At 41.0% G+C, this 123,619-nt stretch overlaps 2 protein-coding genes and 1 long non-coding RNA gene across 7 annotated transcripts; 2 read left to right on the forward strand and 1 right to left on the reverse strand.

The window, feature by feature from the left end:
- Positions 1–1,876: 1,876 nt before the first annotated feature.
- GARS1 (glycyl-tRNA synthetase 1) lies at positions 1,877–45,895 on the reverse strand. The gene is made up of 18 exons (XM_067042395.1): positions 45,568–45,895; positions 38,520–38,621; positions 37,532–37,634; positions 36,350–36,491; positions 35,044–35,132; positions 34,258–34,334; positions 30,750–30,895; positions 28,506–28,655; positions 24,715–24,877; positions 23,201–23,365; positions 16,876–16,983; positions 15,931–16,076; positions 11,521–11,606; positions 9,582–9,691; positions 7,000–7,093; positions 5,739–5,929; positions 3,737–4,360; positions 1,877–3,596 (listed from the first exon to the last, which is right to left on the reverse strand). The coding sequence occupies exons 1-17, from the start codon at positions 45,787–45,789 to the stop codon at positions 4,235–4,237; spliced, it is 2,220 nt and encodes a 739-aa protein (XP_066898496.1). The 5' UTR covers positions 45,790–45,895; the 3' UTR covers positions 1,877–3,596; positions 3,737–4,234.
- Positions 45,896–45,951: 56 nt separating this feature from the next.
- Positions 45,952–107,561, forward strand: LOC131762297 (uncharacterized). Of its 4 annotated transcripts, XR_010842181.1 has the most exons (6): positions 45,952–47,027; positions 48,645–48,745; positions 50,190–50,430; positions 53,629–53,841; positions 106,203–106,304; positions 107,278–107,561. It is a non-coding gene; the product is annotated as an uncharacterized lncRNA (long non-coding RNA). The 4 variants fall into 4 exon arrangements; XR_010842183.1 differs by lacking the exons at positions 106,203–106,304; positions 107,278–107,561 and adding an exon at positions 101,989–102,045; XR_010842182.1 differs by lacking the exons at positions 106,203–106,304; positions 107,278–107,561 and adding an exon at positions 57,493–59,495.
- A 770-nt stretch (positions 107,562–108,331) lies between these two features.
- GGCT (gamma-glutamylcyclotransferase) lies at positions 108,332–116,989 on the forward strand. 2 transcript variants are annotated; one of them, XM_067042397.1, is made up of 5 exons: positions 108,332–108,547; positions 108,677–108,848; positions 113,258–113,403; positions 114,350–114,485; positions 115,827–116,989. In XM_067042397.1, exons 2-5 carry the CDS (start codon positions 108,708–108,710, stop codon positions 115,968–115,970), a joined length of 567 nt encoding a protein of 188 aa, XP_066898498.1. In that variant the 5' UTR covers positions 108,332–108,547; positions 108,677–108,707; the 3' UTR covers positions 115,971–116,989. The 2 variants fall into 2 exon arrangements, with proteins under 2 accessions (XP_066898498.1, XP_066898497.1); XM_067042396.1 differs by lacking the exons at positions 108,332–108,547; positions 108,677–108,848 and adding exons at positions 108,987–109,223; positions 109,619–110,211.
- The last annotated feature ends 6,630 nt before the right edge of the window (positions 116,990–123,619 follow it).

Raw genomic sequence — 123,619 nt, forward strand, 5'->3', positions numbered from 1 at the left:
CTAGACTTCCTAACGTGGCTGGAAATCTGCTTCTACAAACTCCAAAGTGTGGGACAAGAAGGAAAGGTCTTGAGTTGCAGGGCGAGATTGTATACAAGTAAGAATTTCCCGATGGCAACAAACTGTCTAAGCTTTGTAAAAAGTGACTAAGTAAGGCTTAGGTGCAGTTAGGATAGTGACAAGGGCGGGAAGTAAGTTGTAGGCTCCTCCAGGAGCCCCATCCCTTACAGACCTACAAACCTGTCCAGTTAGCCACAAAGCCAACTCCACGACTCTGCGGTACCAAGTGATTAAGCGCAAGGTCAGCGTGCAAGGTCAGCCATTTGGATTGCAAAAGCTCAAGCTTTCCCAACATTTGAGAAGGTAAGTTTCCACGGCTGTCAGAGAACACACGGATTTCCTCATTCACTGAGGCTGAATACGCTGGAGCACTTCTCTTCTTAAAGGAAAGGTTTCTTCGGACCCTTCAAGGCACCCTTCCTCTAGTCATCTTCATCCCCAGCCACAAAAGGTAGAAACTAGCAGAGCACAGATGACAGCATAGTGTGATATGATCGTGTACTTCGAACTTGGTTCAAAACTGGTTCTGCCCCCTACTAGCTGAGTGAACCTGTAAAGCTTCTGCTTCCTTTTTCTTTCATGTAAAAGGACGATAATGATACTTAAATTATTTAAGGGTGGAAAGAGAGAGCACAAGGGACCTCTCTTAGAACACAGCCTGGCGGCACGTGGTAGGCTCCGAGCAAACATGCCCTTCTCCCTGGAAACACCGTGCTCCAACCACTGAAGTCCTGGGGAATGGGGCAGGCCAGCCTATGGGGCCGAGGAGGGGAATTTACCCCCAACACTGGGCAAGGTTAGCAGGATGTGAGCTGTAGAGGGTTCGTGAGTGCACATTCACAGTCACCTCAGCGGAGCAACATGAAAACAGTGCCCGCTAAATCCATCTTTTCTGGGAACTTAGGTGTTGACAACTTTTGACCCCTGCTGTCATTAGAAACTTTGTTCAGAAGACCCTTCCCCACCCCGGAGTGAGGGGGCGGAGTTCAGGCTCTTTATGGCTTGAGCTGAAGCCTCCATTATAGCAGAGGTTTTCCTAAGGTGCTTTCAAAATACTGATGCCCGGGCAACAGAACTCAATAAATTGGTTTGAGGGAAGCACAGATGTGAGCATTTTTTAAAGCTCCAGTCCAGTGTGCAGCCACTGCTGCAACAGGTTTATAAAGATGTGTCCTGAAACATGCAAGGAAGGTAGACCATCCCAGCTGGGAGAACAGAAGTACCAGCACCACAGGAGCTCCTGGCAGGAGGACAGGGCCACAGCCTACTGGTCTCAGGCATTTCCTGGTGAAGCTCCCAAATTATATCCCAATTTCCGGAAGAGATATTAATCCCTTCCACACGGTCTTAACACAGTTATTGGTTAGATGCAGCCCAATAACCAAGGATTATTGAAGAGACAACAAGAGGCGAATTTTGAGGCACAGCAAAATTACTCATCCATTCATTTGCTGAATCTTCAGTTAAATTTCTTTGTGCTGTAGGCCAAATGCCAAACAAACAAAACCTGCCTAGCTACTATGCCTTACACATAGTCAGACTATCAGCAAAGATGCTGGTGCAAGGCTCTTTCACATGAGTGATGCTATCAAAATCTCTCCATCCTAGCTGCCCCCCCACCAAGAGACACAGATGAATAGTTTTCCCTGGTGACAGGAGGTTAATTTAGGTGCAGCTGTATCCAGAGATAATTTGGATTTATTTCCAGGTGATCTGGTTCTCTTGGGAAGAGACTCCGCTGGCTAAGACAGTCACTACCGTCACCCTAAGTTTATACTGGTTAAGGGACCAATCATAAATAAAGGTCTAGAGTGAATGTATTTCAAGTGATTTATTGAACAAAATAATTTTGCAAATTGTTGTCACAAAGACCTTTGGACATCAGACATCTCTAGTACCATCTCACCCAATTAGTAAGATCATTTCTATATTTACACGACTTGGCAATGATTTCCTTTTCTGGAACACTCATCTATATTCAGTATTTTACTACTATGAGCTATTAAGCAGTATTAAGGTTCTGGACTCCTGCAGAACTCAGGCACAGAACACCTCTCTAGACTCAACTCCTGAATTCCCACCGAAGTTTTAAAGAAACTCCTATGCTCCTATGTACATTCCATGGAAACCAGAAACGACTTAGAATCTGACCCTTCCCCGTCCCTGTTTTTCAGGAGAGTGAAGAACAGGTGTGGCTTCCCTGAGAGGCAGTGCTACTTACCAGCTCTTGAGCTATAGCCCAGTTTGCTACATACAAATACATAAATAATAAGGGCCTTACAGTATATCAAGCCAGAAAGACGCTGGCTTTGAATACACATTGGGCTTGAACAGAGGAGAGGTGTGTGTGCACACAACTCGTGTGTAAAGAGCCTCTTTGTTTAGAAAACAACTCTTTCACTGCTTGTGCTCAGAATCAAGCACATGTGACACAGAACCAGAGGCCTCTGCCACTGGCCCATCTTCCCCACTCAGGTAATCAGTCGCTTCAGAGACACTGGGTGTTCTCTCAGGAGAAATCATGCATCGCGCATAGAGGAAAGAACAGAGAAAGCAGGGCTGGTAGAATTAATATCCAGCATCAAACTCATGGCAAATGTATTTTCCAATGAAAAGCGAAGAGCGCTTGGGTTCCAATCCGTTTATGATCTGAAGTAGGTAAAGCCCACTATGTGTTTAATATATCTTTTCCCATCAAGCTCATAACAATGTCTGAGGTGGTGGTCACTGTCTGACTATGGAGGTGCCCACTGTAAAAGGAAGTTAAATCAATGGGAAGAAGTAAAGACAACTGCCCCCCACCCCTACTCCAGCCTCAATATGACAATGCTGGAATATACCCCAAGTGAAGAGCTATATTATTAGGAATCTGAGGTGAAAAGAATCCCTAGAAAATAAAAATTCAGTTTATTTAAAAGCTAGTTCCTTCTAATTTAATAATGAATACTTTGAAAAGCACTGGGTAGAAGAGAAACAAGTTTCAGTGAAAGGCTTTCTTCCCCAGAGATTTGTTCAAAACTTCAAGACTCATCCGAAGTGTATTTATTGACTACCTACTATGTGCAATACTGTGGTAGGCGTCATCAGAGATGAGATAAAGATGAGAGAATCCCCGGGGCATTCTTCAACTGCTCTTCACATCCAAGACAAAGGAAAACATTCTGGGAAGGGCCCCTCCCCTCCCCTCCCCTCCCCTCCCCTCTACTGTCTGAGAGGAAGATGGGAAGCCAGACAGTCTTAGGTCTGTAAATAAAGAGCTGCTCAAATTGGCACATCCTTGAATTTTTTCCTAACAAATAAACATCTGTGTTCTGAGTGCCCTGTACAAAAACATCATAGAAGTAAAGTCCCTCAAAAGCTGAGCCAAAAACTACTAGGCTAGCATCAAGATGCTGTGATGGTTGAGAAGTGCCAAGTCAGACAAGGCAGATGGGGTTCCTCTAGCATCAGGAGTTCAGTGATTTCCAGGGCTACCTGGGAAGCCAAGTACAAGCACGTCTTAAAATTCAAATAGTGGGTTTCTGTCAAGACACCCCCTTCCGGAGACTCTGTCAGCAGGACACGGGGGTCAGCAGCCCTGACCCCACCCCAGCAAGCCTCCTCCGCACCTCAGCTCCTCCCAGAAGCCGCCCACCTACTCAGAGACTGCTGCCTCTTTGGCACAGTGCATCACCACCTTCTCGGAGAAAGAGAAAGGATAGAAAAGGCAAATCCACAGACAGAAGACAGATGAGTGGTTGCTTGCAGCTGGGGCTGGGATACGCATGAGAGCTCCTTTTGGAGCGACGGAGATGTTCTAAAATTGGAAGGCAGTTACACAGCTCTGTAAATATACTCAACGCCATCAAATTGTAAGCTTCAAACAGGCGAACTTTACGGCTCTATGAATAAAGTTAATTTTAAAATGTATTAACTGTGTTGAACATTAAGCCATGAGTGTCTACCCAAAGGTAGGAGAAATAGCTTTGCTGAAAACGCGGAAAGATGAGCAAGTGGATTACAGGTTTGTTCAGAATTCCTTCAGCTTTAATTGTGGGAGTGAGATCAGGCAGCCACTGAGGATAAAATGCAGTCCCCGGGAGGAGATGCAATGCTGTGTTTTTTTTTGTAAAGTGGATATGATGAGAGATATTCTTTTATTAGCGCAGATGGTCAAAAGTTGCCAAAACTGTCCTCATTCTTCGATTGTCTCTTTTTTCCCAGTTTCTTGACCTTCAAAGAGAGGATATCTGGCCTCCACGTCAGCCCACGTGATGCTGCCATTGGCCAGATCACGAACTACACTGGGCAGTTCAGAGACCTGGGATAAAAGAAAAGAGAAAGTCCCAGAGTCAACCAACTCAATTAGATTGTCAAAAAGAGGATTTACCCTGAACTCAGGAAACTATGTAGAGAGCCAAGTCAGTGTCTACACGAGGACAGGATCCCTCTACAAACTGGTCCCGGCAGCATGTTTCTTGTGACTCCCACTGAATCCTCTTTACCTAGTTACACTCGCCTCCTTCCCAGGCCTGGGTTCATGCTCTTCTTCCCTCCCAGAATGCCTGCCCGCTCCCTGGATAACTCAATTCTCCCGCAGAGCCTTCCCTAATTATTCCAAATCTCTGTGCCACTGGAAGTTACTTCATGTGTGTAAAATTTAACTCTTAGAACTGGGGTCAATCAAGTAACATGAGTGAAGGGAGCTGGGAAACTGGAGAGCCCCCATTAAGGGGGGCCAGCTGTTCCTCGGCCAGAACCAAACACTGGCTGCCACACAGCAGGGGTCCTCAAACTTGAGTAACCATGAGAATCATCTGGAGGGCTTGTTAAACCAGTTCTGCCCTACCTCTCTCTCTCTCTCTATCTCTCTCTCTCCAAACTGAAACCCCATCCCAGTTTCTGATTTCGTAGGTCTGGGGTGGAGGTTTCTCTTTCCTAATAAGTTCCCAGGCGATGCAGATGCTGCTGGTCCAGGGACCACACTTTGAGAACCCCTGCCCGATGGGAACATCAGTTCAGAGTAGCCAGATCTGGTTCTGTAAAAAGATGAGCCAGAAATCTGTGACCTCTGTAGTAGACTAAAAATTCCCTTGGAAAAAAGCAGTCTTTCACTTCTGTTTTCCCTATTACTAACTCTCTGTAACAAGCAGAGCACAAGACAGGCACTCTAAATCAAAACCTGCTCAAAATAGTCAGGCGGCTGTCAGTTAAAGTGGCCACTCTTTCCTTTCCCTCCTGTACTTTTCCCATCTCCACTGTTCCCTTCCCATCAAGTAAAATTACTGAAACATTATTCACTGTTTTGAATTGATTAACATGAAAAAGTTTATACACACTCATGTGTACATTTATAGAGAAATATAAAGATAAAACTGTCTAAGCCCCCCAAAGCCTAGCAATAAAACTATGGCAACAACCACCAGGGATCATATTTCCCTTGTCCAAATAAATAACTATAAAAGGGAACAGTCAGAGAATGAGCCCAGAGTGATCGAAATGCCTATAAAATATTAGAGAAGTGTTAATGAATATTTTCATAATTAAGCCGAGATTTGGAATCTGTGCTCTGATAGTAACTTATAATTAAAATTAAAAAGAAAAAAAAGGGGGAGCATAAACACAACAAAATCCATCTCAAATCAGAAGGAACCGGTACACATTTCTAAGATTAAAAATGCCAAAGAGAAGGCAGCCACCTCCGCTCTTATCTGCTGCATGGAGTCTCGGTCCCGCAGGGTTGCCGTGTGAGGGGTCTTGTTCACTGTATCAAAGTCAATGGTGATGCCGAAAGCCACGCCGATCTCATCAGTCCTGGCATAGCGTCTTCCGATGGACCCCGAGGAATCGTCTACTTTGTGAGAGATGCCGTGCCTGGTCAAGGCTTCCGCTATCCAAAATAAATTAAGTAAATTAAAAATTTAAAAATGAGAAGGTCCCAATGTCATCTAAATGTCGTACAAGCTCAGGACGCTTATAAAAGGGACTAACACAAAAGAGCAGTAAGTTGCAGTTGCCAGAGAAAGAGAAATTCCAAAAGTATAATTCCTTGCTGGGCCCAACCCCTCACTCATACCTACATCTCATTCAGCTGCAGGGGAACGAGCATCAGACTAAGAGCCAAGGCCAGGAGGCTTGCATGACCCTGAGCAGCTCGGTGAACGCTTCCTGTTTCCCAACTCTGAAATATGTGGGTCGCACCAGGTGGCCACTAGGATCCCTTTCAGTGCTGTGGGTCCACTGGCTGTAGATCCACTGGGGATGTTACCCTTCACTAGGGTTCCCCTGATGAAGCAAGCAGCAGGGTCAATAGGAGAAGCAAGGATGTTTGAAATCTGACTCTTGGGTCCTATGCTGACTCATTCAAATGCAAGAGAAAACATCCCGAGCAAGCATACTCTCTCTCTTAGAAATAAGAGCAGATGCTAAAATCCCTTAGATTTATTCTTTATTCAATATGTATTTTTATTGAAGAAAAGAGACATTTCTGGGGCTTCCCTGGTGGTGCAGTGGTTAAGAATCCGCCTGCCAATGCAGGGGACACGGGTTTGAGCCCCAGTCCAGGAAGATCCCACATGCCGCAGAGCAACTAAGCCTGTGTGCCACAACTACTGAGCCTGCGCTCTAGAGCCCACGAGCCACAACTACTGAGCCCGCATGCCTAGAGCCTGTGCTCCACAACAAAAGAAACCACCGAAGTGAGAAGCCCATGCACCGCAATGAAGAGTAGCCCCCACTCGCCGCAACTAGAGAAAGCCCGCGTGCAGCAATGAAGACCCAATACAGCCATAAATAAATAAATAGATAAACAGATAGATAAATAAATTTATATATATATATATATATATATATATATATATATATATATATATATATATATATAAAACAAGAGAGACATTTCCTAAAATTCAGTCTACTTGACAGTATTCCCATGGAGATTACCCAACTGGATTTGCTTACATAATTCCTTGACAAACGGCATGAACTCCTGGTTTTGGCTCAGTGGAAGGACGGAACATTTGAATGGAGCTACTACAGCAGGGAAACTGAAGAACTAGATGGTTTGAAAAGAAAGAAATCCAAATATGTTAGTGTATAAAGATCTAAACATTAATGTCCAAGCTTCACTATCAAAATACTAGAAAACATGATATGAAAAAGCAGTGTGACAAAACAGAGAAAGCAGCATAACCAGAACTAGAATCAGAAAGATCTCATTCTCAGTTCTGAATTTGGACCAACTCAGTGAACTCTCCCTCTCTGGACCTTAGTCTCTCCATCTAAAAAGTAGGTCTCTACTATCTGCTCTGCTTACTTGGCAAGTCTATTGTAAGAAAGTTAAATGATGTAAAGGCATTCTGAAAGCTACCATCTAAGATGGTAATTATTTGGTACCACTTAAAAGCCTTACTTCTTTCTGTGGAGATTCCTAAAGAACTTCCCCCCAAATCATCAGAGAAGTAGTGTCAAAAGACAAAATTCCATTCTGTCCTTTAAGAGATTCAGCATAGCTGAAGGCTCTCTGAGCCTTGGTGACTAAGTAAAACAGAAAAGCTTAATTAGCTCACAAATGTGTGTCCCAAAGAAATAGTAGAAAACAAACAAGAAAGATGCTCTGTATAACCGTAGAAAAGTACAGCCCTCCTAAACTGCTCCTTAAACAGGTTTCAGAGTTATTCAGAAATAAAACAAAGATATTCTGTTGAAGGCAAACTAGTCTACCATTTGGGGTTCGAAATGAGAGCTGAAGATAGTTCTTAAATTATATCTGTAAAAAAGGTTCACTTGAAGGCACAGATATGAGACTCAGAATGAGTAGGTCCCATTAAAATAATGAATGACACAGGGTCCAGTTTAGCCCCCCCAAAGCCTAATTAATCTTAAATGCCAAGCAATGGTGAATATTCCACTGTAAGTAAACCCTACACTCTACCAATATAGCACCTAAATAATGGAACACTCAGAATTCCACTCCTCTCCTCCATCTTGTGATAATTTCATTTAATGTGAGAAAGAAGTGGGGACCTGCTTTTATAGAAAATTAATTTTTTTTATCTCACCAGCAATGCTTTTATACCAAATTTACAAGAAGATGGCTCGAGGGACTATGTGCTAACAATTTAGAAACATATTTGGCTTCTCACAGCCTAATCAAATTTCTCTCCATGATGAGAATCTCTATGCAATTCATAAAACACTGTAATTTATTCTTGCCTAGCCTTTATGAAATGTTTATTAAAACTCTAGTTATATCAATATCATTAGATTCAAAGGAATAGCTAAAAGATTTTTAAAAAAACTTTTCATTAGAAAAATAGCAGGAAAAGCGTGAAGCAAACTTGACCTCTAAAAAGAGCACATTCCGTTAAGTATGACATCATTCCTCAGGAAGAACCATGCCTTATGTTTCCATGTCTGGTGTCCAGCTCAGGTTCTTACTATCTGTTAATGAATGAAAAGCTGCTCCTTAAATGTCAGGAAATGAAGATATAACTTTATGGCAAAGAATAAAAGAGTAGTTTTATTAGCTACACATTACCCATGGTACGTCAGACTTTTAAAAATACTGGTGCCAAGAACTCATCAGTCCGTTTTCAAGATGAAACACCCTAGAAAGAACTACAGAGCTCATGTCCAACATTGGGTACACACTCAGCTTTAGCTGGTCATGCAGGTAAGAATGCTTCTTTCAGTTAATTTGACCTATACAACCTCTCCTCCCTAGCATTCTTCTTCTGAGTGCCTTTCCTGGAAACCTGAAGCTATAAATTAAAGGAGTATAATTTCCACAGGCAGAGGCGAGGTGAGAAAGGTGAAATTAGCCAGAATGAAGAGATACTTGGAAGGCATGCAGCAGTGATTCAAAAGCATCTGAGCCAAAAGAAAACTTGAGGGAATGGATGAAAACTTCTTAAAAACATTTATCTTTAGCTAGGCTTGAATGTTAGGAAAGGCTACACCTCACATACTACTGCCCAATTTATTATCTGTCAATCTCCCACACTGGAATCACCTGGGGTTCTTATTTTTAAAAAACCCCAGAAAACCAGATCCCTGAGTCTCAGACCTAGTGAGAATCAGTATCTCTGGAATAGAACCTAGGAATTTACATCTTTACCCCAACATACCCCAGGACTATTTTATGCAGTTTGAGAAGGTTCCTTTCAATGCTTTACCAATGTATAAATACAGTTTTTTGGTCTGACCAAATTCTACGAATTATCTCCTCCTTTCCCAATTTTCTGAAAACACGAGTATATCCAGAAAGTACCATTCCTTCCATGGATGCAATACAGACAGTTCTCCCAAAGTTATATGTTCTGTCTCAGAACCCAAATGCAACTAAAACAATGGCATCTAGAATAACCTACACATCCAAGCTCAAATGAGATAAAAAAGTGCTTTGCTTTGTGAACAGTTAAGCAAAGATGTTAACATTACAGTAAATAACAACTGATTGCTTCAGAGTTGTCTTAACATCACTCAGTAAATGTTGTTCTCTGACACTGTAAGAGAACAGTACACTGTACATGACAACTCACCGTTCTCTGTTCATCTCCCTCACGTATTTGGAATGTATGTTCAAATACTGTATACATGATCCTACCCAGGCCAAATGAGGGTTCAATTACACTCGGAACAACTTCTTCCACTGCAAGAGAGAGAGAAATTCAGTAACACTCTCTCAAACCTCACATAATGCATTTCAGGTCCTCTCTAAACAATTCTTACTGGCCCTAAAAATATCTCTATTCTAGATAGATTGTGATCGATCTTGTACATCAGGACAAAGAAATCAGAACAATCCTATTTCCTGGTAGAAAACACAATGCCTTTAAAGAGAAAACTGGAGTGAAAAAATTTTTTACCAAATTTAATTTTGTTTATACAGCATAAAAATGAAACAAGGGCTTCCCTGGTGGCGCAGTGGTTGAGAATCCGCCTGCCAATGCAGGGGACATGGGTTCGTGCCCCGGTCCAGGAAGATCCCACATGCCACGGAGCGGCTGGGCCTGTGAGCCATGGCTGCTGAGCCTGTGTGTCTGGAGCCTGTGCTCCGCAATGGGAGAGGCCACAACAGTGAGAGGCCCGTGTACCACAAAACAAAAAAACAAAACAAAAAAAGAAACAAGATACCAGGGTATTCCTTCCCCAGTTGGTAAGCTATGAACAATAGCAGCCACACTCTGTCATCTGCCTCGCTATGCAGAAAGCATTAAAACTCTAGAGCATCTGTAAGACTTTGCTAGAATTAAAAAATCTACCACCACAGCTGGCAAAATTAACAAAAACAACTCCTACATACAACAAGTATCATGTGATTTGTGTTTTACTCTTTATCTTGCTATCTGGATGAGAACTCCTTAAGAGAGCCAAGTTACTGCCACCATATTTCCAAGGGTCTGGGGTCAGGAGCCCCTCAGAGAAGAGTTGGCTCAGGGACCAGCACTCAATCCAATACATTTACCTGGGCGCCACAGCTCCTCCCATGGGTGAGGTATGCCTGTGGTATACACAGGAACTGTCTTGATTATTACTTATTATTCAGAAAGGAAGCATGGCTAAGCATTATCCAGGTCTAAGGTAACTGACCCTAACCTTGGAGAATTTGTGTTTCAAGAGAAATGAGACAATTGGAACCAAAAACTTACACATGAGAATAACACTTCAGAAATATGATCAAGGCATTTCCTGCCCATCCTTTCCTGGCATCCAAGCAATGGTGAAGTACAGCTCTGAGCCAGCTGCCAGGATAGTGGCTAAAAAGCCCCAGAGCATGAAGAAGGATCCCCTGCTTCCTCCTATCACTTTTCAGACTCCTTTTACAGCTCATTGCAGCCTGGTGACAACGATGCAGGCCAAATACAAATGGAAAAGGAGGCCTGCTTGCTCCATGGGCAGTAGCATCTCAAATACCCACTACTCTTAGTTTCCAGAAGCTTCAATTCAGCCAGTTAACCACAAGCATCCTTCGTATATTCTCCAAAATAGTCATTTCCCAATTCATGGAATTTGTTCTACCAAAAATAATCATCTCCTTGGCTGTTAAAAAAGCATGAAAGATCACTAATCTAAACTGCTTTTAACAAGTTAATTTGCCAAAATAGACAGAAGGGATGAGTTATCTCTCTTGCTTAAGAAACAAAAGGACTTTTCCTTAAAGTGAGAAAAAAAAATAGATGTTTTTAATCAGAGAGATATTCTTCATATGTACCTCAGGCCACAGGAAACATAAAGGTGGCATTATAAATTATTCTTCAATATGAGTACAATTATGTTTAAAAACAAAAAAAAACCCCAAGATAATACCTTGAACATATTCATCAAATTTAGGCTTACAGCATTAAGGATTTATTTTTCTTCTTCAAATTTTCCATAAAATGGTTATGCTATGAAACTTAAAAAAAACAAAAAAACAAAATGCCTTTAAGGAGTAATGATTTTTGTTTGTTTGTTCCTTAATTATTTTTACAAATTTACCATGTAGTGTTTTCTGGAACCTCTTCACATTGACCATGTCTTTTGTCAACTGAAATGTTTTCCCTTCAGTTTCAATAGTAAATTCCCTACAAAGAAACAAGGCACATTTTATATTGGTGAAAACACATATCCCATACCTTAATTTAAAGAAGTTTTACAGACTGCTAAACTGTTTTTCATTTTAAGTGTAATACAACTTGGGCAACAATCCATATATAACAGCTGAAGTCAAATTTAAATTATTTCATAAGAAATACCAAATTAATTATTCTAACAACGGCACCAAACAGTATTTTGGGAGGCACCCAAAAATGTGGTTACTCTTACAAAATTCCACAAGTGACTTATGATCAATTCTTTTGGTTTTGAGATCAAGGTAAAAACCAAAGAAAAATTTAAAATTCAGTTTTAGAATAATTACAATAAATTTGTCAAAAACAGGCCTGCTGGCAAAAAGACCACTGTCCCAACAAATGTAAAAATGACCAACTTGTCATCTTACAGAAAGAAATTTTAAAACTCCCATACTATTTCCAAAATAAACTTCGACACTTATGTTGATGAAGATCAGCTTAAAAGAAGTTTCATGATTCTGCGTGACATGTCAATATAAAATACCGTCCCCACAAAAATCACTGCCTGCGTGCCATATGTTCACATCCTGAGATACGCCCATTCCATTTCAGGTTATAAGAATTCACCTTTATAAAGCACTTCGTGTAATACCTGTATTCCAGCTTATGAAGTGTTCCCTCACATTACGAAGATCAATTTGGATGTGTCTTAGCTCACAAGCAGCTCAGGGCAGGGAAAAGAGTGCCCCCGTGTGGTTGCCCTTGAAGCTGTATGGCTGATACATGGTGCACTGCATTTTGCTAGTTTCTAGCAGTGATCATCTCATGCATCATATGAATGGTTTTCATTGATTGCCTCCATTTTTACTATTCTGTCTGAAGTCTGTGCACACATGCATTGAAGACTCCATATAAACAGTATCATATATATTGTCTCTGTGAGCACAATCTAAGTGTAGAGTAGGTAATAATTATTAAAAAGCTGAAATTAGCAAGGAGATAGCCATTATTTGAGAATAATTTTTTAAAACCTGTCTGGTTTGTAGATAATGATATATGCTAGTAACCTATGTTTATTTTATTGGCATTTTATATTATTTTAGCATAAACAGACATTAATTCTGGGAGACCAGAAATGTTTTTAAATTTCTTGTAAATTTTATCTTCAACTTACAGGAGTTCATCTTATGATAGTTCTTTTGACAAATACACATACACATGCAACCACCATCGCCCCAAAGGTTCCCCTAAGTCCCTTCTCCTTCAATCCCCTCCACTGTTTCTATCGCTATAAACTAGATTTGTCTTTCCTAGAATTTGGCGTATAATCCTTTGTGTAAAAGGGGTTTGGCAAAATTTTTGTGTATGAAATATTCAGGGTTTGCAGGCCATATGCAGACTCTCATACTCTGTTTTTTTAAACAATGCTTTGAAAATGCAAGTCATTCTTAGCTAGATAGTGGTACAAAAAACAATATGAAAGATGTTTCAAGTGCACTTAAAATGTATACTCTTTGGTTATCAGGTATTTTATAAATGGCGAGTAAGTTGATTAACAGTGTTTATATCTTCAAATTCCTGTTGATTCTTTTTTGTCTACTTGCTCTACTGATCACTGAGACGGGTGTAGAAATCTCCAACTATGATGGTAGATTTGTCTAACTTTCCTTTCAGTTCTGCTAAGTTTGCTTTATATATTTTGAGGTTGTTTTTAGTGGCATACAAGGTTAGAGGTGATGTGCCTTCTTGATGAATTGATCCCTTTACCATTATGAAATGCAACCTGGTAATTTTCCTTGTTCTGAAGTTTACTTTGCCTGATGTTAATAAGCCACTCCACCTTCTTGATTAATGTTTGTATGGGAAATATTTTAAAATTCTTTTCCTTTTAAGCCTTTTTGTGTACAGGCATACCTTGTTTTATTGTGCTCCACTGATACCGCATTTTTTGCAAATTGAAGATTTATGGCCAACCAGCATCGATAAATCTCTCAGTGCTATTTCTCCAATAGCATTTGCTCACTTGATGTCTCTGAGTCATATTTTGGTAATTCTTACAAAATTTCAAACTTTTTCATCATTATTATATTTGTTATGGTGATCTATGATCAGTGGTCTTTGATGTCACTAAAGATTTCAACTTGATGAAGGCTCAGATAGTCGTTAGCATTTTTCAGCAATGAAGTATTTTTTAATTAAGGTATGTACATTGGTTTTTTTTTTAAATTTTTTTGTCCACGCCGCACGGCATGTGGGATCTTAGTTCCCTGACCAGGGATCAAGCCCATGCTCCCTGCAGTGGAAGCACAGAGCCCTAACCACAGGACCACCAGGGAATTCCCTATTTTTAAAATATAACGGCTATTGCACACTTGATAGAGTAGGTTACAGTATAAACATAAATTTTACATGCACTGGGAAACCAAAAAAAATTTGTGTGACTCACTTTATTGCAACATTCACTTTATTGCAGTGGTCTGAAACCGAACCCACAATATGTCCAAGGTATGCCTGTATATTACAGTTACAGTCAGTTTCCTGGAAACAGCATTTAACTGGGTCTTGAATTTTTTAACCAGTTTGACAGTTAAAAGCTATTAATTTGAGTGTTTACATCATTATATTTAATATAACTATCAATATTGTTGAGTTGAAATCTACCATTTCCTGAGTTATTTTCTATTGGTCTCATCTGTTCGTGGTTCATTTTTCCTCTTCTCCTGTCTTTTTCTGGAGCATTTTTTATTATTCTATTTTAGCCCTCTCATTGGGTTATTAGTTATACCCCTTTGGTTTCTGTATGTTTTATCCAGGCAATTGCTCTGGAGTTTACGGTATGTCCTTTTCTAAACTTACCATGGTGTACCTCCACATGTAATGTACACACCTCAAAACAGTATACATATTCTTATGTATTCCCAAGTCTTCGCTCCCATCCTTTGGGCTACTGATGTCATACATTTTCCTTCTACACATTATAAATTTCACAGTACATTGTTATTGTTTTTGCTTTAAACAACCCATTATCTTTTAAAGAAATTAAGAGATGTCATTTTAAAGAAATGAAAGAAAATGTTACTCATATTCACCCACATATTTATCATTTCTAGAGCTCTTAATTTCTTTGGATAGATCTAAATTTTTACACTTCTGCCTGAAGGACTTCCTTTAGCATTTCTTGCAGTGTAGGTCTGGCTGGCAATGTATCCTCTTGAGTTTTTTGTCTGAAAATATTTTCTCTTCATTTTTGAAAGATATTTTTGCTGGGTATACTTGAAAGATATTTTTGCTGGGTATACGGCTTTTGTCTGTAAGCGCTTAAAAAGATTTCATTCTATTGTATTGTGGGTAGGTACACACAATTTCATTTGAGATACTGCCTCTAGATGTTCTATTTTACATATACATTCCCATTTCTCTCTTCATATGTTCATGTTTCATGTTTTCTCTTAACATCCTTGAGCACAGGAAGCATATTTACAGTAACTGGTTTCTTTTTTTTTTGGCTGTGTTGGGTCTTCGTTGCTATGGGTGGGCTTTCTTTAGTTGCGGCAAGCGGGGGCTACTCTTTGCTGCGGTGCGCGTTCTCATTGTAGTGGCTTCTCTTGTTGTGGAGCACAGGTTCTAGGCACACAGGCTTCACTAGTTGTGGCACGAGGGCTCAATAGTTGTGGTTCACAGGCTTAGTTGCTCCGCAGCATGTGGGATCTTCCCAGACCAGGGGTCGAACCCGTCTCCTCTGCATTAGCAGGTGGATTCTCAACCACTGTGCCACCAGGGAAGCCCCTATAATTGTTTTAACATCCTTCTGTATTACTTTCATCATGTTTGTCATTTCTGGGTGTTTCTTTTGACTGATTTTTCTCCTCTTTATGAGTCATATTTTCATGCTTTCTCATATGTCTAGAAATTTTTTATTGTTTGCCAGACACAGTAAATTTTACATTGTTTAGTGCTGGATTTTGTTGAATTCCTATAAAGATTCTTCTCTATCATTTTTACATTTATACTTAACAACAATTACACAGACGACTCCAAAGTTCAAAAAAAGAGCACTGACTTAAGAGATAGATGTAGTTACTAATTACCTTCGATAAGTCTCCTCCTCTAAGACAGTTATTGGGAAAAAAAAAAAAACCTTTATAGTCCATATCAAGTCTATTTCCAGGCCATAATGCCCAAACCTCGACAAACACAGTCCTTTAAATGTAGCCAAGAGAGAGTACTTACCTGCAAAACATTTCTAAAGAAACTCATCTCACCCTAACTTTCAAAACCTGGCAGAGAAGTCATGGCTGACTGGAGCCCATGTAAAAGTACACATCTTAAATCTTACCCTTTTTCATTCAGTAGTTTCTCCATTTCTGTAATGTAACACTCATCACAAATGGCAAGGTACTCCATCACCAGCTTTGCATCCTTCTTATATGCCTTGCCAATTGCTCCCTTATTAGGTTCAAACTGAACAACACTGACTGTTTTGTATGAAGTAGTCAAGGAATACAAAACTACAGAACTGCCTTAGTATTTCGGGAAATGATCTTGAGGAGAAGCCATCATCGACTTAAAACAACTATCAGTTCCCTATTGGTGTCCGAGATCCTCTATATGCTGATTTCCAGAGCAAGATGAAACAAACACCCACAAAATCATTCAGATAAACCTCAGTCAAAATAAGTAAACATAATCAAGAAAGACTTCTTCAAAGTTACAGTGAGATAAAGGGATATTATCTAATCAGCAGTATAACCCAATACATAGCATAATAACCTCTGAAAACAATTCATTCATTTCTCAAATGTCTCAACACCACAGGATCTATTTCCTGTTACTGGCCTAGCCCTTAGATCAGCTCACAATCTCACTGGCTGGTAAAAGAAGAAAACTTCTCCTTTGATGATCTACAGATCAAGTGAACTAAATTATTTCATCTACCATAAAAGGCACTCATCTTTTAATAGAGAAAGTATTCACCAGGCACCCTTTAATTAAAGAGCATGTATGTAGATGAAGGTGTGGGAAATGGCTGAGAAAAATTGGTCAACATCCTGAAAGACATACAGAGCATTTTTCTTTCAAGGACCAGACACTGAGTGGGCTCATGTCAGATTACAAGTAAAGAGAATAGGAAAGGAGCAATGAGATGGGTATAATAATAAATTCTAAATAAAGTGCCCAAACATCTCAGTTTATGCATAGAACAAGGCATAGACTTGGACTTATCCATTTCCAAGATGTTTACACTGTAGTCCTGAGCTGTTGAAGTAACCAGAAAGGATATGGGCTCTTTCAGAGGCTTCTCAGCTACGAGTGGGACTTTAGTGGCTCTCGCATGACAAGAAAGGTCATAACAGGAACGGTCAGCACATCCAACAATCTCAATCCAGCCCTAAGAAGACATAATAGAGAAAAACATTTGTAAGTCACACAAGGTTCGTTCACAAATGCATGCGGATCATAGGTAACTCTTTCACATACTCAAGAATAATTCAATTATAGAATCTCCACTCAACTTTTATAAATGTTTGAAATGGGAATAGTTTTATACATTGGGTAGTAACACCCTTACAAAATATAATTCACACATGTACACAAAATAGTCTTTTTATTTTCTGGACAGAATTATTTTGCCATATTGTGAATGTGGGGTAAACTAATATTTTCTAGGATTTAGTTATGGAAATAAAATGTGAACCAAGGGCTTCCCTGGTGGCGCAGTGGTTGGGAGTCTGCCTGCCGATGCATGGGACGCGGGTTCATGCCCCGGTCCGGGAGGATCCCGCGTGCCGTGGAGTGGCTGGGCCCGTGGGCCATGGCCTCTGAGCCTGCGCGTCCAGAGCCTGTGCTCTGCAACGGGAGAGGCTGCAACAGTGAGAGGCCCACATACCGCAAAAAAAAAAAGTTAACCAAGACAAAACTGGAAGATCTGTTTCAAATTTGTGACCAGGATTCAAAATGAATCTGGCAGAAACCGCTAGTGCAACACTGTGTTACATAAGGGGCTTTAGCATCCATGGATTTTGGCAACCTTGTGGGGGGGGGGTTCCTGGATAACAATCCCCGACAGATACCGAGGGACCACTGTAATGGTTCTTCCCCTCTCACACTCATACATTTATATTGTTAAAACTCTGGCTCAAATCAAAGAAGTAAAACCTGCAAAGTCATTATTCTCTGTGCACCTTTAAGAACTGCCAAAGAGAAGGTCATGGCTATTTCGGAAGAGCCCTACACTAGGCAAGTAAATCACATCCCTGGCCAGAATTCGACCTCCTCAATGCCACAGAGTGCACACAACAGCACATTCCCAGAGACCTGCTAGCACCACACACACAAAGCGTCGAGGGGTCAACCAAGATCCCTTTCGTGAGTCCACACAGAACATATGCACCCACAAATCTAAACCTGGTGCTCACCTCAAAAAAAAGTTTGTGGAGAAGGAAAACAGGAAGAAAAACTTTCATGATCTTTTAAAACCATGGAAGATAGTTAAGAGGAGGAAGTACTTCACCAGTCTTTACCACAGATAACAACAGTTCATGGGTTAGTGACCCCATTAGCCACCTGAAAATCCCTTTAGGGTTCAGAGACCAACATAGGTGATAAAAAATAAGGTCAACAGCAGCAGGTGGGAAGGCAAGGATTCACCAAGGGGATTAGCAACGTGAGAAGAGGAGATATTACAACAGAAATCATGACATTACAATAAAAGAGCAGCAGAAATAAGAACATGCTATTATGATGCTGTGGTGATGGTAAGTCTGAACATAGGTGACAAAGTTACGAAGGATAACACGTGTGTGGGGAAATCCGTTGGGAGTTAGTTATATCACAGCATGCCCCGCACCTACATCAGTCAGGTTCATAACTCTTCGCCGGAAAACTCTTAAGAGAAATTACAAAGAAAATAATATAGTGTGTATGCATTTTTCTGAACCATTAAAAAGGAAAGAGGGGCTTCCCTGGTGGCGCAGTGGTTGAGAATCTGCCTGCCAATGCAGGGGACATGGGTTTGAGCCCTGGTCTGGGAAGATCCCACATGCCGCAGAGCAACTGGGCCCGTGAGCCACAACTATCGAGCTGGCGCATCTGGAGCCTGTGCTCCGCAACAAGAGAGGCTAAGATAGTGAGAGGCCCGTGCGCCACGATGAAAAGTGGCCCCCGCTCGCCGCAACTAGAGAAAGCCCTCACACAGAAACGAAGACCCAACACAGCCAAAAATAAACAAATAAATAAATTTTTTTTTTTTTAAAAAAGGAAAGAAAGGTGGTTCTCTGGTGGCCTAGTGGTTAGGATTCTGGGCTTTCACTGCCGGGGCCCGGGTTCAATCCCTGGTTGGGGAACTGAGATCCCTCAAGCTGCACTGTGTGGCCAAAAAAAAATTTTTTTATTTAAAAAAAAAAAAAAAAAAAGGAAAGGAAAAGAAAATAGATTACGATGCATCACAAGAAAGAGGAAATGAATAGAGTGCTAATGCATTCCATCAGCCTTGAAGGGTAAACAGAATGGACAGAGAACAGATGCTCAAAGAGGAAAAAGGAACTTTCTCTATGTTGCTATTCCATTGTTTTATTGACTTTCTCCCTCTGAAAAGTTTTGAAAAAGCTGTTAAGTAGATTCTGAAGGGTGTATTTAAGTGTTAACACCCAATAATACAGCCAGCCCTCTGTATCTGTGGGTTCTGCATCTGCGAATTCAACCAACTGTGAGTGAAACATATTCAGAAAAAAAATTCCGTAAAGTTCCAAAAAGCAACACTTAAATTTGCTGCAAATCTGGCAACTACTGGTGTAGCATTTACATTGTGTTCGGTATTATAAGTAACCTAAAGATGATTTAAAGTTTATGGGAGGATGTGCATAGGGTCTATGCAGATACTTAGCCATTTTATATAAGAGACTTGAGCATCCAGGATTTTGGTGTCCGTGGGGATTGTGGAACCAAGCCTCAGCAGACACCAAGGGATGACGGTATTCCCTCTGTATGAAGTGTCTACTGCTCTCAAAACTTGGCATCAGATAGCTGTACTAAACACACAGCTCAGCCGGCCACAAATGTAGGCATTTGTGCTCAATTCAGTTTCCTACCCAACAAAAGAAAACTCAGTAAAGAACAGGTACTGTTTCGGTCACAGAATAAAACTTAATAACAGCGTTACTACCACAGGGGTGGCAGGTTCCATTTCTTGTTAATGCCTAAGTTACTTTTCAAAAGCAAAGTGTTTTCAAAAATTCTTAAGAACCTGTTATTTGAATAAGAACAAAAGAGGTAAAAAAAGCTTAGTTAAGTAGATATCTTGTTAGTCCTTCTCATGAATAGTTACTTTTGCCTTTAATCCAAAGAGTTTGGGAAAATTCAACCATCACAACTACTAAGCTTTCCGAGCACATGCTACCACATGGGGTACTTCAAATAAAGAGGCAAATATAAAACTCATATAAGCTCAGAAACCCCAACACTTAACAACAACAAAAAAGGAATTAAAGAAAAAAGCTTAAAAACATGTAACTTGATCATTTGACAGTCACTAAAGATGTCAACTAGTATATCTATGCTCTTAAACATATAAACTTGCTCATTATCATTTACTAAAGATGTCAATGAACATATTTATGTACTGAAAGGTGACACTACAAAAACACGCCTAAGAATGGTAGACAACTTTGGGATCGTGGTTACCTCTGAGCAGAGAGAGGAAAAGGGTGGAACATTAGCTGTATCAGTAACTTTTTTATTAAAAAAATAAAATATGAAGCACACAAAAAGAAAATATTAAAGACTTTAAAGGAGTTCTCCCTTCTCCTTAAAAGTCTGTCACTTCGGAGCTTCTGGTTTTGTTTAGTCCAGTCTTCCAATGACCTTACACAAAACACTGTAGCCTAATCTCAAAGCTAGGCCCACATTTCTGTTTTTAAATGTTTTTCTTAATTCTTTTAGTTTTAGGTATAATTAACATATAAGATTATATTAGTTTCAGGTGTACAACATAATGATTCAATATTTGTATATACTGCAAAATGATCACCATAATAAGTCCAGGTAAAATCCGTCACCACACAGTTACAATTTTTTTTTTCTTGTGATGAGAACTTTCAAGACCTACTCTCTAAGCAAATTTCAAATATATAATACAGTACTATTAACTATAGTTACCATGCTGTATATTATATCCTCAGGACTTATTAGGCTCACATTTTCTGATCTCTCACCCTTGAAGGTTTGGCCACAGCTCACATTGACACTCAGGAAAGGATGAGCAGGAGTGCAGTAGGGTTTATGAAAGCAGTGTAGCACAATGGTTAAGAGCAGGGGCCTGGAGTCAGATAGCCCTGGTTCACACCCCAGCTCCACCACTCACTAGCTGTGAGACTCGGGCAAATTACCTAACCTCTCAGCACTTCAGTTTCCTCAGATATAGGACCAGTGCACAGAATTCCTGTGAGGATTACATAAGATAATAATACACTTAGAACAGTATACAGCCCTTAACAGTTCCAAATATTAAATGAACAAACAAATGAAATGTAATCCAGGCCAGATTCAGAATCTAAATTGAAATAGCAAGAATTTGTGTCCAGGACTTCCCTGGTGGCGCAGTGGTTAAAAATCTGCCTGCCAACACAGGGAACACGGGTTTGAGCCCTGGTCCGGGAAGATCCCACACGCCGCGGAGCAACTAAGCCCGTGTGCCACAACTACTAAGCCTGCACTCTAGAGCCCACGTGCCAAAACTACTGAAGCCTGTGCGTGTACAGCCTGTGCTCCGCAACAAGAGAAGCCACCGCAATTAGAAGCCTGCGCACTGCAATGAAGAGTAGCCCCCACTCGCCGCAACTAGAGAAAAGCCCGCACACAGTAAAGAAGACCCAACGCAGCCAATAAATAAATAAATAAACAAATAAATAAAATAAAAAATAAATCTATTTTTTTAAAAAAAAGAATTTGTGTCCAGTTTAACTTGAAATCTTCTCATACAAAACAGAAAATAGTTTATTGGCCTAATTTGAAAATGAAAAGAAATTCCAGAAAATGTAATATATTTTGAAGTTAATGATCACCTACAATCCAAAAATAATTACCACTATCATTTTAGCACATGTCAAGTAAGCTTGTGAAGAAAGTAAAGTAACAAGAAAAACCTAACAGATTCTTTCCTAATTCCACAAAGGAAAGAGAATATATTAAAAACAATATCAGTAACAGCCACTACAGGTATATGCATATCATTATGCATGTACACATGTGTATATGTTTGTAAAGCATACAAAATTATCTTGAATAGGGGTTGACAAACCAAGGCTCATAGGCTAAGAATGGTTCTTAGATTTTTAAAGGGTTGTTAAGTGAAAACAAAAATCAAAACCCCCCAACCAAGAAGAGAGGCAACAGAGATCCACAAAGCCTAAAATATTTACTATATTTACTAAAGAAAACATTTGTTCATGCCTGATATAGAAAAGAGACATGAAATACTTCTGAGGAGCATACAATAGGAAGTTTCACTTTCTACATAACACATTTAAGAATTATTTTTTGTTTTCTGTTTTATAAAACAGGGTTATCATTTTAATGACTTTTATTATTATTATTATTATTTTTTGCGGTACGTGGGCCTCTCACTGCTGTGGCCTCTCCCGTTGCGGACACAGGCTCCAGACGCGCAGGCTCAGCGGCCATGGCTCACGGGCCCAGCTGCTCCGCGGCATGTGGGATCTTCCCGGACCAGGGCATGAACCCGTGTCCCCTGCATCGGCAGGCGGACTCTCAACCACTGCGCCACCAGGGAAGCCCATGACTTTTATTTTTAATTAAAAAAAAATGTATCCATTAAAAGAAAGTCACTTTAAAAAGTAAAAAGTGAAACCAAGGACATGTGGGAACCACGGACTCCTGGGCTAAAGTCTCCATATGGGTGAGAAGCCTCCCTAGCACCAAATGAGAGAGCCGCCAGAAGGCTCTTGGCCCCCTTGTTTTGGAGGCCACCCTGTTCCCACTGCCACCAATGCAGGAAGCATCTCCTATACCCAAATGCCTTTCAGTCCTAAGCTTCAGCACTAATGTTCATGTTTGAGGGTTGGGGGTGGGAAGGAACCTGGAGGTCTTCTCTGAATTATTATTAAATATACAGAATTTGAGAAAAGGTAGTTCCTAAACAAGAGATCAGAATCTACTAGTCTATCCCCCAACTCTACCAAGTAACTCTAAACTAAGAGCCTTACCACCACTTCCAACATTTGCTGGGGTCCTTGTCAGGAAGAAGGCCACCCCATCTTAGCTGCACTCAGGGATATTACCAATCACACTGCCCACACCAGGAAAGGACACACCAGCATTGCCCCATCAGTGGCCTTCTCTCACTCTCTCTCACTCTTACTATCTCTGTAAAAGCCATCCAAGTCTACAAAGGGCTTCTGGGACACAAGAGTAGCCCCCCACTTATGAGAGCGCAGGGGGGAAACTACTTTTTCCATTTAGCTCAGGAAGAGATCTTTTTTTTTCTTTTTGTTCCACTCTGACATGAAGCACACAAAAGGCAACTTTGATATCCATGCTTCTAGGTTAACAATGTGAAAATCACGTGGTAAAAACCACTGCATTCTACTTACATAGGATGTTTTGGATTCAGCATCCCAACAGTCACAGGCATAATGGGCCATCTCATTCTCCATGTGCTGTCGGAAGCGGAGCTTATCTGGAGATACACCAACCTTCACGAGGTAGAGGTAGATGCGGCCAATGAAATAGCCTAATACTGAGTTGTTAATCACACCCTAAAAATAAATGAATAAACAAATAAGTAGATAAATAGGCAAGCAGCATGCAAGCAAGCATAGAGGAATGAACAAAAACACAAACATTAATGCTTTTGAAGGCCAAGGTACCATTTTCCATTGAGTTATTCATCATCTACTGAAAACTTTTTGAAATGCAAGGTAAGCTAATTTATCCAGCTTTCAGAACAATCTTAAATACCCAAAATGTGATCTTGGCTATTTTCAAAAGGTTTAACTGTCAAGATAACAAGCAGATAATAATGGCGTCATTCAAAATCTTTCTACCATACTCACCGGGTCAGCAAAAATTCATCCTAATACCTCATACCTTCTAAATCTACAGTGCTAAAAATGACATTCATAATAATGATCCTAAGGAATTGTAAATATATTCCTTCTGAATTAGCAAAAGTCATAAGACATGTTGAGGGGATTTTAATGTACTCTTATCCACTGAAATTTGTGAATCCCATATAGTATATGTAATCTTATATTTTTTGTACAGAAGGATCTTAGAAATCATCTAGCCCCATCTCCTAGTCCCTGCAGGGCTCTTTTCTGCAAAACAACTGACAAGTTATCACTCAGCCTCTACTTGAATATTTTCAGACAGGAAGCTCATTGTTCCCAGGGCAATTCATTCCACTATTAGGCAGCAGCTACTGTTGGAATGTTTTCACTCGCTTATTTCTCCAAGCAAATAATTAGAGAAATTCTATTACATGCAAGGCCTTACCCCAATTGCTATGGGTAATGCGGAAGAGTTTAAAATCCAGAGGGCTTGCTTTCTGTGAGTCAAAATGTCTCCCCAAAAGTAGTATAAAAGTCAGATTGATGGGGCACAGTTCAAACCAAGAACTTTTTTCCAAGTGCTCTGCTAAACATATTTTTCATGTTAGCCCCAATGGTCCACACAGTGGCGTGTTCAGGTAATTTCCTCCCACTATAATAATAGTGTGTAACAAATACTGTATAAAAACACACACTGGGGCTTCCCTGGTGGCGCAGTGGTTGAGAGTCCACCTGCCGATGCAGGGGATACGGGTTTGTGCCCTGGTCCAGGAAGATCCCACATGCCGCGGAGCGGCTGGGCCCGTGAGCCATGGCCGCTAAGCCTGCGCGTCCGGAGCTTGTGCTCCGCAACGGTAAAGGCCACAAAAGTGAGAGGCCCGCCTACCGTGACAAACAAACAAACAAACTAAAAACAAAACAACAAAAACCACATACTGTATCAAAATAAAATGCCTGCCAAAATAAAATATTTTGTCATCAAGTACACAGAATTTGCTAAGTGCTGAAAACCTGGAATAGGTATAATGTAAATTAAGTTACCTATGGAATCTTACCTGTTCAACAGCATCTCCTAGGCGCATTTTCCGAGCAGACTGTCCACTGACCTGGGCTTTCGCTGAATACAAATACAGGTGGAGGTCTGCCACATTCTGGAACTTGGGATGGTCTTTCTCACTGGGATCTACAAAATGCTCAATTTCTGCCATTGTGAATTCTCTGAAAGCCAAAATATAAGGGATAAAAGTTGCACACTTCATTATAAAAAACAATAAACAAAAGCCATTATTTTCAACTTCATTCTACAATGATACAGAATGATATGGAAAATAGTTCTTAGAGAACAGATTGATACAGTCTTTTAAGGTTAGGAAAACCTGAGCAAACATCAGACACACACAAAAAGTGAGATATTGAATAATGGCTTCCAAATAAAATGATTTTCCTTAAAGCATTAGCAAGTCTTTATAGATGTACACTAAATGAAGCTCCTGATATTTACTTTTCATAGAATGGGAAATTAAAAGTGAATTGAAATTATTCTTTAGCTTTTATAACAGTGTGATTTCTTCCTTTTTCTTGCTCTGAACAAGTAAATGACTGATAATGGCACCATACAGCTGGTGTCTTTAGAGTAGCAGCTTCTCAAATAAAATGTTATTCAAGGCAGAGGACATAAGGCATGAATTGAAAAAGCTAACATCAAGCTAACTGCATAATGATGAAATAAGTAGGCACATAGTAATGGTTTCCCAAAGAGATTTCTCTGAATGGCAATTTAGTAGCTATTGGGTGGAAAAGAGTTTCAAGTTAATTTTAGGAGTCAAAATCAAATCTCTCTTCTTTAAAACACACACACAATTTACTAGTGCATTTCCATGATTATCTCAGATGTTTTAGAAGTAATGAAAAATTGCTTAAATGGTTCCTAAAAATACATGAAATGCATTGTGAAAGAGCTTTGATATTTTTTTTCAATTTTATTTTTTAATGGTATCCCTTATTTGGCCCAGCAGCACCTATGTCTTGTCTTTCAACAGCAATCAAACATCTTCTGTGTGCACAGAAGTAAGAGAGAGAGAAGTATGATGTCTGTCCTCACACAGCTTCCAAGTGGGATGACAGCAACAGAACATCTAAAATGAAGGGCAGATCAAAATAAGGACCTTGGGGCTTCCCTGGTGGCACAGTGGTTAAGAGTCTGCCTGCCAATGCAGTGGACACGGGTTCGGGCCCTGGTCTGGAAAGATTCCACATGCCACGGAGCCCATGTGCAACAACTACTGAGCCTGCGCTCTAGGGCCCACATGCCACGACTACTGCAGCCCGCGTGCCTGGAGCCCAAGCTCTGCAACAAGAGAAGCCACCGCAGTGGGAGGCCCACGCACGGCAAGGAAGAGTAGCCTCCACTCGCCGCAACTAGAGAAAGCCTGCGCAGCAACGAAGACCCAATGCAACCAAAAATAAATAAATTCATTTATTAAATAAAAAAAAATAAGGACCTTGTCCAGAATCCCCAAATAATCTGCTGCCAAAGTCTTTCCATCTGTTCTGTCAAATAATCCCAGCTCAAAGACAGGAGATAGAAATCAACACTAATACTGATTGTATCAGCTGTCTGTTGTCTTTGCCTTCAGAGACTCTACCTGGAACTCTGGAGACATAAAATAGACACAGGACTAGAAGACAGAGCCAGCCAATCAAAATAAAATTTAATTTAAAAAAATTTCATATGAACAATCCAATGCTCCCAACCTAAACCAAAGGAATCATAGCTACACAAAGACTTACCACCTGATAACTCTATGTCAAGAAGAAACACTAAACAAACAAGTCCTAGCCCTACCATGAAACAAAAGCCATGGGGATACTGACTCGTGGAAGGATGAGTGGATTTCTAGCCAGGATCTTGCAGAGGCACATGACAAAACCAAGGAACACTTTTTTTTTTTTTTGCGGTACGCGGGCCTCTCACTGTTGTGGCCTCTCCCGTTGCGGAGCACAGGCTCCGGACGCGCAGGCTCAGCGGCCACGGCTCATGGGCCCAGCCGCACCGCGGCACGTGGGATCTTCGCAGACCGGGGCACGAACCCGCGTCCCCTGCATCGGCAGGCGGATTCTCAACCACTGCGCCACCAGGGAAGCCCCAGATGGAACACTTTGAATTGAAAGTGACCAAGGAATAAAATGTCAGGAAGCCCCAAGAGACTTTCCCCAGTTAACTCCTGGGTTTGCTCCTCTGTTCTGAGCTGGGTTTCCTATTTACCACTTCTTATTCCACAGGCCCCAGGTTTTGCCTTACTTCACAGTCCTTTGTAATCATCCAACAGCTACTCTACTTGATGTAAATCGTCTCCAAAACAGTTGTTTTCGACAAGCTCAGCCTCACACAGCTTCTGCTCAGTATTCTGAAAGCATGCGTGCAGACACTACTGGGACAGAGGGGAAGCCCAGAAGCATGACGAGAAAAGATACAAAGAAACCCAGACATTGAGAAATAAAACAGATTTAAGTCTGACAAGTTTTTCGTTGTTACAACACCTAGTTAAAGTTTAGCACTATCTCTTCTCTCTGCAGCAAGGTCCAGGTGGGTCCTCCCCACTCCATTTCTCTAGGTTGTGCAAGCTCTTTCCTCATGGAGTCTCCCTTTTCTAGACCATTCAGCTGAAGGGACTATAGGCCTAAAGATACAGTCTGGTGAGAACATAGGAGCATTTCCTCAGAGGGCGTCTTGGGGACTAACAAGATTAGGCAGGTGCTTTGATGTAGAGTCACAGGCTGGGATATGCTATGACTGACGCCTGTAATTACAGCAAGTAAGAAAAGAAGAGAGGAAATGCGTGGGCCACTGGGGCTGTGGAAAATACTTTTGGAGTCTAAGAAAGTCAAGATTACATATATATCCCTTTTTTTTTTTTTTTTTTTTTTGCGGTATGCGGGCCTCTCACTGTTGTGGCCTCTCCCGTTGCGGAGCACAGGCTCCGGACGCACAGGCTCAGCGGCCATGGCTCACGGGCTTAGTTGCTCCGCGGCATGTGGGATCTTCCCGGACCAGGGCACGAACCCGTGTCTCCTGCATCGGCAGGCGGATTCTCAACCACTGCGCCACCAGGGAAGCCCTATATATCCCATTTTTATATCGAATTTATTACCTTAAGAGATGATATCAGTAAGAAAATATATAGAAATCTGAAAAAATTTAAGTCATAAATAGCTAAGTCATAATAAGTTTCTAAAGAAAAACGTTAACTCAGAAGTGCCAAGATGCCCTCCCGCACATTCTGGATACACCTGACAAAGGGAGGTTATTAGAATAGAGACAAGAGAGCATCTGAACTAGCAGAGATAGCGGTAAGCTTGCTAGCTGGACACTGTCATAAAGGTGCTCCAAATATCTGGAGGAACACCATCTGGCTGCTGAAACACCCTCACCCCAATACCAGCAATGCCATCTGCCCTGAACACCTAGAATGGCCCTCCTGCCCTAACCATCACTTCCTCCCCACCTCACCCTACACTCGTCTATACCACCACTGCCAGAAAATGCCTCGGTATAGACAATCAAGATCTTACAATCCTCAAAACATAAGATGAACAAGGAGAAAAGATCATTTTGGATCAGATGTGAAACCTCAGCTATTCTTCACCCTCCTTCCTTTCCCTTCAAGTCTACTTCAGTCACTCAAAACTGTCCATCATCCCAGAGATTACATTTGGAGGTAACAAACAAACAACAAGTATATAATCATGTAAGAAGGAAGAAGGTTGTTAAAACAGCAAGCTTTTGTTTCTACTTCAATGCCAAAATCATTTACTAATTTCACCAGAAGAATAACATGGACAGTACCTGACTCGGATCAGGCCAGATCGAGGGGAGATCTCATTTCTGAAAGAATTTCCAATCTGGGCAGCAGCAAAAGGCAACTTTCCTTGGTTGAATTCCAAAAGTCGTTTGAAATTCAGGAAAATCCCCTGTGCAGTTTCTGGTCTCAAGTATCTGGAAATTTAAACAAATCAGTCTGTTATAAAGGAGGAAATTATGTTTTCCAATAAATCTGAAATTCTAGATACAAATCCTAAAAGTCGTAAATATACTATCTTCACACAAAGCTGTATGGGCCCTAAAAAAAAAAAAAAAGTTTTAGAAATAGAAATTTTCCTCAGTAGCAAACATTCTCAAACAGGTAATAGAGAAGCTATCAGGTGATTGGCATGGCAATACCACTGTTAGACATGTCATTTAATTTCATCACTCCAATGAATCACACATGACCTCTCTTACAATATCTCTAAAACCTCTGATATTCTCCTGACTAATCATTTACTTTGGAGGCAGATGACAATTTTAGATCCTTTCGAAAATAAAGTAAGTATATCTCTGTTGTTAACCTACATATTAAAGCATAACCATGGAGCTAAAAAGAAGCCGGTACTGGCTGACATTTAACATTAGAGCTCACTCATCACAATCATCACACCATGGCAGGCGATTTTCAGGGTTTTTCATATCATTTTCTTCTTTGTACCCAGAGACACAAAGAAATAGAGAAGTCCAGAATGATCAACTCTTTGTGGTACTTTATATCTTCAGCCAGAGGCCTCTTCTGTATTTCTACACATTTTAAAAAGTTACAGTCACTCAAATACACCCTGATAGCCATTGTTTTCTTCTCAATTTCACAGACAGTATTCTGGGCAAAACATCACACAAGAAAGCGCTCCCAACAGCCTACTTCAAAAGAAACGTTTTATGAAAACAACTTTACAGTAAAGAAAAATTAAAATTTTACTCTCGTCTCACTCTTCTCTTCAACAACTCTTTTCATTTTGTGGTTTTTATCCAAATATAAGTATAGTTACAGTTAATATGTATATTTATTAAGTAGAATGTACTAAATTATACTTTATACTTTTCTATTTTCTAAAAATATCGTAAAATTTTCTCATATTTAACAGTTGCAGAGTGTTCTACTAAAATAACCTACTTTACTATAATTTATTTAACCATCCTGAAATTATGGGATAAATAGGTTATTTCTACTTTTCATTTATACACTCTTGATAAGTATAGCTTCCTTTCCTTTTGAGTTATTTCCCTAGATAAATTCACAGGAGTGGGAAGGCAGGTCAGAGGGCATGGCCCATTTTATGACTCTCTGTATGTACTGCCAAAATGAAAGGTTCACCCTTGGCCTCTTTCCACAAAATATCCTAAATCAACCCACTGTCTTATTAAAATAATTCCAATAATACATTCTATCACAATTAATTTTTATTATTCTTTAGTTTCTACTCCAGGAAATATGATCTATCTAGCTTCATCTAGCAAAACCCATCCTCTTACCCTAAAATGAGACCATGAGAAAAACATCTGAAGCTATGAAATGGAATACTTTGACTAAGTTTGTTAACAATGGACAAGGAATCTGGACATACAGATTCTTCTTCTGAATCATATTGTAAACTGTTCAGGTTTTCTTTACTCTATCTGTGAAAGCCACACTTTAGCTTGAATCAACAAGCTAAACGTATCCTGTCCAAGATGGTAGGTCACTAGTCACATGTCTATTTAAATTTAAATTCTTAAAATTAAATAAATTTAGAAATTCAGTTCCTCAGAAGCACTAGCCCCATTTCAAGTACACAACAGCCCCATGTGGCTAGTGGCCACCATATTGGACAGCACAGATTATAGAATATTTCCACCACTGCAGAAAGCTCCATTGGGCAGTGCTGATCTACAGCAAATGGTTTCTAAAGTCTCCTTCATCAGTAAGTTCAATGTCTTTCAAAATCATTCTTCAACCCTCTCTCCTGCCCTATGCAGCTATAACTACAAGATGTGATGATCACAGACTTCTGTGACCAAAAAATAACCATCATATATACTAAAAAACCCCCACTATATTCAGAAAGAATTAGAAGAAATAAAATTTAAGAATACATCTGTCATTATTTCTCCTTAATATATTTGTCTACACTTTCTACAAATCACTTTTCAAACATTTTCCTTCATGGCTGATATTGACATTTACCTTTTATTACAAGTAATTTTAATAACTTCATTACATAAACAATAAGTGATACATACCCAGGCATGTTTCCTCCAGGCCCAATGAAGGTCTTGAACATTAAGTTAAAAGGCACTGGAGGGGAAAGATCATTTCCAGTAGTGGGGGATTTTACATTATAGTTCACAAAAAGATCCCCCAGTTCTTGCTGTCCATAGTTATCGAGCTAAAGAATACATCAAGAAAATGGTTAGTGTAAAAGACAGAAAAAACAAGGCATACAATAAAGTATTATATATAAAACCCCATGCATCATTAAAATTCACCCAAAATAAAAACATCAGAATTAACCTAACTTTCAAGATATTTACATCAAACCCATAAACAGTTTATACTCCTTCCATTTACCAACAGAGAAATGGAGTATCTTTCTGGGACCGACCTAAAATTCACACACGTACCATTGAAGGATACAATGGTATAATGAAAGATAAGGTAAAATACCTCTTGTTCAATTAAAATAGTTACTGGTTGGCAAGAATCTGAACACATAAGTAAGTTTTCACAGTTGAATTTTACTACTCTGTACACTTAAGAGCCCGGTGCACTTCCCTATTAATTAAATGTGCATGTAACTTTCCTTTCCAACCAGATATTAAGTTCCTTGAAGGTAGAAGCTGTGTCTTATTCACTTCTGCATTTTCCAGGGCACTGCACATCCTATACATTGATGGCCAATGCCAAACCCTCTAAAATGATATATGAGCTCCAATTCAAAACCTTCAAATGACTATGACAAACCATCTAATAGTAAAGAATATTTAAAACTTAAAAAAAAAAACTTCTAATAGAAATAAAATAATTAGATAAATCAACTAATGAGTGATGGCATGTGGGGTCAGAAAAACCAGGGTAAATCACCCAACTCCACCACTTATGGGTTGTGTGATTCAGGATCAAGTTCCAACCTACTCTCTCTGAGCCTCAGTTTGCTTATCTGTAAAATGGGGAGAACAGATTCTACCTCACTTCCTAACCACAGAGGGTAAATCAATGTCTTTTATTTTATTTTTTAAAATTTTTATTTATCTATTTATTTTTGGTTGCGTTGGGCCTTCATTGCTGCGCACAGGCTTTCTCTAGTTGCGGCGAGCGGGGAGTTACTCTTTGTTGCAGTGCGTGGGCTTCTCATTGCCATGGCTTCTCGTTGCAGAGCATAGGCTCTAGGAGCGCGGGCTTCAGTAGTTGTGGCACACGGGCTTCAGTAGTTGTGGCTCGCGGGCTCTAGAGAGCAGGCTCAGTAGTTGTGGCACACAGGGCTTAGTTGCTCCGCAGCATGTGGGATCTTACCGGATCAGGGCTCGAACCCATGTCCCCTGCATTGGCAGGTGGATTCTCAACCACTGCGCCACCAGGGAGGTCCATCAATGCTTTTTGTTTTTTTTTAATTTTTAAAAAGTTTATTATTTATTTTTTACTGCATTGGGTCTTTGTTGCTGCGCACAGCTTTCTCTAGTTGCGGCAAGCAGGGGCTACTCTTCGTTGCAGTGGGCAGGTTTCTCATTGAGGTAGCTTCTCTTGCTGCGGAGCACAGGCTCTAGGCACATGGGCTTCAGTAGTTGTGGCTCGCGAGCTCTAGAGTGCAGCTGCAGTAGTTGCTCCGCGGCATATGGGATCGTCCCAGAACAGGGCTCAAACCTGTGTCCCCTGCATTGCCAGGTGGATTCTTAACCACTGTGCCATCAGGGAAGCCCCCTCAATGCCTTTTAGATAAACTATCATGCTTCATAAAGCTAACAAGGAGTCACAGGCACTAACAGGTCCAGAAAATGCCATTATGTGCTGAAGCAACAGATGCGCCTCTGGCCAGGGAATCCATTGAGGCCATTTCCGAGTATCAGGCCGTTTCCATGGGTTCCTAACTTTTTACTAAAGATTAAATTGACAGCTATATACAACTGACCCTTGAACAACACATAAAACTTATAGCTGGCCCTCTGTAACCGCAGTTCCCCTGTATCTGCAGATTCCACTAACCACAAACCGTGTAGTACTGTAGTATTTGCTACTAAAAAATAGCAGAGTGTAAGTGGACCTGCACAATTCAAACCCATGGTTGTTCAAGGGTCAACAAATGATACAATATGGCAAATCAAAACCCAAACTGTTCTCCTGGAACATGCATCTGAGATGAAACAGAAAGTGCTCAAACTATAAATTATGACTTAACAAAACAACTAATTACTTCCTGTTTCTGACAATTTATTTGGAAATGAACGAAACTGTTAGGATCAAAGACACTCAGAGACACATGCACACAAAACCTTAATAAGTCTAAAATTCTGAATGGGAAACAGAATAATTTAAGGGTAAGTTGAGGTGCTTTTCATTTTTTCTTTCTTATAAAGGTCATGCCTTTGGAAAAGAAAGGAAATGAGAAATGAGGGTGTGGCCATAACAGTACTAACAGTATCAAAGAACAAGAATTGATTTTCTAAACCATGAGTAACAACACTAAAACAATGAGCTTCAAGCAAGGGATAAAATATACTTCACAAGGTTCAAAATAAATTGGCAGATGAGTCAATAGCCAGATTAAGAGGTTTTTCAATTTAAATGAGGAAGGAGAAAATTTCTTAGCTCATGTTGGAAAGCTAGATACCACAGAGGAAAATCATCATGTTTAAAAAAATTAGGGCAACAGTGGAGAAGTATCCAGTACTTTTCATGAGAGAAAAGCAGAGTTAGAGTCCTACATTCAGCCTCATTTATATACCAATGTAAAGAAAAAATATATAAACACAGCACTGGTTGTTGTTTTCTTTTATCTAAGTAAGTAAAAGAAGTTTAAGAGGTGAGCCTTGGTGGACCTCATGATCAAACATGGTGCTGGAGAAATGTACTTTGCTTAAAAGGATGGATGAGGTGAGAAATCAGCAACATTCACAAACAGGCATGTTCAACTTCCTGGGGCAAAGGTGTGCAGTTTTCATTATGTTTTTAACATAGTATGTGACCTAAAAAAAGGATAAGAACTACTTCTGATATAGAAGGTATTTCTGCACTTGGTAAAAGTCAGAATAGATGATCTCAATGCCTTTCCTAAAACTTGTCAACTTCAATACAAATTATAAAACTAAAGGTCTACAGGAAAAGCAGGGGCCAGCTCCATCAGGTTCTAAAAAGAATAGCATGTAGTCAGGGACAGTGCAACCAGAAGCAGATCAAGTGGCTGATGAGACAGTACTCATATAGATATCTGCCCTAAATCTACACACTGAACGCTACCCATCATTAGACACTGTCCTGGTTTTTGCTATTAAATCCAGAAAACTGGTTTCCGAGGAGAGAGAACTAATTTCATGCCTATTTACATTGACTTGCTAGTTTGCCAGAAATAAAGGTTAGCCACAAAAGGTCGACAGAGAAGAAAATAAAAATGCAAAAAGAGATGATATGAGGGACAGAAGGTAAACTCTCCTTTTTTACTATTGTGGCCAGGTCAGCACAATATGGAATTCAACAGTTATCAAATGCTGAAAGACAGACAGCACCTACCAGGGTTATTGTGATCTCTCAAGTACTCACCTGGGCCAAGACACTTTCCATCTCTGATTTCTTCTCAGCAGAACACTTCTTATCAGACATCAATTTCTGTAAATGAGCTATAAGAACAACAGTGTTAGTACATGTCAATTTCAATCAACAGGAAAAAGGACAAGGTAGTTTTTTAAAAAGATAATAATAATTTTTATTTATTTATTTGTGGCTGTGTTGGGTCTTCGTTTCTGTGCGTGGGCTTTCTCCAGTTGCGGCAAGTGGGGGCCACTCTTCATCGCGGTGTGCGGGCCTCTCACTGTTGTGGCCTCTCTTGCTGTGGAACACAAGCTCCAGATGCGCAGGCTCAGTAGTCGTGGCTCACCGGCCTACCTGCTCCACGGTATGTGGGATCTTCCCAGACCAGGGCTCGAACCTGTGTCCCCTGCATTGGCAGGCAGATTCTCAACCACTGTGCCACCAGGGAAGCCCCAGGACAATGTACTTTTGAGTTTCAGTGTTGGGCAGGTAAAAAAACGAACCCAAGGATAATGTTCTTAATTTATATGAATCCCACGGTTGATTTTACAGGGACAGTCATTATACTGTCTTGATTCTTTCCATGACTTAGAACTTCTAATTATCTGTATAGAACTTTTTTTTTCAATAAGGGACTTGTTCTGTATACTTAAGATCTGTGCACTTTACTCTTTATATGTTATGTCCCAAGAAAAAATTTTAAAACTTGAGAGAAAAGTTTAATCTTTAAAAAATTTAATCCCTCTGTTTTGATCAATCCTACTTCAAAGGTTATTTATCTGAGATGAAGAACCATACCTTTCAATAGATGGTCAGCACGAAAACACTCTCCATTTTTTACATCTTTCACCATGAAGTCAGCAAATTTGTCTACATGGCCAGAAGTCCTAAGTTAATAAATGCCAAGCCAATTAGTCATTTTCATACAAATTAACACATAAACTTTATCTTATAAGACAATCTCCCTTCTATATATTTATCCAAAGTTTACATCTGTATATCTGAAAGATGGAAGTTCCCATATCTATTATGATATATCCCATGGTAGATAAAAATGTACACCAAAGAAAATTCTTCCTCAAATCTATTCCCACCCTCTCCCCAACTTCTTCCTCCCCTTAGGAAAAAAAATACTAACTAGATTACACTTTTCCACAAATTGTCATCAAGTCTGTGCTACTTTGCAGAATCAATAAATCCATGCCTATCCCATTATTATTACTGATCTAAGCAAAGGCCAAAACCATGGGGAATTTGACTAGCCAAGACTTTGTGATAACTCAGTATAGACAGTGAACCTTAAGGAAAGAGTTTTCTGCCACTGAAACCTGGTTCGACACTGGCATTATCTCTGTACAGCTATTAGTGGGACAAGTAGCTAAAGAATAGGCTGTCCTGATCCATCATCAAGAATTCAACTTGTTTTAATTGGCTGATATTATTAGGAGAGAGCCTAAACTATACAAATAGCGAAAATTAGCTCTTTAACAGCAACTTTAAATGAATGAAGTGATGAGATACAAAATGTAAGAATTCCTCTTTCAGTTTCATATTTAAGAAACCCTGACCTGCTTTCAGCAATGTTGGTAGGAATAATCTAAATTTCTGCATTGAAACATCAATACAAATAGTAGCATTTGATTTAAAATACATACATACCTTTGCCCAGAGCTTCTATGAATTTATACTAAGGAAATAATCAGGATATACAAAAAAATTCATCTATTGGGATGTTCAATGTAATCAAACATCAGAAACAACTTAAATGCCTACACTCATGCACTAGTTAAGTAAATTATGGCACATCCATAAAAGAGAATACTATTCTGTCATTAAAAATACTTTAGAACAATACTTAATGATATAATGTTCACCTATATTATGTGAAAAAAAGCACTGTGCTACTAAACACATATGAACTTAGAAAGACAGAAGGGATAAATACAACATTTTTAACATGGCTACCTGTGGGCAATGAGTATATATTTTCTTTGTTTTTCTTTATTTTCCAGATTTTCACAATGAACATGGGTAGTTTTTTGAATCAAAAAGTTACTTAAGTATGCATATTAAAGAATGTCAACCCTCAAAGTAGAGACCTTACTTCAAAACTGGCTCAGGGGTGAGCATGGTGCAATCAATCTCCAGAATCTGTTCCTCTTGGATAAAGTGCTGCCTCCAGGTCTGAATAATATTGTTTTTCAAAGCACATCCAACTGGCCCAAAATCATAGAGACCACTAACACCTGCAAAATATGACAGGAAAATGGGTACTCTACCTCGTCACTCTGAACGAATCAAAGCAAGCAGATGTGAGAAACTGATAATTGTAAGACTTCACATACTCCCTAAAAGTGTATTCAAGTCAACACTTCAAATCCCTTAATACTGAAGAGCCTTATTTCCAGCTAGCTGACAGAGTAAAACTAAAATGGTCTTACTCCATTAACTGCAGTATTTCCATATTTGAAATGTCAAGTAGGATTAGCAAAAAACTAAAAACAAAAGGAGTTCCTCCATAGGTAAGAAACAAAATGAAAAAGCAGATTATAGTTTTCTGCCGTAGAAATTAGAAAATAATTTGCTGCATCAGCTGAATAACAATGATCTCAAATTTTAGCACCCAATTCTCTAATTTATTCTTGGGTATTTGAGCCACAACCTAAACCTCAAGAAGTTAAACATTTAGAGATCTGCTCAGACTAAAACTCAAATCAAGTTTCAGTGGCAAAGTACTGAAAAGTCTAATATTGTTGCAGTAATCTCTGTTAACTATGAAAAATATCAGTGAATTATACTTGACTACATAAATTCATATAGTGTTCAGAAAGATGTAGAGATTTATCTGCATAGCCATGAAGAACGTTTTCTCCTGGCAGTTGCCATAATGAATAATCTAGAAACTATGGTTTACCGCTGCCCTTGTGGGGAGCGGCACAGTATAGTCAGCCAGTGCTAGAATGGCCCTCTACTGCTCTCAGGTCTTCACTGGCATTTTAAGAAGGGTCTGATATGTACATGGACCCATCAAACACTTAATATCTGGGCCTCTTCAAATTCCCTAAGTCTTAATGGAAAAATGCTATCTCCCAAAATAAATAGGGTTGAGGGAAATAAGAACTGATATCATGCCAAATGAATGACTCTAAACAAATGAAAGCAAGATATCTATCCTCTGCTTTGTGTGACCTGAAACTATTAGATACAAGCAAGCTGTGGTTTTGATTTAAGAACAATATTAAAGACACTAACAACACAATTTTTCATTCTCTCATTAAACCCCTACCTCCATAAATAGCAAAAGCCTGATCGTAGAAAAACCTCCTCTTCAGGGTATCTTCCATTTTTGCTCTGTCTACAACATCATCTTTGGGCTGTAATGCTAGCTCCTGTAAGGGATTTTTAAAGAGAAAATATGTGATTGAACGAGTGAGTCGGAATTTCAATTTATACATGTGAATTTACTTTATTCCTCAGCAGAATTCACTATAAAATTTATCAGACAAGATTTTGATACCCTTAAAACAAAAGACACCTTAGGGTTTTTTCCCCTTTGAGTTACAGAAAAGATACTTTTACTTAATTATTTAGGAAAGTATACGATCATTTCCAAGATTACAAGACTAAGCTTACTTAGATGCAGATACTGATAAGCAATATCTGAATTTTTAGTGGATCACTGTAGCAAAATAGCGACTTAAAACTCCAAACAGGAAATTCCCTGATGGTCCAGTGGTTAGGACTCTGTGCTTTCACTGCCGGGGCTGGGTTCAATCCCTGGTTAGGGAACTAAGATCCCACAAGCCATGCAGTGCAGCCAAAAAAAGAAAAAACTCCAAACGATTTGTTTGTTGATAGGACATTTATAATTTGAAAAGTTTGGGAGCAGGTATCAGGTGACTAGAACTTTTCCTTAAAAGAAAATAATTTAAAACAGCATAACCATTATTTGCAGGGATAGGAGAATTCACAAAGAACACAATGCCTTCCAGGGAAATTCATGGAACATAACCAGTCTAGGATTTGAGTCTGGGGGGAGAAGGGGTAGGTCAGGGTTGAGGAAGGCTTTGTAGAGAAATTCTGAATTACACATTGAAAGCATGAGGAGTCTGCCAAGTAGAGGAGGAGGAGGAGAAGGCATACTGGATAAATAGAGATAAAGCAAATGTTACTTGTTCAGAAACTTTTCTAGGTCTCTCCTGCCCAAAGAGACTAAATAAAGATAAACAATCCTATACCTACTTACATTCCTTTTTGAGGATCCTGAGACTCACCTTTGCTTCCAGAACCCTCTTCCGGGCTTTGAGCTCAGCTACTGCTTTGTCTACATCAACCTGGGGTGCTTTATCTTCTTTCAGTTTTCGCACAAGATCTCCCTAGCCAACAAAGAGAATCTGTATTCACAACTGGTTTCAGAAGTCAAGAAAAGTTAGGAATGGGTTTTTAAGCATGCCTTTTAAAAAGTATCCATGTAAGAATGAGAAAGTTCAAATGTTTATTATGTGAAAGGTCATTATGAATAACTGTAGGTCGTTGCCCTCAGCATTTATAATCTAGCAGAATATCCAAATACAAGTACATAAATAACTATGCTTGCAGGGTGATTATTACTGGTTTGTTTGTTTTCTTTGTGGGGAGGAGACAGATGGTGGAGAAAAAAGCATTGATAAAAAGTAAAGAGCAATATAACTACTGAGAACACAGAAGAACCAATAAATCGACTACCCTCTCCTTGAATCCCTCTCCTTTCTTGCATACAAAAAAATGACTATCTTAGTTTTCTGCTGACTTCTCTGACCATTTCTTCTCAGTCACTAATGGCTAATCTTCCTCTGCCCTTTATTGTTGGAATTTTTTCCTTGCTACTTTCTTTAGACTACTTTATTCACTTCCAACAATGCTGTACACTGATTTTATTACAGTAATGTGGTGGAACAGGCAATCTGAGAAAACAAACAAAACACTACCACATGGTCTGGGAAACTTCAAGAGGAGAAATTAAAGTTATCAAATTAATAGAGCCCTTGGGTGCCCAACAGAAGCAACTGCTCTCTAAAGGAGTAGACCTTCCATAGGCCTTTCAGAATTTTCACAGATTAGGGTTACCAAAATGATAAGCACTAAACTCAAAATTTAAAAATCCATGAGGAAAGAAGCCACCATGAGTGAGACTCAGCAGAAATGACAAATAACAAAATTAGATCCTTTAAAAGTATTAGAATGACCAAATATACTTTTTAAATGCTCAAGATGTTTAAAATAAAAGGAGGAATCAACATGAGCAAAGAACAAGAGACTATCAGAAACAATCAGGAGACTTGAAAAAGAACCACACAGATCATCTGGAAATAAATCACTGAAATTCAAAACTCACTGGACAGTTTAAATAGCAGATCAGACACAGCTGAAGAGAGAATTAGTGACCTATAAGAACGACCTAAAGAAATTATCTGTGGATAATTTCCATCCCATGGAATGCAGCAGAGAGACAAAGTTGAAAATACAAATGAGGTAATGAGACACAAAGAGAATGGAAATAGGATAGATGTCCTCCTTATTCCCCTCTGTACTTCAAACTAATTCCTCTTTTCTCCTTCTAAAACTCCAGCTCCTTTGAGAAGCCTGTCAGCATCCTTTCCCCCTGTTGTTGATATTTTCTAAGCTCCTGCCTATTTTCCCTCATTCAATGACAGTCCCCCTCTCCTGCAATTCATTCTACTTTAGAATGTCCCAGTTAGGAGGTGAAAAAGCTGTTCAAAATGATCTCAACCGGGCTTCCCTGGTGGCGCGGTGGTTGCAAGTCCGCCTGCTGATGCCGGGGACACGGGTTCGTGCCCTGGTCCGGGAAGATCCCACATGCCGCGGAGCAGCTGGGCCCGTGAGCCACTGTCGCTGAGCCTGCGTGTCCGGAGCCTGTGCTCCGCAACACGAGAGGCCACAACGGTGAGAGGCCCGTATACCGCAAAAAAAAAAAAAAAAAATGATCTCAATCTAGAGCCTAACTCTGCTTATATACAATGAGAAGAATTTTCCCAGTTTTAACATACACTGAATTCTCCAGGAATGCACTCAGGAAAATGTAATTTAAAGGAAGACTAAAATCAACTATACTTCAGTTTTTTTTTAAAAAGGAAAACTGTACCTTGTTTGGTTCAGAATTTTACAAAGTTGTTATTATTTGAAATAAAAAACAAACCAACCATGTGACCACAGGTTATGCTGCCGGCCTATCTGAGTAAACAATACAGTATACCTTTATCAATGCGCATTTACAGCAACTGCATTCACAGTAAATCTACGTAGAGGTATAAGCATCTGCTTAATTCAATATAACTTCCAGTGGGGTCATACCCCCAAATCTAGATATTAAAATAATATTATTTTATTATAAATTACTTTTTATTTATTTGTATTACATTTAGAGCATTATGCGTACACATATCTTTCTTTAATTTATGTAGATATTTCATATGAGTTTCATTACAGGGTAGTAATGGAGAATTCCAAAATATATGGTGTAAAAGGGTACACTGGGTCTGATATAGTTGAGAACCACTGAATTGGTTCTTCCTCTCAATCTCTTACTGCGTACAAATAAATCTGGTCTGTTATTATACTAGCAGTTTTTATTCTATTACCTTGACCTCTCTAGATAAAGCAACATCCTCAGTCACCTTCTAACTTTATTTTAACTTCTTTATTACACGTACAATACCTGAAATCACCCTATCAATGGACTGGCTTATTTATTTACATGCATTTTATCTGTCCCTGTCATTATAAAGCAGGCTCTTTTAAGACAGGAACTCCAGCATGTCAATTCTGGCACTCAAATATTTGTTGCCGGCTATCACAACCTAAACCTAGCACAACGCTAAGCACTTAGTACTTGGTAAATATCTACTGGCTTATTCTTTATTCATTCAGTGGTTCTTTTTCCTTCCTCTACCCGTCAGAACACTTATCTCATAAATGTTCATTAATAGTGCTTTTGGATGGGGATAAAAACCTTGTGAGGGTCTGTGTTCTGAAAAGAGAGTGGCAAGCAGTTCTTTTTGAATGTCTTAAAGAAGTAAGCAAGCAGTTCTTTTGAATACCTACCCTTATGTGTCAAGTATTGGCACTCCCATATTTTCTTTTGGAGCTTTTCAAAGGACACTGGGCAAGCAAGGCCACAAGCAGGTAAAGGTAGGAAGAATTTAACATTTTTTAAATTAAAATTAGTTTTCCTGAATTATTTTTCTGTCTCTTAAAGTTCAGGCATAGAATCAGACACACATACATTCAAGGATAGGCTAGCTATCAACAGAAGCAGTGGGAGAGTGAGGATTCCTACACTGAGTTAATCATCTCTAAATATCTCAGTGAATTAAGGAAATAATCGTGTGTATTCTGAATAATGGAATAATTAAAACCATGATTTATAATGATTTAATTGCGTAAACAAAAGAATTGGAGGTGATCGAAACATGGAAAGTAAGTACTTAAGGATTCCTAATTTCTAATTATTTTCTTCCCTCTTTCTTCACCACCAACTATAGTGTGTGTGTGTTGAATGAAACCGATGTGAAACATCATCAATATTTCTAAATTACCTTTAAGAAACATCAACTAGAAGCTTAATTCCTGCATAAATTCTTACCATAAAGACATATATTAGAACTAAGAGTCTGTGATTATAAAGCAGAATAGTTATTAGGTGAGAAATCATTTCAAGGGAACTTTTTCATGCATCCTTCATATATCATGATGCATATTCAGTTGGCCAAGAAAAAACAAGAAAACATTTCCTCACCTTTTTAAGATGTTTGGCTTTACACATATGGGCCTAGAGGGTTCTTGTTAACATTAAAAAATTAATTTCAGATTTCCAAGTTTTATAACAATTGACATAAACTTCATAAACTTATCATCTGTCCTTTGTGGATTAAGCAACAGTTTTAATGGGCACTCAGTTCAGAAAATCAAAGCACAGAAAAATCCAGGGCTCTAAAGTTTCCTAAAATTGAATTTTATTATTGGCCACAAATACTATGGTTTTTTTTTTTTTTTTTTGCAGTACGCGGGCCTCTCACTGTTGTGGTCTCTCCCGTTGCGGAGCACAGGCTCCGGACGCACAGGCTCCAGACGCACAGGCTCAGCGGCGATGGCCCACGGGCCCAGCCGCTCCGCGGCATGTGGGATCTTCCCGGACCGGGCCACGAACCCGTGTCCCCTGCATCGGCAGGCAGACTCTCAACCACTGCGCCACCAGGGAAGCCCTATCAGTTGCTTTTTGAAGTGACAGTCTCATTTCACTCATTTTCCGGAAAATGAATGAATACCCAATACCCAAGACTGAATAACAATTTTTTGTCAGACATTTTAGAGTGTTTCATTCTTGCAACTTGAATAATCATAAGTGCTCTTCCTCAGACAATCATCATATGTGGTTATGCTTTATGCATACTTCCCATTTAGTCACACAGAATATTAAAAAGATGTGTGCACAAAGGTCCGAATTTAATAAAATTAATAATTCTTATTGGGACTTCCCTGGTGGTGCAGTGGTTAAGAACCCGCCTGCCAATGCAGGGGACACAGGTTTGATCCCTGGTCCAGGAAGATCCCACATGCCGCGGAGCAGCTAAGCCCTTGCGCCACAACTACTGAAGCCCACTCACCTAGAGCCTGTGCTCTGCAACAAGAGAAGCCACCACAATGAGAATCCCGTGCACCGCAACGAAGAGGAGCCCCAGCTCACCACAACTAGAGAAAGCCCGCGCACAGCAACGAAGACCCAACGCAGCCAAAAATAAATAAATATTTAAATATTTAAAATAATAATAATAATAATTCTTACTACTTTTTCAAGGATACTCTAAAGCAAAACTGAGGTTCTGTTTTGTTTTTTTAAAAACGTGTGAGAGTGTGGCAGAGAATATAATGACTTGGCTTAGTATCCCTGACTTGATTAGTGCTCAGGGCCAGAAGTTCTACTCACCATGCTTTGCACCATCAGTGCAAATGTCAACACAGTGAAAAATGCAAATAACATTCTTAGTTTTATTATGAAAATGATTTTGGCCTTGGAGACCTCCAAGAATTTGCAGACCACACTTTAAGAACCACTACCCTAGAGCAATAGTTCCCAAACAAGATACTCCAGGACAAAGTTTTCACCAATATGCAGTAAAAGGGGGAAAAAAAGAAAAAAAAAAAAGGCAATGTATTAGACCTTTTTTCAAAGCTAAACCTGCTAAATATAAAAGACTGTTCTTTATTCTGAGTTATGGTCTTGTCCTTTCTTTGGTATTAAAATACACTTTCTTTTATGAAATGAAAGGGGAAATAAGATGGTAGTTTGTTGATACATTTCAGTCAATCAACAAACCAAATCATTAAAAAACAGCATCCGCGTAGCATAGCAGATTGGGAAATTTATATGAAATCCAGATTTATCTGGAACACATGCCACGAACAAGACCAGTTATTAAGCACCTTAAAAAAATCCCACTCCAAGGATGCCTTCAACTGCACAAACTTCACAGTGGAAATATGTAGAATGAGTAGAAGTGACCATGTGTCTCATTTCCTCATATAAGCAAAAAAAACCAAGAAAAAAAAAAACGGTTTAACTAGATGATCTTTAAATTCCCTTCCAACTGACCCTGGAATCAGTGCGATTCAAAGTTCCAGGTAGTTAACTAATATACGTGTGGTCCTGCAAAATTAGGGAAAAAAACAAAAACTAACTTGCATGTTCAAAAAATACCTTGAAGTACCAAAAAACTAACAATCAAGCCAACATAAACAATACACAAGACAGTAATAACATCGGAAGGCTATTCCATCATCAAAGCTTACTTCAGTTAACTAGTTCCACAGTCTTACTACAGATGGATAATTTGCACTGCAGTTCCAGGCTAACGTGGCAGAGGGAGGGGTTTGGGTGTATGTTTTTCCAAATTAGATGTATTCTCCCTTCAAAAGTTAAGTGAAAATAAAACAAAAGTTGAGAGTTAAAGAAAAGACAAAGGAACCACACCTAATTTCATTTGGGGAGGGTGGGTGTAGGGACATGGAGAATAAGCATTCGCAGCGCTGTGGTATCAAGAATAAAGAAAAAAATTAAACCCATAGTGAAATTTCAAAAAAAAAACACTACTGAATCAGTCAGGCTCAAACTAGAAAGAAGTAGATAAAGTGGTAGAATTTGCCGAATTTTCGGCAGCTCTGCCCCAATGAATTATTTCCGAGGGAGGGATCCACCCTGCATAGCTAAGGCAAGTTATTGCATCAGGCGCCCGTGCAGGAGATACCCATTCGGTGTTCACTACTAGGTCATCAGTCCTCGAGGTCCTATTCCGAGCTTTTGGCTCTACCTGACTGGATGTGAGAATCCCTTTAAAATAATCTTTTCCTTGTCCTCTCTAAATTCTGATATTCATGCAGTGCCCTAGGAAAAGGAGGCCTGTATTAAATCACAAAGCTCTCCAGCCCATGAAACCTCCCTCCCTTCCGCAAAATCAAATTTCAAAATGTTCCATACGAAGGATAGCTGACTTCACCGAGTCACTCAGGGACATTTACAGCTTCCCACGTTTACGATCTGAAAGCTCACTCATTCTGGGGAACCCAGAAAAGGTGACAGAAGCGAAGGACGATGAACTCACATTATTAGAAATGAAAAAAAAAGTTCAACACCTCCCCACATCCACGTTTCAACTATTTTTATTTCCTCAACGGACCATTCGGCTAACTAAGCACCGAATGAAGGAAGATGTCACGGAGTAAACACTATTCAAAGCATTCTGAAGATTAAAAAACAAGAGTCAGGCAGTAAGAAGAGAGAACCCGCAGCTTCGGCTTGTAATTGATCAGGGAAGAATTAGGAATCTCGTCACCCAGGAAGCACAAAGAACACAGCAGGGACTGGAAATCTTCAGTTGAGGCTATTGAGCTAGGACGGGAGGAGAAGCAAAGGGTCACAGATCCCAGCCCCACCGAAGAAGCAAGTGGTACGGGCAGTAACAAGGATTGGGAAGGGAGAACAGATCGCATGAGGAGGGAGGCAGAACATCGAGGGATCCGAGGAAGTCACCCCAGGAGAGGGGAGGACAGGGGTCCACCGGAGGGAAGGTGGCCGGCGCACGAGGGGACTTGGGTCCACCGTGGGGAAGGCGAGGAAGATGCTTAGAAACCAAGGGCTTCCAGAGAATGAAGGAGAGGGATAATCGGTGGGGTGGACCGGTGCCCGGGGAAGAGGGAGAGAGAGGAGGAGAAGGAGGGGACCAGGGAGAGGAGAGTCGGGGCTGAGGGGAAGGCAAAGAATGCCGGTACCTGCTGGCGCACCGCTAGCCTGAGAGGTGCCAGCACCTCCTCAGCCCCCGCGCCATCCATGCTGCTCCGGGAGGCGGCAGCGGGGAACGAGATCGGGGCGCGGGCTGGCTTGCTGATGGGCCGGCAGGGCAGAAGAGGAGGCCGGGCCGGGAGCCGGGGCGGCGGCGACAGCAGCAGAGCGGCGCGGGCGGCTCTAAGCAGCGCCGGGCGCAGAGAGGGCATGAGACCGCTGCCCTGCGAGGTCCGGAGGGGGCGGCGACGGAAGCGGCGCGCGCGGCCGAGCCGGGTGCATGATGAAATCGCCGCGTAAACGCCGCAGTGCGCGCGCAGCCGCACATTCCCCACCCGCGACGCGGCGTCAGGTCGCCACCAGCCGATTCGACACAAAATACCGGAAGGACCCGGAGTCCCTCAGAGCCCCGAGAGGGCTTGCTCCACCGTGGGCGCACTGGAGGGCTGCGAGGTCCCAGGTAGACCCCCCCAGCGAACAGATTTGCACGATTATGCGTCAGTGGGCCTTCAAGAACGCAGCTCCATCCAACACATGCTGACCGAAACTCACGAGGACCTTCAGAGCACAGGCTTGTACAGGGGCACTGACGCCCTGGCTGACCGACGGGAGTACACACTTCTCTGTTTGTGTTCTTTCGCCCCCTGGTTCTTAAAGGCTCATTAGACATCACATCAGATGAGGACTTAGACTCAATGTTGCGCAGCTCAGATGATCCTCCGATAAGGAAACAGATCAAGAGAGGTTAATGATTTGCCCACCTTCACCCATCCATGCCCTCCAATGTCAAGACAAAAGTTGGGGAAAGGAAGGGGAAGAATGACGGGCTTTTTGGAGAAGACCAGTGCTGACTAGGCTTTGAAGGGCAAACAAGATTTGAATCAGCAGAGATGAGGAAAGGCTGGGAAAAGATAATGTGCCGGAGAGTGGAGATGAGCGTCCAGGTGCCTGGGATTCCCTCTGCCTGGCCTTGCTTCAGCTGACCTCCCTTTTGTAGTTAGGCCCCCGCTGATGGACCCTCCGAAAATGGCTTCTTCCCTCCCTCCTGCCCCAAGGGCGGGTTGGCTGCAAAAGCTGGATTCCCTTTCTACAGAGGGAATAGAAACATAAAGAATGTATTAGTTATAGAAATAGCATTGCACACACCCACCCTAATGCCTAAAATGGAAATGATGGAAAGTGCAAAGTGATGCTCTGGGACTCTCCCACGCAGCTGAGAGGAATGTGGATTTGTACAGCCACTTTGGAGAACTCTTTGACAGTGGCTACTGAAGCCAACCATATACACCTTATGGGTGACCAGCAGTCCCACCCCAGGAGTATACAAGAGTAGAAAAGCTCAACAGAGTGAAGTCACCTTTCCCAGAACTGTGAAATTTCATATTACTTCTCTTCCTGTTCCGGTTTGTGGTTCTGGAGAAGTACACACAATTTACCATAAGCAGAGCAGGTACAGAGGACCTTCTGCAATATTAAACAATTTGTATTTTTAAAACTTTTATTTCAAGATTTAATATTTAATAATCAGAATTTTAATTTGGCTTTATTTTAATAGGTAATTTAAAAAATTTTAATTGAAGTATAGTTGTTATACAATATTATATAAGTTACAGGTGTACAAGACAGTGATTCACAATTTTTAAAGGTTATACTCCATTTATAGTTATTATAAAATATTGGCTATATTCTCCGTGTTGTACAATATATCCTTGCAGCTTATTTTATACCTAATAGTTTGCACCTGTTAATCCCTTGCCACTATATTGCCCCTCCCCCTTCTCTCTCCCCACTGGTAACCAATAGTTTGTTCTGTATATCTGTGAATCTATTTCTTTTCTGTTATAGTCACTAGTTTGTTTAATTTTTTAGATTCCACATATAAGTGATACTTCAGTTTTTTGAGAAACCTCCGTACTATTTTCCACAGTGGCTGCACCAATTTACATTCCCACCAACAGTATAGGAGGGTTCCCTTTTCTTCACGTCCTTGCCAACATTTGTTATCTGTATTCTTTTTGATGATAACCATTCTGGCAGGTGAGAGGCGATATCTCATTGTGGTTTTGGTTTGCATTTCCCTGATGATTGGCTATGTTGAGCATCTTTTCAAGTGCTTGTTGGCCATCTGCTTTTCCTCTTCGGAGAAATGTCTATTCAGTTCTTCTGCCCATTTTTTTAATAGGGTTGTTTGGGTTTTTGCTTTTTTTTTTTTTTATCTTGAGTTGTATGAGCTGTTTATATATGTTGGATATTAACCCTTTAACAGTCATATCGTTGCAAATATTTCTCCTATGCGGTAGGTTTCTTTTTGTTTTGTCGATGGTTTCCTTTGTTGTGCAAAAGCTTTTAAGTTTAATTAGGTCCCATTTGTTTATTTTTGCTTTTATTTCCTTTGCTTTAGGAGACAGATCCAAAAAATATATTGCTACAATTTATGTCAAAGAGTGTTCTGCCTCTGTTTTCCTCTAGGAGTTTTGTGGTTTCTGGTCTTACATTTAGGTCTTGAATACATTTTGATTTTATTTTTGTATATGGTGTGAGGGAATGTTCTAATTTCATTCTTTTATATATAGCTGTCTGATTTTTCCAGAACCATTTATTGAAGAGACTATCTTTTCTCCAGTGTATATTCTTGCCTCCTTTGTCATAGATTAGTTGACCGTAAGTGTGTGGGTTTATTTCTGGGCTCTCTATCCTGTTCCACTGATGTGTCTGTTTTTGTGCCAGTACTATGATGTTTTGATTACTGTAGCTTTATATAGTAAAGTCTGAAGTCAGGGAGCATGATTCCTCCAGCTCTGTTTTTCTTTCTCAAGATCGTTTTGGTTATTCAGGGTGTTTTGTATTTCCATACAGATTTTACAATTATTTGCATTTTTTAAACTTTTATTTCAAAATTTGATATTTATTAGCTGTAATTTTTATTTGGCGGTATTTTAAAGGTAATTTTGAATTTATATTAATAGTTTTCAATTAAAATTTTTACACATACTCTTAGTTACATTTTTATGTATGTTCAAATTCTGTACACTTTGAATACAGTTATGTATTTTTAAAAATTCTTTAGGTCAGTAATGTCTCATCTATGTTCGTGTGAGGATAGTCTCATCACTAGTCTCCAAATCCATCCTTTCCCTGCTCCAGTTCATCCTCCCCACTGCTGCCTCAGTGAGTATTTCTAAAAGGCAAAGCTGTGCTTGTTGCACCTCTGCTCAGGACACTCCATTAGGTCCACATGGCCCTTAGTAGAATTTCCTAAGTGGTTTTCCTTAGGAAACTACTTCTGCAAGACAGTCATAATGGCTTATATTCTTTGAACGCTTACTTGGTACCAGTTAGTGTTCTGAGTTATCTTGTGTAGTTTACTCACCAGTCCAGTGAGACAGGCTACATAATAATTTCCATTTTACAAATTCAGGATTCAAGACACTAAGATATTAAACAGCTATGGTCACACAACTACTGAGAGTGGAGACCAGAATATGAGGCTGGGGCAGGGAGTGGAGGGGAGTGGCAGTTTTTGCCATGCAACTCATGAAGCTGGTGAAGCTTTCCGTGAGTATGGGAACCTGCTCATTTGGATGCACTCTCTCAAGGCTCTGGAAGAGGCCCTAGCACTGTCTACACATGGTCATATTTTTTTCTTTCTTTATTAAAGTTCTTTATTTGAAGGAGTGAAATTTGCGTACATTGTAATGCACAAATCTTCAGCATAGTTCAATGGATTTTAACAAAGGAATTCCCACTTATAACCCACATCCCAAACAAGATAATGAGCCTTTCCCTCACCTCACAAAGTTCCCTCCTGGGCTCTGTTAATACCCTCTATTGTTTTGTCCATTTTCTATTACATTGATTTCTACTTTTATCTTTATAATTTTTCCTTGTACTTAATTTGGGTTTAAATTGCCCTTCTTTTTCTGGCTTCTCAAGGTAGAAACCTAGATAATTTATTGTAAGCCTTTCTTCTTTCCTAAATCAAACATTTAAAACTATAGATTTGCCTCTAAGTACTGTTCTAATTGAATCCCCAAAATTTGATTGTTGTTTTTATTTTCATTTAGTCCAAAATTCTAATTTTCCTTATGATTTCTTCTTTGACCTATTAGTTCTTGACAGGAGCTTTATTTAATTGCCAAATAGTTGGGGCTTTTAAACATATCTTATTATTTTTAGAATTACTTTCTAATTTAATTCCTCTGTGGTCTGGGAAAAACTTTTGAAATTTGCTGACTCCGATCAGTTTTATGACCCAACACATGGCATACCTTGGCGACCGTTCCACACCTTTAAAAGAACGTGCATTATGCAGTTGTTTTGTGTAGTGTTTTATAAATGTCAGCTAGACAAGGTGGTTCATGATGCTGTTCAGATCTTCTTCATTATTAATGTTTTTGTCTACTGGTTCTATCAGTAACTGAGAGGATGTTAAAATCTCTATGATTGTGAATTTGTCTATTTCTCCCTTTAGTTCTGTCACGTTTGCTTCACATATTTTGAATTTATTCAGCAGATACACATTTGTAATTGTTACATCTTCTTGCCAAATGACATTTTTGTTATTATGAAATGTTCATCTCTAAATCTACCTCTTATCTTTAAACCTATTTAGTCTCACGTGAGTATAGGCACTCCAGCTTTTTTATGATTAGTGCCAATGATCAATGCAGAGCTGAATCCTCCTACCATAAGCCAAGTGAGTGAGCCACCTAGGAAACAAGTCCCTAGCCCCAGTCTGGCCTTCAGATGACTGCAGCACCAGCCAACATCTTGACTCCAACCTTCTGGAAGGTCCTAATCCAGAACCACCCAGCTAAACTGCTCCCAAATTTTTGACCTACAAAGACTGTGAGGTAATAAATATTTGTTGGTTTTCTTTTTTGTTGGTTTTTTGGGGGTTTGGGGGTTTTTTTTTGGCCCCGCCCCATGGCCTGTGGGATCTCAGTTCCCCGACCAGGGATGGAACCCAGGCCTCGGCAGTGCAAGTGTGGAGAGCTAACCCCTGGACTGCCAGGGAAGTCCCAATATTTGTTGTTTTTTAAGCTGATAGATTTTGGGGTCATTTGTTACACAAAAAATAGATAACTAATACAGATTCTCCCCTGACTTGACCATACAGTCCCTTTTCTTGAGAAGTGAGTGGCCAAACTGTTGGCCTTCAAGAGACCTTGTGGGGCTTTGACAGTGACAGTGTCACAGCAGTAAGAATAGTGTCCTCCTTGAATCTCATTACTATGTACAGAAGAGCCGGGAACCTGTCATACAGTCATTCGATAAACATTTACCTTTTACTTGAGACGCAGAGCTCTCCAAGGCTTGATTTTCTGGGTCTTCTTCCCTTAGGTTCAGGCAGCTCTAATGGGGGCTAAAGCAGGGAGATGGCCTGAAAAAGATTTTAAATGCAGGGTGAGTGAACACACCCTGTGATCCAGCTGATCTAGCTTCCTTGATTCTCTCTCACTGACTTTCTTTTCTGGCTCCTGGGTCATTAACAAAGTTTTACCTCAACCTCCAGCCTGCCTTAGCAAAGATTTATTTCAGCTTCTGTCCTCTAGAAGTAAGGAGGCAAGGTCCCCTGAAACCTGAGTGAAATTGTCTATGGCTGAGGCAGAGTAGTTTATCATCAGATTAATTTCTATTTTGATTTTACTGGTGTAGAAGCATCAGGAGGAAAGAAAACTGCTTCCCTTTCCTTCCCTCCTTGATTCCCAGGACATAGTTAAAGGAAGACTTTTATCTTCTAACACTGTTAAATTAGGGGGCATGGGGAAAGATGCCCAACCAGGGGCTTGGAAAATGAGGAGCAGATAGTGACTAGAGTGGCAGGATTTTCTCTGAGACAGGGAACCAAGGTCTGCGGATCTCAAGAAACGGAGATCAGCAAGTATTCCAAAACACCGTTCTGGCCACAGTGCCAGGGTCTCGGTGAGAAATGCTTATGCATCACCCCAAGGGAGGCTGGATCCAAGTGCCAGGACTCCTAGCCTTTGAAAGGATTCCTGTGGTCCAGCTTGGCATGCAAGTGACCAAACGATTGGCCTTCAAGGGACTTCTTAGGACTTGTTCAGTGAATGTCCCAGCAGTGAGACAGTGGCTTCCCTGAATCTTTCATGCTGCTTAAAAACCCTGGCACCTGTCACATAGTCATTCAGTGACATTTACGGAGTGCCTACTAGGTGCCAGACATTGTTCTAGACACTGGAGGGACAGCAATGAACAAGGCAGACAGACTTCCTGTTCACAAGGAGCTTATGTTCTTTGGGACCAGACTGGCAAGATAAAAATGAGCTGATTAGTAAATAGTTTCAGACAGTGATAAATACTCTAAAAATAACAAAGTGGAGAAATTGTGTAGAGCATGATCTGGGGTAAAGGTGGTCCGTAGATAGATGGTCAGGCCTCTTTCAGGAGGTGACATTTGAAGGCTATAAAGATGACAAGGAATCAGCCATGAGAAGATCTGAGGTAATAGCATTACCTACTTGGCCTGTGTAAAGAACAGTAAGAAAACCCACGTACCTGGAATGTTGTGAGTGAAGAGGAGAGAAGCATGAAATAATATCAGAGAAGTAAACAGAGACCAGATCATATAGACCTTGTTGGCCATGGTTTTTAAAAAAATTATTTATTTTCAGTGCAAAGGGAAGTCATTGAAACATTTAAAGCAGGGGAGTGAATGGTCTGATGTGTCTTTTAAGATGATCATTCTGGCTGTGTGTGTAGATTGGGCTGAAATAAGACAAGAGTGGAGGTGGTGAGACCAGTTAAGGGGTAGTTACCCATAGCTTCCCATTAGATTGCCTAGATCAGAGTAGTAATAGTGGTGATATTGAAAGGGGTTGGATTTAGGAAATATTCTGAAGGTAAAGCAAGTCAGACATGCTGTAGATTAGTTGTGTTGGAGGATGAAGGAGAGTCAGGAAAAGCAAATAATAAAGATGGGCTTGTAGGTATTTTAGCATGAGCCAGTGGGGTAGATTGTGGTGTCATTTCCTGATGTGGAGAAAATTGGGAGACGTGCAGGGTTCCTGCACCAGAGGAAAGGGATCCAAAAAACAGAACATAGATTAGACTTGAGGAAGAACATGGTGAGGAGGACAGGAAAAGCCTTCAGATGGAGAAAGTGAGAGGCAGACACGGCGTGAGGTTAAGGGACCCCCCTTCTGTCGGTGTCTGTTTTTCTGTGAAGTGGTAGGTAAAGTCATTTGTTGACTATGAAAGGGAAAGTTGCGGGGCTGAAATGTTGAAGAGGGTGGAGAAGGTTTGGAAAAGCCCTTGTGAAGAACAGTAGAGTAACCCTGTTGGGGAAATGTGGACAGGAGTCAGGCCAGTACTGGAGGCCCAACCAAAGGTAGAGACTGTTATGAGTTGAATTGCACCTCCCCCCCAAAAAGTATGTTGAAATCCTAACGCCTGGTACCTCTATATGAAATTAGCAGGTTCTGGGATTACCCAGAGCATCTTTTGTTCAAACAAGTCTGGTCCTTCTTCACCACCTGGGTTAAAAGACCCCAACGAGAGTTGGGGTAGTCAAAATACCAGGGAGTAGTCTCCTGTGCTAGACTGAGTCCTCCAAGATGCAGACACCAAGATGGGATTGAGTGTGCAAGGATTTTATTAAGAGAAACACCTATGTGAAAGGAAAGCAGGAGGATGCCAGGGAGACTGGGAGAACCACCAGACCACGATGCAAGTCTGACCCCGAGGGAAGGAAAGAGGGAATGACAGGTGGGTGAAGCATCCTAACCTGCCACATAGTCTAAGGAAGGTTCAGCAAAGCCACTGGGAGTTCTGGAACGAAAGTTGACAATACAGGAGTCCGCTGTACTTCAAGGAACCAGCTGCCTTAGTGCATCAGCTACACTCAGTCACTGGCAGGGAGCAGCCTGTAGGAGGCGTGCTTTGGCACAAGCTCTGTCATGGATTCCAAAGAGCAGCAGCTGTGATAGGAGGTCTGTGAGGTGTATTCTTGTGTATTCTTGCCACACCTCCCATCAGATCACCACGTAACCCAGGTTTTTCTTGTCCTTTTTGGATCCTTTGCATTCTAGCTTATGAAACATGACTAAAATTTACTGTACACCACTTCCCAGCCTGGCTGAGGAGAACTCCTGTGTGGCATCCTCTACGCTCTTCTGCTGATTGTCTCTCGATGTCCATATGTTAAAGACGGCAGAGCCTGGTCCCTGAGTGACCATGTGGGACAGAGCCCCTCACCCCAACCCTTTCTGATAAACTCCGTGAACTGTTGACACAAGCAGAAAGTAAGTTTCCATTGCGTTTGAGCTATGATACCTTCTGGCCTATTTGTTAGAGCAGTAAACTTGCCCCAACTACTGTGCTACCACTGGGCCACGTATGAGAAAGATAGTCAGGGTATCTGGGACACAGGAGAAGGAGGAAGAGGGTAAAAAGAGCATCTGATTTACAAAAGTTCTGTATGAACCTGACTTCTTAGGAGTATGGAGTTAGGCTATGCTGGGATCACTCACACAGGCTGATGGGGAATCATCCAGAGTGAGTGGACTGACTGGTGGTCCTGGTTCTCTTCGCCGGGTCAGTATCTGTCCAGCTTTCTGATGCCTGTACTTGAAGTAAAGTGCCCACCTTCTTTGCCTCCTCCTTCTCTGGCCATTTTTCCTCCAAGCTCAGCTGTATGCAGACTTCCCAGGAGTCCCACCCTGGCTTTCTTCCAGCCCACACCTCCAGGATCCTAAGAGATGCTTCCCAGACCTTGGTGTGGGAAGGAGGCGGCACATGTCTGGTCTCTGTGTGGCCTTAGACAAGGCCTTTCCCCTCTCCGGCCTCAATCTCCCCCACTGGAAAATGGGGGAACTGGCCCTGCTGACCTCTGGCCCCTGACTGTGATTACTATGGGTTTGTGAACTTGTGACTTAGGGAGACAAACCCCTAAGAAACGGAAGGACAGCAGATTTCCCTTTGCCCAGCAGAGGGGAGCATCTCCCCACAAACCAGCAGCTAAGCAGAGTGAGCGCTGTGACAGCCCTATGCAGGCTCGGCCTTCTGGGGCCTTCGTGCAGGAAGTAGCCTCTGAGCCAGAGTTCTGAGCACCAGAGACCCAGGCCGCAGAGAGTGAACACAGGGAAGCCCTGGAGCCCCTTCTCAGCCTTTCCTTAAGGCATCCCGACCCTCTACACCTGTCCGGCAGAGAGAGGGTGGGTCAGCCCCTAAATATCACTGGGGCTCTGGCTTTGCCAGTTAGGCGGGGAGGAGAAAGCTTACGCAAGCTGGGAAGACAAGACAGCAAAACCAGACAATTTCACCAAAGCTAGCGGCTACCTCTAGATTGACACGTCTCCAGCTGGACGGGACCTCAGACTCCCAGTTATGGTTTGAATTGTGTCCCTCAAAAAGACAAGGTCACCTCAGAATATGACCTCATTTGGAAATAGGGTCAGGGCAGATGTAACTAATTAAGTTAAGATGAGTTCCTACTGGAGTAGGGTGGACCTCTACTCCAATGTGACTGGTGTCTGTAAGAAGAGGGAAACACAGGGGGAAGGTGGCCACGTGGAGACGGAGGCAGAGATTGGAGTCATGCTGCCAGAAGCCAAGAAACACCTGGGGCTGCTAGAAGCTAGAAGGATCCTTCCTCAGAAGCTTCAGAGGAAGCACGACCCCACCATCACTTTGATTTTGGACTTCTAGCCTCCGGAACTGAGAGATGATAAATTTCTCTGAAGCCACCCAGTTTGGGGTACTTGGTTATGTCAGCCCCAGGAAATAATACACACCACTCGACATTCCTGAGCAGAGGCTGTGCATCCACTCAGTCCCACCTCTGCAGCAGACTTTGTTCCATATGCACAGTGCTTGCTGTTGCTGCCATTGGTTTTAATTTTGAATTTTTGTACCTTTAGCTGGACCGCTCCTCCGAGTGCCTCACCGGGCCCCTGTGGGCATTTGAGCCGTGGTCCCTGTTCCACATGTCCCTGGCATCTGGGAAGGGGAACCCCTCGGCTGCCCTCCAGACCCCTCTCAGCATGGGCTGTTCATTCCGTCCCGAGGCTTCCCGTCCACACGGGGCAACTCTGACCCAGAGAAGGTTTTTACATTGCAAAAATCTGCATCTCTACAGCTTCGGCCCAGCAGTCCTTGCTGTGTCCTAGGGCCACTCAGAACCCTCTGCTCCCTCCGCCATTAGACATTTACGCACAGGACGCTCATCCCCTTAAAAGTTGTCTTGTCCCCGGTCCCTCAGAACGTCCTCATTGCTGTGGTTTCCTGACGGTCGCCTTACCTGGACAAGCTCCAGTTGTTAAACTTCTCTTTACGGTTAGGGACCAAGACTAGACACAATACACCCGGTATATGTTCTAACCAGAGTCAAGAGGGCAGGAGCAGCACCCGCCTTGTTCTGAACTCAATACCTTTGATGATGCAGCCTGAGACCATCTGAAAGGCTGTGACCATTGTGACTCCAGGGGAGAGATGAGAGATGGTGTGTTCTTTGGTCCGAGAACACTTCCACAGGTACAGGGGTGTGGTGTGAGGATGGTAAACTGCCTGTTGGAGGGAAAAAATGGTATCCATCTGGGAGCTTAAGACAGAATTCTTTTTTTTTATTGGAGTATAGCTGATTTACAGTATTATGTTAGTTTCAGGTGTACAGCAAAGTGATTCAATTGTGTGTATATATATATATTTTTTTCCAGATTCTTTTCCATTATAAGTTTATAAGATACTGAGTATAGTTCCCTGTGCTATACAGTAAATCCTTGTTATTTGTCTATTTTATATATAGTAGTGTATATATGTTAATCCCAAACTCCTAATTTATCCCTCCCCTCACCTTTCCCCTTTGGTAACCATAAGTTTGTTTTCTGTGAGTCTGTGTCTGTTTTGTCAATAAATTCATTCATATTATTTTTTAGATTCCATGTATAAGTGATATCATATAATCTTGTCCTTCTCTGTCTTACTTAACTTAGTATGATATTCTGTAAGTCCACTTATGTTATTGCAAATGGCAATATTTCATTCTTTTTTATGGCTGAGTAATACTGCATTGTGTATATATACCACATCTTCTTTATCCATTCATCAAAACAGAATTCTTGATTCTGAACTTGACATCTTTTTCTCCTTTACCCTCCAAATATAGTTCTTGACTCCTTTATCTCCAAACCTCTCTAAAATTTGTTTCTTCTTTCCCCACTGCCTCCATCATTCCTTACCTGCATCGCTGCAACAGGTTGCTGTCTTCAGACTGGCCCCTTGTAATCCTTTCTCCTTGCTACAATTACAGTGAGCTTCCCAGTTTGGAAATATGGTCGTGTGACCTATACATACACACATAAAACCTGCCCACGACTCCCCTTACCCTTGGGGTTAAAAGCCATTCTCACCATAGCCTACCTCTCAGCCTCACTCTAACCAGTCTTCCCTTGCACTCTATGATCCAGCCTTACTATCCTGCAGGAGGCATGGTCTTTCACCTTTGGCCTCTGCACATACTCATATCTCTACCTGGAACATTTTCTTTCATCTCCACTGCCCCCTCACCCCCATCATGCCCCCAGTCCCCTTAGTCCTTCCCACCTGGCTTATGCTTTATACCGGGGAGAGTTCTTGGATACAAACAAGATCCCATTCAGCCTAGCCCAAATGACAGGACACCTACTGGAGGGACACCCGGGAGCCTCAGTGGGAGCCTGGGGGCCAGGCTCAAGAATGCTCAGACCTGAGAGAGGTCTGAATGGCCAAGAAGCAGAGAGTATTAGTCAGGAATTGCTTCTGGCCGCAAGTAACAGAGACATGAAAAACAGGCATAATAACACAGTGCTCTATTTTTCTCTCATCTAAGAAGAAGCCCAAAGGAAACAAGTCCAGGGCAGATGCGAGGCTTGAGGATATTGGGGCTGAGTTCTTTGAGCTTCTCTTGACTTTTCCAGGGCGAGTTCAAGATGGCTAGTGAAGTGCCAATCACCAGGCTCACCTCTTGGGCAGGAAGGATGAGGAAGAGATAACAGGACGTGGGCAAGCATAGCTGCCTCCCTCTTTAGGAGCCCTCCCTGCTCAACAACTTCCGCTGACATCCCATTGACCAGCACTGGGTCATACAGTGTGATGTTTAATTTTATGTCACCTTGGCTAGGCCACAGTGTCCAGATATTTGGTCAAACACATCTGGATGTGGCTATGAAGGAATTTTTTAGATGAGATTAACATTTAAATCAGTCGACTTAGAGTAAAGTAAATCTCCACCATGTGGGTGGGCCTCATCCAACCAGGTGAAGACAGCCTTTAGGAAAAGACTGAGGTCCTCTGAGGATTTGGCCCACAGGCTATAGTTTGGAAGCCCCTGTCTTAGGGTAGCAGTGGGCAAGGAGGTAGAAAGAACAGTGCAAGGGGAGAGAAAAAACTGCCATGAGAGCTAAGGGAATATTGGCAAAAGAGGAGCCCTTTAAATCTGCCAAGGACAGAAAGAAGGCAATTCTTTGTTGGTACTTGACAGCTTACCTGCCTGGGAGAAGAGGGCAGAAAGGTCTGCATAGCTGGAAAAGTGTCTCAGCCATCTCAGGGTTAGCACGGCATCCATCCTGCTGGATTCTGCAGATCCTGCTGGCCAGATGCCCAAATGCAGTCAGCTCACTGTGACTTGTTCCTTTTGAAAACAGCAGGTGGAGAAATCTCTCTCTCAGCACCATGGCAACCAGATCGCATTCCCCTCTCACAGAAGAATCACAAGTGCGCCCTTGCAGACATTGATCCATTTGTGCGCACTGAGCTCCTTTCAAGGCCAGGCCCTATGCTGAGTGCTTGGAACACAGAGATGTATAAACCAAAGTCCCTGATTTAAAGGAGTCCACAGCCTGAAGCAGGAGCCAAACCTGCGAAGGCAACAGCGTGATAAGTGATTGACCGAGGAAAGGACACACCGAGTGCCATGGGAATTGCTCCTCCTCTTTGGGATCAAGAAGCTGGCCTGCTGGGCCTCTCTGAAGAGCTGAGCTCGAGCTGAATTGGGGAGAATCAGTCAGACTTGGTCAAAAGGATGAGCTGGGGAAGCTTGAGAGCACCTTTAAGGAGCAGCAAGCATGGCCTGAGACCAGGGCCCTCGAGGGTCCCAGAGACAGACAGGTAGAGGCCCACGGTGCTAAACCAGAGTGCTCTGTCCACACTGCTCTCACTGGGGTCCACCATCAGCTAGCGCCCAGCCCAGGGGCCATTCTCCAGCCCTTTTTTTTGTGTGTGTGTGTGGTACACGGGCCTCTCACTGTTGTGGCCTCTCCCGTTGCGGAGCACAGGCTCCAGACGCGCAGGCTCAGCAGCCATGGCTCACGGGCCCAGCCGCTCCGCGGCATGTGGGATCCTCCCGGACCGGGGCACGAACCCGTGTCCCCTGCATCGGCAGGCGGACTTTCAACCACTGTGTCACCAGGGAAGCCCTCCAGCCCATTTTTAAACCCCCTTCCTTCTCTCTTTTTTTTTTTGGCTGTGCCGCGTGGTTTGTGGGATTTCAGTTCCCCAACCAGGGATTGAACCCCAGGCCCATGACAGTGAAAGCCCGACTCCTAGCCACTGGACCACCAGGGAACTCCCACCCCCTCCTTTCTCTTAAAAGATCCTGTCTTGGAATAAAGACACAGACGTAGAGAATGGACTTGAGGACACGGGGAGGGGGAAGGGTAAGCTGGGACAAAGTAAGAGAGTGTCATGGACATATATACAGTACCAAATGTAAACTAGATAGCTAGTGGGAAGCAGCTGCATAGCACAGGGAGATCAGCTGGGTGCTTTGTGACCACCTAGAGGGGTGGGATAGGGAGGGTGGGAGGGAGACGCAAGAGGGAGGAGATATGGGGATATATGTAAACATATAGCTGATTCACTTTGTTATACAGCAGAAACTAACACAACACTGTAAAGCAATTATACTCCAATAAAGATGTTTAAAAAAAAAAAGAAAAAGGAAAGATCCTGTCTTGATCACAATAGCAGGATACCACCAACTCCTGATGTTTCCTCTGCTGTCTGGCTGCCCTTTCTCACTATTCTTATTGACTCCCCCACTTCCTTAAATTCTGACCTTCTTCTCCAGCTATACTGCCTCTAGGTATATCAGAAACCTCTTCATTTCTCATTTCCATCTCTAGTTCTCTTTGGATAACGGTCTCAGTTTATCCTACCACAGGATAAGCCTCCTGTACGTGTCTGGGAATGAGGCTGCAAGAACTCCAGAGAGGCAATCCCATGGGGATTCCCATATTCACCCATCCATCCTGGGGAAGGATTCTGATTGGCATTGGTTGGGTCGTGTTCCTGCCCTGAAGCTCATCACCATTACTAGATTGATGGGGCAGTAAGACTCATGATGAGGGAAACAAGGTTCCATGTTCGGCCCCATCAAAGTCACACTGAGTGAGAAGAGAAAGGCAGTTCCCAAAGGCAGGTGTGTTGGTCAGGGTCCCAGTCGGGAGACAGGAACTACACTATGTGAACAAGGAATGTTTAATATGAATAATTATTAACTGATAACAGAGGGTTAACCACTAAGGGGTAAAGAGAACTCCGAAGAGCACAGAAAGAGATAAACGGATAAACAAAATGTGGTATATACATACAACAGAATATTATTCTGCCAAAGAAAGGGAGGAAATTCTGACACATGCACCGACATGGATGAACCCTGAAAACGTTTTGCTAAGTGAAATAAGCCAGGCACAAAGGGACAAATATCATATGGTTCCACTTATATGAGGTGAATTCATGGAAACAGAAGAGTAGAGGTTACCAGGGGCTGATGGAGGGGGAATGGGGAGTTATTGCTTAATGGGTACAGAGTTTCAGTTTGGGGTGATGAAAAAGTCTGGAAATAGGTAATGGTGATGGTTAATCCAATGTTGTGAATGTCATCATAATGACACAATTTACCATTTTAACCATTTTTAAAAAAAATTTTTTTATTTACTTATTTTATTTATTTATTTTTGGCTACGTTGGGTCTTTGTTGCTGTGCGTGGGCTTTCTCTAGTTGTGGTGAGTGGGGGCTACTCTTCGTTGTAGTGCCTGGGCTTCTCATTGCGGTGGCTTCTCGTTACAGAGCATGGGCTCTAGGCACGCAGGCATCAGTAGTTGTGGCTCATGGGCTCTAGAGAGCAGGCTCAGTAGTTGTGGTGCACGGGCTTAGTTGCTCCACGGCATGTGGGATCTTCCCGGACCAGGGCTCATGCACCTGTGTCCCCTGCATTGGCAGGCGGATTCTTAACCACTGCGCCACCAGGGAAGCCCCATTTTAACCATTTTAAGCGTACAATTTATGTTCACTTTACCACAACAGAAAAAAAATTGTACAGGAGGAGTGGGTCTAGGACTGAAGGAGTACCCAAGGAAGAAATCACCTTGGAGAAGGCCTTTTCCAGGGCTGAGATTCAGACCCCATTGGAGAGACATTCTGTGGCCCATTCTCCCTCACATACAAAGAACCAATCCAAGGGGGCATAGGTCACTCCAGTTTGGGAGTAGTTGTTCAGTTTGATTTGGGTCACCACTGTGGTGGTTTGGATAGGAACATAAACAGGTCACCAAGTCGCTGCAGCCTTGATTGCCACCTATGGCATAGCGAGTTGGGCATCAGAAGAAGCATGAGAATTTTGTGTCCATCAGATAGAGACGAGGTTGTACCAGTCCGGGTGTTTGAGCAGTATGAGGGGGCTCTGGGAGGCGTGACTGGGGCTGCTTCTGGCAGCATCAGGCACAAAAGGGTACTTCAGAAGCGGCCGTACCCACATGAATTTTCCTATTTTCATTGTATTCAGACCGGGGTGACAAACCCCACAGAAGGGCAGGTTGTAGTAATAGCTGGTCTAGGCAGACAGTGTGACTGCCAGGTCTTGTGGACAAGGAGCCATTAATTGCACCCCTGACCCTGCAACTCAACAGCTCCAGGGTCCAAGGCATGCCCTCCATGGATGCCAGGGTTATTGTTCTTCCTCTACCACTGCAAAATTGGCACACCCTGTTCCAGTGCCTATACCTTCATCTTTCCTTCAGTCATCCCCGCAACCTGCCCAGACCTTCCGTCCAGAAGGGTCACATACGAGAGGGACAAGGGCAAGGGCATTTTTACCAAATTCACAGAGACCCATAGGAGTGCTTACATGGGCTGCTGCAGGAGGAGCCCCAAGCAGGGCTCTCGACCAAGTAGCTATTATCTTTATGCTCTAGGACCATCTCAAGCCAAGAAGAAAATCTGCGTGACTGAACCAGAATTCAGTTTGGATCCCCTCAGTCCCTTTTTGGTTGATCTGCCACCAGAAGGGTACACACCAGCCTGGCCTGGTGTTGCATCTAGGGAAAAAAAGGAAGCATCGTGCCTCGGAATGGTCAGGGTAGAATCTCAAATTTTAAAAATAAGCTTGTATGGCTCACCACCACTTTTGTTCTGATCATTACCCAGGAAGCAAAAAGAGGAGATGGAAAAAAAAAAAAAAAAAAGAGGAGATGGTCCCTCTCTGGGCATCTGTATTAGATAGATTATAATCTATCTAATTCAGTGACTGTATTACATAGATTGCTTGAGCTGTAGTAATAAAATACCACAGGCTGGGTGGCGTAAACCACAGACATTTACTTTCTCACAGTTCTGCAGGCTAGGGGTCCACGATCAAAGTGCCACAAATTCGGTTTCAGGTAAGAGCCTCTTCCCGGCCTGTAAGCTGGCTTCCTTCTCAATATGTCCTCACCTGGCCTCTTCTGTGTATGCACCCATTCCTGTGTCTCTTCCTCTTCTTATAAGGACACCAGTCGTATTGGATCAGGGCCCCACTCTTATGACCTCATTTAACCTTAATTAGCTCCCTAAAGGCCATATCTCCAAAGACAGTCACAATGGGGAGATTAGGGCTTCATCCTATAAACTGCAGTTGAGGGGGGGGACACAATTCAGCCCATAACAGTGACCAAGGTATGGAGGAGATGACAAGGTAAAGTTAGAAATCTTGGGAAAGTTCATTTTTGAGGAGGCTATTCAGATGCTGGGTCATACCAGATGCCTGTCGATGGGAGGGAGCAGGCGAGGTCCATGGACTACCTTGACTATGGATCCTCTGGTGGGTGGTTGTATGGCTGTTAGCATAACTGACCCCATCTTGAGACCTTACAGTTTCCTTTCCTTCTGCCAACCCTACCCAGGACCGTACTGTCCAGTAAATCACTTCTGTGTCATCAAGGGCTTTGTAGTTAATAGATACTGTTTAATAATCATTAAGACCAGGTGGCCTCTATGCTCAGTCCCCAAACAATGATGAAAACCTTTGCTGACCCATTCCCAGCACCCATGAGACTAATTACCCATTCATAAATCTTGCCTTAGGAATGCAGATCCTGTTTCCAAGCACCTATCCCCATGTCTTAGGTTAACTGCAAAATTGTCCCCATGGCCCCTCGGTGGTGTGGGTGCAGCTGTAAATGCTCTGGATTATTGTCCACCTGATCCAGATCCCACCCTGTGAGTAAGTTACCCTATAATCAACTGATTCATTGATTATATGGAGCTGCCTGCCTTATTTTTTTGTCTCAAGATACCTCCTCAGTTCGGTGAGCACTTTCCATCCCCTTGATCCTTTGACAGTGGTCTTTGCATTTTGGACTGTAGATGGTGTAGAAAGCTGAAAACAAGACCCAGTTTTGTTTCAAGGGCCATAAGGGCCTGGCCAGAGTCAGTTATGGAGCTGCTGTATTCCCAGAGTCGGGGAGGGAGAAATGTTCCTCTACCCTTTTAGGTTCTTCTGGCTGCTGTAGGAGTTTAATTGACATGAGGCTGATTAACAGGAGAAAATCAAACAAAAGTTTAATAACATGTATATACATGGGTGAGCCCCAGGAAAATGGAGTAACTCTCCAAAATGAGTGAAACCCTCACCTTAAGTACTATCTTCAGCTAAAGACAAAAGACGATGTTGGGGGAAGTGGTTTGGGACTACAAAGGGGAGGAAGGCAGTTCGTATGGAGATGGAAAAGCAACTGTTTGGTAACCAGATGTTTACTGGGCCACAGACACCATGGGACACAGAGTGGACTCTGATCTCTAGGCCCTGCTGAGTTCCCCCCATCATACCTGGCCCATATTCTTTGCAGATATCCCTGGTGATAGCTCTATTCCAGGAACAGGGTCTCTATCTAAATTCTTTCAGACCGTTAAGGAGAAGATCAAAGTCTCTTCCTGAGTCGTTTGGGCCTTGATTGTTTTCAGCTCAAAATAATCTGCATGGCAAAGAGATCCTTTGGGCGGGGGGCAAATTTTGCTCTGCTACACTAGTGCCTAGAATAATTCCTGGTACATCAAAGGTGCTTAATCAGTTAATAAACATCAGGTGTCTTTGCCTATCTAATTCTTTTAAACTCTTTTATTTCCATTTCATTTTGCTTACTTTTTTTTTATTCTTGCCCTCTCTGTCCTTACAACATTTTCCAGTGTTTTTCCTTCCTTGGGCTAATTTCTATTTTCTTTTCTTTTTCCACTTTTTTTTTTCCTGAGCTTATGTTTCTCCTCCAGATGTCTCACCATCTTTTCCCTGTACTCTGTCTTCTTAGAGGCAACCATTTCATTAAGTTTTTAAAAATGCCTGACAGTTGTTTGGTTACAGCTCTTGTCTGCTCTAAGGCAGTGTTTCTGGTCAGGATTCTGCATTTGCCACTGGCTTTTCCTATCCCTTTCCTCTGCTTGGAGAGATCCTTTGCAGCTTCCTTTTTGCTGACTCATCTTTGAACGAGTAGAGTTTTTCCCAGATCAGCTCTTTGCTGAAGCATCATAGGGGAGGGGTCAGGGCAAGGTTCCCTGTTAGCTGGAATTTTCCTTATGATCCAGGGTTTTAGATGTGAGTTTGATCGGCCTTTACTTCTCAGCTCAGGCATGTCAGGGCAAGTTTGGCAACCCAGAGATACTTGGCATCTGTCAAGAGGACTTGCATGATTTGACTTTCACTTATTTATTCCTTTGTTGCCTAAATGCTGAGAGAGGACGTTTATGTCCTAATGCCTGGGGGCAGAGACAGAGGGTGGAAAGACAGTGTCTGCACTTCAGCCTCACAAGGACCAGGTTTGAGCTGTCTGCAGAGAGGAGCCACCAGGCAGCAGACGATAGAGCTGTTTTGTCAGGGGTCCATGTGCCCAGGTGAGATGCAAGAGCATGGCAGAGGGGGCAAGAGCTTCTTCACACTCCTGCCAAGATCATGGGCTCAGGTGCAGGGGCCAAAGGGAACACAGCCCTGCTTTGGCATCATGTCAACTGAAATCTTAGGTTACGGGGACGGAAACCAGCCTGACCAATGTGTACAAGCACCCAACTTTCCTTTCTCCCTCCACCTTCCACATGGTCTTGATGCAGCCATCAGTGACAGGGCCACCATCGCCTCATCTTGTCACATCTCAACACCCCTCACCACCTCCACCTGGGCCCTGGACCCAAGCCTGGCTTAGAATATTTTAAGACTCAGTTAGGAGTCTAAGTGTTTGGACATCTTAATCGAAGAAGAATCTAGTGTAGATCGAGGGATCAAAAGAGGGATTGAATATCGAGACTCTGAAGAGATGGGGCCGCTGTAGAGTTTCCATGTCTCTCAGAGGCCCTGCTGCAGGTGGCTCAGTGATAATCATCTTTGGACTCCCCATCAGATTCAAATTCCCTGGAAAGAGAGAACCTAAGGTTTATCAACAATGTGAGGAAAGAACTAAAATGTATCAGCTGCCAAAGTCTGATGTCATCTATGTTGCTTTTGCTTCACTAGAAGGAACGCCGGTGCAGTATTGTGCCAGAACCTGTCCTCTCTAGAGAGATCCTGACAGTTCCACTCATGCAAAGTGAAGATCAAAGGAACCAAAGGAGAGCAACAGCCAAGCTTTATCATCAATAACCCTTCACTCTTTACCCTAGATAAAAGACAACCACCCTCTTCACCATGGATTTCAAGTTAAAATATGATATGTTTCTCTAAAACTCTATTTCCTTTTAAAATCTTTTTGCATAATTTAGGTTACCCTGGCCCTGATGTCTTTTTAAAAAATTTCATTTTATTTATTTTTAATACAGCAGGTTCTTATTAGTTATCTATTTTATACATATTAGTGTATACATGTCAATCCCAATCTCCCAATTTATCCCACCACGACCACCCACCCCGCCACTTTCCCCCCTTGGTGTCCATATGTTCGTTCTCTACATCTGTGTCTCTATTTCTGCCTTGCAAACCAGTTCATCTGTACCATTTTTCTAGATTCCATATCTATGCATTAATACGATATTTGTTTTTCTCTTTCTGACTTACTTCACTCTGTATGACAGTCTCTAGATCCATCCACGTCTCTACAAATGACCCAATTTCATTCCTTTCTATGGCTGAGTAATAGTCCATTGTACATTTGTACCACATCTGCTTTATCCATTCATCTGTCAATGGACCCTTAGGTTGCTTCCATGACCTGGATATTGTAAATAGTGCTGCATTGAACATTGGGGTGCATGTGTCTTTTCGAATTATGGTTTTCTCTGGGTATATGCCCAGTAATGGGATTGCTGGGTCATATGGTAATTCTATTTTTTGTTTTTTAAGGAACCTCCATACTGTTCTCCATAGTGGCTGTATCAGTTTACATTCCCACCAACAGTGCAAGAGGGTTCCCTTTTCTCCACACCTTCTCCAGCATTTGTTGTTTGTAGATTTTTTGATGATGCCCATACTAATTGGTGTGAGGTGATACCTCATTGTACTTTTGATTTGCATTTCTCTAATAATTAGTGATGTTGAGCAGCTTTTCATGTGCTTCTTGGCCATCTGTATGTCTTCTTTGGAGAGATGTCTATTTAGGTCTTCTGCCCATTTTTTGATTGGATTGTTTGTTTTTTTAAAAATATTGAGCTGCCTGAGCTGTTTATATATTTTGGAGATTAATCCTTTGTCCGTTGATTCGTTTGCAAATATTTTCTCCCATTCTGAGGGTTGTCTTTTCGTCTTGTTTATAGTTTCCTTTGTTGTGCAAAAGCTTTTAAGTTTCATTACGTCCCATTTGTTTATTTTTGTTTTTATTTCCATTATCTAGGAGGTGACTCAAAAAAGATCTTGCTGTGATTTATGTCAAAGAGTGTTCTACCTATGTTTTCCTCTAAGAGTTTTACAGTGTCTGGTCTTACATTTAGGTCTCTAATCCACTTTGAGTTTATTTTGGTGTATGGGGTTAGGGAGTGTTCTAATTTCATTCTTTTATAAGTAGCTGTCCAGTTTTCCCAGCACCACTTATTGAAGAGACTGCCTTTTCTCCATTATATGTCCTTGCCTCCTTTGTCATAGATTAGTTGACCATAGGTGTGAGGGTTTATCTCTGGGCTTTCTATCCTGTTCCATTGATCTATATTTCCATTTTTGTGCTGGTACCATATTGTCCTGATTACTGTACCTTTGTAGTATAGTCTGAAGTCAGGAAGTCTGATTCCTCCAGCTCCATATTTTTCCCCTCAAGATTGCTTTGGCTATTCGGGGTCTTTTGTGTCTCCATACAAATTTTAAGATTTTTAATTCTAGTTCTGTAAAAATGCCATTGGTAATTTGATAGGGATTACATTGAATCTGTAGATTGCTCTGGGCAGTATAGTCATTCTCACAATATTGATTCTTCCAATGCAAGAGCATGGTATATCTCTCCATCTGTTTGTGTCATCTTTGATTTCTTTCATCAGTGTCTTACAGTTTTCTGAGTACAGGTCTTTTACCTCCTTAGGTAGGTTTATTCCTAGGTATTTTATTCTTTTTGTTGAAATGGTGAATGGGATTGTTTCCTTAATTTCTCTTTCTGATCTTTCATTGTTAGTGTAGAGGAATGCAAGAGATTTCCATGCATTAATTTTGTATCCTGAAACCTTACCAAATTCATTGATTAGTTCTAGAAGTTTTCTGGTGGCATCTTTAGGATTCTCTATGTATAGTATCGTGTTATCTGCAAAGTGACAGTTTTACTTTTTCTTTTCCAATTTGTATTCCTTTTATTTCTTTTTATTCTCTGATTGCCATGGCTAAGACTTCCAAAACTATGTTGACTAAGAGTGGCGAGAGTGAACATCCTTGTCTTCTTCCTGATCTTAGTGGAAATGCTTTCAGTTTTTCACCATTGAGAATGATGTTTGCTGTGGGTTTGTCATATATGGCCTTTATTATGTTGAGGTAGGTTCCCTCTGTGCCCACTTTCTGGAGGGTTTTTATCATAAATGGGTGTTGAATTTTGTCAAAAGCTTTTTCTGCATCTATTGAGATGATCATGTGGTTTTTATTCTTCAATTTGTTAATATGGTGTATCACATTGATTGATTTGCATATATTGAAGAATCCTTGCATCCCTGGGATAAATCCCACTTGATCATGGTGTATGATCCTTTTAATGTGTTGTTGGATTCTGTTTGCTAGTATTTTGTTGAGGATTTTTTGCATCTCTATTCATCAGTGATGTTGGTTTGTAATTTTCTTTATTTGTAGTATCTCTGTATGGTTTTGGTATCAGGGTGATGTTGGCCTTGTAGAATGAGTTTGGGAGTGTTTCTTTCTCTGCAATTTTTTGGTAGAGTTTGAGAAGGATGGGTGTTAGCTCTTCTCTAAATGTGTGATAGAATTCACCTGTGAAGCTATCTGGTCCTAGACTTTTGTTTGTTGGAAGATTTTTAATCACAGTTTCAATTTCATTACTTGTGATTGGTCTGTTCATATTTTCTATTTCTTCCTGTTTCAGTCTTGGAAGGTTATACCTTTCTAAGAATTTGTCCATTTCTTCCAGGTTGTCCATTTTATTGGCATAGAGTAGCCTGTAGTAGTCTCTTATGATGCTTTGTATTTCTGCGGTGTCCATTGTAACCTCTCCATTTTCATTTCTAATTTTATTGATTTCCAACCTCTCCCTCTTTTTCTTTCTTTTTTTTTTTTTTTTGTGGTATGTGGGCCTCTCATCGCTGTGGCCTCTCCCATTGCAGAGCACAGACTCCAGACACGCAAGCTCAGCAACCATGGCTAACGGGCCCAGCTGCTCCACGGCATGCGGAATCCTCCCAGACTGGGGCACGAACCCGTGTCCCCTGCATTGGCAGGCAGACTCTCAACCACTGCGCCACCAGGGAAGCTATCTCTCTTTTTCTTGATGAGTCTGGCTAAAGGTTTATCAATTTTGTTTATCTTCTCAAAGAACCAGCTTTTAGTTTTATTGATCTTTGCTATTGTTTTCTTTGATCCTATTTCATTTATTTCTTCTCTGATCTTTATGATTTCTTTCCTTCTACTAACTTTTGGTTTTGTTTTTCTTCTCTCTCTAGTTCCTTTAGATGTAAGGTTAGATTGCTAACTTGAGATTTTCTTGTTTCTTGAGGTAGGATTGTACTGCTATAAACTTCTCTCTTAGAACTGCTTTTGCTGCATCCCATAGGTTTTGGATCGTTGTGTTTTCGTTGTCATTTGACTCTAGGTATTTTTTTATTTCCTCAGTGATCTCCTGGTTATTTACTAACGTATTGTTTAACCTCCATGTGTTTGTGTTTTTTACGCTTTTTTCCCTGTAATTGATTTCTAATCTCACAGCATTGTGGTCAGAAAAGGTGCTTGATATGATTTCAATTTTCTTAAATTTACTGAGGCTTGATTTGTGACCCAAGATGAAATCTATCCTGGAGAATGTTCCATGTGCACTTGAGAAGAAAGTGTAATCTGCTGTTTTCGGATGGAATGTCCTAGAAATATCAATTACATCTATCTGGTCTATTGTGTCATTTAAAGCTTGTGTTTCCTTATTAATTTTCTGTCTGGATGATCTGTCCATTGTGTAAGTGAGGTGTTAGAGTCCCCTGCTATTATTGTGTTACTGTCCATTTCCTCTTTTATAGCTGTTAGCATTTGCCTTATGTATTGAGGTGCTCCTGTGTCAGGTGGACATATATTTATAATTGTTATATCTTCATCTTGGATTGATCCCTTGATCATTATATAGTGTCCTTCTTGTCTCTTGTAGCATTCTTTATTTTAAAGTCTATTTTATCTGATATGAGTATTGCTACTTCAGTTTTCTTTTGATTTCCATTTGCATGGAATATCTTTTTCCATCCCCTCACTTTCAATCTGTATGTGTCCCTAGGTCTGAAGTGGGTCTCTTGTAGATAGCATATATATGGGTCTTGTTTTTGTATCCATTCAGTGAGCCTGTGTCTTTTGGTTAGAGCATTTAATCCATTCACATTTGAGGTAATTATCGATATGTATGTTCCTATTACCATTTTCTTAATTGTTTTGGGCTTGTTTTTGTATGTCCTTTTCTCCTCTTGTGTTTCCCACTTAAAGAAGTTCCTTTAGCATTTGTTGTATAGCTGGTTTGGTGGTGCTGAATTCTCTTAGCTTTTGCTTGTCTGTAAAGCTTTTGATTTCTCCGTGGAATCTGAATGAGATCCTTGCTGGGTAGAGTAATCTTGGTTTTAGGTTCTTCCCTTTCATCACTTTAAATATATCATGCCACTCCCTTCTGGCTTGTACAGTTTCTGCTGAGAAATCAGCTGTTAACCTTATGGGAGTTCCCTTGTATGTTATTTGTTGTTTTTCCTTTGTAGCTTTTAATAATTTTTCTTTGTCTTTAATTTTTGTCAGTTTGATTATCACGTGTCTCAGCATGTTTCTCCTTGGGTTTATCCTGCCTGGGACTCTGTGCTTCCTAGACTTGGGTGGCTATTTCCTTTCCCATGTTAGGGAAATTTTTTACTATAATCTCTTCAGATATTTTCTCTGGTCTTTTCTCTCTCTCTTCCCCTTCTGGGACCCCTATAATGTGAACGTTGGTGCATTTAATGTTGTCCCAGATGTCTCTTAGTCTGTCTTCATTTCTTTTCATTCTTTTTTCTTTATTCTGTTCTGTGGCAGTGAATTCCACCATTCTGCCTTCCAGGTCACTTATCCGTTCTTCTGCCTCAGTTATTCTGCTATTGATTCCTTCTAGTGTAGTTTTCATTTCAGTTATTGTATCGTTCATCTCTGTTTGTTTGTTCTTTAATTCTTCTAGGTCTTTGTTAAACATTTCTTGCATCTTCTCGATGTTTGCCTCCATTCTTTTTCCGAGGTCCTGGATCATCTTCACTATCATTATTCTGAATTCTTTTTCTGGAAGGTTGCCTATCTCCATCTTTAGTTGTTTTTCTGGGGTTTTGTCTTGTTCCTTCATCTGGTATCTAGTCCTCTGCCTTTTCATTTTGTCTATCTTTCTGTGAATGTGGTTTTCCTTCCACAGGCTGCAGAATTGTAGTTCTTCTTGCTTCTGCTCTCTGCCCTCTGGTGGATGAGGCTATCTAAGAGGCTTGTGCAAGCTTCCTGATGGGAAGCACTGGTGGTGGGTAAAAGAGGGTGTTGCTCTTGTGGGCAGAGCTCAGTAACACTTTAATCTGCTTGTCTGCTGATGGTTGGGGCTGGGTTCCCTCCCTGTTGGTTGTTTGGCCTGAGATGACCCAGCACTGGAGCCTAGCTGGCTCTTTGGTGGGCCTAATGGCGGACTCTGAGTGGGCTCACGCCAAGGAGTGAGTTCTTCCCAGAAGTTCTGCTGCCAGTGTCCTTGTCCCCACGGTGAGCCACAGCCACCCCCTGCCTGTGCAGGAGACCCTCCAACACTAGGAGGTATGTCTGGTTCAGTCTCCTATGGGGTCACTGCTCCCTCCCCTGGGTCCCAATGCACACACTACTTTGTGTGTGCCCTCCAAGAGTGAAATGTCTGTTTCCCCCAGTCCTGTCAAAGTCCTTCAATGAAATCCCACTAGGCTTCAAAATCTGATTCTCTAGGAATTCCTCCTCCCATTGCTGGACCCCCAGGTTGGGAACCCTGACGTGAGGCTCAGAACCTTCACTGCAGTGGGTGGACCTCTGTGGTATAAGTGTTCTCCAGTTTGTGAGTCACCCACACATTGTTTATGGGATTTGATTTTATTGTGATCGTGCCCCTCCTACCATATCATTGCAGCTTCTTCTTTGTCTTTGGATGCAGGGTATCTTTTTTGATGGGTTCCAGTGTCTTCCTGTCGATGATTGTTCAGCAGTTAGTTGTGATTCTTATGCTCTCACAAGAAGGAAACAGCCCTTGTGTCTTTGTTTAGCTACTAAAAAGGTTGATCCCAACTCAGTGACCCCATCCATATCCCTTCCTGGTAAGAGTTGTGTGGAGCTCAGGTGAAAGGCTTTCTGAAAACTCACCTGAAACCAACTCAACAGTCTAAGAGGAATTTAGATGGGGAGAATTTGGAGAGGATTCAATTAAATTCGTAAAAAGATTTGAAATTGGACCTAAGTAAGAAAAAAGAATTCATGGAGAAGGAAAAGATGTCCAATTACACTGAGAAATTAAAATCTGAAGCAATTACCATGGAGATTTTGTTCAGGAAATGAGTATTGACTACCTACTGGGCATCAAATGATATATTTAATGTTAACGATACCAAAGTAGATAAGACATAGGCCCAGCCCTCCAGAGCTCATTGAGCAGTGGAGAAAGTATTTCAATGTTTCAGTGGAATAATCAGGAACTGGAGTTAACAGTCTATCATGTTTTAATTGCCCTTTTTTTCCTGATTATAAAGACAATACATGCCTAGTGAAAAGAATTTGGAAAACAAAGAAGAAATTAAAAATCTGCTCTGATCCTGCCACCAGAAATAATCCCTATTAATAATTTATATCTTTTTTGTAGGTATATATGTTTATAATAAGTGCTAACACTGATCATTGCATTCCATGTGCCAGGGACTATGATAGAGTCTCACTTAATCTGCACGTCAGCGTGATGAAGTGGGTACCATCATTGATCCCATTTTACGGATGAGGACACAGAGGTTTTGAGATTAATTTGTTCAAAATCTCATAGTTAGGGATGGGAAGAGGTAGGACTCATTTGAGATCTGTCTTATTCCCAAGCTCTCAACCAGCCCAGGGACTGGAAGGACCCAGTGGCAAAGACTTCACTATTAGGGGGGCAAGGCTATTCTGAATACAGACCTATGGCTGTGACTCAGATTTGGCTTTCAGGGGACTAATGTCTGATTCCTATGGAGAGACAGGGGCTGAGAAAGCTATATCCTCTAAAAACAAAAAGAAAACAAAAAAACTTGGTCTCTTTTTTTAAACATCTTTTTTGGAGTATAATTGCTTTATAATGGTGTAAAACTTGGTCTCTTTGGGAACTCTTTAAAAGTAATGCAGGGCTTCCCTGGTGGCGCAGTGGTTGAGAGTCCGCCTGCTGATGCAGGGGACACGGGTTCGTGCCCCGGTTCGGGAGGATCCCGCATGCCGCGGAGCGGCTGGGCCCGTGAGCCATGGCCACTGAGCCTGCGCTCCGCGACGGGAGAGGCCACAACAGTGAGAGGCCCGCGTACCATTAAAAAAAAAAAAAAAAAAAAAAAAAAAAGTAATGCAAAGGGGAGAAAGAAATTCTTTGTCATAATCTGGGAGGAGGGCTCGGTGAATTGAAGGCTGTCCCTGCTAATGTAGTGCTGCCACCTGGTGGAGAAAGTGGTGTAGGACACTGTGTCCCGCAAAACCAGCCCTGAGAGACAAAACATTCCCAGGGATGGAGAAGTATTTGGAGAGAAATTTGCAAGTGGGAAGCCTTGTACTAGCAGGTAGGGACAAGAGTTGTAACTGCTGCCGTGACCCCGTAACTCTCACCACATCCTGACCAGGCTTGGAAAAACAGATTATGCATATTTCCCTGTACTAATTTAATTAAAATGTTTTTTCCCTATACTTTATGGTAATGAAATTACCTTTGATGTTCACACACCTTAAATGCTTAGTAGATGACAACAAATGTTATACTAGGTCATTATCAGGAGCCATTTGATTGGCAGCTAACATGAACAGGGCACAAAGTAAGTGATCAAAAAGTGCTATTTGCGGGGCTTCCCTGGTGGCGCAGTGGTTAAGAATCCACCTGCCAATGCAGGGGACAAGGGGTTCGAACCCTGGTCCGGGAAGATCCCACATGTCTCGGAGCAACTAAGCCCGTGCGCCACAACACTGAGCCCGTGTGCCACAACTACTGAAGCCCGGGAGCCTAGAGCCTGTGCACTTAGAGCCTGTGCTCCACAATAAGAGAAGACACCGCAATGAGAAGCCCATGCACTGCAACGAGGAGTGGCCCCCGCTTGCCGCAACTAGGGAAAGCCCACATGCAGCAACGAAGACCCAACGCAGCCAAAAATAAATAATTTCTTTTTAAAAGTGCTATCCGTTGGGTTTGTTCGTCTCACTCTTTGCCCAGGATAGGAGATCTTAGTCATCCTGGTACTAATGACAGCAAAAGCCCCCCTGCCATTGGACCCATGTATACTGATTACTTGACTCAATTCTCCTTATTATTCCCTTTTCTAACACAAAAACTTAGAGAATCGTGATCATTGTTTTACATCTCTATTAATTAGATAAAAATAAGTTTAAAATAAAAAGATGTATGTCCAAAATTATAAAGATTTTGGTATCTGGATCTCTGTCAAAGGTAGATGAAAAGTCCTGTCCAGGATGTCTGTGGGAGGAGATACATGCTATAGAACACAATCTCAAGTTCAGGGCTGGGCTTCAAGCAGTCTATATACCCTGTGAAATATTAGACAAGATGGAATTTGTCAGAAAATGCGTGCTTTTTTTCCCTGGGGAGAAGTTTGAGAGTTTTCATCTGCTTCTGAAAATGATACCTACCCAAAGAGAAGGTTCTCAATCGTTGCCTGGAACCCTTCAGAGGGTCCTTCTAATTATGGGGTGCTCCAGTGATCCACACCACATGCACTATTAGTATGAATTATTGTTAAAATAATTAGCATTAAAACTGATTTGAAATAACTTACTTTTAAATAAACATTTTGATTTACACGGCTTTGCCTGAGGAATCCCACAAGCGATGAAGAGTCAGCCCGGACACGGGTCAGGCAGACTTTTATCCTTTTAGCCTTGAGACCTCCAGATAGAACTAAAGATCAGAGGTTGTGTGAGAATCAGATCATCAGAGGCCCTGGGTGACAATAAGGGGGTCCTATGTTCTGAGCCTGGCTCTGCTCATAAAATCTTGGTGACTTTGGGTGCTTAATTCCCCTGGTCCTCATTTTTTAAAAATAGGTCTTTATTGGAGTATAGTTGCTTCACAATACTGTGTTAGTTCCTGTTGCACAAAAAAAGCGAATCAGCCATATGCATATTCATGTCCCCATATCCCCTCCCTCTTGTGTCTCCCTCCCATCCTCCGTATCCCACCCCTCTAGGTCATCTCAAAGCACTGAGCCGATCTCCCAGTGCTATGCGGCTGCTTCCCACTAGCTATCTATTTTACATTTGGTATTGTATATATGTCCATGCCACTCTCTCACTTCGTCCCAGCTTACCCTTCCCTCTCCCCGTGTCCTCAAGTCCATTCTCTGTGTCTGTGTCTTTATTCCTGTCCTGCTCCTATGATCTTCAAAACCACTTTTTTTTTTTTTAGATTCCATATATATGTGTTAGCATATGGTATTAGTTTTTCTCTTTCTGACTTACTTCACTCGGCATGACAAACTCTAGGTCCATCCGCCTCACTACAAATAACTCAATTTCATTCCTTTTTATAGCTGAGTAATATTCCATTGTATATATGTGCCACATCTTCTTTATCCATTCATCTGTCGATGGACTCTTAGGTTGCTTCCATGTCCTGGCTATTGTGAATAGAGCCGCAATGAACATTGTGGTACATGTCTATTTTTGAATTATGCTTTTCTCAGGGTATATGCCCAGCAGTGAGATTGCTGGGTCACATGGTAGTTCTATTTTTAGTTTTTTAAGGAACCTCCATACTGTTTTCCTTAGTGGTTGTATCAATTTACATTCTCACCAACAGTGCAGGAGGGTTCCCTTTTCACCACACCCTTTCCAGCATTTATTGTTTCTAGATTTTTTGATAATGGCCATTCTGACCGGCGTGAAGTGATGCCTCATTGTAGTTTTGATTTGCATTTCTCTAATAATTAGTGATGTTGAGCAGCTTTCCATGTGACTCTTGGCCATCTCTATGCCTTCCTTGGTGAAATGTCTATTTAGGTCTTCCACCCATTTTTTTTTTTTTCTTCCACCCATTTTTTAACTGGATTGTTTTTTTTGATATTGAGCTCCATGAGCTGTTTGTATATTTTGGAGACTAATCCTTTGTTGTTTAATTTGCAAATATTTTCTCCCATTCTGAAGGTTGTCTTTTTGTCTTGTTTATGGTTTCCTTTGCTGTGCAAAAGCTTTTAAGTCCCATTTGTTTATTTTTGTTTTTATTTCCATTACTCTAGGAGGTGGGTCAGAAAAAGATCTTGCTGTGGTTTATGTCAAAGAATGTTTTTCTTATGTTTTCTTCTAAGAGTTTTATAATGTCTGGTATTACATTTAAGTCTTTAATCCATTTGGAGTTTATTTTTGTGCATGATGTTAGGGAGTGTTCTAATTTCATTCTTTTACGTGTAGCTGTCCAGATTTCCCAGCACCATTTATTGAAGAGACTGTCTTTTCTCCATTGTATGTTCTTGCCTCCTTTGTCATAAATTAGGTGCCCATATGTGTGTGGGTTTATCTCTGGTCATTCTGTCCAGTACCATTGATCTATATTTCTGTTTTTGTGCTAGTACCATGCTGTCTTGATTACTTTAGCTTTGTGGTATAGTTTGAAGTCAGGGAGCCTGATTCCTCCAACTCCGTTTTTCTTTCTCAAGATTGCTTTGGGGCTTCCCTGGTGACGCAGTGGTTGAGAGTCCGCCTGCCGATGCAGGGGACACGGGTTTGTGCCCCGCTCTGGGAAGATCCCACATGCCGCGGAGTGGCTAGGCCCGTGAGCCATGGCCGCTAAGCCTGTGTGTCTGGAGCCTGTGCTCCGCAACAGGAGAGTCCACAACAGTGAGAGGCCCACGTACTGCAAAAAAAAAAGATTGCTTTGGCTATTTGGGGTCTTTTGTGTTTCCATACGAATTGTAAAATTTTTTGTTCTAATTCTATGAAGAATGCCATTAGCAGTTTGATAGGGATTGCATTGAATCTGTAGATTGGTTTGGGTAGTATAGTCATTTTCACAATATTGATTCTTCCAATCCAAGAACATGGTATATTTTTCCATCTGTTTATGTCATCTTTGATTTCTTTCATCAGTGTTTTATTGCTTTCTGAGTACAAGTCTTTCACCTCCTTAGGCAGGTTTATTCCTAGGTATTTTATTCTTTTTGTTGAAATGGTAAATGGAAGTGTTTCCTTAATTTCTCTTTCTGATTTTCATTGTTGTTGTGTAGGAATTCCAGAGATTTTTGTGCATTAATTTTGTATCCTGAAACCTTACCAAATTCATTGATTAGTTCTAGTAGTTTTCTGGTGGCATCTTTAGGATTTTCTATGTATAGTATCATGTCATCGGCAAACAGTGACAGTTTCACTTCTTCTTTTCCAATTTGTATGCCTTTTATTTCTTTTTCTTCTCTGATTGCCATGGCTAGGACTTCCAAAACTATGTTGACTAAGAGTGGCGAGAGTGGACATCCTTATCTTGTTCCTGATCTTAGTGGAAATGCTTTCAGTTTTTCACCATTGAGTATGATGCTTACTGTGGATTTGTCATATATGGCCTTTATTATGTTGAGGTAGTTTCCCTCTATGCCCATTTTCTAGAGGGTTTTTATCATAAATCGGTGTTGAATTTTGTCAAAAGCTTTCTGCATCTATTGAGATGATCATCTGGTTTCTATTCCTTAATTTGTTAATGTGGTGTATCACATTGATTGATTTGTGTATATTGAAGAATCTTTGCATCCTTGGGATAAATCCCACTTGATCATGGTGTATGATCCTTTTAATGTGCTGTTGGATTCTGTTTGCTAGTATTTTGTTCAGGATATTTGCATCTATGTTCATCAGTGATATTGGTCTATAATTTTCTTTTTTTGTGACATCTTTTCCCGGTTTTGGTATCAGGGTGATGGTGGCTTCATAGAATGAATTTGGGAGTGTTTCTCCCTCTGCAATTTTTTGGAAGAGTTTAAGAAGGATTGGTGTTAGCTCTTCTCTAAATGTTTGATAGAATTTGCCTGTGAAGCCATCTGGTCCTGGACTTTTGTTTGCTGGAAGATTTTTAATTAAAATTTCAATTTCATTACTTGTGATAGGTCTGTTTATATTTTCTAATTCTTCCTGGTTCAGTCTTGGAAAATTGTGTCTTTCCAAGAATTTGTCCATTTCTTCATGGTTGTTAATTTTATTGACATATAGCTGTTTGTAGTAGTCTCTTATAATCCTTTGTATTTCTGCGGTATCAGTTGTGATTTCTCCTTTCTCATTTCTAATTTTATTGATTTGCGTCCTCTCCCTCTTTTTCTTGATGAGTCTGGCTAAGGGTTTATCAATTTTGTTTATCTTCTCAAAGAACCAGCTTTTAGTTTTATTGATCTTTGCTATTGTTTTCTTCATTTCTATTTCATTTATTTCTGCTCTGATCTTTATGATTTCTTTCCTTCTACTGACTTTGGGTTTTCTTTGTTCTTCTTTCTCTAGGTTTTTTTTTTTTTTTTTTTTTTGGTATGCGGGCCTCTCACTGCTGTGGCCTCTCCCATTGTGGAGCGCAGGCTCCGGATGCGCAGGCTCAGCAGCCATGGCTCACAGGCCCAGCTGCTCCATGGCACGCGGGATCCTCCTGGACTGGGGCACAAACCCATGTCCCCTGTATCGGCAGGCAGACTCTCAACCACTGCGCCACCAGGGAAGCCCTCTCTAGTTGTTTTAAGTGTAGGGTTAGATTGTTTATTTGAGATTTTTCTTGTTTCTTGAGGTAGGATTGTACTGCTATAAACTTCCCTCTTAGAATTGCTTTTGCTGCGTCCCATAGGTTTTGGATCGTCGTGTTTTCATTGTCATTTGTTTCTATGCATTTTTAAAATATCTTCTTTGATTTGTTCAGTGATCTCTTGGTTATTTAGTAGCACACTGTTTAGCCTCCATGTATTTGTGTTTTTTATAGTTTTTTTCCTGAATTGATTTCCAGTCTCATAGCATTGTAGTCAGAAAAGATGCTTGATATGATTTCAATTTTCTTAAATTTTCTGAGGCTTGATTTGTGACCCAAGATGTGATCTATCCTGGAGAATGTTCCATGTGCATTTGAGAAGAAAATGTATTCTACCACTTTTGGGTGGAATGTTCTATGAATATCAATTAGATCTTTGTGGTCTATTGTGTCATTTAAAGCTTGTGTTTCCATATTTATTTTCTGTTTGGATGATCTGTCCATTGGTGTAAGTGGGGTATTAAAGTCCTCTACTCTTATTGTGTTCCTGTCAGTTTCTCCTTTCATGGTTGTTAGCATTTGCTTATGTATTGAGGTGCTCCTATGTTGGGTGCATAAACATTATAATTGTTATATCTTCTTCTTGGATTGATCCCTTTATCATTATGTAGTGTCCTTCTTGTCTCTTGTAGCATTCTTTATTTTAAAGTCTATTTTATCTGATATGAGTATTGCTACTTCAGTTTTTTTTTTACTTGAATTGTAAAAGCATAAAGATCAGAGTCCACTCTGTGTCACATTGTCCCTACATGGCTCAGCACACGTTTATTTACCAAACATTTTCTTTTGCATCTTCATATGGAGTGCCTCCCTCCTTTCTGAAGTTCTAAACCACCCCCCGCCAATATTTTCTTTTGTCTTTAACCACAGGTGGTATTTAAGGCGAGGTTTTGGCCATCTTGGAGAGTTAGTTTTCCTGAGTCTCTCCCATGTGTATGTTGGGGAGGGGGAAATTTCCCCCTCTACCCCTCTTTGAGTTCTTTTGGCTGGACTAATAAAAAAAATTTATGCAAGACAGATTAACAGGAGAAAAAACAACAAATTTTCATTCGTGCACACAGAGGTCTCATGGAAATGGGACCTAAGAAGTGGCCAAAGCAGGCAGCTTTTATACTTTTTAGGCAAAGAGACAATGAATTTGTGAGGAATTGACAGGACAAAGAAACTTGGGTTTTGGGTGCCCAATTAGTGAAGTATCAAAACAGAATGTGGGCTTGGGGTAGTAAATTAAAGAAGTAAGAAGGTTTGTTTCCAGCGGCTTCTAGGCCTGTAATTCCCCCATCTCTGGCGATAAGGGTGTCCTTCTACCTCCAGATGCAGGGGTGCACCTTTCACATGGGAGATTTATTTCCTGCTTTCAGGGAGACAGAAAGGAGGGTCAGAGTGTCCCTCTTGTAATGGCTGTTTCTTAAGTAACTTTAACTCAAAATAATCAGTATGCCATTGCTGCATGTTTTGGGGTGAGCTTCCCTGGGCCCCAACATATAGATGTTATTAAACTTCTGTTTGATTTTCTCCTGTTAATCTGTCACATGTCAATTTAATTCTTAGACCATCCAGAAGAACCTAGAAAGATAGAGGCCAATTTCTTCCTCCCTGACAGTGACAACAACATAAAAAACTCCTTGATATCTCTGTTTTATAAATTCACTAGTTTCTTTAGTAGTATACTAAATATGCAAATTAAAACAACAATGATGTATAACCATACCCTTCCCAGAATGGCTAAATTAGGAGAGCTGATAATATCAAGTACTAATGAGAGTGTGGCGCAACTAGAACTTTCATATATTGCTGGTGGGAGTGTAAGTTTTGGAAAATTGGCAGCATCTTCCATGTCTACCCTATGACACAGCAGTTCCACTCCTGGGTATATTCTCAAGAGAAATGAGTGCTTATGTTCACCAAACGATGCATTGGAAAATGTTCATAGCAGCTTTATACATGATAGTACCCAATCTGTTAACAACCCAAATGTCTATTAAGAGTAGGATGGAAAAATAGTGACGTATTTGTAAATGAAATTCCACATAGCAATGAAAACCCACACTCCTGCTTCATGTACTAACATGGCTGAATCTCACAGATGTAATATTGAGCAAGAGAAGCCAGACCCAAAAGAGTACATAGGGTGTGACTTCATTGACATGGAGTTCAAAATAAGCAAAATTAATCTCTAGTCAAAGAAGGCAAAATAGTGTTTGCCCTTGTGGGGGCAGGTTGACTGGGAGGGGTATAAGAGAGCCTCCTGGGGCACTGGAAGTTCTGATATCTTCTGAGTGGTGGTTGCACGGGTGTACACATATGTAAAAATGTATTCATCTGCATCCAGTTTTATGCACTTTGTGTAATTTATCAATCTGCAAAAAAGTAAAAAGGAAATAATGTCTGAAATCCAGCCAGCTAACGGGTAGTGATGGCTCTGTGTCCCGGAAATGTCAATCACAGTTTGTGCTCCCTTCTAGATGGCACTGCCCTGCCTGTAGTCCTCTTCTCAGGGGACCTCGAGGCACTGCTCTGGGTGGGGTTGGGGGGTGGCAGCCACTGCACCAGGTCGGCCAGGAGCTGAGATGGAGGCTGACCAGGTGCCCTCTGCTGGCATTGGGGCTGCAGATTTGGGGGCAGCAAGGAGAGAGCAGACTCAGAACCAGCAGAGATGAGAGTGGGAGAGAGGCTCAGGGGAGGGGGTGGGCTGGAGTAGCTGTCTCTCACATGCTTGGCTCCTGACAGCTTTCCTGATCCAGGTCTTTGCCAGATGTAGCCTTCGAGCATCTGTGCATGGCACACTGACCTTCAGTGATTTTTGCAGCCTTGTCAAGGTGAGGACAACGATATCAGTCAGGATCTAGCAGGGAAAGGTGACTTGCTCAAACAAGGTAATCGAGGAGAGTTTAATGAAAGGACACTTATGTAGGTGTGAATAGGTTCAGGGGATGGCCTCCCTCCACCTGAATCCCACCCAGCTGTCCCCTTTTCTATAAGCTCATGCCCTACCCCTCTCCCTACTCCATTCCAGTCCAAGTGGCCCACTTTTAGTCCCTCTAGGGGTGAAGGTGTGGGCTATGCCAGTGGTTCTTAGTCCCAGCTAGCCATAAACTCACCTGGGGAAGCTTTAAAGTACATCAGTGCCTGGGCCCCACCCCCAGAAATTCTAATTTAATGGGTCTCAAGTAAAGCCTGGGCATTGTGCCATTTAAAAGCTCTCAGGTGACTCTAACAAGCCCAGATAAATTCTTTCAGACTCTCGAGGGCCTAGGATCTGGGCATAGGTGCTTTTTCAAATTTCCTCATTGCAGCCAGAGCTGAGAAGCTCTGTTCTGTTTTCTTTCAAAATCTATTGTTTGGCATAAACTTGCGGATCTGTTCTCCTCAGACTTTCCTTTAAAATGTATTTCAGAAGTAAAACAATATAATAAGTTTAAAAACTGAACATTGATTATTTTCACCCTAATAACACTGCTTGAGGTACTATCAGTATCTCTGGCCAGAGTCAAGAACAAAGGAATAAAGAAAATAACATCCATATTCATAACAGCATTATTCATGATAGCCAAAAGGCTGAAACGACGCTAGTGTCCATTGACAGATGAATGCATAAACCAAATGTGGTAAATACATACAATGGACTATTTTTCAGCCTTAAAAAGGAAGGAAATTCTGACACACGCTACAACATGGATGAACCTCTAGGACAGTATGCTGAGTGAAATAAGCCAGTTTCAAAAAGACAAATACTGTATGACTCCACTTATATGTGGTACTTAGGGTAGTCAAAATCACAGGGACAGAAAGTAGAAGGGTGATTGCCAGGGGCAGGGGTCGGGGAATGGGGAGTTGTTTAACCCTGGGTACCGGGTTTCAGTTTTTCAGGATGAAAAGAGTTCTACTCCTAGAAGAGAACGTAGGCAAAACATTCTCTGACATAAATCGTACCAATGTTTTCTTAGGTCAGTCTCCCAAGGCAATAGCAATAAAAACAAAAATAAATGGGACCTAATCAAACTTACAACCTTTTGCACAGCAAAGGAAACCATTAAAAAATGAAAAAACAACCTACAGTATGGGAGAAAATATTTGCAAATGATGTGACAGATGAGGGCTTCATCTCCAAAATATACAAACAGCTCATACAACTGAACAACAAAAAAACAAACAACCGAATCGAAAAATGGGCAGAAGACCTAAACAGACATTTCTCCAAAGAAGACATACAGATGGCCAGTAGGCACATGAAAAGATGCTCAACATCACTAATTATTAGAGAAATGCAAATCAAAACTACAATGAGGTATCACCTCACACCAGTCAGAATGGCCATCATTTAAAAGTCTACAAATAACAAATACTAGAGAGGGTGTGGAGAAAAGGGAACCCTCCTACACTGTTGGTGGGAATGTAAATTGGTGCAGCCACTATGGAAAACAGTGTGGAGGTTCCTCAGAAAACTAAAAATAGAATTACCATATCATCCAGCAATCCCACTGGATTGTTCCCCTATGTTCGTAGCAGTGCTATTCACAATAGCCATAACATGGGAACAACCTAAATGTCCATTGACAAATGAGTGGATAAAGAGGTGGTACATATATACCGTGAAATACTGCTCAGCAGTATATAATTTAAAAAATGAAATAATGCCATTTGCAGCAACATGGATGCAACTAGAGATTATCATACTAAGTGAAGTAAGTCAGAAAGACAAATACCATGTGATATCACTTATATGTGGAATCTAAAATATGGCACAAATGAACCTATCTATGAAACAGAAACAGACTCATAGACATAGAGAACAGACTTATGGTTGTCAAGCGGGAGGAGTTTGGGGGAGGGAAGGACCGGGAATTTGGGATTAGCAGATATAAACTATTATATATAGGATGGATAAACAACAATAGTACAGGGAACTCTATTCAATATCCTGTGATAAATCATAATGGAAAAGAATATTAAAAAAGAATGTCTAAAAAAGATGAAAAGAGTTATAGACATTGTTTGCACAACGACGTGAACGCATTTAACACCACTGAACTGTATGCTTAAAATGGTTAAGATGGAAATTTTATGTGTATTTTACCACATTAAAAAAATATTTAGGGCTTCCCTGGTGGCGCAGTGGTTGAGAATCCGCCTGCCGATGCAGGGGACACGGGTTCGTGCCCCGGTCCGGGAAGATCCCACATGCCGCGGAGAGGCTGGGCCCGTGAGCCATGGCCGCTGAGCCTGTGCGTCCGGAGCCTGTGCTCCGCAACGGGAGAGGCCACAACAGTGAGAGGCCTGCATACCACCAAAAAAAATAAAAATAAAAAATAAAAATAAAATAAAATTTAAAGCAGGAATACTTAATTCATTTAAATTGTATGTTCATACAAAAGTTGACAAGAAAAACTCCCCTTCATCTTCCTCACATCCCAGTCCCTGGGGTTTGCTCTGGATACAGGGAGAGCAAATCTTATCAACTGCCTTTCTTCTTAATCCAGCCTGCTAGGAAGACACAGCTGAGCCTCAGAATATAAACTAGAAATGAAGAACAACTGAGAAATCTCCTAATTCTCCGCATCTTTAGTGAGGACGCCCAGAGTGAGGGGGCTCGGCTGTTGGGAGGGGGAACAGCAGGACACGTTGTGGGCAAGAGGACCCAGGGCAGGCCGGGCAGTGGAGGAGGGGCGGTGCAAGTAAAACTTCCCTGCGAGGTCATACAGAAGGCAGAGGACATTCTTTTGCAATCATGCTGCTGTAGGAAAAGAGTCTTCTTTCTTGATGTGGCTCCTCAGGGTACTGTCTCTGAGCACTGTTTATCATGTGAGCTGTGGGCTTCCGTCCAAGAGTCACCCTCAGGGGCAGGAAGATTATAGGGGACAGGGGGAGCTGTGACCTCACCTTGCCCTGGGTGGGGGGGCCAATGCCTACCCCATGCTCCTCTGTTGGATCTCCTCGGTGATATGATTCTAAACTAGACTCATACTTGGGGAAAGGGATTCCTGTGGATTATCACTCTCCACTGTGCTGTTCAGGGTGGAGGAACAGATACCAGGGCAAGATCAGCCTGTGTATGCTTCCCTACACAGCCTAGGGAATTGATGAGGTGGTTAAATTTGAGAAAAAGTGAGGCGAAAGCATGTGAGAACTCTTATAAATCATTTACCATTTTCCCCACTTTGATCCTGGGAATAATATTTAGCATCTGGTTTTAAAAACCCTTTTCTAGGGCTTCCCTGGTGGCGCAGTGGTTGAGAGTCCGCCTGCCGATGCAGGGCACACGGGTTCGTGCCCCGGTCAGGGAAGATCCCACATGCTGCGGAGCGGCTGGGCCCGTGAGCCGTGGCCACTGAGCCTGCGCGTCTGGAGCCTGTGCTCGGCAACGGGAGAGGCCGCAACAGTGAGAGGCCCGCGTACCGCAAAAAAAACAAAAAAACCCAAAAAAAACCCAAACCCCTTTTCTACTGTGGAAAGAAATACCAACCGATTGAGATCAAGCAAAAGCTGTTTATTCAGGGCTTGCTATAGCAAGAGTCAGCCAACATCACTTAGGTTTTGGCAGACACCCAAAGGCAGGCAGAGGAGTGGGAAAGCTTTGTACTGGACAAAGAGGAAGGCTGCAGGTGTGCCCTGATTGGAGACTGTTGACATGGGAAGCTGCAGGCAAGCTAACCAGAAGCATGGCATCCTATGTGATTGGTCAGGGGAGCATATTTGCTTTCTCCAGTTGATCCCAAGTTGGAAACTGCAACAAAAATTAGGAAGGCTATCAGATATTAATAAAGTCCTGGCCATTTGGGACCGATTGTTACAGGAGTTATTGTTTCACTTCCTGGACTAGTTGTTAGAGATAGAAGTCTGACTTGCAGATAGTAGGCTGGCTTCCTGGGCTGGTTGCTGCAGACTGTGGGTCAGAGTTCCATTTTATATATGGTCTGGCCATCGTCCATTTGTATATTCAGTCTCTCACTACCAGACTATAAAGAAAAAAATGTTGCCTGCTATTCCAGTTATACAAGGATAAAGCTATTAGCCACTGGAGTTGCCCACTGACAGTGCACCTGAGGGGAATTCACTGTGAACTTCCCTCTAACTGCTTTTGCTGCATCCCATAGATTTTGTATGGTTGTGTTTTCATTGTCATTTGTCGCAGGGTATTTTTTAGTTATCTTTTTGATTTCTTCATTGACCCATTGTTTTTTTAGTCGCATGTTGTTTAGTCTCCATGTAATCGGTTTTTTCTCATTTCTTTTTCTGTGGTTGATTTCTCGTTTCATGTTGTGGTCAGAGAAGATGTTTGAAATAATTTCCATACTCTTAAATTTGTTGAGGTTTGTTTTGTGGTCAATCCTAGAGAATGTTTCATGTGCACTTGAAAAGAATGTGTATTCTGGTTTTTTTGGATGTAATGTCCTGAAAATATCAATCAAGTCTAACTGTTCTATTGCATCATTTAGGATCTCTGTTGCCTTGTTGATTTTCTATATAGAGGATCTGTCCATTGATGTGAGTGGGGTGTTAAAGTCTCCTACTATTATTGTATTCCTGAGAGGAATTCAGGATGAAGAAAAACAGGAAGCATTCTGCATTCTATGCTGGCCCCTAGATAGTTAAAATGCATCTCTAAGGAAGAATTTCAAATGACCCTAGATTATTGCATATTCTCATATATAGAAAAGCACTAAAATCATTAACTTGAGATGTCTGTTCTTTGTGATTTGCAGTAATCTTTTGATGTTCAACTACATGTTTTTTCCAGCCAAAAAAATTTCGTGTAAGTCCTGGTTCCTCCCTTACTTCTTCAGAGCAGTTCCTCAGAGCTACCTGAGAGGCTGTCTCTGAGGCTATAGTCCTCCGTAAGGTCCCCAGATAAAACTTGACTGACAACTTTTATGCTGTGCATCCTTATTTCAGTCAACAAAAGCTTGAGGTGTTTCAGCCTGAAAGTCCAGTGGTGGTGGAGCTGTAGGAGTGAGGCTTTCTTTGCTCCTTCCTCAGGCCAGTGTAGTCATAGAAATATCAGATCAAGGTGGGGACAGTGATCCAGAAGTTCCAGGCTTTGCCACTACCAAAGCTGAAAGTTTTGGGGACAATGAGGAAGCCTCTGCTGCAGTGTGGACGGACTCAGGAGTCTCAGTGAGAATAACCCTTCCCCAACAAGTGGAAGGTCACCTCGACAGCCAAAGGAAGCACTCCAGTTATATTGTCTGTATAAGTGGAGGGAGTTCTCAGAGAGGGAAACCCTTTTATAAAATCCCTAATACCCCTGACTTTTAATTTCAGCAATAGAGTATGCCACTGAAGGTCACTGAAATTGTCAACATTGGCTTGTGTCACATTTGTAAACAGCTCCTCGGCTGCCCCTTCCCTACCATCACCTGGCCCCCATTGCTAACTGTAGAAATCTTTAGAATTTTCTCTAGGATTCATTCTCAATAACTTGACCCCCGTAATATTTGGTTCATAATTCTCTTAATGGCTTTTAGCTTGCTGTATAGTTTATGATATTCATATTTACTTCTTTTAACCTCTGCCAGACTATAAACTGTCTTTTTTTTTTTTTGTCACCTGTGTGTTAGTATCAGCACTGAAAAAACACTCACTGATCAGTTTCCCTGTGATGGATGACACATTCATTCACCAAATACTTATTGAGAAGCTTCTCAGAGCCAAATCAGAAGATAGGCACTAGAGGGTACAAAGACAAAACGGTCACTGCCCCTGGCCTCAAGGTGAGAGCAAAGAAGCCAAATAATTGCCATATGATGTGGTAAGTGCTAAGTAATGGAATGGAAGTTAAGTACAAAGTGCTTTGGGAACACAAGTAAGGAAGTGACTTGCTTTGATGAGCAAATCAGGGGAGGCTTCACGGAAGAGGTAACATTTGAAGGCTGAGTGGAGGTTTTCCTTGCAGAGAAGGAGAGAGCATCCAGGTAGAGGGAACTGTGATAGAAAGAGGAGGAGCTCAGGTGATGGCATCCAGGGAAGGGCAGGTGGGGCTGGAGTTCTGGTGGAGATGTAGATGCCCGAGTTCATAGGGGTGAGATTGTGAAGAGCCTTGAATGCCATTTTTATAAGTCATTTGGATTTAATTCTACTGGCAATATAAAGTCCATCCAGACTGCTAAACAGAGGGATGGCAAACATCTGTGTTTTGTTATGATAATTTTGGCACAGATGTGGCAGATGGATGGGGGCATCCAGTTAAGAGGCTGCTGATGATAGGGACCTGAACTAGAACAAGAAATAACTGAAATTCCCTTCTGCTCCTCTGAGGCAAACTGTTCTCCTTGGTAGTTTTCAGGCAATCAACTTGCCCAAAGGCAAAATCCAAGGCTCAGTGTTTCACCTACTGCATGATTTTTGCTTTCTCCCACTCTGTGTTTTCACTTTCTTGATGATGCCCTTTGAAGCACAAAAGTTCTTAATTTTGATAAAGTTCAGTTTATCTACTTATTTTCTTTTTCACTTGTGCTTTCAATGTCACATTTTAGTAGGCTTTATCTAACCCAAGGTAATGAAGACTCACCCCTATGTTTCTAAGAATTTTATAGTGTTAACCCTTATGTTTCGGTCTATGACCATTTTGAGGTAATTTTTGTATATGATATGAGAAGAGTCCAACTACACTCTTTTGCATGTTGATATGTAGTTGTCCCAGCACCATTTGTTGAAAAGCCTGTTCTTTCCCCCTCTGAATTACCTTTGCTGAAAATCAGTTGACTATAAACACAAGGGTTTGCTTCTAGACTCTCAATTCATTGATCTGTATGTTTTTCTTTATGCCAGGACCACATTGTATTGCTGCTTTGTAATAAGTTCTGAAATCAGAAAGTGTGAATCTCCCAATTGTGTTCTTCTTTTCAAATTTATTTGTCTGCTCACACCAGCATCTCAGAAGTCCCAACAGACAGCTTCTTTTGGTTGTTGTTGTTAATTACTGGAGATTAACTAGCCACAGGAATTTGTTATTTGTGAACGCCATAGGTTATATCTAACTCAGACACATCTGCTATCAAATGGGAGGGAAATGTTGGCAAAGAAAAAAGAAAAAATTGAAACTTTTTTTATGACTTGAAAAATAAAGAACTCTAATTGTATAGCAATTGTATAAATGTATCTAAACATGTGTTTTGGGAATGCAGATGGAATAAGAATGATTGCTTCTGGCTTGTCCTTAGCTTCATGACATCCTAAGAAATTGAAAGGGTTCTAAGTACAAGACTCTTCCTCCATTCTCTCGTAAAAGAAATAGAGAAGTTCTATAGAAGAACATACAAATACAAATGAACAATGTCAAGATATGAGGGAAAGCTTTGTGACCCAACAGCAAGGTGTCAATAAATCTGAAGCTGAACCCCTAGCTCAACTTACAGACGGACTGAACAAGTATGGAAAAATAGCATATCATAAAGTAGAAATTCAGCTCTATATCCCTCTATAATTACCTAGCTTTCCTGAGAGTTTGATAAGATTTTCTCATTGTATGAGTATGTAATGGTTAATTTTCTGTTGTCTTGGAGGGTGTTTTGGAATGAGATTAATATTTAAATCTGGATTACCCATCATAATGTGGGTAGGCCTCATCCAATCAGTTGAAGACCTGAATAGACCAAAAGACTGGCCTCCCTGAGCAAGGGGGAGTTTGCCAGCAGACTGTCTGCTGACTTCGTCTGTACAATCAGCTCTCCTGGGTTTCCAGCCTGCTGCCCCACACTGCAGATTGGTACCTGCAGCTTCCATAATTGTGTGAGCCAATTCCATATAATAAATCTCTGTATAGGTCCACATCCTACTGGCTCTGTTTCTCTGGAGAACTCTGACAAATCTAGGGCATAAATAATTTCTAAACAAATAGATTGGTGTATCTTTGCCTACCTCCAGAGAGAATTTATAAATTTATAAATTATAAAGCCCTTTAAAAGAGCTTCTATTTTGATTGACTTAGGAAGCTAAACCTCTTTCATATAAATAGAATTCAAGAAAAGAAAGATTTAATTCCATACACTTTGAATCTACTGGTTTGACAATTTTGATTTGAAAACAATAATAAGTTTTCTCTGTTTTTAACAGGGTAAAAAATAATGTTAGCTAATATTCTAACTTTTGCAAGACCTGGATTTGTTTATTCATAGAAATCCATATTAATCCGGATCCCTAAATCTTTTACTAGTCTTGTTCTTCAGATAAGCTTACATTAGTAATTATTTAATAATATAAAAGCATAAGAAATTTGTATGTCCAACTACACTGAGTTATAATTATATCTTTTAAAAGTATTTGCTCTTGGGCTTCCCTGGTGGCGCAGTGGTTGAGAATCCGCCTGCCGATGCAGGGGACACGGGTTCGTGCCCCGGTCCGGGAAGATCCCACATGCCGCGGAACGGCTGGGCCCGTGAGCCATGGCCGCTGAGCCTGCGCGTCCGGAGCCTGTGCTCCGCAACGGGAGAGGCCACAACAGCGAGAGGCCCGCGTATCGCAAAAAAAAAAAAAAAAAAAAAAACAAAACAAAAAGTATTTGCTCTTAAGAATTTCAGAAAATGTTAAAAACTAGTTACTCTACTTCTACTGTCTATATAAATTTCATAATATCATCTGTCTGACAATCTTTTTGATATCAGCAATGACTGTATTATTTTATAGCATCAACTTAAATCATAATACCAAGATCCTAAATTGGCTTTGAGAGAGACCTTGGACTAATTGAGCTAATAAATAACCTTTGGATGCCCAATTTCTTGGCAGATCAAAACTAAAAAGTAAGAGAATATAAAACAAGCAAGCATAATTTTAATATATCTGCCCTTGTCTCCTGTTTTTATTCTTTAGAGAGTGACCATCAATTAGTGAATTATAAGGATATACCAATGCCTTTGGTTCATATTAGCATACAGGGTACTATTTGCTATGTTACGGACATGCAGAATGAATGAATGTGGCATGTGAGCTGGTGGTACACAAGCAGGCATAAAGAAGATATGATATATATATATATATATATATATATATATATATATAAAATGGAATACTACTCAGCCATTAAAAAGATAATGCCATTTGCAGCAACATGGATGCAACTAGAGATCATCATACTAAGTGAAGTAAGTCAGAGAAATGTACTGAGGATGCCAAGACGTCAGCCTTGGAAAGGTCATATCAAGTATATTTAACCACAAAATAATGCTCTTAAACTCTAGGGTATATACTCATGGGTTTATGATTCCCAGTATGAAGTCACTAAGGATTCTACAACCTGGACATCCAGTCCCACTGGAGATGTATAAACCTAAGGCTCAATAAAAAGCTTTAGAAGCACAGAGCTCTGAAAGTCGGTAGCTACTCAAGTTCCTATATAAGACTTATAGATTAAGATCTGTGATTAGGATATAACAGTTTAACATTTGGCTCCTTTTATTATTCTCCTTTGTATGGGTCAAGGTATTAGATTGTAAAATAACTGCCATAGTTGTTTTTGCCTTTCTCTCAGCTGTCTTCTTTCCCATAAACTCTTTGAACTCCCTTATTTACCTGTCTCAAACAGTTGTAATGGCTGCCAATTTTTCCAACAAGTGGTTTTACCATCTGTCTTTAGACTCCTCTAATAAGACCTGCTAACATATACCTATATGTCTTCACTGAACCTAGGCCCCCAACCATTAGCTGCTGTTCCTAAAATGTACAAAGGCCTCAAAGGAATCCAAGGAATATGAGGATAAAGAGACATGAGACTAATTCTCTTGAATAGGTTTAGGCCAACTAGGAAACTGGATACAAATGGTTCCAAATTTTTAAATTATATTTGTAATTATTCTATTTCTTGAGCACTTCCAATATGTGTTTAAATATTACTATAAACTGTTATCTCAAACCAGCATCTAATGGATGGTACCACATCAAGAAGACACAAAATTCTTCGTCATCCATGGTCTTGGATCTGAATTTGACCACAAAAAGGGAGTAAGTATTTATAATAAGTCCTAGCTCAACTATGGTGTAGATACCAAAGGAAGGACATCAGCAGGAAATATGAAAGATGAACATACCACCTTCCTACTCCACAGCTGAGTCACAAGATTTCTTGGAAAAATGACGAATAACTAAAATTGCCTTCCCTGATAATAATGCAGTCTGCTTAGGTGCAAATTGCCCTGTTGATAGTTTTTAGCCAATCAGCACACCCAAGGACAAAACAAAACAAAACGTTTTGTCATTTCTCCTCTGACTGAGAGTGTTCCCTCCATAAACCCTGTTTTGTCTATTGGATGGCAATCTGTATACAACTAATCTCCTTTATAAATGGGTAAATGTCAGCTGTGCTTTAAATTAATGTCTCTGAGATGTTCTTTAACAAGGGTGATGTCAACATCCAAGGTAGGGAAAACAAGCAGGGAAGTTAGTCTGGAAAGGGGTTAATGTTTGGAACATGCCGAGTTTGTGGTACTTGTAAAGGACATACAGGTGATAAGCAATTAATTAAAGGAAAGATGGAGGCTGAAGCAGAAATTAGAGGTGATTAACACAGATGTGGTACGGAAGATTTTGTAATAGATTACCCAGGAGTGCATAATATTAAAATGGTGAGTCACTACTGTCTGAGAGGAAGAAATTTTCTTCTATCCTTCTAGGTTCTTCTGGTTGGTCTAAGAATTAAATTGACATGAGACAGATTAACAGGAGAAAATCAAACAAAAGCTTAATAACATGTATACATGGGAGAGCCCAGGAAAATGGAATAACTCTCATAAATAACCGAAACCCTCACCTTAAATACCACTTTTAGCTAAAGACAAAAGAGGATGTTGGGGGTTGTTGTTTTGGACCTCAAAGGAGAAGGCAATTTACGTGAAGACGGAAAAGCAAGTGTTTGATAAACAAATGTTTCCTGGGCCACAGAGAGACAATGGAACACAGAGAGAAATTCTAAGAAACAGACTTTGCTAGCTTCCTCCCTGTCTATACACCTAGTTCACACTATAGTTATCTATGCTGATAGTTCCTTTCCTGGAACAGGTCCTCTGTCTACATTCTTTAGGCAGTTAGGGGACCAGCCAACGGTTCTTCATGAGTCTTTTGGGCCTTGATTGTTTTCATCTCGAAATAATCCACATGCCAAAGAGATACTTTGGGGTGGTAAATTTTGCTCTCCTACACCAACAAATTAACTACACCACCATCTGAGGGATGTCTGAAGAAGAGGAGCAGGCAAAGAAGATGGACTGAGCCATGCAATGAAATTAAAGAGGAGCAAAGAAATTTATTTGATCACATATGAAGTGCCATTGCTTTTAAGACATCTCTTTCAGAAATGTTGAAAATTGAGCATCTTAACATTGATGAAATACAGCAGAATGTGGGCTGAAAAGGAGGCATGGGATTTGGAAATTAGGGAGTCATTGGTTAATCCATTTCACTAAGCTGGTAAGTTCAGAACTGGATGGCTGTGAGTTGGAGCAAATGAGAGTGTGGAAGTAGGAACTATTTGCTGACCACTACTTTACAAATGGGAAGATGTGATGAAGCTTGAATGAGGCAGGACACAAAGGAAGGTAATTTTTGTATGAAGAAGAACTGAGCCTCTTTGACAGCTAAGAAGCAGCTGATGGAGAGGTAGAGATCAAAGGTCCATGTTGGGCAGGATAGAGTAGAGTAGCGGAGAGGGGTACAGCTATGGAGTCAGTCGGGTCTGGGTTTAAGTAGTCACTTTTCTACTTACTAGTTATCTGACACTGGACATTCCAATTAGACCTTCTGAGCCTTGGTCTACTCATTTGTAATATCAGGGTAATCATTCCCCTACTTCATAGAGTTGTTGTATGTATTAAGTGAGATTATCCACTTAATGAAGTGTTTGGCACAGTGGCCAGGATGTATTAAATGCTCAATAAACGAGATCTACTATTAAGAGATTAAGAAAGAACATAATTGATAAGCCAAATGCAGGTGGGAAAGGATGGAATCAAGTTCATAGGTGGAGGAATGAGCCCTGAAAAGGAGGAGGGATCCCTACGTGGTGGTACTAAAAGATGTCCATAAATTCTTTGATCCCCTTTCCTTCAAAAAATGGACCCTAATTACCCTCCCCTTGAGTGTAGGTAGTACTTGGTGAATCACCTCTAACTAATAGAATGTGGTGGGAGTGACAGTATGCAACTTTGAGAGTAAGTTATAAAAGGTGTTGTGACATCCATACTTGTTCTTTGGATTACTCAATCTGGGGGAAGCCAGCTGATATTTCATGAGAACATGCAAGCATTTCAGTGGAGAGGCCCATGTGGTAAGGGATTCAGGCCTTTTGCCAACAGTCAGGTGAGTGACCCATCTTGGAAGTTGGTCTTCTAGCCCCAGTTAAGCTTTCACATGAGTGTAGCCCGAGCTGACATCTTAACTGCAACCTCATGAAGGACCCTGAGCCAGGCTCTCCCAATTAAGCTACTTCAAAATTCCTGACTCATGAGACCTCTGAGATAATAAGCGTACTTTTAAGCTACTAAACCTAGGGATGATTTGTTACATAGCAATAGAAAATGAACACTCCCTCTTTCTCTGAGACAGAAAGAAAGTGGAGAACGATAGGTGAGGACAGGCATGATACGGAAAGGAGAAAAGGTAGGTGCCTGATGGTCTCTATTTTCTCTTAAGATTAAAATACAAGACATGTTATTTGCTGACCATGAGGTGGCTTGATGAGACTGGCAGAAGAGACAGGCAGAAAATAGGCAAGGGAATCTACTAGGAACACAAGTAAGATTAATGATTCCCTTTCGTGGCTCTCTTCCTTTATGCCAAAAGCAACCACGGAAATCACACTTGATACTGGAACTAGATCAGCCCCCATGCACTGAGCCTTCATCTCAGGTGTGAAATTTAGAGGCATCACAGCCTGTCTGAGCCAGCCCCAGAGACTGCCTGTGTGGGCAAACTGCTGATGAGTGAGTTCAGGGCTGAGGATGGCTCAGGCTCATCTTGGGAAAGTACTCCCTGCTGTCAAGAATGATTAGCCACAGCTATATAGAGCCTACCATATTATTTATGAAGAGGGATAGAATATCAGAGGGAAATATTATTATAAGAGAAAAATCAACAGGCCTTATGGATTCTGCCACAAGCATATTGCAGTAAAGGGAAAGCCCTACAGTCTTTTAAATATCTCATTTGTATTATTCTTTCATCCTTGGTCCATTTTCCCTCCACCCCTCCTCTCTGGTTATTAGCAAGGGAGCCCTGGGAATTCTCCTGATTTAGCCAGCTATCAATCTTTATCACAGAACAAGGTGGAGCTCCAGCACATAGAAGAGGTCAGGTTAAGGCTGCTTTCTCCCAATTATACCACCTTATAGCCTTGGTCTCTTTAAACCCTAAAGGCCCACCAGGAATTGAATCACTGTGTCTCCTTACAGAATGACCGTTTCTGCTCTACTTGGGAGCTTAACTTCGCTTTGTACTGATTCTGTTTGCAAATTGGGAAACTTAAACTGTACTGCAAAACTGGTACCTTTTCTACATTATACAATAGATTCAATTCATTCATTCATCCTTTCACTCAGTTATTCAATTATTAAGCAACTCATTATTGAGTGCCTACTCAATAATGGAACCTGCATGTACTAAGTGTTGGGAATAAAAAGACAAATACTATGTTCTTGAGGAGTAGCAAAATGGCCTGCTGGCACATATATCATATTTGTTGAGTATCACTCAATAAATTTGTGTTGAATGAATGGTAATTCCTGCCCTCTATGGGCATCCTAGTCTAGTAGGGGGAGGGAAGCATGTTAACAAGTAATTACAATGGTTTTAGTGCAATAGTAAAGGAATAATTCCAGTATTATAAATATAGAGGACTGTATCTACCTGGAAGTTAGGGATGGTTTGATAAAGAAAGTAACATTTGTTTGATCTTGAAGAACAAATAAGAGTTTTTCCAGGAAAGGAATGTAGGAAAAGTCTGCATGCAGCCCCAAATTCACAGGTCTTATTTTTAGCAGGCTTCTTTTCACTACAGTCTAATCCTAATTTGCTAATATAAATATTAATCAATATTTTGCAGGGTTTCAATCTTTTGAGTTTATTTTTGCTTTTGTTCCCTAGGCAGTGATCTGTTGGCAAAGTTAGATGCAAAACAATTATACAGAAGAGATTATTTTTGACAGAGTGGATGAAATGAATTCAAGAAAAAAAGATGTATTTTAAGTTTCTTCCTCAGAAATATTTTAATTTATTGTAATTTCTAAGACAGATGAAGATAGTCTTCCTAAAAATGGTCTCCCTATTACCGCTAAACCTTCCTCTCTGACACCTGGCTGAGAACCCAGAAAACACGCCTTGTTCTTTGCTTTACTGTTACTTGCTCGCTTTGCAGTAGCTTAGGAGCCCATCAGATATTGTACACCAGGCTGGCAGAAGGACTTGGAACCGCCAAATATAATAACCAAATTGGTCACATCATCAATTCATTAGTGATTATATATAGAGAAAAATTTTAATTACTTGACAGCATGGCAAATCACATTATACCACAGAGTAGAACTTGCTAAGCCCACAGATTCCTCCAAATTGGAATTTAGAAAGAACTCTTATTTGCAGCAGCAAACATGAATCAATACTGACACTTCACTTTTCATGACTAAGCTCAAGCATTTTGTCTCAAGAAGCTACTGTCCTAACAACACCTGCCACTGTTACCAATGCTGATTAGATAATTTCCATGAAGTTGTCTAACCTGTTCTATTAAGCCTGTAAACTGCTTTGACAATCTCAAAGGAATGAACAAGGAACAAAGTAAGAAGGATGAGAAATAGAAGCAGCCAAGGAGTCAAATCTTTTTCCAGTTTAATTGAGAATTTTGGATTCTATCACGTTTGTACTCAGCCTTGCCATCAAATTCTTATTTTCAACAGCTTGCAACCCTTACTGCATTTAATAGAGGTTGATGGTTGATGAGCATTTTTATACATAACTGCAGTTTCAGAATGATTCTCAGGTGTTTAAACAGCAAAGCCATGCAATGCTTCGCTGAGTCAGTCCCATGAGAAAGGGTTATCACCTGCCGAGCCAGGCAGTGGTAAACCAGAGCAGTACAAAGATTTAGAATCTTCCCTTTCTAGCTGATATACCACTGCTTGTCTTCAATTTTCTGGATAATTTAGGATTTTATTTAATATGATTTTTCAAGAACTGAACAATCATCCTAAACAAATCAAGGCCAGACTATTATTAACACAGAGCAGCATTTCCCACAGTCTCAGTACTGTGCTCTCCACTTCAAAGGGGTTCTGTGACAGAGAAAGTTTGGGAAAGTCAGGAGTAAACAGAGCTCACAAGGTTTCGTTACTACAGGCATTCCTCAGATTTCTTTCTTTCTTTTTTTTTTTTTTTGCGGTACATGGGCCTCTCACTGCTGTGGCCTCTCCCGTTGCGGAGCACAGGCTCCGGACGCACAGGCTCAGCGGCCATGGCTCATGGGCCCAGCCACTCCGCGGCATGTGGGATCTTCCCAGACCGGGGCACGAACCCGTGTCCCCTGCATCGGCAGGTGCACTCTCAACCACTGCGCTACTAGGGAAGCCCCCTCAGATTTCTTTGTGTGGTAGCAGACATCATGGATCTCCAGGAGGAAATATAGAATATAGTGGTTTCCAGCTCATTTGACCACAGAAGCTGTTTTTTTAAAAAAATCTGTATTGGAGTATAATTGCTTCACAATACTGTGTTAGTTTCTTTTGCACAACAAAGCGAATCAGCCATAGGCACACACATGTCCCCATATCCCCTCCCGCTTGAGCCTCCCTCCCATCCTTCCTATCCCACCGCTCTAGGTCATCGCAACTGAGCCAATCTCCCTGTGCTATGCTGCTGCTTCCCACCAGCCAACTGTTTTACATGTGGTAGTGTATATATGTCGATGCTACTCTCACCAGAAGCTGTGTTTGAATGCAAGACCATCTGATGGGGTTGATGTCCCACAGAGCATACTTTGGGAAATAATTGCTGTTCAAGTATACTTGTTATTCTCGAACACTCCACATTGTTAATAGAGCAGTGGACACGCTAAGAAGGATACTCCAGGGAAGGGGCAGCATATTAGTGATGACTGACTTTCCCTTCCCACGGCATCCACTGACTACCTACTAGGGGCAAGGGTTCTGGCACCATCCCTTTCAAAATAGTAAGGGCCTTGCATTCCTTGAGTGCAGTGCATATGGGAATGGGAGTGACCTGTTAGGGAGACATGTCAAATCCTTTAACCTCTTCACCCCCACTTTAAATCAAAGGAATTTGATGTCCAAGTTACCTACCAATATTCTGCTGTTACCTCTCACAACCACTAATTAGAAACCCTTGGAAATAAAGTTTTTATTTTTCTATATTTTCTGTTGAGGTGAAATTCACCTAACATAAAATTAACCATTCAAAATGAACATTTCAGTGGCATGTGATATCCAGTTTATTCACAATGTTGTGCAGCCACCTCTTTCTAGTTACAAGACGGTTCCAAAATAAAACCTCATACCCATTAAGTTACTCCGCAGTCCCCTCTCCCCGCAGCCCTGGTAGCCACCAATCACCTTTCTGTTTCTGTGGACTTACCTATTTCATATAAATGGAATCATACAATATGTGACCTTTTGTATCTGGCTTCTTTCAATTACCATAATGTTTTTTAAGATTTACCCACATTGTAGCATGTGGATGTAGCATCTACATCATTCCTTTTTTTAAAAAAAAATACATCTTTATTGGAGTATAATCGCTTCACAATATTGTGTTAGTTCCTGTTGCACAAAAAAGGGAATCAGCCATATGTATACATATATCCCCATGTCCCTTCCCTCTTGAGCCTCCCTCCCACCCTCCCTACCCCACCCCTCTAGGTCGTTGCAAAGCACCGAGATGATCTCCCTGTGCTATGCTGCTGCTTCCCACTAGCTATCTATTTTACATTTGGTAGTGCCTGAATGATTTCCTACTGTATGGATATATCACCATGTGTTTATCCATTTATCCCTTGATGGGCTTTGGGTTGTTCCCACCTTTTGACTATTGTGAATAGTACTGCTATGAACGTTCATGTATTTGAATACCTGTTTTCAATTCATTTAGGTATGTACCCTGGAGTGGAATTGTTGGGTCACGGAAATAAAATTTTGCTACTGCAGTTTTGTGGCACATAAGGCAAATCAAACAGTTCATATGATTTAGCTAGCTTGAGACATAGTTTTTATGCATTGGGAAAACATGCATATAAAATGCACTACCCACAGGAAGCTTAGAGAATGACTTACTGAAGCAAGTTTCTTCTCTATACACAAAACATACCTATTTCTCCCATGAATACCGTTCATTTCCAGTGATCCATTTGAGTTTGTGTTACTCAGCTGTATAGAGTGTCTGTTGTCTTCTCAGCCAATAAGCGTTTAACAAAGACAATAAGTAGAGATGCCTTTTGGTAGCTCTATTATTGGAATGTGTGGTACCCATGTGAAAGCAGAAATAATAAAGAAGAAAAAAGGTTGACACCAGCACTAGATCAGCTCTTCTGGAAAGATTTTGAAATATCCAGAGTTGTATTATAGTCAGGTAAACCAGCTTCACTTGCATATATGTCTCCGAGAAGAGTTAATTATCAATTAAATATTGTTGAATAGACTGAAAACGTGAAATCCAAGAACATTAATGGAGCAGAGAACCCAAGCATAGTTCTCACTTACCAAAAATGTTTCCAAATGCTTAACCTAGGCCTCAGTCCAAAGTCAGTCTTCTTATGGGGACATTAAGAAAAGCTGGGCTCTCATCTAATTACTGTGCATGGTATTAAGAGTTTTCTGAGTTTAAATTTCTTTCTAGGAAGAAAAGAATGAGGTCTATCACCAAGGGAAACATTGGGATTTTCATTTAAGTAAATCTACATTCTAAAATGTTATTACTTAGATTACACCTATTATTAACAGTAAAAACATGCAGCAAAATTTTTTTTACATTTTAATTTCAGCTGAATTTAAAGTGTTAGAAATAACATGGATATATAAGCTGAGAAAATGAATATATTATGATGCAGTTTGTCAGACTTTAACATTAACAGTAGTAAATCTTGAGAATGGTTCTTCTGGATCTAATATACCTGTGGTAAATAACATGGAGATAGCTGAATTGCTGTATATTTCCAGGACCTTCTGTAACTGATTTAAGGTTGGCTGGAGGATCTAACAGATCATTATCCTAGAACATATGTGAGACCTTCTTCAATGCCAGATTAGGGAAATATTCTTGTTCTTGTATCCACTGACATCTCAAAGAGCAAAGAGGGAACATCCAGATAGGCGTCGTAAGATTCTACAGCTTTGGGGCCTGCAGAATGAGGTAATATCCTTCCATAGAGCAAGGTTGAGTTGATCTGGCCTAATTATCTGATTGATGTGTTGAGAGGTAGGCCAACTTGGAAATGTATTTGCTGCATCAATTTTCTCTTTAGGCAATTTATTTAGTCATTACCCTCTTTTTATCCTTGTGACATGAGATCTCTAGATATTGACCTAAAATTACATAAGATGTGAATTTAATAATATTAATAATATGTATTTTTAAATAACAAAAGAAATATAAGAATACATGCTCAAATATGCAAAAAAAAAATAAAAGAATACAGAATGAAAAGATGAAAGCTTTTTGTTCAACTTGCTCCCCTCGCAATGCCATTTCCCTTCCCACAGGTAAGCACCCTTAACAGTTTGGTGGATGCCTTTCCAAAGTGTATAGTTATAGATATAAATAGACATAGAGATAGATATCAAAAGAGACCATTTACCCAAGCACTAAATAATAAACTTTATTGGAACTATTTTTCAGGGTTAATCTCAAAACAAGGATACAGATTAACTATCAAATCTATCAATCAAATCTATCAAATTACTGAGAAATTACTGCCTCCTGGAGTTTTACTATTCTTTTTTTCCCCAAAAAAACATTTTGGGGACTTCCCTGGCGGTCCAGCAGTTAGGACTCTGAGCTTCCACTGCAGGGGGTTAGAGTTCAATCCCTGGTCAGGGAACTAAGATCCCACATGCTGCGAGGTGCAGCCAAAAAGTAAAAAACAAAAAACAAAACAAAAAAACAACCAAAAAAACATTTTGGGTTTAACGTATTCTGACGTGTTTCCCTGTCATATGCCAGACCATAAGTTGGGAGGAGACATAAATACTACTATGGCTAATAAAAGTTACACAGGATCCCATATATTAGAGCATTAGTATAAATTTTAAAATAACTCAGAGCTGAAGTGCCTCTCAGTAAATCAAGGAAAGCTGGAAAAAAACCAAAGAGAAAAAAAGATTTGGGAGCCTGTGCAAAGGGTAGGGGTGATTTTGACTCTGGTTCAATTAATCAGCAAGTATTTACTATTCATCTCTGCTGTAGTAAGCATTGTAGGTATACAGAAATATAAAATGTGGTCCCCACCTCCAGTGGGTTTATTATCACCTGAGAAATCAGACCAGCCAGACAGAATGGAATCAGATAATAAAGGCTTGCACAAGGGCTTGAACTTGATAAAGTGATAAATAGCAGGCAGCCTCTGAAGGTTTCTACTCAAAGGAGTGATACAATAAAAAATCCAAAAAATAAAATTAAAAGTCTATGTCTTTACCCCCTTGCATCCCTTCATTTCCCCTCCATAATTACTGCCCCAGCTCAGGCTTTCATGACCTTGCCTACTGCAGTGAACTTACATCCAGCACTCAGCCATCTCCCCGTCCTACCCCCTCCCAGGCCATCCTACACACAGCCACAAGGAGTTTCCAAAGGTTCAGGAGAGGGCTCAAAAGTAAAAAAAGTCTCCTCTTTGACCACCAAATAGTATGAACGTCTGAGTGAAAATTCAAGGCCCTCCCATCAACTATGCTAATCTCCTTCCAGACTTGTCTCCCATTTCCTGATACAAATCCATTGCTCTGTTGAAGTTGAACTACTCACCACTCCCCAAACCCATGTCTGTGCTGTCTTCATGTGATTTGCACCCTTAACGCAGAAAAGCAGAAAAGCAGAGTCCAGGAAACTGTTGCAGGGATCCAGGTGTGTGATGATGACACCAGGGCGAGGACGAGGAGCATGGGAAGGCAGAAACGAAGGGAGGAGTAACAGGTCTACTGACTGATTGGCTATCGGTTCCAAAGGAGAGCAGAGATCAGTCAGAGGTAACTCATTTTCGGTTTTAGGCAGTGAATAGATTTCCTTCCCAGTAACTGCTTATTCCACATCCTTGTAGTTGTTGGAGGTTCCTACTTATTTCATACTGCCAGTGTAACCTGGGACCACATATAATTAATAATAATTTCTTGAAGTTTCTTAGTTTTCCTGGGTCTCTTCCATGTATTCGTGTTATTAAACTTTTGTTTGATTTTCTCCTGTTTTAAAAAAATAATGACTTCTCTATACTTTAGGTCAGTAATATATATTTATTTAAAACAATACAGGCAGAGCAAAATACTTTAGCTCCCAAAGGAGCCAGAAGTCTTCAAGATACACTCTAAAATATTGTTGTGGAATTAAATATGCTGCTTTTCTCATAAACTATATGCATTTAATAAGAATTTTTATTTCATTACCAGAGTGGTTTGGAGTACAGGGTGGATGAGATTGCCTTGTGAAAACTCAACTGGATCTTGGTAAGGCTGGAGCCAGGCACTGGAAAGAACTCAGGACTCAGATTTTTCTATCTCCCTTCTCCCCTTAGGCTGTGGTCTGCTCTCTTCTCTGTCACTCAGATCACCTTCCTCCTCTTCTCATTCCTTCTGTTGTAAACGTGGCTGAGACCAGCTCAGAGGGTTACAAGCTACAGTCTTGGCACCCACAGAGCAACCTAACCCTTTCAGACTCAAGTTCAAATTCCCAGGGAAGAAAAAACTACAATGAGCAGGAAAACCAGATCCCTGTGTCCCCAGATCAGTGCTTCCTTCTCTGGAAGGAAAATCTACTCAAAAGACAAATTACAATTGGAAAGTTGTTTGGTAGGCATGGAATCACACCTCCAGTCCCTCAGCAGTCCAGTCTTCTCTGCCATAAAAAAGCACCCGTATCAGTCCTTTCTACCTTCAGTCCCACCACACTAGTCCAAAGCCTCCACATCTTGTCAAAACTTCTGGAATAGCTTCTTTACTTGTCTCTTAACTATCATTTTTATCCTTTTGGAACTGATTCTCCACTCAGGATCCAGAATTATCCTATTAAAAAGTAAGTCACATCATATGCCTGCCTAAAACACCCCAATAGCGTTTGATTTCTTAGAATAAAATCCAGACTCCGTATCATGGCCTTCAAGGTGTTACATGAGCTGGCCCTTGCCTACTTCTCCACCTCATCTCCTACCACTCCTTCTCTTATTCCTTCCACCCTAACCAGCTGACCACCTTGATGTTCCTCAGACATGCTAAACTCACACCCGAAGCCTTCTCATTTGGCTTTTATTTTCCTCATGGAAGAAAATGCATTGATCAATGAACACAGGTATCTGGTTTATCTGCCGCAGTTCTCATCTTATACCAAAATACTGGCTTTCTGATGTATACACCCATCTCTCATGAGTCTGGTTGTGCGAATCTTCTCCCAGAGCCAAGATTAAATTTCTCAGCCCACGGAGCTAAGAGATAGATTCATGTCACCCAGTCCCTTTCTGTGCCACTGAAGTTCTACCGCCCCCAAATGGCCTTGCCTAAGCAGCCAGCTGCCCTTCCTCAGCAGACACACTGCCTTCTCACCATACACCTCTTCAAACTTGCCATGATGTGCAAATGTTTTGCCTTGAGGTGTTCTTTAAAAAATGATAGCGCTGAAATTGATGGCAGCAATGGTATTCAAAGTGGATGAGTGAGTTGGTCCACTGAGGTGTGAAAACAATTAAAATTTTATTTTTAATCTGAAATATTAGAATTTTTATTTATTTATTTATTCTGTGGCCGTGCCTTGCAGCTTGCGGGATCTTCGTTCCCCTACCAGGGATTGAACCCAGGGCCTCAGCAGTGAAAGCGCAGAGTCCTAACCACTGGGATGCCAGGGAATTCCCTAGAATTTTTTACTATGCTTTACCTTTACTGTATTTAGTAAATCTATACTAATATAAGAATTTTCCTTTAACACTAGAAGTCACAGTCAGATAGTCATCATCTGTCTCTCTTTAAAAAAAAAAAATTAATTAATTAATTAATTATTTTTTTGGACTGTGTTGGGTCTTCGTTTCTGTGTGCTGGCTTTCTCTAGTTGTGGCGAGCGGGGGCCACTCTTCATCACGGTGTGCGAGCCTCTCACTGTCACGGCCTCTCTTGTTGCGGAGCACAGGCTCCAGACGCACAGGCTCAGTAGTTGTGGCTCACGGGCCCACTTGCTCCGCGGCATGTGGGATCCTCCCAGACCAGGGCTCGAACCCGTGTCCCTGCATTGGCAGGCAGATTCTCAACCACTGCGCCACCAGGGAAGCCCCATCTGTCTCTTAAGGGATATGAGGTACCCTGGGGGAGGGGTGGGAGTGCCTTCCTGAGGAGCTGTTGCCAGTGACACTAGCCCTCCTTCATTCACTTTCTGTGCTCGTGGTTTACTGTAATTTGCTTGGTTAAGTGGATTTCCAGAGAACTAACTAATTCTCACAGAGGAGATTTCTGCCAAGAACTGGACTGAAGCTCTTACTAAAATTGTAAGCACAAGAAAAGAAAAAAGAAAGGGACAGAGCTGATGTTTTTGACTTCTGGGACAAACTCTTCATCACCTACCTAATGATATAAAAATAATGATGATCTAATAAGATTTGACAAGGTTAGCTAGAAAATGGAAATTTATAGGAGGACTATTTGAAATATGGATTTTTATCCACTATTATTTATAATTAACTTTGCCTCACTTGTATGTTTTGCATTGATATGACAGTTAAATAGTTATTTTAAAATTTTCTATTTTGTGGATATCATATCATATATATAGTTTCATATATATTATTTTATATATATAGAATATGTGCTCAAAAATTTTAATGATACAACCAAAAACTTTAAGTCCACTGGATTAAAAGATGGCATTTAGAAGAAATCTGATCTCGTTACCTTTATTATCAAGTAATTGAATGCTAGTACTATTATTTCATAGTGTCCTTATAGATATGATAGAGATTGTACTTGAAAGCGAGCTATTAATAACCAGTTATATGTAGACCACGAGGGCTTTACAATTTGATAAATTTGGGAAGCAACACCCAGTGATGACTCTAGAATCAGATTGCTTAATCTCTGCTTCAGTCATCGCTAACTACAGCCTGGGGCAAGTTAGTTAACCTACTGCACATCTGTTTCCTCAACTGAAAAATGAGGATATATTAGTAATTTCTGCATAGGGCCACTTTCAGGATTAAATGAACTAATATATGTAAGAGTTTAGACTGGCATTTAATAAGCACTCAATGAATGTTGACTAATATTAACCAGGCTTTTGTTAAATTTGTCCTTTTTTTCCTAAGTGTGCTTTGCTTTCTTAAAAAAGTTTAAAAACTTCTTAACTTTAAAATTAAAAAAAATTTTATTGAAGTATAGTTGATTTACAATGTTGTGTTAGTTTCAGGTGTTCAGCAAAGTGATTCAGTTATACATACATATATATCTATTCTTTTTCAGATTCTTTTCTCTTATAGGTTATTACAAAATATTGAGTATAGTTCTCTGTGCTATACAGTGGCTCCTTGTTGGTTATCTATTTTGGTTAAATTTGAAAAGACAAAACCCCTTGTTACCTACAGCCTCTTGTTGGCCAACAGGGGTCAATACATGGCAACCAACATGGGGAAGCTAAATAAAATGCTTCACAGGGGTGAGAAAAGATTTTCCGTGTCTGAGGAAACATCAATGTTTAACTTCAGAAAACTTTCACAGAATAGTGTTGAGAAAAATCAGTCACCATAAAATTAAGCAACTAGTGAGAAGTATAGGAAGAGAAAAGAAGTAAAATACCTTTAAAAGTAATTAATTAAATAATAAATACATTTTAAATGTTGAAAGCAGTTTAAAACACAGAAGGATGTTTTAAATGGTATTGCTCCGAAGCAGAGACCTTGGGAATTCATCGTGCAATAGAGAGCTATCTCGTCAAGGAAAGCAACTTGCTTACTAAAATGACCAAATATGTATGTCAAGTTCTGCTTTAATGTTTGGGGGGCAGGAGAAGGTATGAACCTTCCTATTTGCAGATTATATAACAACAAATTTGTGATTGAATGCTCACTATGTCAAGTGCTTTACCTATATCACCATTTTTCTTTTTTGAATTTTTAACATGAAAATATTCAAATATATAGAAAAGAATAATAAAACAAGCATCCATATATGCACTCAGTTTAACATTTAACACTTTCCATATTTTAATTTTTCTGAATTATTTAAAGTGTAGATAGCAAACATTTTACCCCTAAATACACCAATATGTGTATCTAAAAAGAGATATTTGTCTACATAAGCACAATGCCATTATCATACCTAATAAAAAACAAACTGTCTATTATCATCTAATGTTTTAGTCTGTATTCAGATTCTCCAATTGCTCACAAAATATCTTTTATATCTGGTTTATTAAATCAGAACCAAGGACAAGCCATTGTATTTGGTTATGACATGTCTTAGGTTTCTTTTAATCTAAAACAGCCCTCCCTCGGTACTGCTTTATTTCTCTTCTTCTTTCTTTCTTTTTCTTTTTTTATGGCACTGAGTTAATTTAAGAAATTGAGCCATTTGTTCTGCAGGATGTCTCACCATTTGTTCTGGATTTTTCTGATTGTCTACTTCTATCCTTGTAGTTCCTGCTTGATTATACTGAGGTTAAAGATTTTTGGAAACAATACTTCTCAAATGATGCTGGTGCTTCATACTGTATCACATCAGGAGACACATAATTTCAGGTTGGTCCATTTTACTGATGATAAGATCGATCTAGGTTAAGGTGGGAAGGGGCCAGATTTCTCCACTGTCATTATGGATTTCCCTGATGACTGGCACATAATCCCTTGCTCTATGTGAATATCCTGTTCCCTATCTCACTTTCACCAATTGGTCTCATTGATGATCCTGGCATGAATCAATCATTCCACTAGGGACTGCAAAATGGTGAATTTCTAATTCTATCCTTCATTTTACATTATTTAGCTGGCATGTTTTTGTAAAGAGAACTGTTTCCTCATCAACTGGGGCCATTTGGTTACCCTGAAATACAGCTGCAACTAGAAAAGCAGGATAAATGGTAATTTTCTTAAATTACCACTTTTCAGAGTAAAGAGTTGGTGTAATAGTCACTGCCAGTAGTATGGCAAAGGAAGTTTTTTTAAAACTGTTGTTTTTTTAGATTTGCTTTGCACTTTAGTGGAAATGAATTTTATGTTTGACATTTTAAATAACTTGCGGTTATTAATTTTGATGCTCAAATTGTTCTAACTTTGGCCAGTGGGCATTCCTTCAAGCTAGCTTCTGTGTTCTTTTCAAAGGACCTCGTTTTTTAATACCTCCTGACTTTCTGTCACATGATGTTCTAAGTGCTCCTATTATTTCTCAGCTCTTGACCCGACTGACATCAGCCATTTCTCCAAGGAGCCCTGGTACCTTTTAGTGGAAAAGTGGTATTTAGAGGTCAAAATCTGGGTGCCAAGGATAGTCATTGCTTCTAGGCCCTGAGTTCATATTAATATTTTCATTTCAAAGTTAACAATATAGAGTTTTTATATCATTGTTATTATACAATACTTCTATATCTTTACACTGGAGCTTTTGCACCTAATAACATTAACAAAGTTACTTTTAATACTTACACCAACCCTAGGAGATAGGTGATCATAACTTATGTAATTGTGATCATAACATCTTATAATCTCTATTTTAAAGGAGGAACCAGATCATTGCAGCTCTATTTACAATAGCCAGGACATGGAAGCAACCTAAGTGTCCATCGACAGACGAATGGATAAAGAAGATGTGGCACATATATGCAATGGAATATCACTCAGCCATAAAAAGAAATGAAATTGAGTTATTTGTAGTGAGGTGGATGGACCTAGGGTCTGTCATACAGAGTGAAGTAAGTCAGAAAGAGAAAAACAAATACCGTATGCTAATACATATATATGGAATCTAAAAAAAAAAAAAAAAAAAAATGGTCTGAAGAACCTAGGGGCAGGACCGGAATAAAGACACAGACGTAGAGAATGGACTTGAGGACACGGGGAGGGGGAGGGGTAAGCTGGGACGAAGTGAGGGACTGGCATGGACATATATACACTACCAAATGTAAAACAGATAGCTAGTGGGAAGCAGCTGCATTGCACAGGGAGATCAGCTCAGTGCTTTGTGACCATCTAGAGGGGTGGGATAGGGAGGGTTGGAGGGAGACGCAAGAAGGAAGAGATATGGGAACATATGTATATGTATAACTGATTCACTTTGTTATAAAGCAGAAACGAACACACCATTGTAAAGCAATTATACTCCAATAAAGATGTTTAAAAAGAATTAAAAAAAAAAAAAAAAAAAAGGAGGAACCAGAGACGAGAAGTGCCGGAGCTTAGGCTTCCAAGTAAACAGCAAGCGTCGTGATTTGAACGCTGCACGCTACTTCCACCAGGGAAAGGAGCCCCTGACACTCAGAGGAGCTTTTCCAGGAAGCCAAGCGTCCTTAGAAAAGGTATCAGGGAGGTGATCAGGGCTAGGGGTGCGGGTACCAGCGTGTGGGAGTGAACAGACTCCAAACGCAGAGAGGGGGACAGGGGCGACCTGCCGGGTGATGGACAGTGGGGGGCATGACCAGAGCTGCTGTTTCATCTTAAACGGACCAAAAATTCCCTAAACAGCACATACAGCCAGTGAACCACGGAGGAGCCACCCAAAGGTAAGAATATCTGGCCGGGACCGGCGAGCTACTACCCACAAATGGGGGACCTGACCCGCCCTCGCGTAGAGGGAGCCAATCAGAGCAAGCCTTGAACACGGGGGCGGGACAACAGAGGAGCGGGTCCAATGTGGAATCAGCCCCGGGTCGCCTCAGGGCAGAGTATTGCAAAGTCCAAGCAGCGAGCGAAGAGGAGGCGGAGGGCTGGCCAATCAGAGGGAGCAACTCACAGCGTTGGGCATTGGCAGCCAGTCAGAAGAGTGCTCGCAGGTGACTCGCCCGGCCCCAGCTTCCCGCCTTTCCCCTAACCTCTAAGGCTGCGCGGCGCCGCGCTTCCTGGACTGGGGTCATCGGCCACAGCGCTATGCTTCTCGTCCTCTCCTCACACTCCTGCTACAGATCCCAGGTCCGTGCAGGCGTCCGGTGGGACATGGCGAACTCGGGCGGCGAGGACCTCCGGAGCCAGGAAGGGGAGAGTTTTCTCTACTTCGCCTATGGCAGCAACCTGCTGACGGAGCGGATCCACCTCCGAAACCCCTCGGCCGTGTTCTGCAGCGTGGCCCGCCTGCAGGTCAGTGCCCTCCTCCCGGCCCCTACGATGGCCTCTGCCCCCCTCTGCAGACGAGGGAGCCAGGATTTCGAGAACTCGCTTTCTCTACGCCGCTTGTTGGCAGCACTGGGCCGGGAATGCAGCTCTTTCTGATCAGGGTTCTTTGCACGACCCCGGGCCGGTCGCTCTCGCCCTCAGCCCTGTGCTTGACCCCTGCTGAGCTGTGCTACTCTGGCACCTGTGCCTCCCAGGCTGCCCTGAGGTCTCCCTCCTGACGTTCTCACCAGCTGCTCGTTCTGCCCAGATCCCAGCGCCTCTCCCGTGGCCACTGATTTTTAGGGGCATCATCACAGAATCCATTCGGTTGGTCCCTCTGAGAAGCCTTCTCTGACCCAAGTAAGGGAATCAGTTGCTTTCTGTTCTGTACCTCCCTTTGCTCCAGGACTTGTCACCTGGTTTTGTAAAAATCCATTTACCTGCCTTTTGCTCCCGAGCTGAGAGGTCCTGAAAGCTGGAGCCGTGTCTTATTCACAGTAAGGGCTGTGCTCAGTTAAATCAAGTGGCTGGATGAACCTTCGCTTGCCTTGGTAAGAATCATTGCTCTTAGTACAGTCCATTTATTCATTTAGTGCGTATTCTTCCAGCACTTACCTGGAGATACAAAGATGATTCAGTAAAGCTGGCTGCTTTCAGGACCTCCCAGTCTATAGGAGAGACGCTCAAACAAGTTATGTACAAAGCCTTTTGATATTGTTGAACCAAACAAACATGGTCTCTGCTATCGTTGTCAGGGTTCTTAGTTGCAAGCAACAGAAGTGGCTGATTCAAGCAGAAAAAGAATGTGTTGAAAGGCCGTTTGAAGAGCTCACAGAATGACCAGGAAGGTAGGACCACAAAGCTGACAAAACAAGCAGGCATAAAAGGGAAGCTCTAAAACAGCCAGTATGACAGCAACAGAACCAGCCCAGGAGGCCACTGTTGCATCGCCGCTAAGCTTGGTAAACATGGACGTTGCATTGTGCATCACCTGCTCTGGACCCTGCCTGCTACTGTCACTACACCTCCAAGTTCCTGAAACCCAAATATGGTTGCCACCACCAAGGTGGACTTTTTGCTGCCCTGGGTCACTAGTTTCTAATTCAAAGCCCTAGGTGGGTGTCCTGATTGGCTAAGTCTTGGCCACGTGCCCATGCCTTGACTTCAAGAAAAGCTGGGAGAACCAACTTCTGGCATTTGAAACTTCAAAAATAGGAGTCGGGCTCTGAACACTGTCTACCCCCAAACTCATAAGGCAGGGAATTCCCCAAACGTGGGAAAGAAGTTCAGATGGTTTATAATTGGAATGCAGCAAAGAGCTATCAAGCAAATGATTATTCCGTCACAGGTATGGTCACTCTTAAAAGGAGACATGTTATACCTTACTCTCAGTTCTGTTCTGAACTTAAAACTGCTCTTAAAAAAAGTGAAATTTCTTTTTTTTTTTTTTTAAAGGAGACATTCAAGGTGCTATGGAAGTGTATGACTTGGGGACCTGACCTAACCGGGATGCTCAGTAAAGCCATTCCTGAAAATGTGACTTTTAAACTGAGACCTGAATGACTGGGGATGGGGGAAGCAAACAGATAGAATGAACAGCAGGGACAAAAGACCTCAGGAAAGAAAAAAGCTGGACCTTCCAGCTAGTGTGGCTGGAATCTAGTGTGTGAGGAGGGTGTAGCATGAAGACTAGAGAGGTCGGAAAGGGCCACATTTTACAGGACCACAGAGGCCAGAGAAGGCTTGGGTCTTTATGTTGAGACCAATGAGAAGACCTCTGCCAAATTTAAGCAAATGAAACATCAGATTTACATCTTTGAATGCTGGTTCTGGTTGCTATGGAAAATGGATTGGAAGGGTGGGGGCAGCAGTGGACATAGGCAGCCCAGTTAGGAAGCCTTTGCAGCAGTCCATGCTAAAGATAATGGTATCCTGCAGTGGTAGCAGTGGAGGGTAGATGGGTTTGGGAGATATTTAGGAGCGAGTGCTGTTAGGCCTTGGTGATTGATTGTGAAAGGAAGAGAAGATAATGGGGATGACTAAGGTGTTTTTTTTTTTTTTTTTTTTTTTTTTTTATTGCGGTACGCGGGCCTCTCACCTTTGTGGCCTCTCCCCTTGTGGAGCACAGGCTCCGGACGCGCAGGCCCAGCGGCCATGGCTCACGGGCCCAGCCGCTCCGTGGCATGTGGGATCCTCCCAGACCGGGGCACGAACGCGTGTCCCCCGCATCAGCAGGCGGGCCCTCAACCACTGCGCCACCAGGGAAGCCCTGACTAAGCTTTTTGATGAAACAGAGTAGATGACGGTGATGTTTGTGAAAAGAAGAGGAGAATTAGTTTGGGAGGGAAAATCAAGCTCAGTTTGGACATGTATTTGGCCGTTAAACAATGGCGGGGTTAGTGGTACCAACCCTTCACCCAGCCGAAAATCAGAACTGCCATCTCTACCTCAAAAACAAAGGAATTGATACATGACTCACCCAAGGGCAGGAAGCTGAAAAAGTTTGGATAGAATCAGGACTCAGACCCTCTTTCTTTTGATGCCACATATTCTCTATTTTAATCTCTACTCGAACTTTTCCCCATACTTAGTTAATTTGATGATATGTAAAAGGAAAATATAGATGCTATATTTATTGAAAAAAATTCACGTATACCTGGACCTGTGTAGTTCAAACCTGTGTTATTCAAGGGTCAGCTGTACTAAGTTTGAGATGCTGTTGTATATCCAAGTGAGCAGAAAAATATTAGTGAACATTCATTAAATACTCACTATATTCTAAGCACTTTTGAAGCTCAGAAGAGAGATCTTAGCTGGATTAGAAGACGATTGGAATATTGGATGGTATTTGAAGCCATTGGAGGGGATGAGATTGTCTTGAGCAAATTGCTGAACAGAGAAAAGCGCCTAAACTGAGCCCTCAGAAACTCGAACATTTAAAGACCAGGTAGGGGCTTCCCTGGTGGCGCAATGGTTGAGAGTCCGCCTGCCGATGCAGGGGACACGGGTTCGTGCCCCGGTCCGGGAAGATCCCACATGCCGCGGAGCAGCTGCGCCCCGTGAGCCATGGCCGCTGAGCCTGCGCGTCCGGAGCCTGTGCTCCGCAGCGGGAGAGGCCACAACAGTGAGAGGCCCGCGTACCACACACACACACACAAAAAAATTTAAAGGCCAGGTAGTGGAGGAGGAGTTGGCAAAGGAAATTGAGGAGATCAAGGAACAGCCTAAAAGAAAGGAGACAGATCAAGACCGGGTGGTTAACGATGTCAGAAGCAGCTGAGAAGTAGAGCAAGACAAGGAATGAAAATTGTCTATTGGATTTAACAATAGACAACCAGTTCCTAGTGTGGTTGTAACTTTTATCAGATCTCCTGATGTCCTGTCAGGGATACCTGGTCCTAGAACATCCAGTATACCAATTGAAGGTACTGGTCACTCAAACCGACCTTTTTTGTGAAATTCTGACAGGTTTTTAAGAAAATAAAGGTGACAGAGATAAAATATAAACCTTAGGTTTATTATCTACTCTAACCTTTTTTTTTTTTTTTTATCATTAAGGAAGCTAAGCCCTGGAAAGATGGAAAGAAATCCTCTTAGACCAAACAGCCAAGTGAGGATTTTTAGTCTTCCTGGCTGTGTCATTTGATTACTCATCTCTGTGAGGGAGGAAACTAAACTCGAAACCTTGACTCCATTACTTATTAGTTGTGAGACCTTAGGCAAATTGCTTAATCTTTTTAAGCCATAGTTTTTCTTTCTGTTAAATGGGTATAAAAAGTTGTTGACAGGATTTTTTAAAAGTCCATATAAAGCTCATAGCACAGTGTATAGAACCCAGTAATTTTTCAGTAAGTGTTAGCTGCTCTTATGATTATTAGATATGTTAATACAATTCAGGAATATTAAATTTATAAGTGTACAGATCACCCTCAAATGCCAGCTCCCTTAGGACAAAAAAATATGCTAATAGGATACACTTACATACATAAAAGTGGAAAGAATGTTATAACCCTTATGTAGCCATCACCCAGCTTCAACAATTATGTACACTATGATTGTCTCTAAGTTAAAATCTATGTGTATGTAAGTGGGCTGGGAAAAATAAAGATAGCTGTGTTAAGGCATCAGGATTATGGGATTTATTTTCCCCTTTAAGCCTCTTGTTTATGGTGAGATACGTGTACATATTCAGTATACAGTTCATTTTTAAAGAAAAATGAAAAATTATAGTCCTTGAGATCTGGGTCCTTGGTTGTTTATCTTTGTATTTTTTACAGAAGGAACTCAAAGTTTGTTTTAGTTGCATGGAGTTCAAGGTAAATCTTTTTTTATTTTGAGGAAGGAAATTTTGGTTCATGTGGATACTGATCATATCACTTTGGTTTCCTTTGTAGGATTTTAAGCTTGACTTTGGCAATCCCCAAGGCAAAACTAGTGAAACTTGGCATGGAGGTATAGCCACCATTTTTGAAAGTCCTGGCGATGAAGTATGGGGAGTAGTATGGAAAATGAACAAAAGCAATTTAAGTTCTCTAGATAAGTAGGTGACTTCTAATTATAAGTTAAATAATTACTAATTTAGAAAGTGGATCATATGCAAGGATGTGTATATATGTGTTGGTTTTTCAAAACCATATACTGTGGACATACTCTTTATACTTTAGAGTTAACCTAAAAGGTATAATGTTCATTCCTAAAAAGAAAAGCCTAGAAGGGTCACACTCTCTGATCGATATTTGGGGAGACATTTGTAATCTCTTCTATAATTGATGGAAGTCCTTCTTTTCATTCTATTTGTTTTTTAACAAAAGTATCTTTGTAGTTTCATATTGTGAGAAGGCATGAAGATTTTTGTAATTGTTACATACTTTTATTGATTTCAAAAGCAGCTCAGTTTTTATTAGTCAGTTTTTAAAAAATAATTATTTAAGGTGGCGGTGGAATCAGTAAAAACAGTAATAATCATTTGTAAAAACTTCAAAACGTTAGAAATGCTTTGATGTTCTTTATAAATAGAACTCAAGAGTTGTGTGGCAGAGCATTTAATGCAAATCAAGTGGCAGAAAAGAGTAGGATTTGAGAAGAGCAGACAAGCATCTGACATGCTTAATACTTTACTTCACTTGCAAACAGGAATGAGCCATCCTCTCTACTTTTCTCTGGGTGGGTATTCTCTTGCTGTCAGAACACATAGCCGTTTTTGTAGCCTAGAGAGCAATGTTTCAGGGTTACAAAGCTTGAAATAACTACACTGAAGCATGTTTTTAGATAGGCTAAATATAGAGATGTATTAGAAGCATACCCAGTAATAGTAAGTCTCCAGCTTTCTAATTGAAATGCTAAACTTCCTTTTGATGTGGTGGTACTTCTACTCTATCCCAAAATATACAGGGAGCAAGTACATCCATAGATAGTTAAAAATTTTAATCCGGTAAACTAACTTGGCTAAGTCAAGTATGATTAAAATTTGACTGTTCTGGTTTCAGGCAAGAAGGGGTTAAAAGTGGAATGTATATCCCAATAGAAGTTAATGTTTCTACTCAAGAAGGAAAAGAAATAACCTGTCGAAGTTATCAGATGACAAATTATGAGAGTGTTCCCCCATCACCCCAGTATAAAAAGGTATCCTTTTAACTACTTACAAAGACTTTTGGTGATTCCTTGTTAATTTTCACTGAGCTAAACTAAAGAATATCTTGTTTTTAAAAGGCTTTGTGTGTTTTAAATTTTACATGTACAATTCATTTTAATCAAAATGTTTTTTAATACAAAAATGATAGTTATTTACCAAATAACTAAATGTTCAGGTTTATTTATAATGATAGAAATATGTCCCTAAAACTTCATTTATTAATAAAAAGCTTATAGAAATGTATTTGAATCATAATTCTAGACATGTTTTTTTCCTTTTTAAAGTAGAAAATAGCATGTATGAGTGTATTTTTTGTAGAGTTATTCTATACCCATGCTTTTGTAATCATTTTTTTTCCTCCATAAAACAGTATTTCGTGAACACCAAGATTCATTTTTGTAGGTAAAAAATATATATCCTACTGCTGAAATGTTTTCCATTTCCAGATGGACGGAAAAATAAGTCACACTGCTTTTCAAAATCAGGGATACCCCTCCCTCAGGCACCAGAAAAGAATTCAGGATAGAGAGTCCAACATCTCTTTTCAGAAACCCAAACTTAGGTACTTGTTGGCAGGCCCAATCAGGACATGCTACCTGGAGAGGGTGACCCAGTTCCTGGGCCTAATCTGGAATTTTCTAGAAAGGAACCTAGAGGAATTAAGCCTGGTGTGGATCTGGGAAGTACCACTGGACACACTTGCTATTTATTCCCTCACATCTAATTCAGAGGTAGAGTAGACTCCAGGATTCAACTACAACTGCTACCTGTAAACTGGAAATTTTTTTTGGAGAATGGTGTTTGTTTCTTAAAAAATCATGCAAATTCTGTACAATAAGTTTTTCTCTTAATATAAAAATATTTTAGGGCTTCCCTGGTGGCGCAGTGGTTGAGAATCCGCCTGCCGATGCAGGGGACACGGGTTCGTGCCCCGGTCCGGGAAGATCCCACATGCTGCGGAGCGGCTGGGCCCGTGAGCCATGGCCGCTGAGCCTGCGCATCCGGAGCCTGTGCTCCGCAATGGGAGGGGCCACAACAGTGAGAGGCCCACGTACCGAAAAAAAATATATATATATATATATATATTTTAAATCATATTACTGAGTACGATTGCTCTTCCATAAGGGTGGATCTTGTGGCTTTGAAAACTCCCTGCACGTTCATGCTCATTGTGAGAGGAATGACTATCCCTCCATTTTGTTCTAGAATTTATTCTAGAGTTATCTGAAAGCTAATATTTCTTACTTTGATACTACAAATAAAGCTGTGGTATACTAAATTAAATTATGTTCCTAACTAAAGGGTTTTTTGTTTATTTTAACCATTTCTAGGTGATTTGCCTGGGTGCAAAAGAGAATGGTTTGCCACTGGAGTATCAAAAGAAGTTAAACTCAATAGAACCAAATGACTACAAAGGAAAGGTCTCAGAAGAAATTGAAGACATTATCAAAAAGGGGGAAGCAAAAACTCATTAGAACCTAATAGAATACATCTACAGATATTTTCTCTATATGTTAATACATTTTTAACATTTAGAACAGGGATCTGGGATATCTGTCTGTTTAATATATTTTCAACAGTGTTCTGAAGGGATATCTCACTTGGGTGATTCCTTGTTTTCAGGCTATAAAAAGACCAGGATAGGAGTTAGACAATTGAAAAGGGGGCCTTGCAGCATTGGAATGCATGACAAGTAGATGTGAGTATTCCTTCTGTGAACCCTTAACGTTATTTTATTGAGTTGATCTGAAGTGTATTTTTGCTCTGTGATAAAGCGTAGATTTGCAACTTAAGGATGGTGCTGGTAAATCACTCTGCTGTGGGATTTTTTCTTAGTCAGCTTACTAAGAGCAAGCAAACTTCAGAGACAATTGATTATAACAACTTCAAAATATAAAAGATGGCATACTGTTCTTAGAGGAATAAATGTATTTATTTAGGTTATTTAGGTTTAACCTATTTATTTAGGTTTAACCTATCATCCCTACTAAAATACTACATTTAATTTTGTTAGAGAGACTCATATCATCACACATACTGAGTCTGGTCTTGGTCTATAGGCAGTCTATACTAAAGGATAATTGCACAGACTCTGGAACCAGACAGCCGAGGACTGACTGTCAGTTACAGCACTTTCTAGCTGGGAAACTTCAGGTTATATGACTGTGCCTCAGCTTCCTTGCCTGCAGACTGAAGACAGCCCAAATATCTATGTCTTAGGATTGCTTTATATATATATATGCTTAGAACAGAGCCTGGCATATAATAAGTATTAACAATTATTATTGTTCTTACTGAAGAATTAAGTTTGTACAGAGCTATCCTTGGAACAAGATTTTAAAGTAGAAGGGTCAAGAATATGAGGGAAAAGTGTTTCCCGGAAGCTGAAATTTGATTCTTGGCTTACCAAGAAATGGTCACCTTCTTAAATTTACTTACTGAATAAGTGGAAGAAAGAAGAGTCATGAATAAAACAACACTGGTTATCAAAAAATCTCTTATGTCTCTGTGGAATGCAGTGAGCTGGACCTTCAAAACAGGTTATTAGAATGAGAGAGAACAAGCCACAGGAGCATAAAATAAAGATTTGGTTTTTACTCTTAGGAAGAAGGACCAAAGGACTTTCAGCTACAGCTGCAATTCTGTAGTGAGGCTGAGCCATAGACTACAGGTTTGACCATGTTTCATAGCTGTTACACCTCACTGCTTTCAAGTATACCCTCCAGTATTCCAGTTTTTGATAGTTAACTCCTCCCAAAAAGACCAAGTTTGTCTGTGACCCAGAACACAGTTATGGTAATATAGTAAAGCAAGGCTCAGTTGTGCTGTAGGTACTAAAAATTGCATATTATTCTAAAATCTGTCTCTCCTACCTAAAATGACAGCTTTCATTAAGGAATTTAAAACATTAACAATAAAATCTTCGTGTCTGGCCTTTTAACAAAAATCTGTTAATCATGACTATGTTTCTGGTTGTTTTCAAGGTAGTACTAGCAAATGTCATATGTAAGGACTTTCCATTTCTACCAGTGATTTTGGCCGTCTAACCACAATACAACCAGCTTCTGGATATATTATAGCAGACATAGTTTTTGAAAAGCATTTCTGGGCTTGAAAGAAAATAAGGAAAATCTTGAAGTTGTACCAATCCCTCTCCCACAAAAAGAAAGAAGATAAAATGAGCTGAAAGGCTAGACAGTAATGGTAAACAAATGTCCCAGATGTCCTTGCCAATAATAGCCCCAGATTTAGATGATTAACCCTCAAGCATTCCTGCTGCAGGACAGGAAAACGGAACCTGAGAATTCTGTATGAAACCAGGACCCTTGAAGAGAACTAAAACAGTCCCCAGTTAGTAAGCCTGGTGGCTCCCAGCAGAGATAGATGCAAATCCTCTCTGAAGAAAGTGATCCTAATTCAGGTTCTCAGGTTTTCCACTTAAAAATTTAAAAGATGATAATAAGGAAAATGATACACTATGAATGAGAACAGAAAAAAACATTTACATCCCTAAGGTTTTAGGATATTGAAATGATCAAAAACAGAATACAAGTATATTTGGAGACTTTGACTTCTGAGAAGATGGAATAGACATACTCTTCCTTATTCCTTTAGTTAAGTACAACTAAAATCCCTGAACATAATATATAAAACAAGCAGAACAGCTAGAGACCTTAGGACCCAAGTCATGACATAGTGCTGAATTCCCTGGATTTTCTTTTGCCTCATGCATCCCAGACTTCTAGCTGAAGAAGCCAGGAACCTGAAAGCACCAATGGGCATGAGCAGAGATGAAAAACAAACAAACAAAACAAGAAAAGCTGCTCTCTAGCCAAAGGACTGGGAAATGGACAATCTAGCCAGATAAAACTTAGAGAATAAGTGCTTTACCCCAGCCAAACACCACGGAGAAAAACTATGGAACCCTCATCTCCACCCAAGCCAGCAAAAGGTCAAGAGGGAAGCCTGGACTTCCACCCTTGCCAGGTTGTAACAAGGCACCCTAACCCTGTCCCCCACCACCATTGCCAGGGTAGTGTCGGAAAAGGCTGAGTAGGGAGCCGCCCAGCACTAACAATCACTCCCCTTGCCCCCCAGTAGTGTCAGTGGAGACCATGTGAGGAGCCTGTACTTAAAACCCCATCTGGCAGTGACAAGGTGCCCCTCCCTGTCCCTGCTGGGTGGTGTCAGAGGAGGCCAAGTGGCAGATTAGGACTTTATCACCCAGTGGTAACAAAGCCACCCTTCCCTGTGGTGTCAGTGAAGGCCATGTAGGGGGCAGTAATGAGGCATTCCTACTCCTCCCAGCCAAGGAGGTATCTGTGGAGACCTAGTGGGAAGCTGAGACTCCTACCTCCCCTCAGCAGTAACAAGGTGGACCCTCCCTTGGGTGACACCAGAAGCTGGGTGAGAACCTGAATTTCTACCTCCATTTAGCACTATCGAGGCAGTGGCCCTTGCCTTCCTCTGCTGGAATGGTTTCAGAGTAATCCGGCTAAAATAGGAGATTTCAATAAGATCCAGAGTCTCATAATTTCCAAAATGTCCAGGCTTTAACTGAAAAATCACTCATCATTCCAAGAACCAGGAAGATCTCAAGCTAAATGAAGAAAGACAATCAGTAGATGCCAAAACAGACAATGACAGATATGTTAAAATTATTTGACAAAGTTTTTTTTTTTTTTTTTTTTTCTGTACGTGGGCCTCTCACTGTTGTGGCCTCTTCCATTGCGGAGCACAGGCTCCGGACACGCAGGCTCAGCAGCCATGGCTCACGGGCCCAGCTGCTCCGCGGCATGTGGGATCTTCCTGAACCAGGGCATGAACCCGTGTCCCCTGCATCGGCAGGCGGACTCCCAACCACTGCGCCACCAGGGAAGCCCTGACAAAGATTTTAAAGCAGACATCATAAAAATGCTTTAGTGAGCAATGAGGAATGTGATTGAAACAAATGAAAACACAAACATTCTCAGTAGAGAAACAAGATATAAAGAAGAACTGGATGGAAAGTTTAGGACTGAAAAATACAGTAAGTGAAATTAAAAACTCAGTGGATGGGTCCAACAGCAGAATGGAGGGAACAGAGGAAAGAATCAGTGAACTGGGAGACAGAACAATAGAAATTAACCTGGTCTGAAAAGCAGAGAGAAAACAGACTGAAAAAAACAAAAACAAAAAATAAAACAGAGCCTTTGGGACCTGTGGGGATATAACAGAAGATCTAACATTTGAGTCATGGGAGTCTCAGAAGGAGAGGAGAGAGGACAGGCTGAAAAAGTGCCCAAAGAAATAATGGTTTAAACATTCTGAATTTGGCAAAAGCCACAAACCTATAGATTAAAGAAGTTTAATGAAGCCATGACAGTCTCACATGGTTTAACCTAACAGACACCTAACTCCCAGGTTTGTGGGTGGGATTAGCAATAGTGTACATAAAATGCCCAGCACAATGGCTGGTATACAGCTGTTGTCTAATAAATAGTAATTAACATTTAAAAAGAAAAGAAAAATCTGAGTGAACTCCAAACATAAACCCAAAGAAATCCACACCAGACACATTGTAGTCAAACTTCTCAACACTAAAGACAAAAATTCTTGAGAGCAGCAAGTAAGAGATGATACCTTACCTACAGGAGAAAAACAATTTCAATTACACCAGATTTCTCCACAGAAACCAGGGAGACCAGAAGGAAGTGGCACATTTTTCAAGTGCTGAAAAGAAAAGGACCGTCTGTCTACCCAGAATCCAGTGAAAATAGCCTTTGAGAATGAAGGGAAAAAATCAAGACATCCTCAGATGAAGGAAAACTAGGAAAATTTGTGGCCAACTGACCTACCCTAAAAGAATGACTGAAGGAAGTTCTCTTAACAGAAAGGAAATGATAAAAGAAGGAACTTGGAAACGTCAGAAAGGAAAAAAATAACATAGTAAGCAAAAGTATGGATAAATACAATAGAGTTTCCTTCTCTTGAGTTTCCTACATAATGGTTGAAGCAAAAATTAAAATATTGTGAGTTGTGGCTCTGAATATGTGTAGAGGTACTATTTAAAACAATTAGAGGGGCTTCCCTGGTGGCGCAGCGGTTAAGAATCCACCTGCCAGTGCAGGGGACGTGGGTTTGAACCCTGGTACTGGAAGATCCCACATGCCGCGCAGCAACTAAGCCCGCGCTCCGCAGCTACTGAGCCTGCGCTCTAGAGCTTGTGAGCCACAATTACTGAGCCCGCGTGCCACAACTACTGAAGCCAGTGCACATAGAGCCCGTGCTCCGCAAGAAGAGTAGCCACTGCAATGAGAAGCCCGCGCACCTCAGTGAAGAGTAGCCCCCGCTTGCCGCAACTAGAGAAAGCCTGCGTGCAGCAATGAAGACCCAATGCAGCCAAAAGTAAAAAACAAAAACAAAAACCCTAACACAGGTGTCCCCAACCCCTGGGGAACTGGGCCATACAGCAAGTGGTGAGCGGTGGGCAAGCGAGTGAAGCTTCATCTGCTGCTCCCCATCATTCCCATTACTGCCTGAACCATCCCCCCCATCGCTTGCACTACCACCTGAACAATCCACCCCCCATTCATGGAAAAATTGTCTTCCACGAAACCGGTCCCTGGTGCCAAAAAGGTTGGGGACCACTGCCCTAACCTATCAATAAGTACATTCAATGTAAATGATCTCAAGACACCAATTAAAACAGAAACTGGTGGAGTGGATTAAAAACATGACCCAGCCTTATTTATGCTGTCTACAAGAAACTGACTTCAACTATAACAATGTAAGCAGCTTGAAAATAAAAGGATAGAAAAAGATATGTGCTGCAAACATTAATCAAAGGAAAGAATGAGTGGCTTTATTAATATTAGATAAAGTAGATTTCAGGACAAGGAAAATTACCAGAGACAGGGGGCATTATGGTAACCCTTACCAATTCATTTTGTGAAGCTAGTGAAGTCAGTATACCAAAACCAGGCACAGTAGAAAAAACCAACCAAACAAAAATAAGCCTGCAGACCAATATCCCTTATGAATATTGATTCAAAGATTCTTTTAAAAATGCGGGCTTCCCTGGTGGCGCAGTGGTTGAGAATCCGCCTGCCGATGCAGGGGACACGGGTTCGTGCCCAGGTCCGGGAAGATCCCACATGCCGCAGAGCAACTAAGCCCGTGAGCCATGGCCACTAGGCCTGCGCGTCCGGAGCCTGTGCTCCGCAACGGGAGAGGCCACAACAGTGAGAGGCCCGCATATCACAAAAAAAAAAAAAAAAAAAAAAAAAATGCTAGCAAATAGAATTTAGCAATACATAAAAAGAATTCTATACCATGACCAAGATGGGTTATTCCAGAGCTGCAAGTCTGATTCAATACTTGAACATCAATCAAAGTAATCCACTGTATTTTAACTATTATTACAAGTCATGCGATCACATCAGTAGATGCATAAAAGTGTTTGGCACAATTCAATACCCATTTATGATAAAAAAAAATTCCTCAGAAAAATAGGAACAGAAGGGAACATCAACAACTTGATAACGAGCATCTATAAAATACCTACAGCTAACATTATACTTAATAGTAAAAGACTGAATGCTTTCCCCTTAAAACTGGGGACAAGGCAAGGATGTCTGCTCTCACTATTCTTATTCAGCATAGTACTGGAAGTTCTAACCAGTGTAGTGAGGCAAAAAAGGGAAATGAAAGGCATACAGATGGGAAAGAAATAAATGAAACAGTCTCTATGTACAGATTACATGATTATGTAGAAAACCCCTAGGAATCTATAAAAAAGTATCCCTTAGAACCAAGAAGTCAGTTCAGCAAGGTCACAGGATACAAGATAAACATACAAAAATCAATTGTATTGCTATATACTAGAACACTTGGACACTGAAATTAAAAATATACCATTTACAATTGCTTTTTCTTAACTGTAACTCTAATTGTGATGAAATTCACATAACATAAAATTAACCATTTGGAAGTGAACGATTCAGTAGCATTTAATACACTCACAATGTTGTCCAACCACCATCACTATTTACTTCCAAAACATTTCCATCACCACAAAAGGAACCACATATCCATTCTTCCCCGCCCCCATTCCCTGGCAAACACCAATCTACTTTCTGTCCCTATGAATTTACCTGTTCTAGTTATTTCATATTAAAGGACTCATAAAATATGTGACCTTTTATGTCTGACTTCTTTCACTTAGCACAGTATCTTTGAGGCTTATCAACACTGTAGCATGTATCAACACTTCATTCTTTTTCGTGGCTGTATAATATTCTATCGTATGTGTACAACAATTTGTTTATCCATCCATTGATGGACATTTGGACTGTTTTCACCTTTTGACTATTGTGAATAATGCTGCTGTGAACATGTGTGTACATATATATTTTTCAGTACCTCTTGTCACTTATTTTGAGTTTATACCTAGGAGTGGAATTGCTGGGTCATATGGTAATTCTATGTTTAACTTTTTGAGGAACTGCCAAACTGTTTCCTGCGTTGGCTGAACAATTTTACATTCTTACCAACAACATATACAATTTTTTAAAAGGAAATACTTAAGTGCAAACTTAACCAAACATGTGTAAGACTTGTATACTGAAAACTAAAAAACACTGATGAAAGAAATCAAATATCTAAATAAATAGAGAGGCATACCATGTTCATGGGTTGGAAGGCTCAATATAATAAAGATGTCAGTTCTCTCCAATACAGGTTTAACACAATTCCTATCAAAATCCCAGCAAGATTATTTTTCTTGGCAAAGGAGTGAGAATAGGTAAACCAACTTTGGAAAAAAAAGAATAAAATGGTAGGAATCCATTGACCCAATTCAAGATTGTATGGTATTGGCAGAGGGATAAACACACAGATCAATGGAACAGAATGGAGAACCCAGAAATAGACCCACGCAAAGGTGGAAAGGTAATTTAATGGAGGAAAGATAGCTTTTCAACAGTGATTCTGTAGCAGCAATTGGCCATCCATAGGCAAAAGTAGCAATTATAATAAAATTAACCTTAATTCAAGTCTCATTCCAAAATTAACTCAAATGTCTGACATAAAACTAAACTTTTGGGGAAAAAAAGGAGAAATTCTTTGACATCTAGGGTTTTTC

This window comes from Kogia breviceps, chromosome 9, assembly GCF_026419965.1.
Source record: "Kogia breviceps isolate mKogBre1 chromosome 9, mKogBre1 haplotype 1, whole genome shotgun sequence".
Lineage (NCBI taxonomy): Eukaryota > Metazoa > Chordata > Mammalia > Artiodactyla > Physeteridae > Kogia > Kogia breviceps.

What these genes read in the sequence shown, in the direction of transcription:
- GARS1 (XM_067042395.1), bottom strand. Translation starts at nt 45,789, where the DNA reads ATGCCCTCTCTGCGCCCGGCGCTGCTTAGAGCCGCCCGCGCCGCTCTG. An exon ending in TAGGAGATGCTGTTGAACAG is followed by an intron (nt 23,366 to 24,714) that starts GTAAGATTCCAT and finishes ATTTATTTTTAG; the next exon opens with GGTGTGATTAACAACTCAGT. An exon ending in AGAAGCCTCTGAAAGAGCCC is followed by an intron (nt 16,077 to 16,875) that starts ATATCCTTTCTG and finishes ACTACTTCATAC; the next exon opens with AAAACAGTCAGTGTTGTTCA.
- GGCT (XM_067042397.1), top strand. Translation starts at nt 108,708, where the DNA reads ATGGCGAACTCGGGCGGCGAGGACCTCCGGAGCCAGGAAGGGGAGAGT. An exon ending in AATTTAAGTTCTCTAGATAA is followed by an intron (nt 113,404 to 114,349) that starts GTAGGTGACTTC and finishes TTCTGGTTTCAG; the next exon opens with GCAAGAAGGGGTTAAAAGTG. An exon ending in CATCACCCCAGTATAAAAAG is followed by an intron (nt 114,486 to 115,826) that starts GTATCCTTTTAA and finishes AACCATTTCTAG; the next exon opens with GTGATTTGCCTGGGTGCAAA.